This window comes from Taudactylus pleione, unplaced genomic scaffold (genome assembly GCF_031769625.1).
Source record: "Taudactylus pleione unplaced genomic scaffold, aTauple2 ptg000135l, whole genome shotgun sequence".
NCBI lineage: Eukaryota > Metazoa > Chordata > Amphibia > Anura > Myobatrachidae > Taudactylus > Taudactylus pleione.
The window spans coordinates 1,063,190-1,174,466 of NW_028284537.1; the positions used below are offsets into that span (position 1 = coordinate 1,063,190).

The 111,277-nt window shown below is 44.5% G+C and overlaps 1 protein-coding gene across 3 annotated transcripts; it reads left to right on the top strand.

Moving 5' to 3' along the window:
- The first annotated feature begins 529 nt into the window (after positions 1 to 529).
- Positions 530 to 85,968, top strand: FRMD4B (FERM domain containing 4B). 3 transcript variants are annotated; one of them, XM_088473369.1, is made up of 17 exons: positions 530 to 756; positions 19,259 to 19,342; positions 19,828 to 19,893; positions 21,799 to 21,856; positions 32,678 to 32,764; positions 68,187 to 68,263; positions 68,809 to 68,947; positions 69,670 to 69,805; positions 70,266 to 70,399; positions 70,651 to 70,770; positions 70,992 to 71,220; positions 71,543 to 71,599; positions 72,024 to 72,159; positions 73,252 to 73,377; positions 74,048 to 74,844; positions 80,480 to 80,612; positions 83,457 to 85,968. In XM_088473369.1, the coding sequence occupies exons 1-17, from the start codon at positions 731 to 733 to the stop codon at positions 83,575 to 83,577; spliced, it is 2,526 nt and encodes an 841-aa protein (XP_088329495.1). In that variant the 5' UTR covers positions 530 to 730; the 3' UTR covers positions 83,578 to 85,968. The 3 variants fall into 3 exon arrangements, with proteins under 3 accessions (XP_088329495.1, XP_088329494.1, XP_088329496.1); XM_088473368.1 differs by having other exon boundaries at positions 531 to 756; positions 83,454 to 85,968; XM_088473370.1 differs by having other exon boundaries at positions 531 to 756; positions 83,479 to 85,968.
- Positions 85,969 to 111,277: the final 25,309 nt, after the last annotated feature.

Consider the following 111,277-nt stretch of genomic DNA (forward strand, 5'->3'; position numbering starts at 1 on the left):
AAAATACTGTTGATGTCTGGGATGGAAATAGTTGTCATTCAGAGTGGATGCAGACTTTGAGGTCTCGCCTCTTCAGAAGGGCGACATTCAGTGATGTGCGGTGAGGTCAATGGATTGGGAGATGGGCCTGAGTGCTGGGAGCCTAACTCACCCCCTACTCACTGCAACTCTCCCCTCACTACACTTAAGCTTCAGTGTCCATTGAGTCTCCTACCTGTATCACTGTGTCTTCTCTTGCTGCTGCCGATTCAGCTCCAGTCTCTAAACACTGCAGGGCACTTCATGGTCACATGACACATCCAAGGTGCCCGTCAGTGCTCAAGGCATTCCCCCCCCCCCATACTCAGAGGCATGCCTCTATTAGCTCTCTTTCTGTGCAGCTTACTACCCTTGGTGTGGCCCTGCCCCAAGCTCTACAAGCAGTATCTGACTATACAGAAGCGAGGCTGAACTGTTGCTGCCTCGTCTCTCTGCAGTCCCAGGGAGCTCCACAAAGCTGGTGAGTGTTAACTGTAAAAATTATTACAATAAAGTGAATAAACAAAGATGTTCATAAGTTATAAATATCTTCTTTGTGTTATTCTAATCATTTTTATATCAAATCTCAGGAGTATGACAGGGGAGGCTCTGCCTCTTCTGACTGCACGTCCCTGGCGACAATCACCATGTTCAGGCCGACTTTCTGCAGAATCCTTGTACTTGCAGCGCTGTGGGCAACTCCGCTCCGGCCATGTGTGTCACCGTTGTGTTTGCCTTGTGAGTCATTTGTGTGTTCTGCGATTAAACTGTAACTCCTTCAATATTGTTTACTGTGAACAAAGCAGGAAGACTATGAGGAGCAGCTCTGCACAAGGACCGTGCTGAACGGTTCATCAAATACGATCCATTATCTGCAGTATTCTCCCAGCTTTGGGTAAGGAGGTGCAGCTTCATAATGAAGTGAGCCAATAAAAAAAAATGGTACTGTATTTTCTCAGCAGTCCTCTGCAGACAGCTGCCTGAGGCCGGTGTCTCTAGGCATCTGTGATATAATTATACAGCCTTGGCGAGAAGCACCTGTTGATAACATGTAATAAATAAGGTGGAGGAACACGCTAATACACTATGTACCCTCTAGTATAGCACAAGTTAAAACCTGATGATAATCCCAATATCTCATTGGAAGATTTAGGACCCAGCTGTCCCGTCTGTCAGACCTCCTAAGGCTGAGATTACCTTGAACCTGATTTTCACACACACAAAAAAAAAATCCAAAAGTATATATGCCCTTTAAGACTCTGGGGCCGATTCAGTCCCGGACGCTAAGCCACGCTCGCTCGCTATGGGCGATTGTTGCCCGTATGCGTCGCAGTGCGCGTGCGCAAGCCAAACACTGCAATCGTGAATCGTGCGCTCGTGGTACACAGACTGAGCGCTACTTTGAGTGACAGCACCATTTGTGGGTGGCAACGGGAAGGTGCTTGTGAACGGGGGAGTGGTGGTGCGAACGCAGGCGTGTCTGGGAGTCAAAACCACGTTTAATGGGCGTCCATAATTAGCATGGAAGCGTTATAGTACACGTCACTTGGTTGTATTTCAGCCTGCAGTGATCGCAGTGCTTGCAGCAGGGTAGGGTCTACCTCAAGCGCTGCGTGCAGCTCCGATGGCTCTCGATGTTACTGATCATACATCTGGAGATGACGTGTGCTAAGAAAAAAAAGTGGGCGTCTTTACAGCGGCGTGCGCTCACTCTGCCGTCGCTCTCTAAGACTTAGAGGCGTCCTTAAGCCAGACAGCGCAATCGCGGAATTTGCACACCCGGCCCCTTTTGGATGCGAGCGATCGCGGCTTAGAGTCCAGGTCTGAATCGGCCCCTCTGTCATTTTAAGTCTCATGTTTATTTGTATTCATAGTAAATGATAGATTCCATGCAAAACTTACATTGATTGGAATGATAATGTATACATTCAATACTGGAGATAGTGGCTAGAAGCGGCTTTGTAAATAGCATGAGTGCTTTAATCATCCGGGCTGCCAAAATAAGAGATCTTTAGATCTCCTGAGAGCAGTACAACCTGTCAGGACAGAGGCCGACCCTGCGTTGCAGAAACAAACGCGCACTGGAAAACAAAAACAAACATTCGCCGTCTTATGCTTCTATTTTGTGGTCGCGATTAACCTCATTCGAGGTTTAATGATACCCATACATAGACATGAATAACAAGCGCAGACTTGGTACCTCCTTAATTGCTGTGTTGTGTTTTATTACACGCCTGTGGAGAGTCTGTCTATCTACTGATATGGAGGCGTTGGATCATGTTGTGCTTGGAACCTGGATCATTCCGTGTTTGTGTTTACTCTTAGTGCTGCCCTGGAGCATTGTGACCTGCTATACTAGTAATTGTGTCTCTCCACATGACAACAGATCCATTGGCATAGCATTAGCCATAGGTATGGCAGGCTGGCAGAGTTTAATGGTGCTCAAGGATGTTGTCCAGGCGCAGGAAGTAACCCTACGCTTCCGAACCATGATGTCACACACATGGCAATCTGTCCATTGTTTGTCCTGTTTACCTGTCACACCCAAACACTTTCTATCGCTGTGTAGTCACTGGTTTCTACTTAGCCACAATTCTCAGCCTACATAATTCACGTTACTAAATTCTAATATGCAGTGTGCAGCCGATGTGGTTCTCTATGCTGATATATATAGTAAATATATATTAACATATAATTATCACTACGTGACTATATTCAAGTCTGGTAATAAGTAAGCACGTGCACTTTGGAAAAGATCTGTTTACATGACACTGCCATAGTTTAAAAGGTATATGTGAACAGTGACTGTTTTTCTGTAATATTATGGGCCCTAGTCTTAGACTGGGTATACATTAGGCAATATATTGGACAATATTTTGTTCCGACACGGAATGGAACAATATATCCATATCGTTCAGTGTGTACCCTAAGTGGCGCGTTCACATGCGTCATCAGCGTCCTCAGCGAAGTCGTCCCCTGTGCTGCACGTCAGATGGGTTGACCAGGCTGATGACGGCATGCAGGATGGAAGGGTAAATTGTGCGGTCCTACACCGAATCGTGCAGTGTGTACAGCCATTGGGTCGGCTCGGATACACGTCGTTCTGATCTGTACCCGGTCTTAGTCACGTGACACACCTCCCATAACGCACCCATGAGGCTCCGTGCGTCCGCATAGAGACCTTTCAGTCACCACCCAGGAACGACTCAAACATTTTTAAGACATTTCTGAGAGCGTGTGTGTCAGTCGCAACTGCGAACCTTTGCGCACAGACCCTAGATACATGCGCAGTGACACTTAGACGCAATGCGCAGAAGAAAGGATCGCTGAACTGTGTCTGACATCGATATTGTGCGCAACTCAGAATTATATCCTATATGTCAAGGGGAATAACCAGCTGTAATTTGTGTTTTATACTGTAAAATATTCCTTACTGCAATGCCTTCAGAATCCATTCTCCCTTTTTGCCACATTGGTTTTTAGTACAGCACACAGCTTAGAGAACGCATCCGTAAATCTGAGGACGTGTTTTACGTTACTATAGGTTACAGTTAAACATTCACTTTATTGTTTGAAGGGGGGTAAGGAATTTTAAGCATAGGCACGCAAGCAGAATTGAGGTTTTTTTTTTTTTGTCTTGTAGAAATGTAATTAGTCAGACAATCCTAGGAATAAATGTCGGTGAAATACTGTAGTCCATTAAGTTTTTGAAGTAGGAAGAATTTTCTATTAGAATAAATTCTAAATGTAGGAGCATTTGGTTCCTTGTAGTGTTTTAATAATGTTGTGAGGGTGACCTTGTGAAGTTACTATCTTACAGTGTAACTTATGACTGGGACACAATCGATAAAATAAATCAACTTGAATGTTGTGACTTTAGGGTTCGTGCACACGGACGTTGGAAAACAATGGTCACTAGAAGCACCTTGTGAAGACTGCAAAAATATGAAATCAATGTAAAATGATTGCATATAAAAAAAGTTTGGTGCAATACCTTTACAATATTTTTCATTTGCATCTTCAATACTCTTTAGGAATATGCAGTAGTAACGCTTGTGTGTATGAGCCCTTAAATCAGTTTTGCATAAATAATAATATTTTCCTCTTAATTATCAAACACCAATACATTTGGCTTTAAGGTGCAATGCAGGGTCTGTAACTTCAAAGAATTTGTTTGTTTAGTTCATACGCCAGTCCCTATGATTTCACATATAGATTTTGCTTTGCAACTAGGCCACTACCGTACAGAGGAGTAGCGTGGAACCATGGCGCCCAGAGAAAGTGCATTTCATAGCGCTCCCCCCACACACACACACCTTCCCTGTACTGAACTGTGAAAGTGGGGTATGGTCAGCCGGCGGGGGAATACTGAAGTGAAGAGAAAAACAAAACCGCAAACAGTGGCAGTATCACCCTCAAACTCATACAGTCAAATTGAAGTTTAGGACTGTACCTCAGATGTGTCACTTTTAAGTCCATTGAAGCACAATGAATGAATGAGGAGAAAAGGAGGGAAGGGATCAGAGAGGAAGGTGCCGATCAGAGAGGGGTGGTGACAGAAGCCAATAAGAAAGGAGAGGGGAAGGGCAAAGCCAATCAGAGAGGGCCAGTGACAAAATCCAATAAGAAAAGGAGCGGAGAGGGGTGTTGACAGAAGCCAATAAGAATGGAGAGGACGGGCAAAGAGCCGATCCCATGGTAGATAGGGGAGGGAAATAAAGAGGTGGGAAGTGAATGTAATCAATCTGACAGGAAAGGGGAGATGAGAGACGATGATCACAGAGGAGGGAGGGGAGACAATCTGGGCAGCTTGAGGGAGCATGAAATGTAGAAATGGATCTCCGATCCGTAAATTATTTAGGATATAGAGCAAACTAACCAAGATAAAACTAACAGGCGGTTGTCATACTGTGCAGAGCCCCATGAATTCCGGAAACCTGAATGGCTCCCTCTCTCCATTTTGGCGCCCGGAGCTCATCCTCCACTGGAACCACCCTCGCTACTCCCCTGCTACCATAAGCTATTATTTACGGAGAGTATTCTCACACCTTTGTAATATTGATAGGAGTACTCCTATGCAGTGGCGTAAGTTCATCCCAGATGCCCGGAGGCAAGTTATAATTTGGTGCCGTCCGTCACAGCCGCTGACACTGTAATGTAGCATTTTGCATGCAGATAGAGCCGCAGCTGCACACAGAATATAGGCATGCTGCATATCATTTTAATCAACAGAAGCTGCTTGTGCATCCTATTCGCATCACTGTGTGAATGAGATGCATTTGAAGGGAAAAATTCACACAAAAAGATGCTCTGCGCTACAGAGTCACTCTGCGATCACGCTTTATAGATGTATGGGGACACATCTGTATGCATTAGTCACAGATAAGATAGTGACCTGTATGGTGCAATTAGCATGTGGCTCAGATTCTTCCTGATAGAGGATGTGGGGTGGGGAGCCCTCCTGATACCCCTAATGGAGGGGAAAATTATCTGATGTGGGGTGGGGAGCTCTCCTGATACCCCTAATGGAGGGGAAAATCATCTGATGTGAGGTGGGGAGCCCTCCTGATACCCCTAATGGAGGGGAAAATCATCTGATGTGGGGTGGGGAGCCCTCCTGATACCCCTAATGGAGGGGAAAATCATCTGATGTGGGGTGGGGAGCCCTCCTGATACCCCTAATGAAGGGGAAAACCACCTGATGTGGTGGCTTTGAACCTGAGTTTAAGACAAGATACTGTAAGACTGCCACTGTGGCGAGACTACAAATCACAAAATGCCCAGTCTACTGCCGACTGCATCACTTTCCAGGAAGTTGCTCCACCAAAGATATGCCCCCATACTGGTGCCTAGGCCCCCGCCTCCCATGTATTCTTACCTGCAGTTCCGTTCAATGCATCCTTGTTGACATCCAGCTCCTGAAAGAAGATGTGCAGCTGCTCTTATCCCCGGGCCAGCCACTCAGGACCCTGCTGTTGCTAGGGCTGTTGCCAGGGAGGAGTGGGATGGAGAGTTGTGGATGTGGGGGGCGCCGGGACTGGTGCATGGGTCCAAGCGGCTAGGACTGCCTCCAGGGAGAAGTAAGACAGAGAGTTGTGGGTGAGGGGGGGCACCGGACATATCACAATGACATAAGAAGTGGCTGAGGAGCAGCGACACCAATGAGTAGGGACAGATAGACGTAGGCGGCAGCTGATGGTCTGACACTGAGCTCACCACTAGTGTATGCCAGCTTCTCAGGTGCTGGGAAGTACATAGTTATAGCTCTAGTGGGGTGAATATACTGTGGGCAATGGAGGAGGTACCCCTTCAGAGCTGGAGTCCGGCGGTAGGCGCCTCCATTGTCTCCCATAGTTCTGCCCCTATGACGACATAATGATAAAGAGGATGCAGATAATGGTAACTGTACTGAATGGTGAGCTCTGCAAGCAGACATATCAGTCCTATAACCAGATTTTTATACATTTGTCCCTTAATGTTTATGTTACAAATACAAAGGAGAAATAAAAATGGCTGCTGTTTATTTAGTATTTATATCAAATAAAGCTAATATATAGTTCTAGTTTGCAATTTCTGAAATGTCCCCATTTGACAGTGTCAAACCTAACATTGTTAAATGATCACATGCTCCCAGGGTTCCTTCATTGAAATAATAGGCCAGGCCATGCATACAGTACTGGGAGCCAGACTAATGTAGCCAGGCTAAGCTCCCCTTTGTATGAACAGGATATGTAGCAATAACAGTCTGTTGTGGTGGTTTCCATGAGATCTCAAGTTGACCATGAATAATCTTGGATTGACTGGTAGTAAATCACAGGATACAGTTAAATCAGTCATTATTTCTGGCTGTTATCAAGCGTGGAGAAGGTTCAATGAACCCATAGCTACGTAATGCAGATTGCCACATAGTCTGACCCTCACGTCAAAATGTGTATTTGCATTGTCCTGTAGTTCTGAACACTTAGTTAATTGGTGATCGTTTATATTACACTGTACAGTACATTGTCTGATTCATTGTTTCTGCCGATGGGCGTGAAGGCCTCCGGCGCCCGTTATTTCTGCTCGCAACCTCCTGAGATGGCAAGCAGTAATCCGCGAAAAGTCTGGGTTTTGGGCGCCCTAACGCAGCACGTCCAGTACATTAGTCAGGTTTAGAAGCTTTACACGTTTAAAGCCTCCTAAAACAATTGGATATCGCCCGTCGCTTTAGATGGGAGATAAGACTCGAGAGGGCGTATAAAAAAACAAGTTTCCAATAGCAACCAATTGACTTCTAACTGTCATTTTATAAACTCTGCTAGATCGATGATAGCTAGAAGCTGACTGGTTGCTGTGGGCATCTACTCTACTTTATCTCTCTTGAAGGTTTGATATATCTCCCCTTAAGTCACTGTATATAAGGCAAAGCTTGAATGCTAGCATACATTAGAAAGTCCCATTTGGTGACCAGTGTACAATGAAGAGTGCCACTTTATTGTTTAATATACAATGTAAACTCCAGTTTGGAGATGTTTGACGCAATCCAGAGAGTCACTTTGGTGGCCAGTTGTCACCCAGTAACGCCCATTGACCCGCTGTGGAGTAGTGAACAAGTCTGAATCAACAATAAGTTCATAATGACCCATATGCAGCCCTGAGACGCGTGCGCATTTTGCTAAAAGTCGCTAGATGCGGCCACATTTGTACTTGCATGCAACTATTTTGCCCTAAGTCTTATGACCCATTTTAGTTTTCTGAACGCATGTTGGCTATTGTCTATAAAGGGAAACTTAATCCTTACGCTAATACCCTCACCCTTAATCATAATACCCTAACACTAATATCCTCACCCTTAATCTTAAACCTTAACACTAATATCCAATACCCTCACAATTAATCATACTACCCTAACACCCCACCCTTAACTCAAACCCTGACCCTAATATTCTAACATTAATACCTAACCATACCCATAATCCAATGCTACCCCTAACCCTGATAACCACACCCTTAAAGGTCAGACTAGATGGGCCAAATGGTTCTTATCTGCCATCCAATTTCTATGAAAATGCCACCAGGGCAGACAATGGCCGTGTTGTTTGGGGTTGGGTATGAAATCCCGGCTGTCGGATTGGCGCTTGTCAGAATACCGAAAGCGGCATCCCGACAGCTAGAATCCCGACACCCATAGGATTGCACGGTGAGTCATTTCCTAACCCCTACCCTAACCCGAACCCTCCCTCCTCGTGCCTAATCCTAACCTCACCCTCTCCGTACCCTAAACCTAACACTCCCTGCCCAGTGCCTAACCCTAACCCTCCCCCTAATGCCAAACCCTAACCCCGTTGCCCAAACCTAACCTTCCCTTAAGACCCCGATACTTACCTTCGGGATACTGGTCCCAGGATCCCGACCATCGGCATCCTGCACGCCGGATGCCGACTACATCCCTTTGGTTGTGTTATATGCTGGTTGCTGGCAAGGACCCGCAGATTGGTGGCATTTGAGGCTTGATCAATTTCCCTTAGTTGAAGTAAGGTAAGAAAATGTGACAGGGATCAGGCCTAATAGAAGTATAAGCCTCTCTTACATTACTGTTTCTTTTCATTTATTTACAGGAATCTATCACAATATCATATCAGCAAAAGTGTTTACATTATCCTGCAGCCAAAGACACTGTGCATTGTGTGTGTGACAGGGCTTGGGAAGCATTCCCATTTATGTAGCACCTTGGCCTGGATAACCTGTAGGTGTAGCCTCTGTATACTGTACTAATATTTACATGTCCTCAGGTCTGAGCATGTCCTATTCAGCTACGTGACCTCATTGTACTGCAAATGGGTGCAGGGCAGGCTGTATATGTGTACAATATATATATATGTGTGTGTGTATATATTATATGTATATATGTGTGTGTATGTATGTGTGTGTTTATATATATATATATATATATATATAATTTTATTACGGTTCAGTCTCCCATATCCAATATGCTTGGGACCAGGGGTATTTTGGATATCGGAATAATCCGAATTTTGGATACCATATCTTGGGAATGGGACCCAAATCTAAACACAGAAAGCATTTATGTATTATATACATCTTATACACACAGCCTGCAGATCATTTTAGACATTGTTTTCAATAATTTTGTAGCTCAAACAACGTTTGTGGACATACATGAAATTAATTTACGTTTCATATACACCTTATTCACTGAAGGTCATTTTAATAATTTTGTGTCTTAAATAACGTTTGTGTACATCGATCCATCAAAAAGCAAAGGTTTCACTACCTCAGTCATGCAAAAATGCTGTATTTCGGAATATTTGGATATGGGAGACTCAACGTGTGTGTGTGTGTGTGTGTGTATGTATGTTTGTGTGTGTATGTGTGTGTGTGTGTGTGTGAATGTATGTATGTGTGTATATATAATAGAACCTGCTTGGAGGCATTAATATATATATATATATATAATATTAATGCCTCCAAGCTAGTTCTACTATGTACACTCTCAGATGCCATGTAAAGCGTTTGTTACAGCGCATAGCTACAGCTCATGCAATTGCTTCCGGGCCGGTAGCCTAGGCGACTCTAGATAAAGAGAAGAGGTAGGCAACCTGTGGCTCTCCATGCATTGTGGAACTACATATACCAGCACGTTCCGATCAGCTTTAGCTCCCCTCCCCATTGTCATGATGTGCAGTCCTGGAAAGAGTTTTTTCCCAAAGTGGCCTTTTCTGGGTGGATGGAGTTGGGGACAATGCAGGGCTCTGATGAAACAACCTTATTGGCGAAAAGATCTGCAGAATTCTAAATAATTAATAGAAGCCTTAAGAAACAAACAAAGGAAAAATGGTAATTACTATTAAGCTTTGTTATAGCTGACTACAGGGATTTATCTAAAATAAAACTAAAAACACACCTAAATTATTAATCCGATAGCTGCATTACAGAAACCCGGGGAAATATATCTGAATGGATCAGCAGCCCTCCTGTAACTTAGACTTTTCGCGCAGCTGCTACTGAAAATCTATGCTGATACCGCAGCGAATGGGCTCTACTGAGACGCCCACCCAGCTGCTGCTCTTAATACACGGCGGTGTACAAATAGTCGCACCATCGAGCGAACATCGACTGCACAATTGGACATTAAAGCAACCCTTTAATGTACGATGGTGCATTAAAGCAACGGTACATGGCCGCCGCGGCCAGTGGAACTGCGGTTTCCCCAGACACGTCCACCGACGAAAGCCACCCCTCAATCGGAATTGTACGGATCTTCATGCAATTCTGGTCTACATCCCAGCAGTAACGAACGGGACACTTGCGCCTAATGTTTTGAATGCGTCCACCTCTGAATCAGGTGCTTAGAGGGGAACTGGGTGTGATGCAGACTAATTAAGCATCTATAGAAAAGAAACCGATGCGCCGATTACCAGAAGGTATACCCTGAGCAAACGGGCAGCTCACACAGCAGGTTCTGCACCTGCTAAACAATATAACCAAATGCAAAATGTGGAGCGCTCGTTTAGATCAAGTGACCACACAATTATTATGAACAATTTATTAAAACTCTCCGAATCAATGTCAATACATTTGCACCACACAGTCTCACTTATTAAGTACAATCGTCATTGGCACATACAAGTGGATTGCTTGTTTTCTTGTTACACTTTAACTTCATATTGTTGCAAATGAATGGTCCTATCCCATCATGAATATCATCGGAGCGGACACTTGTGTTGTGTGTAGAAGCAGGAAGAGCCTCTGTGGGGAGATGAGGACACATACAGGATAACTGTTTTACAAGATAACGTCACTGTAGAGGAAAAGCCGTTTAGATAGAAATCCGGCAGAGTCTGTCCTTGCTTGCAGAGTTGCCCATTGCAGATTGTCACACCTGGCCCTGTGTCCCTGCCTCACATCTAATCCATCCTGCTCCACACATCCTTGGGACAGGAAGGAGCGGTCATAATTTGTTTATTTCCTCTGCGTTGTCTGTAGCCTGCAATTCTACAACTCGCTGTTTTTATGCCAAACACGTTATCCCTTCGTTGTTTAAGGGCCTGATTCAGAAAGGAACGCAAAGGAGAGAACGCATGTGATGTTTTTGCTCTGCGCATGCGAATGGTTCCGATGGTTCTCGGTGTTACCGATGTTTACGCTATCTTGCGTACTGATCAGGCTGTGAGTAAAGGGAGATGGGTGGCTTAATATGGGGCTGGGCGTCTGTGCTGCGGTCTCCGTGCGTGTGCATTGATTAGCATATTCTTGCAGCGGACAGGTGCATGCGTCTGCTAGTGTGCGTTCCTTGCTGAAACGGACCCGAAGTGCATCGTGCTATAATATTGGTACAGAATACATCGGATGTCGGTTACATAGATACAAAATAACTGCGCTGGAAATAAAATCCGCCACTAATAAGCATAGTCTGTGTGATTTAATGCTTAAAAATATTTTGAACAAATCAATAATAAATAGCAATTGATACAGTAACAATGTTACTGGTTAAATATCATGTATTAAACATAAAAAAAGGATACACATAACTACCATATACATTAAATAGCTGTATGCTTGTATAAGAATCCTTTAAATCACACAGACTTTGCTTATTGGTGGCTGATTTTATTTCCAGAGCAGTTATTTTGTATTTATGTATTCCTTTTGTGGGATTAGCAAATGTTTCCCTTTTAATAAACTGCAGCAGGTTTCCTTATCACGGGTGAGATTTAGGCACTAGAGAAATCTGGTTCTTACATTGTCAGTGACATAGATGACAGCATGCATAGTGTTAAACTTGCTTTTCAAACGTGAGCGTAGATGGATCGCTCAGTGTTTATCAGGATCCAAAGCTGAGCTTTGCTCTCAGGGTATGGCTTTGCAAGCTGGAAGCGCGCCTAGGTGTGCAGAGGTGAGGAAACCGGTGATTGCATTATGCAAAAGTCACATCATAGTCCAGCCTGCGACCACCTTAGAATCTACTCTCTCAGTAAAATGTACTTCTCACTGTTCTCAGCTTAGCCTCATGTATGGCTTCTATTAATCATGAGCACTTTCTTACTTGGATCACTACTGTGTATTTCAAGATCTGTTTTAAATTGGACTAAGAACCTGATTCAGACCCGCTCACTAAGGCGCGATCGCTCGCTCTGAGCAATTTTCGCCCATCTGCGCATGCGTATAATTCGCAGTGCGCATGCGCAAGCCATTCTTTGCAATCTGAATGTATTTCAGCCAGCACTGATCGCAGTGCTTGTGGCAGGCTAAGGCAACCCCAAGGATTGTGAGCAGCTCCGATGGCTCACGATGGTCCCGATTAATCCTTCATTTCCCGGAGATGACGTGTTGCGAGTGGCAAGGGGGCGTCTTCGGACATTTGCGAGCGCACTTTGCCGTAGCTCACTAAACATAGTGGGCGCCCTTACACGACGCAGTGCGAGCGCTTAATTTAAATATCCGGCCCCTTTTTGCCAGTGCGCAATTGCATCTTGCGAGCGGGACTGAATGAGCTCCTAAGTGCACCTAGGAATGGACTTCTCTGTAATAGTGGAACTTTATGGCAACTTCTCGTGATACTTGACTACTCTCCTAGAATTTCATTCAGAGTTCTTCCAAGGGAGTAGACCAAGCTCCCAGATACCGGCGCCCACTTCCACAGTGATGTAGGTGGTTTGGTGTCTTAACGTTACTATTCGCTGCATATTGTGAAATTTTAGCACTGGTGATGCTGCGTTATGCTAGAATTTGTACTTTTGCGCAGTGGGAACAGGCTTGCGACAATACAAGCCCTCTGAGCCTTTGACCTTCACTTCTGTTCCATGATCTCCCACAGGGGAGTCGGATAAAGTAAAGAGTATAAATTTTTGTATTGTATATTTTGAAAAACATCAAAGCTCTTTTCCAGCACAGAGGGTTAACAACGCGGTAACATCTGCGTCATAAAACCGCTTACAGCGGTCATTGGTGCTTGTAAAGTTATGTGCAAGTAAATAGGGAAGAGGTGGGGATGTGACAGCTCAGGTTATTACCTTTGATACTCGCGGTCATACTTGTCAGCTGTAATCTCCAGCTTAGAACACTGTGTAAATCATTTTATTAAAAAAAAAATGTAGCTTATGTTTTGATTTCTCTTTCAAGTCCTATTTGCTTATCAGATGTAGAAAATGTAAGATAAATCAATTACACAACGGATATTGGGCCTGATTCAGAGCCGGACGCAATTAGCGCTCGCTCGTCCAGAAAATAGGGGTGGCTATTCAAATGAACCGTTCGCTCTTTGCGGTCTGTTCACGCCTCTAGGTCTGAACGAGCGAACCAAACTTGCGTTCGTTTTTTGGAAAACTACGCCCCCTGGCCGCTCGCATCCTACGTCATGTCCGCTATTTATTAGATTAATCGAGTACATCGACCAGCGTATGAACTGCTCGCTATTCTTGTGGTTGGTTTTTGCTACCACAAATTTGCGAGCAGTTCTGGCTATAAAATAACCCAGTGACGTGGTCAGTGACGCTGCTGTATTAATTATGCACACCCATAAAACGCCCGTTTTGACCTTTAAGCACGCCTGCGTTCTGATCTCCACTCCCCGTTTTCAAGCACCTTCCCCTGTTACCACCCACATACGCCTCCTCCTGTCACTCATATTAGCAGGCATTCGCTATTTAGCGAACGAACGATTTTTGACCGCACTGACTGGTTCGCGCATGCGTATTACGGTCCGTACGCATGCGCAGTTGGGCAAACATCGCTCGGAGCGAACGAGCGGCCGCTTACGAGCGGCTCTGAATCAGGCCCATTGGACAGTTCGCTCGATATTGCAGCGTGAGTGTGCTGAGAACAGTCACCATCCCCAAAATTGACCCTTTCAAAATTGAGAGTATCATTACTAGGCATGTTGGGAAGATGACCTGCCAGTTGCCCTTAGTAACAACAGAAAAAAAAACTTGCACTAATTGATAAATAAACTAGTACAGAAAGTATCAGAAATGTCAAAATAAATAAACACATTTATTATCACAAATACATTCGAATAAATTTCATTGACCGGTCAATAATCTAAAATGGCACATATAAAGCAACTTTGAGTCCTGCGGGAGAAAAGCGCTATATAAATACAATTATTGTTATTATTATATACATCAATCTTCCCAATAATATGGATACTAATTAGTTTGTTTCAAAATCAATATAACCTCAAGATCCAAATATTATTAATATAGTTGTAGGAGGTGGATATACATACATTTTTTTTAAAAATAAAATAATAATGGCAAATGATCACTGAAAAACACTGAAAAACTCTTGGCAATTTTTGAAAAATCTCCTTTCCTTTAGATAGTAGAAAGAGTTTTTGCAGTTGACGTGGATACTGGCTGCAATTTATTAAGGACAAATCTCAGACATGTATCTCCGAATAATCCATATTAAGGGACCTGTGTTGATGTATTAGTAGGTTTCCTCTATGCGTGATCTGCCTGTTCCCTCTAATACCCCTTTTACACCGGAGCTAAAACCCGGGTTTTTGAAGGGTTAACACGGGCAGCTCCCTGGTGTAAAAGGGCAGAGGGTTGGATTGCCGGGTCGAGTGACCCGGCAATCCAACCCAGGTAACTAGCAGGGTTTAACACGGGCGTAGCCCGTGAAACCCTGCTATGGGAACAGCGCACTCCGGGTCACGAAGACCTGGAGTGCGCTGCTAGCCGGTCGATTGGTCCGGCTTCAGTGGCGCTTGGAGATGACGTCATCTCCAAGCGTCCACTTTCACTCCGCAAAAGCCGTCAGGGAGGCACGCCCCCGGCACGCCCACCAAAGGGGGCGTGCTGTCAATCAACATCGACAGCACACCCCCTTTGATCAGACACAACGAGCGAAGGACTTTCCTTCACTCGTCGCGTCTGGCGCATGCGCACGACGGAGCTTCCGCCGTCATGCGCATGCGTAGTGCACAACATCGACCCACTTGCGAGCGGACAGCCGCTTGCGAGTGGGTCTGAATCAGGGCCTTTGTTCCAACTCCGGGTCAGACCCGGAATTTAGGTGGAAAAGGGGTATAACACAGTTGAGGGAGAAATATATCTGGGGAAAGAAAGTGTCTTAACTCTAAACAGCTGGTAAACTACTAAACAGCTGTTTTTTGTCCAATTTGGCCACTCACATGGATCACAGACTAGATCAGCCTGTGTGTGGCATCGACTTGCCTCCATTCTCCATGGTGCATTATGATGCTGCTACTGTCATATGCTTGACCCCCACTAACAAAATCAAATTTATTTCATTGCTTCCTATAGGATGCAGGTGGTTCTAAACGCTCCCCTCCAAAACATATGGGAGCAGATTGAATAAACCGCAGGCTCCCGCTGCGCGCATTTTGTGGCATGTAAAAAAAAATGCTTATTTTTGCTCGCACTTACAGTGGACACGAGCAAAAAATAAGCTCTTTATCCCACGGAGTCTCATCGGACCCTCGCGCTTTATTTAATCACCCTCCAAAGACCTGCACAGAGGAAGAATGATAGATTGGTTCTCTGGCCTTTTAATAAAAAATCTGTTCCATTCCAATTTTATTACTCTACAGTTTGTTGTCCAACCGTATATTAGATGGGAGGTAAATGCATAAACATAAACAGACATGAGTATTTCATACACATATCATAATACTGTATATTTTATTTTTCCACTTCAGCATGTAAACCATTAGCAGTGAATGTCCCTGGCTTATTAACAGCTGTGAATGAATCCACCCCATAAACAAATTCCTTTTACATCGCCGCATTCCGTCCCCATAACTGACTGCTTGAGCCGCGCACTAATCTGATGTGTGGTGCAGGGGGCAGGTATGTACCCAGTGACAAATGCTGCTTAATTGGATCTATTCTGTGCTGTCAGCACATGCCTACCCAGCAGGGAGCGTCATTCTGGTAACTGACAGTCTGGCTCCTGTGTGGACAACACAAACACAGTAAAACACAAGTTACGTGTCAGAAATAGCACGGGAATCTGGCTTGACAATAGGTAGTCTTGTTTCCCCCTGAGAACATGTGTTAAAGTGTGTCACCGGCAGTGTAAACACAGGCTGCTGTCTCTTTCTAGGAATCTCTGTTGATATTGTAGTCCGATCGCTGTAGTTCGTTGAATACGCCTCAGCTTCTTAATAAGCGTCATTTGTCACTGACAGTCTGGGGCATCCTGATAGACTGGGGCATCCTGATAGATGCTTGAAAATTAGGCATAGATACGGCACTGATCCAAATGGCAATAGAACCCCCTCACTTAGGATTGTCAGTATGTTTTATAAAGACACAAAATTACACTGACAAATATAAAATAACATATACTAGTATTTATGGTACAGAGATAGGCCCGGTAATGCATGTATACAGCCTAGAGATCTTGGAATCGGGATGCATGAATTTTTATTAAGATTTGTAAATATCTTGAAAATTCTCTTAGTAAAGACTGGCCATGCTTATACCGATCCCGGAGCTTGGAATTAGTGCTGAGTGATGGGGCGTCCAGTTCGGTGCTGTGGCTGAACAGCTGGATAACATGTTGATCCGTTAGCGAGACCACGCACAGGTCGGCAAAGGTTATCTGCAGACTAGATTTGCGCCCATGCCCCAAAAAATGATCCAATTGATATTCACGGGCCTGCTAGGACAATCGTTCATGGCACCGTCCATCTGCTGTACTGCAGAGCAGATGGGACAATGTGGTGAATGACTAGGTGTCTTGCAGCATGTAACAGCACATTGCACGGTCATACACCGGTTCACGTAGTGTACCATTACATCACATCGCACCGTAGGCTAAATCGCACACCGTATAGTGTGTATCAAGCTGTACTCAAGACTGTCCCATTCTCTCCGGGAGAGCTCTCCGAAATTCAGCACATTCCAGGACAGATGGATATTATACGTTCTCTAAATTAGATGAAGGGGAGGAGATTTTTCCTCCACTTCTGAAATGACAGAGATTTCTTCTGAACCGATGCTTATAGCGAGGTGCATTTTATTCCTGGAAGTTGCAGTTTTGCAGCAAAGTGCTTTCATGGGCACGTGTGGACCTTTTTTTTTTTTAATAAAAAAACACAAAAAGTTAAACATGTAAGGAAGACATCCTAATGGCCCCTCACTGTCGTGTGAGGTGTAAATCGTGGAATGAGGGGTTGGTCCTGAACTGGTAGTTTCTATGACCTTTAACTACAGATGTATCCTTGCTCATCTAGCCTAAATACCCCACACAGCAAGATAGGCCTGGCGTGAGTGAGCCTCCAGGTCTGTGCAACTCGGCTAGCATCCGGTTTTTATTTTTCGCCGAACATGCATTTAAGTCGCAATGCATTTAGGTCTGTGCAACTCGGCTAGCATCCGGTTTTTATTTTTCGCCGAACATGCATTTAAGTCGCAATGCAAAGTGACTAGGTCCTAGGACACACCAGCAGACACTGCTGATTAATTTGATATGTAATGTGACGCTTATATATCTGTGTGTGACTGAGTCTGGAAACAGAACTTGCCGTGGAAAAAAACTGCGGCCGGTGCATCATAGCACTTGGCGTGCTGATTGAGACACTCAGTCGCACACAGATATACAAATGTCACATATCGCATTAATCAGCACAGTCTCCTGGTGAGGCCTAGTCGCATTGCATTGCGACTTACAGTAGACACATCTTCGGTAAAAAAAATAATGCAAAGAAGATCCCCGACACTAGCAGAGTCTCACGGGACCAGGCACGACTGCAGCAAAGACAAGTGAGGACACCTCTGTATTCCCACTGTTTTCATTTAGATCCGCAAAACCATAAAATTAGGAGCGGATCGATTTCGTGGGGGCAGTTCCATAGTCGGGAAGGGGAGTGTGCACCTTGAAACAATGTATTTTCGCATATTGCATTTTTTTTGTACTTTTCATGTTGAATGTTCTAGATTTCAGTTTGACTGTATCTAGCTCTTCTTTAGGCTATGTTGGGCTGATAATGATTCTCTCTGTACCACTGTAAGGTCATGATCTATAACATACTTTACATTCCGGAGCTGAGGGGCTGGTGACAAAACTTGAATAACTTGTCCATCAGATTGCACCTTACTAACATAAACATTTTTATCCGATTCAATATACGGTTTGTTAATACTAGATGGCCTTTCCCCACACTTTCCTAACGTTAACATTGTATACATGTTACCCACATAGACACACAAAAAAATAAGATTCCTTCCTCGTTTAGTGATGAGGAATTGCATATTTTAAGAAGCACGGTTTCCACCATTAGATGTTGTACACTCATTTTCTACTTTAACATCTGTAATTACTGTAAATCTGTTGATCATATCTGCACTTGTGCATGTCCAGCCACTCGTGACAACTTTGAATAGGATCTGTTACTTGTATGCAAAAGCGGATCAAACTGGCATAAATCAGGCAGGTTAGCAAATGTCTGGCTTTGGTATATACTGGACTGAGGCGGAAGATTTAATAAAGCTTGGAGAGAGAGAAAATTGGAGATAAATAGCACCAGCCAATCAGCTCCTAACTGTCATTTTTCAAACAGCCTGTAAAGTGACAGTTAGAAGCTGATTGGTTGGTGCCATTTACCTCCAATTTTATCTCTCTCCAAGCTTTATTAAATCTCCCCCTAAATATGTGACTAGACTAGAACAGGGGTAGGCAACCTGTGGCACTCCAGCTGCTGTAGAACTACACATCCCAGCATGCCTTGCCACAGTATAAGCTTGCCCTAACAGCTAACCTGTGGCAAGGCATGCTGGAATACGAAGTTCCACAGCAGCTGAAGGACCACAGGTTGTCTACCCCTGGACTAGAACTAGGAAGTTTTCTGCCTCCACGTACAGCTGTTTGGCCCCGTAGTATATATGGCGGGCTTGGCCACAATTTTGGCTGTCAAATTCACTACATGTCTGGTGGTTTGATGACAAATTGCCTCTTTTGAAGGCTGTCAAGGAAGCTGAAGACCAAAAAGTTTTGGAATGTTTACGTGCGCCTGGCAGGCAGCAATAAGGGCAGAGTTGTCTGGGTCTTCCCACAATTCATTGCAAAGCTGTGTTGGTTTGGAGCCTGTAGTGCCTTAACAGCCAGAGGTGTACATAACCCAGTTTGATTGTATCTTGACTTAGTCACCTGAGAACTGCCTACCTTGTAATATGAGCAGATGGTGCAAATGAACAATACTACACAGTGATAAGCGAGCCATCCCCCGGAACACAAATGACAATGCTGCTTTGTTTTACCTCCATAGCGATGAAAATGCACGAAAAGATCTGAAGATTTTACCAGCGCTCCCCACCAGAACGCTACAAGAACACCCTTCCATTACCTACTGGTATGTTTGCAAGCTGCATTTAAATCCAGTTTGATTCCTATTGGGAGAAAAGCGGTATATAAATAACATTATTATTATTATTATTCAAGATGGCTGTAATGTTGCAGGCTTATGTGTTCATACAGTTGCGTCTTCATACATCTAGCCTCAATACGCCATGTGGCACGAGACGCCTGGCGCAAGTGAGCAAGTCCCTTGCGAATCTGCTAGCGCCGGGCGTCTTTTTCATCCAAAAATGCGTCTTAGCCTTAATATGATGTGACTAGGACGCACCAGGAGACTATGCTGATTTGATATCTGACACTGGTATATCTGTGTACGACTGAGTCTGTACATGAAGCGCAATAGGATTCGGTGTAATTATGACTACAGATTATGACTCAGTCATACACAGATATACAAGTGTCGCATATCGGTCTGCTGGTGCAGTCATTACTACCCCAAACGTGGTTATATTTCTCATGCTGTGTTTTTGTTTATTATAGTGAAGATCGAGTTATCGAGCATTGCAAAAAATTAAGAGGTGTCACGAGAGGACAAGCTATAGTCCGGTAAGAAGTGTGTGTGTGTGTCCTATAATGTTCTAGTGACTGCCCGTCTACTGGTCCTTTTATGTCCAATCTATGTTTACCGTATTAGGGCGGGATGTACTAAGCATCGCAGTGTTCTCCCCAGAAATTTTTTCCAGCTGGGTGGCATCCAAAATTAGCAATTATGCGCGCGCTGGGAAAAGGGGTATCTCCCTTACCAATCCAGCCCGACAGGTCTCAGGCTGCTCCCCCACTGGCTCTCAGTCAAAAGTGCCCATTATACAGTGCCCCCTGTAGTTTTCCCCTTATGCATTGCCCCCTGTAGTTTAACTTTGCCCTTATGCATTGCCCCCTGGCTGAAGTAGTGCTCCCAGACTGGTCCCTTATGTAGTGCCCCCAGACTGGTCCCTTATTAAGTACCCCCAGGCTTAAATAGTGCCCCTAGACTGTCCCCTTATGCAGTGCCCCCAGGCTGGCTCCTTATGCAGTGCCCCCAGGCTTAAATAATGTCCCTTATGCAGTGCCCCCAGGCTTAAATAGTGTCCCTTATGCAGTGCCCCCAGGTTTAAGTGTCCCTTATGCAGTGCCCCCAGGCTGGCCCCTTATGCAGTGCCCCCAGGCTTAAATAGTGTCCCTTATGCAGTGCCCCCAGGTTTAAATAGTGTCCCTTATGCAGTGCCCCCAGGTTTAATAGTGTCCCTTATGCAGTGCCCCCAGGCTGGCCCCTTATGCAGTGCCCCCAGGTTTAATACTGTCCCTTATGCAGAGCCCCCAGGCTGGCCCCTTACGCAGTGCCCTCAGGTTTAATACTGTCCCTTATGCAGAGCCCCCAGGCTGGCCCCTTACGCAGTGCCCTCAGGTTTAATACTGTCCCTTATGCAGTGCCCCCAGGTTAAATAGTGTCCCTTATGCAGTGCCCCCAGGCTGGCCCCTTATGCAGTGCCCCCAGGCTTAAATAGTATCCCTTATGCAGTGCCCCCAGGTTTAATAGTGTCCCTTATGCAGTGCCCCCAGGCTGGCCCCTTATGCAGTGCCCCCAGGTTTAATACTGTCCCTTATGCAGAGCCCCCAGGCTGGCCCCTTACGCAGTGCCCTCAGGTTTAATACTGTCCCTTATGCAGTGTCCCCAGGCTGGCCCCTTATGCAGTGCCCTCAGGTTTAATACTGTCCCTTATGCAGTGCCCCCAGGCTGGCCCCTTATGCAGTGCCCCCAGGTTTAATAGTGTCCCTTATGCACTGCCCCCAGGCTGGCCCTTTATGCAGTGCCCCCAGGTTTAATACTGTTTAATACTGTCCCTTATGCAGTGTCCCCAAGCTGGCCCCTTATGCACTGCCCCCAGGCTGGCCCCTTATGCAGTGCCCCCAGGTTTAATAGTGTCGCTTATGCAGTGCCCCCAGACTTAAATAGTGCCCCCAGATTGGTCCTGGCCTCAGCCCCAGCCCAGCACTTACCTTTACTTGCTGGCCGCTCGCCGCTCCCACTGCCGCTGCCTCGCTCTGACTGGATCTAGCTAGATCCAGCAGGCGCGCGGGGCAGGCTCCTCACGTCATGACATCACCCGCGTACTGCATCACTGGGAACGCTGGCCTCTGAAGCAATCGGAGGCTTCTTTAACCTCCGGTCACTTCAGAGGCCAACGTTCCACGCGGCGATTCTGCGCTACCATAGGGTTACGCTACTCAGATGTCCAACATTCGACTGATCTGTGACCGAGCAGCGTCTTTATACGCAGTCGTTCGGATTTGCAAAGCCGTCTGGCGAGCGTCTCAATACAAATCCCGGCGGCTGCAATATAAATGCGTCATTCCACACAGCTGCTGTGTACAAATGCGCAGCTAAAGTCGCCGTTAGCGCCATCTTTGAATCAGGCCTTATGACCAGTATTTGATGGGACTTCGCTCATTCTGCCATCCCTCCTTCTGCAGGTACATGAAAATAGTGGAAGCTCTGCCCACGTATGGCGTTCATTACTACAAAGTAAAGGTAAGTGATGCCCTATAACCAAACCCATGAAATTGTTATTTTCTGGTTCACAGACTTTTATCACTAGGTTAGGAAAAGCGCTTTAGAGATAGAAAAAGAAAGAAAAATACCAGCCGCATCCAGTGTTTTGATCTTTTATTAAGATATTGTGCTACTGGATGCTTTTATATTGCTTTCATTTCCTTTGTGTCCTGTTTGGACAGCGGAGCATCGACCTGGGTTCCCTGTTACTGGTCTGGAGTCTAGACGTATCTTGTCCACATGTGGCTCACACTGTACATATTCTGTAGAGTTTTATTTTCCTCACAACTCTAGAGGTTAAAGAAAAGCCACCAGCTAAACACAGCGGAGGCAGCCCATATGGGAACTGTACCAATATTTATGTGAATGCAGCCCACCCATTCACTAACAACCAGCGACTTTACTGAGGAAGCCATATGGTTGGATTAATTCATCCATTCATTAACAATTGACATCATTGAGGCAGGACATGCACTTCCCATAAGACTTATCTGCCTTGTCTTAGGAAAAGCACAAGTTCTATGTCCGGATTATATTATGAAAACTGTTATAACAGAATTACAATGTGGGTTGCTGGAAAATGTACTTCACTGGGCACCAGCATGAAAAAAAATGCATTTTTATAATTTTTTTGTGCTCTTTGGTTTTATACATAAGTTTTCCTGACTTGTGATGACTGTCTGTGCAGCCCACAGTGACCCCACAGCAGTCAGGTCTTAATATTTATGGAGATATTTTTTTAAGTAATGGTAATATGCCCTCTTATTGGGAGATGTATCAAACCTTGGAGAGAAAGTACCAACCAATCGGCTTCTAACTGTCATTTTTTCAAGCACAGTCTGTAACATGACAGTTAGGAGCTGATTTATTCTTTCTCTCTCTCCAAGGTTTGATACTTCTCCCCCACACAGTGAAAAGACAGAGAAAATCATCCATGTTTTATTATTCCAATTATAAAACTGAAAATCTAATGACAAAAGGCAATTCAAAATTAAAGGGGACATGTATTAAGCCTTGGATAGAGATAAAGCGGAGAGAGATAATGGGGTCTTTGTTCTAAGCATTGGCGTAACACAGTAAAAGAAACACGCTGCCCCCGGGTAGCACATTCACTGACAGTGGGTGTGCTGCCCGGCACCGGTGTGTTTGTTTGCATACACGTGACCGGTCGATCACGGTGGACATGCGGGAGCAGCCAGGCAGATTCTTATTAGCTGCTGCACCCAGGGCTGGCGCCGAACTGGAGAGGTGCCGCTGCTGCCTACTCCATTTGCCGGGTCCCCGTTGAGATTTTCTTACCAGCGGGCCCCCGGCAGCTCATTCCCTGCAGTGGCAGCCAGATGCTGGTGCCTACTCCTGAGCTCCGCCTTCTGGCTTCTGCAGTGGGTGTAAGGAGAGCGGGAGGATCAGTAGGACGGCAGCGGGCGCAGGAGTGGGGATCCAGGTAAGTATAGTAGTATGTGTGTGTGTCTTTTATGTGTAAGGGGCACTACTACTGGGGGCACTGTATAAGGAGCACTACTACTGGGGGCATTACATAAAGGGTACTATTACTGGGGGGCATTGCATAAGAGGCACTACTAGAGTGGACATTGCATAAGGGGCACTACTATTAGGGGTATTGCATAAGGGGCACTACTATTGGGGCGTTAAGATGCATATGGAAAGGAATGTTCCCAGAGTGATGAGAAATGGTGGCGTCATGTTGACAGGCCCTCATGTTTCAGTGGCCACACCCCTTGTTGCATGGGACCACGCCCATTTTTGGCACATGCAGGTTTTAGGCGTGTGCACACAATTGGAGATGGGATTTGGCAGCACCATTTTTCAACTTGCCCTGGGAGCCAAAGACCCTAGTTACACCACTGGTACTAGGCCTTGGAGAGAGATAAAGTAGATGGAGATAAAGTACCAACTAATCAGCTCCTAACTGTTGTTTTTGAAACACAGCCTGTAAAATTACAGACTTTATATCTCTCCAAGCTTTGATACATCTCCCCCATACTCAAAGGTAATTGGCACCTTTTTATTTATACTCCCAAATTATTATTCACTGTTACGTTCCCTTCTATAGTAAACCTCTATTATGTTAATGTTTTATAACTTCTCTTCGTATCAGCTGGATATTTGAGCTGGCATGTATCAAATCAGCCACAGCGAATTCACCACAACGAATCCTGATAGGCAGCCATCACTACTGTTAGTTTTAACCTTCATTGCAGCAATGTCGCAGCTCTCTGCGGAGCCGTTGACCCTTAGTGCCCCAGAGAAGCTGAATAATTTAAATCTTGATCTAAACAGAAACATTAATCAAAATGTTTGCAAGACCTCTTACACTGCACAACAATGAAAATGTTTCCGATGTGAAAATAGTTACTTCTAATTGATGTCAGCATGCAAAGAATGAATATGACATTTAAAACTCTCAGCTCTGAGTTCCGAGATATAGCCCATGTATGACGATGTAGGGGTATTCCTAGTGAAGTGGGCAGAATGGAGAGAATCTTACCAGCAATCTGCGTTCTGCGCAGAGGGGGCGGGGCCTAATGACCCAATTAAATAAATCAGTTATTTTTCCCCATCCATATTGAAATATATGCGATTCACGGGATTACCCATACAAGATAACTGTGGTGCACTGAGTGACAAGCATAGTGAGCGATTCTACCAAGACATTTCAGCAATGGAACAAAGATATCAGGGTAGGTGATCACTACTGTTGGACAGTGACAAGAGATGCCCCAGAAGAGGAGTACAAGCGACAAGCAAAGAGAAAGCACCCCCATGAATAGACCACTATTTTACATAGTACTTTCCTATGCTGTATGTTTGTTTCGTTGCTGTATGTTTGTTTTGTTTGCTGTATGTTTGTTTCGTTTGCTGTATGTTTGTTTCGTATGCTGTATGTTTGTCTCGTTTGCTGTATGTTTGCTTCGTTTGCTGTATGTTTGTTTCGTATGCTGTATGTTTGTTTCGTTTGCTGTATGTTTGTTTCGTATGCTGTATGTTTGTTTCGTTTGCTGTATGTTTGATTCGTATGCTGTATGTTTGTTTCGTTCGCTGTATGTTTCGTATGCTGTATGTTTGTTTCGTTTGCTGTATGTTTGTTTCGTATGCTGTATGTTTGTTTCGTATGCTTGTTTAGTTTTGTGTTCTTATTTGTGATTGATTGAATTAAAACAACTGTTATTTATTTTCTATCAAGAAAATATCAGATTATTTTAAAATAGCTTTTCACTATGACTATATTACTAATGTACATACAGCATAGTGCAAGTAGTGTAGCTCAAAAAATAGGGCTAGTAAAAACATTCTGAAATCATTTTAGTTTTGCTTGACCTCAAATTAGTAATGTATGACTATTTTTAGAAAGGAAACAAATTAAAAATAATTAATTTGTTGTACAGTGTTATTAGCAAATACAAAGATGAGTGGACATCTCCTTTATACCGTGCACAGTATTATTGCAACCATTGATCTATCCCGACGCACAACGCAGCCTCCTGTTTCCCAAAGTGAAAGTGATTTATGGATCCCATGAGCTTAGCATAAAACGAGTCCAGATGTTTTGGATGAACTGGCATTTCCATTATTTTTACAAGTTCTGCCATTTGTACTTTAATCTCTAGGCTATAGATGTTGGTGATTTTATTTTACAGAGTCCAGAAAATCAGTATAAGCTCTGTAACCCAATTCAGTTAATTCTAAGGTTATAGTATTAACAATTATGGTTTTGTTTTACATTTTATGTTCAATTCCTGTTTTTCTAACAGGACTTGCTATGCTTATGTTCACATCTAGATGTACCCATCTACTATATGTTCAGGTGTGCTTTATTTTCAAAATCCGGGACAGGGGGTGTGACCAGGGGGCGTGGCCTCAGCCGCAGTAGGTTTACAACCATTTTGTCAAAGCCCACTCGGGTGCCAACCCTACGGTGTACTTACATGCTTAGTGTGATTCCATCGTCTCACACAGGGGTAGCATCAGGCTGTGGTCCTGATTCAGAGATGGACGCAGTGTCAATGTTATATGCAGCTGAGAGATTCATTTGCTTCTGCACATGCGCAAAAAATCCGGGACACAGTTACTGCGTGCGCAAGCCATGTCATTCACATTTGCGTACGAGAATCGGCTCCGAACTCACTTTACAGGCTGTTTTTGCAAAATGACAGTTTAGGAGCTGATTGGTTAGTTGTTTATCTCTCTCCACTTTATCACAGTCCAGAGCTTAGCACATCTCCTCCGTAATGAGAAACACAGCTTCCCTACCACACAACAGTACTGCAACTAGCTAAATTGTGGCTAGCAGTGTTATGGCGCTTGAAGGACACTGGCCTAAAAGGGGCCACACACATAAGGATATGGTCATCCAAGAGAAAAGCCGGCATTGAATATGATTTTGCTTCACTGGACAGATCCCGGTGATTGGTCGTCTGGCCAGATCATATAGGGTTTTACTAGTGCAGCTGGCCAGTGATCACACGGACACTAGCTGCCCACTTTTTTAACCACAATTAATTTTATTAAATCAGGTTCCAGTTTATCTTTGGGGCCCTACACAAGTTGGGTATTTGTGCTACATTGCTTGGCAAATTCACTGTATGGGGCCACCTTTTTACTTTTAAGCTTTTTTGTTTTGTTTGTCTTTTAGATGGTTGGATGCTGAACATGAGTCACACCTTAAAATTAGAAGCATGGGAAATAGATAATCTGCTGTAGAATTACAGAAACAGCTTATCACTGTGTATGTTTCATTAATATGTTTTGTTTTTACATCTGTAATTTCATGATCCGTATTGACTTCGGAGTGAGAAGGATCAGCTACAGCTGTAATTCTGGGCATGATTCAGAGACGGACGCTCTGAACGAGCGCTCGCTCTGAATCGGCTTTTTTTTTTTTTTTTTTTTGATCGGCCTCCTGGCCACTCGCATAGCTGTGGGTGACCACCCACAGCTATTGCGAGCAGCCAGGTTGAAGGTCGCGATGGTGAAGACCATCGCGACTATCGGGTTTGTAGCGAGTCCCTTGTGGTACGGTCTCGTGGCCGCAAGCCCCAGAGAGATTCTGGCTCTAATAGAGCCGGAAGCTCTCCCACATCACTGGTGATGTCAGTGAGGCTGCCCTCCTTTTGGCCAGCCACCCCCCCCCTGCCCGCCTACCAAACGGGGCGAGCTGTCAATCACCATCGACAGCTCGCCCCCTTTGGTGCGAGACCCGGAGCAACAGAGCACACGTCGCTAACCAGGTCTCATGCATGCGCAGGACGGAGCCTTCTCCATCGTGCGCATGTCAGTGGGCAAACATCGACCCGGTCGTGAGCGCTCAGCGCTTGCGACCGGGTGTGACTCAGGCCCTCTGTACACTGGACAACATTGATATATATTAAACCTCACATGTCCCCACAAATGAAGGCAGCCATTTTGTCAGCGGATCCAATACTCATGGGATTGCAGTAATCCATTGAGACAGATCATTTTCCCCTACATATTAAATAGCTCTCATACACAGAGCAGGAATAGCATGCTATCTGGATTTATTTTGATCCAGATATATGTATTTTTGGGGGTTTTTTTGTATGGTGACTGCAAATAGCTTCTTACAGGAGATTATTTCCTGCATACTGTCATCGCTGGCTATAGCCACATGCTATACAGTGTTTACAGATGTAATCAGCATGGTCTTCTGAGGCACCTCCCGAGGCATCGTCTCCCGAGGCACCTCCTTCTCAACCTATTAATCCAGGAAGAAAGCAGCACTCTTACATAATCCGCTGCAAACATTGTAAAAGTTTATGGTTGTGTATAGACCAGAATTCACTATTGATTTCCCAATGTGCATTCCATTTTCTGCGGATATATATTTACAAGTCCAAGCACAAAGTACCAAAGGGCCTCCATTTGTTTCTCCTGGGAGGGGTGTACTCTATAGAGCAATATACAGTATAATAATTGATAGTCTTACTGTTCGGTTTAATTCTTATGATCAACAAAGTCATTTTGTCTAGAATCTGCTGGTTAGTATGGTCTGTTTGCTAACCTATTCATTGAACGGTTTATTTTAGACCTGCTGTACGTTCTATGTACATAGATGTATTTTCTCTATAATTTAATAAGTTTAGGTGCAATTGCCACCTATCCACAGTAAGGGGTATATTTACTAAAATGAGAGCTTTTAGAAATGGAGATGTTTCCCATAGCAACCAATCAGATTCTACTTAACATTCAACTAGCACCTTTTAGAAGATATTCGCTGGAATCTGATTGGTTGCTATGGGCAACATCTCCATCTCTGAAAATTCTCACTTTAGTAAATACCCCACACATCTAAAGATTATCTGTCCAACCAGCCAACTAGTTGATTGGTTGGAATGAAAATCTGGTAAGGAATGGTAGTAACTGATGATCAGCAATTTGCTCCTAAATGCCAGAAAACAGATGAAAATGGTCGTTCAGAAAAGTTTGTTAAATGTTTGATCTAAACAATTTGTTCAAACAACAGTTTTTGTCCATTTTCCGGCGTTTGGGAGCAAATTGCTGATTGTCATTTGCTTTCACTCCTTACCAGATTTTCATTCCAACCAATCAATTAGTTGGATGGTGGATGTAAGTTGGTCTAGTGTGTGGCCAGCTTAAGGCTCATGTACAATCTGGCAAATCCACAGCACAAATGCTCCTTGGTGACATCACGTGTGCAAGGGAACCAGATTTTATGGATGTCGGCATGGATACGCTGGGCAAAATGGCAGCATATGCGGGGATGGAATGAATTTGATTTACGGATAAGAGAGTAATTGAGAATGTAATGAAGTGCTTTACGGAGTACTGATTTAGCACATGAGTGCTCCTAGTTCTGAGCTGAAGTGGAGATAGGAGATTTTGTTTTGCAGAACGGGATTATGTGCATGAGCTAGAGAAAGGTAGGGAAGGTGCATTTAGGGAGACCTTCCCTGTTTTATGGGTGATTACATAGCAGTTTTCTTCCTGCGAAAGGACATTACTTTTCTGCCTGGCCAGTGGTGATATGTCTATATAGAGACTTCTCCTATTAATTCAATGGGAACGCACTTTGCGCCCTTCACTTGTTGCTTGGTGGACAAACAGGAACGCCATAGTGACGTAATAATAATAAAGAACGCCATGGTGTTCGCTCACGTTCTCATTTAGTTTATGATAGAATTAAAGCTAAACCAATATGTATTTTAGGAGCAAGGCACAAAACTTAAAATTAGTGAAGGGGAATAGTGATAACATGGAAGAAAGTTTGACTTAGTGGAGACAGCCAATAAGATTTAAGCCTATCTGTGCACTGATCCAGTGCATAGTGAGGTCTGTTTGTCTTTATCAGCGGTTATGCAAAGGGGAAGGGCGTCTTCGGTGTCTACATAAGGTCAGATGGACCAATGGAGCATGATCATCTATGCGGCTCTTTTGGAAAAACCACAACAACAAACAATGTATATATATTTTTAGGTGCCATTTATAAATTGGTAGGCCTAGAAAATTATAATTTCCAGAAATGTAAAAGGAAGATAAAATGTCATAACGATAATGTAGAGAAATCCGCACAGCCTCCGGGTTCCTCAGGAAAAATGGACGGATACGGGTGAGCTTGTGATGCGTCACAGTCCATCCTAGCCCAACTCCTAGTGGTGTCTGTAGGGCAAGGTCACAAGTCCTGTCTTATAGCATAAGATGGATTATGGACATAATAGGAACAGTTGTTGCTTTTGATTTATAGGACATTTATGGCCTTACCCTTGTGAATTTGCGTTCAGATCAGTGAGAAAAGACTGCACTGGTGGTAGAGAGGGGTACATGATAAGATAACCCTTACAACATGTCATACATGCTTTATAGTTAAAACCAGGGTGCATTGATTAGGGTGTAAGAGGTGTTCTTGCAGTGGACCCTGAATGTGAAGTGGGCCTTTCATGACTGGAGATTGCCCTGTACTTTCTTCATTCTGAGACATGGTCAAAGCCCTTAGCCCAGCACTCTGATTGATTGGTTGGTTGATCCAGCCATTGACCAGTCAAGTGGTAGTACCGCCCAGAGTTCAGTGTGGTTATGGCTGCTGCTTGGCACTTCAGCCAACGGAAAAGAGTATTTCTGTTCCCATCAGAGATGTAGGGTTTGTACTGTATCACCAGCAGAGATCTGGGGTATGCATTGTGTCATTACCGAAGAGTACCGAAGATTTGAAGGACTGTATAGCCAATAGACATATGGAAGTCTGCATTGCATAGGCATCATAAATTTGGATGTATGCATAGCCACCAGCAATTTGGGGTCTTTGTTGTATATCATAATATGCTCTATTGGTCACTAGACTGCTACTTGTATTATTTGTTGGTCAATAAAATGCTCGCTGTATTGTCTGTTGGTCACTAGTGTGCTTCCTGTATTGTTTGTTGGTCACTAGAATACTGAATGAGTTGCCCTTTCATTACTAGAATACTCCCTGTATTGTCTGTTGGTCACTAAAGTGCTCCCTGTATTGTCTGTTGGTCACTAGAATACTCCCTGATAGATGACGAAATGATAAGAAAGGGACGCGGTCAATATCCCGTGTGGGGGTTTCTGGCGGTCAAAATGCCGGCAACGGAATCCCTAAGATAAGTAGCGGATTTAGGGGTAGGGTTAATGTTAGGGGTTAGGCACCAGGGAGAGGGTTAGGTTTAGGCACTAAGGGGGAAGGGATAGGTTTAGGGTGCAGGGAGGGGGAGGTTAGGTTTAGGCACCGGATAGGGAGGGTTAGGGGTTTGGAACGGGGCAGGGTTAGGATACTGAGGGGTCTATTTACTAAGCAGTCTTAGGAGACAGAGTGAAAAGTGATAAGGTGCCAGCCAATCAGCTCCCAACTGTCCTTTTTCAAACACAGCCTGTGAGATGGCAGTTAGGAGCTGATTGGCTGGCACCTTATCTCTGTTCACTCTGTCTCTTAACACTGCTTAGTAAATAGACCCCTGACTGACAAGTGTCGGTATCCTAACCCTGTCAGGATGTCGGCATCTGGATTCTGACTGCCGAGATCCCATAACCCATCCTGATAAGAAATGAGCACAATTGTCTGATTTAAGCTCAAAACAGGAAAATACATTTAGTTGCATATAAAGGCAAAGTAATTACTTTTTGGAACCGATCCAGTCTGGATATTTTTCCGCAATCGGTGATGACTGTGTTTTGACAAACAAGAATGTAAACCTACCTCACAATGAGGCTCAACTTTAGTTGTTCACAAATGAGTTGCTGGTTGTGCTTATCAGGCTGAACATACCCTGTGCTGGTACCAGCAGGAATATAAGCGCTTCTCTCTTTCCTGTCTTCTACATGACATAGAAATAAAACTGCATTCTCAATTGCTTGTTACATCTTCATGGAGCATGGAGCTTGCCCCTTCCTACTGATAATCCTTACACATATTTTCAGCGGCCATTTTAGAATGGCAAACAATCAACTTTTGCTAGTTCTACACTACAGGAATAGAAGAGCCTTGGGTGCAAAAGTTTCGGCGTGCAGTTTTCAGGGCTCTAATAAAGGGAAGGAGCATCTCAATGATTAACCAGGAATGGAATGCATCTGCTTCTTAGTATAGATGTGAGTTCTTTATTCTCGTGAAAATAGCTTGAGAGTACAAAATGGCCGCCCCCTGGTTCTGTACTGCATAGATACCAGAGATTTGCATTTTAAATCGTTCACAATTTGGGGTTCTGCGGTTTTATATAGACATGTTCTACAGCAGTGGTCTCCAACCTGTAGTTCACGTGCTACCGGTAGCTCGCGGTCTTAATTATGGTAGCTCACCAAACTGCAGTACTGCCGAGTCAACTAGGAGGAAGTGACCTCTGACGTGTGACGCCATGGGTGGAGCCACAGGGAAGCATGTCAGGTGATTGCCGCAGCCTCTACAGCAATCACTTGATGCGCTTCCAACCACCGCATCTACGCTACGGCGGAGCGAGTGACTCCCGCCCAGCCCTGTCGGTAAATCACACAGCAGCTCTGCCTATATCTTATGCTCCTCTACTGCATGTACCTCCTTGGAGCCAGTAATTAACAGTAAAATGTGACTGTGCTTAAATTTTATTTACAAACTACAACGATATCACTGTAATAAATGCAGATTTATTTTCTATGAAACATTTTTTTTTCATTAAATTACCTTCAATTGTTCGGTTATTAGCCAGATTTTTTTTTCTACAATGTTAGTAGCTCTTCAGGAGGTTTCATTATTTCTAAAGTAGCTCACACCTCAATTAACGCTGGAGATCACTGTTCTGCAGTATGCCGTGTATGATTTATGGGAAACAATAACCTTTTGAATTTAAATCTATTTTACGGCCTGTTTTAAAAAAAAAAAATTTATAATAATATTCAGAGAGTGACATCAAATAAAAGACAAATGCAGAATAACATATAAGCATTGTATATCCAAGTACTGTTTAACTGTCTTAATTCATGCAACTTTTTTTTTATAATTAAATAATTAAGTGTTCAATTGTTTTGACTTTTATACTACATACTGTATTACAGCTAATATGGTGATGACGATGGTTCTCCTTTTAACGGCAAGAATTTTTATTTGTTATCGCTGTCTGTCCCAGAGTTTATGAAAGGACTTCTTAGAAAACATTACTATCAATTAAAACAAAATGATCCTGAAGAAAAGCGCCCTTTAAATGTACTCTGAATGTTTGCTGATGATTCAGTGCTGGGTACACATAGGTCGTGCCAGCTTTCCAAACATGCCAGGAATTTCTAGCATATAACTAACCACAGTGTCTGTTCTTCTGTCAGGACAAGCAGGGGATCCCCTGGTGGTTGGGAATTAGCTTCAAAGGAATTGGACAGTACGACATTCAAGACAAGATAAAACCCAGAAAGGTATGTTTTTTTTTTTTAATATACATTGTTTGTAATAAATATAGACACTGTATGTGCAGTTATGCAACATTTCGCAATGACGCAACTCAACGTAACAAAATGAGGCACGTGTTCATTTGTTATCCCACCTCTATATTGGCTTGGGCATTATTCCTGCAACTTTATTGCAAAATAACTTTTTATCTTTTTGACTTGCCTCTGTGCTCTTGGCTGTGTACTCTGTATCATCAGGGATAGCCAATCATTTTGTTTCCCTTATGCTGGGTACACACTAACAGATACATTGGCCCATCAATTGATCGGCCAATATATCTGCTGCACGTCAGCCAGTGTGTACCCGCGATATGTCGGTGAACGTCTGTCAATTGGCAGGTGTGTACGGGCGGTCGGCAGCCACGATGAGGGGGGCGGGACTCACCCCCGACCCGGCCGCCCGGTCCCGTCCACTGGCCGCCTGGACCCGAGCGCACAAGCAGATGATGGCCGTTCAGTGTGTATGAACGACCATCATCTGCAGATATATCTGCCAGGTGTGTACCCACCTTAACATACAACAAAAACCTGGTATCTTTCTGCACACAATTGTAACCAGTACAGATAGAACAGAGAAGCTGTATTCTATGTATGAAAAATAAACATTTATATAAAGACATGACTGTAAAGCAGTGAAGTTAGTAATAGTTGCACCAGTACATGTACAAGGTTATGGAGTCCTCCTAAAGTGGTTTTCACATTTGGCTGCACAATGTGTTTTGAATCAATTGTACTTTCTCTATTTGTGAAAATAAACATTGAAGGGTAAAGTATACTCTACCACCAAAGTATTCTTGGAATGCAATAGTAGATTACTCCTAGTCCACAGATATGGGCCCTCATTCAGAGCCGCACGTTACTAACAGTACGCTCGTTGCGTTCCGATGTTGACTAACCGCGCATGCGTCGGTGTTACACTGCGCATGTGCGTACGGCAGATTGCGAGTATTTTTTCTCTCATTCCTAAAATAGCGTACAGGAAGTGACATGTCAAATGTGATTGACAGAACAGGGCGTTTTTGGGTGTTGACGGGGGTGGAGATGAAAAAACGCAGGCGTGGCGAGGCGTTTTTGGGGCGTACATACATTAGCAGATGCGAACGTCAAATGTGTTCGGACCGTCTCATACGTCACTGGAACATCCGCTTTCCCTTCAAATGCTCGCACAGCTTAGGGTCAGGATTACTCGACCACATTGGCGATGGCCTTCTCCTCCGTCCCGGGACTCAACGATGGTGCTGCGATTAATCGCGTTTGGTCAGTAAAGTAATTAGTGTTGGATTGAAAACCGGCTTGGTATGTGTTTGGAAAGCAGTTTATTGGGATAGCACAAAAGCGTACGCAGGTGGAAATCAGAGCTGCTAATGTCATGATTACACAATCAATTAGCGTACATTTTTGGTGTTTTATTTTGGCCACAATTTGTTGGTTATGGCCTATTGTAACAATAATGTCATCATGTTTTAATTAGCTCCCCTTTTTTTTGGTTTACTGTGGAATTTGCATCGCTATGTGATTTTTTAAACGTTCCTTAAAGAGGCCTTTTTTTTTTTTTAAGAGGGTCAGTTTTTGCCTTTAGGGCCAGGATTAAATGTAACCCATTTGTACAATAATGTCACAATACAATCTCAGTTTTTTGTTTTAAATTTATTGTTTAAACACAAACAAATTGGCCTAATATTTTGTTGCCTTTTTTTTGTGGCAAAGATATTTGTTAAAAAAAAAAAAAAAGCCATAACTGGTAACATAAACGTAAATACCAAATGTAAAAAAATTTCACAAGAAAGGAGAGGGAAGTTTTGACCAGAAAGGAATATGAGCCAAGCACAGAAGGAGTGTGGGAAAAGTCGCCATTGCTGTCACCGTTTTCTCGCCCGTTTGGCTGGGTGAGGGTGGGCGCCAGACCGGGTCCGGGATGCCATCGGGCTGGCCTGTCCAGAGGCAGATGTTGTGGCCTCTGGACTAGGCACAGGGCTAGGCACATTTGGAGGATTGGCTGATGTTGTGCCAGAGGTGGAGGATCCGGATGTTCCGGCAGGAAGGGAGGTCGGCTCCACCATGTGCTGGCGAACGAGCTGCTCCAGGGCATCGGCGATGCGGATGTTGGCCCTGGTATTTTCCGCCAGGGCCTGAGCAATGGTCACGTTGGCCGCAGCATTTTGCTCCAGGGCCTCAGCCACCCGTATCAGACTGGCGTCCATCCTCTGCAGAATCTCCGTATGGAAATCCGATTTAAAATTGAGTTCTGTGAGGAGGCCCACTGCCTGCGAGGGGGCACGCCCTGGACTGGCTTCTGCAGGGTCCTCAGCCGGATGTACTGGTTCCTCCCCTGCAGAGCCAGCAGAAATTCTGCGGCCAAGGCTCCCCTCTGGAGCAGACTCATCCGCCTCTGTCTCTGTTAGGAAAATTGCGAAAAGACTCACATTAGAATCTACATATTGGCACAATAGCATTTCAGAGTTGGTGACATCACAAGACTTACCTTGGCCAACATGAGGAGCCGCAAAGTCTGGCATGTCCGTATCCATGTTGGACACGCCAAACACCTCCACAGCCTGCACACACCCCTGTGCCAGCTCTTCTAAGTCTGTCAACTCCAATGACACAGGGGTGGGACCCCCACCTGTCCCCCTTGCATGCCTAGCCCTGTCGGCAAGTTTTTGCTTGAGACGATATTTGAAGTCTGCCCATCTGTGGAATGAAATTGGAACCATTATCCTTTTTTTTACAATGGGGTTTGTTTATAGGATGGGAAAGTGTTTACTTACCGCCGTTTGACATCCCGGGCTAGACGGACATAATCACCCACCCTATTGACAGCAACGGCGACCTCCTCCCACATTCTCCACTTCTGGCTTTGGCTCATATTCCTGGCTGCCTGGGGCAGGATGTCAACGCACTTCTGGATCAAAACCTCCATCTCCTTGCTTGTGAAATGTGGCTGCCTTTTTTTTTGGGCAGCTTTGGCGGGTTGACTGGGGCCAGCAGTCTCTTCCATGTCATCCTCCTCACCTATTTGTGTAAATATGCAGATTTAGCCACTTCACAACTTGCCCAATATTATGTTTTAAAATAATCATTGAGACAAAATGCATGAAGGCCTTACCGCCGGATTTTTGGCCATTGTTTCCCTGGTCTGAAGCCATGTCTCTGCTTCCAGAATGAAATCAACCAGAAATTCAATGTGATTTCGTGACGTATTTATACATGCGTCCTTTGTTTGCGGCCGCATCATTGATTGTGCGTCCCTATGATTCATCCTTAATTTGTGCGGGAAAATAAACACTATTTATGGCTTGGTGTGTGTGGAGTCGAGGTTGGGTTGTTGGATTGTTGGCGGTTAAGTTGGTTGGATTTGGTTGTTTGCGGTTGGAGGATTTGGCAGAGTTGGTTTTTTGTTTGGTTTTGCTACAGTTGTTTTGGTTTTCCGTTCGCATTTTTTTGCTTTTTTCCCCATCCTTTCCTGATTTGGTAAGTTTTGTGCAGTGTAATTTGTGGCCAATTGGTGTCTACTTCTGTTTTTTGGTTAGCTATTTTTTTTTTTACACTAATTTCATCTTTTTTAGTTTGTTTTGGCTTTCGGACCCAAAGACCTTTTTTTTGGAAATCTTATATATTCGAGTTGGGTAAGTCCATTTTTTTTCTTGCATTTGCGAACTAATTAACGCATTTTTGACTGTTGGTGTAGTGACTTGCATTTGCGAACTAATTAATGCATTTTTGACTGTTGGTGTAGTGACTTGCATTTGCGAACTAATTAACGCATTTTTCGAGGCTTATTCATCATGTAAACCAGTTTTGCTTTTGCCTTTTCCATTTTTGGGGTCCATTTGAACCCTATTTGACGTACGGTGTGCAATTTCGTTTTCATCGATGGCCAAATGTGTGTTTCGCCTATTTTATGTGTTGGCTTGCAACAATTTGACAAACAACAATTCACCCTCTAAATTTTTGATGTCTCATTTTTGGCTTTTTTACAGTTTATACGTATCATGACAATACCCCGGCATGTAAGCAGCTATGGATGGTATCAGAAAGCTAAGTTGTTTTATGTTACTTTTGGGGTGGCTCAAAAGCCTTACATTGTAAACTTTGAATTTTAGGTAGATCTGGGGCGAATTGTTCTGGCCCTGCTCCCGGAAGACGACCAACCTCAAACTCGTCCCAGGCGTAGGCATCGTAGGCATGCAAGGCCCCAGATATTTCGAACACGTGTCACCCTTTTTGGAATGCCCGATGATGAGGTTTTAAGACGCTACCGTCTACCTCCCAAAATCATCATAGACACTCTCTCATTAATAGAAAGTGATCTTGAGCGGCAAATTGACAGTCCAACAGCAATACCACCACTGACGCAATTTATGGCGGTGTTACATTTCTGTGCCTCAGGATCGTTTCAAACAACGGTGGGAATAGTGGCGGGCATCTCCCAATCCTCCTTTTCCCGGATCCTGAGGGCAGTGATGGAGGCACTTTTCAAGCACCTCCATCATTTTATTAAAATGCCTTTGGATATGGGTGCCCTTAGTGTGGCCAAGGCCAATTTTTACCAAATAGCTGGCTTCCCACACATCATAGGGGTTGTGGATGGTACTCACATACCACTTCAGCCTCCAGCACGGCTGGAGGCAATATTTAGAAACCGTAAACACTATCACTCCCTGAATGTAATGGTGGTATGTGATGCCTCCCTCCAGATCCTGTCCCTGAATGCTAAATTACCCGGAAGTGCTCATGACTCCTTCGTCATCCGGCAATCAGGGATATGGCAGAAATTAACCAACCTACAAGCTGGTGATGCGTGGCTTCTGGGTAAGTGGAGACCTTTAGTACATAACAATGTTAAGCTTGATACACAGTGTTCCTGATGTGGTATATTTTTGTTCACAGGAGACAGTGGATACCCTTGCATGTCCTGGCTGCTCACTCCTTATTTGGCTCTCACACCAGGGCCACAAAGTGCGTATAATTCCGCACTTACAGCCACCAGGCAAGTGGTGGAGCGCTGTATCGGCCTTTTAAAAGGCCGATTCAGATGCCTCCACCACTCTGGTGGCGAGCTCATGTATGTGCCGGATATGGTGTCTAAAATTGTGGTCCTGTGTGGGATATTTCACAACATTGCCATAAGGAGTGGTGTCCCAATGCAGCCAGAGGATGCCTTACCTGAGGATGGCCCCCCCGAGGTTGGTCGAAGGTCAGTATGTGGGGGGGCCATACGCGATGATGTGGTGGCCAGATTTTTTAGGTAAGTTTGAACAAAACTACAGTGTTTATACCTAATGTGTTTGTGTTTGTTTGCGAACATCTAATTTTGGTTTTTTTTCTCACCATCTTCTGTTTGTTCACATAATCTTTGGCACTCCAACGCTCACTACTTCCTGCTACCCTTACCAAACCTGGATCTGGTCCTTTTGGGCATATATTCTGGAACCCATATCGCAACGCCATGTTTGTGGAATCATGTTGGCATGGTCCTTCGTCAACCAGTTCTTGATTTTTTGTTTTTATTTAATTATTTCTTGGTATGTGTTGTATTTGAATTTATCACTGTGTTCTTTTTTTGGGAGTGACCACTTTGTTTTCTCTGTTATGTTGTGAATAAATGTTTGGAGAGTGAAATGGTCTTCCTTTTTTGGGACGTTAACAGCAAGTGTAACCAGGTTAACACAAGTTACATTTGACTAAGGGGTAAACCAGTACTGACGCCAGTTGAGCTAAACTGAAATATGTTTTCAGCTTCCCAACCCACACCAAAAGGAAGCCTGGCCCAACCTTGGGATTTGTAAGATTGGCCTAAGCAGCTTGCGCACCAACTAGGAACCTGTAAAATGTAGAAATATGTAATTCACTACACCCAAAAAGGGAAATGACATTGTTACTGTTATGTGTTTCTTGTGTCTGTTTGACATACAAAGACAAAACACAATCTAACTTTTAAAAAAGGGAAATCCTTGCAGGAACAGTCTACTTATGTCATGCTAAACTATCTTGGTTTTGGATTTTAAAAATGAGCCACAACGTATATTTGTCTGAATAAATTTATTTTGAAAATATAACAAAAATAAAAAAACTACTGCCGAAGGAGGCCAGACAGCCGGTCGAGGGCCACCAGAATGCCGATGACATGTTGCCGCATCTGCCCCACACAATCCGCCACCTCTTGCCGACGCCTCTGTTCCTCTGTGGGTGAGAAAAGTGTGTGGGTTAATACAACAATAGGGAATCCACATAAAAAAAAAAAAACACAACCAAATCACTCCTAAACCCAAACCAAAAAAAAAAAGGGGGGGGCTGGCAAAAATACAAGGCCTAGGTACAAATTCCCACAGGTATGATATGTGTATGTTGAAATCACCAGGAAGAGGTAAAGGCAAACCTTCAAAATCACCAAAAGTCAAGCCACAAAAACACGAAGAAAGGCACGACACATGATTACATACAAACAGTTTGTGCTTTAAAAAAAAAAAAAAAAAAACATACCGGGAGCCAAAACGGGAGCTCCGGAAATACCTCCATGATCCTCCTCGGAGGATCCGTCATTCCCCAAAGAATGGGGAGGAGTTATGATGGACTCCGGGGAGGGGGTAATTGGAAGAGGGGTGGGTGGAGGAGAGGGGGAAGTGGGACGGAGGGGAAGGAGGCCCGACATTTCCGGGAGAGGGTCTGGGAAGGATGGGGAGGAGTGGGGAATAGGGGAAAGATTTGGGGTGGAGTGTTGGCTGGGGGTTGGGGATAGTGGCCGGGAACGCCGTCTGGACGGACGGTGACGGCGGAGTCTTGGCTGTCCCCCTAAAATATGACAAAGAAATTGCGGTTAGTTTATGGACAAATCCGGGCAACAAAACTAAAAAAAAAAAAAAAAACAACAAATAAGCCAAATAGCAGTAGAATGAATAAATCAGAAATAGAGGGAAAACATGCACACGCAGATATGAGTACAAATAATAAATAGGACAGACAGGAAAACATGCACACGCAGATATGAGTACAAATAATAAATAGGACAGACAGGAAAACATGCACACGCAGATATGAGTACAAATAATAAATAGGACAGACAGGAAAACATGCACACGCAGTTTGCCCCACAAACACAAACATTAAAACCACAATACATAACACTTACTTTCCAGGATCTGCATGCGAAAGCATGCCAGCAAGCGGGGCGTTCGCCGTTGCAGGTCGGACCACCTGCGCTCCAGCTGCCCGATGTTGCGGCGTGAGCCGAAGGACCGCAGGCGGGACTGTGCCTCCGCATACGCGGAGCGCTTCTGCCGGTTGGTCATGGGTTGAGGTTGGCTGGTGATCCGGCGATCCATGACCTCTGTAAGCACCAGCAGCTCGCGCCTGGTGAATGCGGAGGCTCTCATGATGGCAATGGTGTTTTTCTTAAAAATCATTTTTGATAAAGTGTGTAAAAATTTTCTGATTGGCTAATGTATTTTGGAAATTAACAGGAGCAATTTTATTGGTTAGTGTATGAGTCATGTGTTCGACAGGGCCAGAAATCTCTGGAGAGTTATGATAGGCTTGATGCAGTGACATGCGTAAGCAAATTTAAATAAAGAAATGAACCCAGGGAAATATGCGGGGATCCACAGCAATAGTACAATTGTTTAATTGTGGTTCACATGTTTTTTGAACAATAAAAGCGAATGTTTCATCCGTACGTATTCTGCGGGTAAACACAAACACGGACAAGAGTAAAGTTTCTTGCATTGTGTTGAAAAAAAACAAACAATTAAGCTAATTGATACATTGATTGGCATGATACGATTGATGGAGGTAGGCAGAATAAAGGAGCAGGTAATCGACATCTGACAAGGCCACTTCCTGTTTATACTTGTGCGTGCGTTCCTTTCAAGCCATTTCGGGGATGTACGCTCGCTATTTCGTACGCTCGTTAGTTAGAGGAGGGGTCGTCAGAGTTTAGGGAGGAATTTTAGATGCGAACGAAAATACGAGTGAGCCATTGAATTTAAATATTTTTGTACGTACGCCTAACGTACGTGCGCCCGCTTGCGAGTGGGTCTGAATGAGGGCCATGGTCCATAAATGAACAGCAGGTTCATTTGTGGAGCTGTATCTTCTAATGAGCTGCATAGATTGTAACCTCTTCAGAATAGGTGCATCTCTCTAGCTATGTCATTAATTCTTAGCTAGTTGGCCATCATGGCTGGGTCTGTATCCAAAGGGTCTTTGGTCTACCTAGATTCATTGTATTGTATATCCATTAATAAGGGTTCCTGATGCACCATCATTGTTGGTAAACAGGTGGCCTGCTAGGAATTTATGAATGTGGGCCCCAATACGCTACTACTACCGAACACCACTCTTCTGGCTATGTATTGAACTCACTAATAGAATTGTTTAAAACAAAAACAAAAAAGAAGGAAGATGTTGATGTACAAGTGTATCCAAATATAAATAATGAGTTTCGGTTGGCGTTTTCAAACTCCAAACGCAACATCTACCATGGTCTCCCCTTGTTCTAAAGGTCCCATGCAGCACTTCACCCTACTCTTCCTGCTTAGACATCAACATCGGCTCAGCTACCAGAGCCGTCGGGCCAAGCGGGGAGAGGATAGTGGAGTACTGGGTGGCTTCTGTTAGACTAGCTGGGACCCTGACACATCTTTAGAACACGTCACATAAAGTAAGAAATCCTCTGTCTTTTATGGTGTCTAATCAAGACTCACTAAAAACTATAAATGATAACTCTGCCCAAATCCAAAAATAAAGATGTTTAGAGTAGACCTTTCCTTGGCGTCTACTAAAGATCATGTCCCATTTTCTTTTCTTGGCGTATTTTTCTATTATCGCAGTTTATAAGTGGGCTGCTCTATCGGCTTCTGCAGAAGACTGCTTCTCCCAAGTATTGATAAATTTAGCATCAGAAACCCATGGAGAAGTTCTGCTGGTTACGCCAAGTGCAGAATTGCTTGCATATCTCCTCACTAGTTTACGGCAGCACAAGCCTGCCGTTTTCTGTTTTGTAAATGGAAAATGTGATTGTCTATATACAATCATTCCGGATCTACACTTCAGCTCCAGAGAGCAGCGCTTATGAATGTTGCTATAAATGTAGTCCTAATTCTCAGTGGAATGTCTACATTATAGCCTACAATAAAACTGCATCACTTATTATAGGTTATGGTGTTTTGGCTAACAACACATGTAAGTACTTTACTATGAGTCATTTATCTTGTATTTGAAGTATTTTTCGAGAGGTGGAGATTTTACAAAGGGTAACATTTTAAATGTTAAAGCTACTTCCTTTCTAAAGTGGAGGACATTTTTGTTCAATGCTTCTGAAACGTCTGCTGAACAGGGGTGTGAGCGTGAGGACCAATCAGAAGTCAGAATGTCTGTGATTGCAGCCCTGTCGTAAATCTATGCAAAATTCAACAATGACATCCCATGCAGCATTTACATTCTGTATTATAGCGCTCACTTGTCATGTATGACGAAGGATGAAAATATTCTTTTTTTTTTTTTTTACACTAAGGTATAAAATAACCCAAGTATTCTGGGAATTGCCTTCCTGAATTTCCTTATGTATCTTTCTGCCTCCCAGCTGTCTTATCTTCATGCCTGGCTGAATCTTAGTGCGGATAGTGGCATCAGTAGTGGCTGCAGTTGTGGCCTCTTGTGAAGGGCTGAAAAATGTGGGGTTTGCATAGGTCGCCCCATTTAGTGTATCTATCCTGAATTCCTGATACATATCTGTGTCCTCTGCAAAGAAGCATAATTTCCATTCAGTACCAGTAATAATGCCACCATTAAACAGGACTGGTTAGATCCTTGCGGTTTTTCTGCTGGTAACCTCTATGTTCTGAATACGTTCCATTTACTACAACTCTAGGGAAGATTTATTTCAATCTTGGAGAGCGATTAAGTGAAGAGAGATAAAGTACCAACCAATCAGCTCCTAACTGTCACTTTACAGATTGTGTTTGAAAAATTACATTTAGGAGCTGATTGATTGGTACTTTATCTCTCTCTGATGTTCCATTAATATCCCCCTCTGTAATCTATCTTTCAGCCAGCATCGTATCCATTTAGGATTCTTGGAATATCTAAATAATGCCAATTTATAAATTAAGACATTTGTCAGAGGCCGTGCTAACATGGATCAACTACACCCTACGGTTCCTCCTCCACCGGGCAATAAAAACAATTGATTTGATTTGTTTGATATGAGCTCTCTCCAGTAACTCCTTACCGCTTGGTAAATTGCTGGATTTGAGATACCATTCTCTTTCAGCAGCGTTTCCATTATTCCCCCCACTGCTAATGTCAGGCTTGCCGGTTCCATAGTTCCAGACTCCTCTCTTATGATGCCGGATTACACCTGCTCTTTCCTAATTCTCTGGGGCTACTGCTGTCAGTGGCAAACGCAGGATTTCTAGAGGGGGGTTTCCAGATGCCTGATTTTAGAGCGAAGGTGGCCAGTCCATGGAGAGGGGAGAATTAGTACTCAACCAGTTTTATTATGTGTCATACAAAGTGTTTTGTGTATCATAATTCCAGCATATACAGGACCAGTGATCACAGTAAGCCATTAGATGCGACAGTAGGGCCATCCTGCCTGAGCTGGATGTTTTTATTTTAGATGTGGGCACCATTCCAGACTATTGGAGCAAGTCCGGGAGCCTGGAGGAGCAACAGAAGAACCTAGCACTGCCCTGGACATTTATGTACAAATTGGGCTTTATAGCAGTGCATCCCTAATAGTGCATGTTTTCCAGATCTCCTAGTTGGTGCACAGGTTATTTATTACTGTCTGATACATGTTAAAAGATCCACAGGTGGTGCTAATTATTTCATTTGTGATACTGAGAAGAAAATGCAGCACTAGTAACAATCTATTATATTACTATTTCTACTGTGGTCATGTGTGTGCTGGGGAGGAGGGTTTTCAGGCAGACTGAAACCCCCCCTGCGTTTGCCTATGGCTGTATAAAGTGCCTGATTGGTTCACTTAATGGCGTAACCAGCTCTTGTTTATACTTTATTTAGAATAGATGACGATCTACCCCATCTGTGTCACCCCTGTCTATCTTCCCCTCCCCTATGCGGCGGCAAGTGAAGTTGCGCGAGTCCGGGGTGAGAACTGGCCACAAGAGGGGCGAATTGGTGTGATGTTGGCGGTGTTTCTATACCGTTCCAGCAGGATTGACCCCATAGTTACTGTGTTTTTGTTTTTGCTCATTTGTTTATGTCGTTTTCTAGGTGCTGCGGAATCCTTGTGGCGCCATATAAATAAAGGATAGTAGTAATAAAAGTCTTCTGTACTTCATTCTCCCTCCATAAGACTTTCACACTCCGTCCTTGGTCTTACAATCCCACCTTTTTGTTTTCACCCTTACACTTTTATATGAATAAATGTGTTTTAGTTTCTATTTCTCGCCATCCTGAGCCTTCGAACCTGTTTTTATTTTCTTAGACTCTTTCTGTTTAACCAGAAATACTACTCTTTATCTTTATCCCTTTTTTGTTTTTTTTATTTGCTTTTTTCTTTTTCAATGTTTCCTATTTCCTTTTGAGAAACAATCTGTCTGTCTTTATTTTACTCTGTGTTTTCTATTTAACTTAACACACAAGTCTGATGCTTTTAGAATTGAACTCTTCTATAACCCTCCTCCCCCCCCCCCCCGCCCCCACCATGCCAGACATTTCCATATTTTGCCATCTACAAAGCCAGCCCCCAAAACCCTGAACAGCTTTTTGTAAAGGTTGTGTCCATCACCAGATCCTAAGGTCTCCCTCACACCTACCACCAATGCTCTGTCTCCACTTGGAACGAGCTGAGAATGGCTTCTGCTTGAGTGGACTCCCCCACCACTTGGCTAAAAGGCGAGGGACAAAGCCTGCTGTACTGAGGGGGCGCCCTTGCTTATTTTAACATTTGTTGGGTCATTATGCTATTTGTTGAAATAAAACAAACAAGCCCCCTCGCCCCTCCCTCCCCTGATTTACCACTTTAAGTACTTTTAATGATGTCCTCCCTAATTATAGACAGGGGCTGCCTCTGGTAGAACTGCTCAAGAATTTAGGAATCGGTCTCTCACTTGTGTCACAGACATGTGTCAGAGATCAGACAGATGACAGGATCTGCCTCGGTATGAGAGGTTTAAATGCCAAAAGCAGATCTTGTCCACTACAAGTTGTCCTGTTGCCTACACGTAGTGCGGTCGCCTAGTATACGGTCTGAGACTACATGGAAGGGCTTCCTGTCTGGAGTAACAAATAGATTTCTATGCAATTTTTTATAAAAAAAAATGTATTATTATTTTAGCTGAATTTTTCCCATATCAGTATGTCCATATTTTTCAAACACAGCCCTGTAAAGTCACAGTTAGGAGCTGATTGATTGGTACTTTTATCATTTTCAAGGCTTGGTACATATCCCCCTGTGTTTAAAAAATGACAGGAGCTGATTGGTTGGTACTGTATCATTCTTCACTTTATCACTCTGCAAGGCTCCTCCCCTTCCCCCCCCACAACTTATTATACTATGTATATAACACACTTACGATGCAAGAGTGGCCGATGTTTGTATGAAATTGACAACGTTTGATTTGTATCCTTACAAGGAGCTTTTTACGCGCTGATGTTTTTGCTGTGATAAGTGAATGATGTGGGCTGGACTGTGCGGGTAGGCCTTTCATTCAGCCCTGAAACTTATTATGTCTGATTTCGTCCACCTCTTCTATAAATATCCTCGACTCCACTCCCTTGTCCTCCTGCCGAATTTACAAGGGCGGAGGCAAGGGGAGGTAGAGAATGTCATTGGAGAAAGCTGCCACCTTATTTGTTGCGTGACTTTCTCACGGTCCCGTCTCTAGTAATATGGCAGCTTAAACTACCAGGTTCCTAATTGCCTGAACAAATTTTTGTTTCTACATTTTAAGCAGCGTCTGTGTCATTAAATAGTCAGACATTCCTACTTGTGTTTGTCTTATACATACTCATTACTTGCAGGACCAGTAAACCGAACGTGCAAGTTGCATTTATATAAAGATCTGCTAACAGCTTTTACAGCTATAAGAAAACATTTCCTAACCTGGAGAGTTTGACAGTATATTTGCTTTCCGACAAGGCTGAGCTACTGTTCTCTGATATCCCCCAATATCTGGATAAAAAGACCTGGCCATGATCCGTAGGTTTACTGACATCAATTCGGGTTGGAAAATGAATGTTTCTCTGTGATCATATTTATTTTAACAATCTAAATATCTTCGGTTCTGATAAGGTCCCAGAACCTTTAGATATGAATTTGTTTAACGATTTTCGATTTTTTTTATTTTTTTTTGTCAGCTTGTATTTTTGGTTCTATGGTAGTATAAGTGCGTTCTGTAGCTTTGTGTGTCCCCCCTATGGAATTGTGAATTATTCCACCATGCAGAGTATGTTTTTGTCACATGTAGCCATTACCATAAATTAAAGATACTTAAAAAAAAAAAAAAGTAGTTCTCCTTTGAACTTTTGGCTTGATTCACTACCGTTCGCAAATGCGATTATGCACGCAATCGACCGAATGTTTCGGGGCGGTGGTCGGGGAAACGCATTCTGCGCATGCCGTTTGTGGGTGGTGACCGGGGGGGTGGTCTGGGAAACGCAAGTGTGCCAGTGCGTTTCAGCGCCGTTTTCTTAGCCTGTATAAATTATCCACTGCGATGCCGTACGCAGCTTGAGGACTCATAGCGTGCGCTGAAGTTAGCAATTTCTGAGTAAGGTCGTGGCTTGTGCAAGTGTGCGTGAGGCTGCGATGGTCCTCGATTGTACCGATGGTTTTGCAGTCTTGCTAAACAGTACGTATGTGTGCTAAGTAAAGTGGGCGTCCTTGTGTAGTGCTGAGACGGCATAGTGATCGCAATGGATTATCATGCATTCGCAGTTGCGTTCCGTACTGAATCAGGCCCTTTGTTAATAGTGTCACAGTTGTTACAAGTTACAAGATCACCGACTAAATTAACCTGTTAGTGGTTTAACAGACTTAAGTATAGCATCGGACAGCCTGCCCGGCCCTCGGCACTCATCTCTGTTTCATTTCACATAAAGTAAGACTTTATTTAAGGATGTAAAGTAGAAATGCCTGGATAATATTCATTATTTCCAGTATTTAGCATAATCCATGTTACGCAAACACACATCTTTTTTTTTTTTTTAATGTGGAATGTTTCTAGAGCCAGCCAATTGAAAATATTGTTAACTTTGGATGACCATCCTGCTCGGGGACTCTATTTAGCATGTAAATAGATTATCATAATCTGTACCTATCCTTCCTTCTTCTCTGGGGCTGTTTGTAGAGGTGGTTGAGCACCCATGCTGTGCTAAGTAAGGTAATGCTGTGAGGAACAGCTGGCCGGCTGGGCCTCATACTGTTTGCTTCCCACCAGTTGGGAACCTGAAAGAAAGATAACAGGACTGTGCTTTATAACATTGTGAGGATTATCTGCTCCTTTAAGGCTTCAGCAGTCAGACTCTACTCAGTGACAATAACGCATACACACAGCATGGGGATTTAATAGTATTATGCAGTGCAGAAAGGGTTCAGAATTTTGGCAATGGTGTCTGACCAAGTGACGTTACGATATGCAAGTCCTGTTTTTTTTATTTTTATTTTTATTTTTTTATTTGATATTTTTTTTTTATTTTCATATAGCGCACACATATTACACAGCTCTTTACCGAGAATATGCAGTCATTCCCATCAGTCCCTGCCCCCATGGAGCTTACAATGTATGTTCCCTATAACACTGGGAGTAATTTAACCAGTAGCTTATTTCTACCAGTATGAATTTGTGTAGTGGGAGGAGACTCGTACAAATACACGGTGAACATACAAACTCTGCAAATATAGGGTCCTAGTTAGAGTCAAGCCCATGACCCCGATGCCGTTGGTCAGTGATGCTAACCACTGCACAACCATGTTGTCCACATTATCTTTTAATGTGTATGTGCCTTGATACACTAGTTGGTAGTTAGTAAGTGCACTCATTACCCATAGCAAAATGCCTTCGGTGTGCACATGAATGGTAACATTACACACCTACTTACCCCTACCCTAACTAGGAAAGTACTTACCACAGGTGTGCAGAGAGGTGGATAGATCTTCATAGGGGCACAGTACAAAAGTAGTCCAAACTTCTGCAGCTTCATAATACAAACTCTCCTTAAATATATCTTGGTTCAGAATCATTTAGGGCTTGAATTGCTCAAAAGTATTGGGACAGTTTTTATTTCATGCAACGGTTCAGTGTGTGTGTGACTGTGTGTGACTGTGTGTGTGTGTGTGTGTGTGTGTGTGTGTGTGTGTGTGTGTGTGTGTGTGTGTGTGTGTGTGTGACTGTGTGTGTGTCTCTCTATTACATTGCTTAGTGCGCTACTCCATCAACAAGCAACTTATAGGCGCAAAACCGGATAAGAACCAAAACCCCAAGAGTTGGTAAAAATTTTTAAGTGAAAATGTCCTCATGTTCTGCCCTGCACAGCAGTGACCACCCCTAAATGTGTGCCCTATACTACTCTCTATCTTATTTCTGCAGTCTTGCTCCACAAAAGGAAATCTTTATTTTTTTGTACTGCTCAGCAAAACTAGGCGCACGGCTCCACGCTTCATTCTGCTTAGCGCCTCCCCTCTGCTGTACTAGCTAGCGGAAGAGCGCACAGGAGACAGCATTGCGCATACAGCGATTTGTATTAAATGCTCTCTTATGACAAGGGGAGGCTCCAGTGGAATATTTTGTTCTACTTTTGCTTTGTCACTCCATGAAATGGCATTCTGCACTGTATCTGTACAGTCCACGTTTTGTGGAATTTCTAGTGTATACATGGAGCTGTGATATGTAACTGTAAATTCAGATGGGATAAAAATGAGGAGGGAATTTTGGTAGTAACAAGTGTTCCACACTGAACACTTATTGCCAAATTCCCATGGAGAAATGTGTACGCTGAGGCGGATATTCGGATGAACAAATGTTGCTCATATCTGGACTGTGCCGATCTCCTCTCCTGAAGCCTTGTTAAGAAACCTGCTGTATGGGGTCAATAAGTCTAAAGCTTCCCACGCAAAGGTTGACTTTGTGGATCGTCCCGGAAGCCATTTTACAGGAACATGAATTGGTTTGGCGAAAAATGTGGTTGGCAAGATCCCGTGGTTTGGGTAACTTCTGGCTTCACTGTGGCCTCCAAGTGCATTAGGAAAATGACCGGGGCGATAACAGTCATCACCAGCCACATTCAACGCCATGCCCCATAATTACCAGTAATAATTATAATTGTGTTAGTGCTCTAGTAACGGACCAATTGACCAATATCTGGTGCAATATCAAAATGTATGTGATCAGTTTTGCTGGATGGACTCAAATAAGTGTTGAACTTCCAGCAAATGTTTCCTGCGTGTCTGAAAGTGAGAGGATAACAAACGCTGGGGCGTTTCGATGGAATCCATAGGATTGGACCTCATTTGTTCTGCAGGTATGGGTTGTCATATATTCTAAAAAATATGTAGGTGTGTATGAGCAGATATGGAGGGGAGACTGGAACAGTCCCGCTCTTACCTCTATATTTGCCACTTCTTGAGAGTTTTATGGGCCCATCCCTAAGGAGGATGCTGGGTGGACCACTATAGCTGTACACATGCATGGTAATGAAATGCATCATCACCATGCAGCGGTTTCTTCCTCTGTGTGACCAGATAATTGGCCACCTCTGCCATCGGAGATGGCGGAGGTGCTCTTTGCTCAGTTTTTAGATCGCACCTGCATGGTCTGTAAGAAACATGGCGTCTCGCTGCTCCAAAAACACTGAGCACTTCGACAAGACTACGCTAGTACATAGAGCTCACAATTCCTAATTAAGTACACTTTTTTTCAAGACCTTAGTGACCAGGTGCACTATTTATCAAGGTTTTCTTAATAAGATTATGTAGAAACTGCAGTTTCTGCATAATTTTATGTGTGTTGCTATGTACTAATAGCCTACTGCAGGAGATTTCACAGAGATCTCCTGCAGAGGGCTAATTAGTGCTACAGGACGCGGTCCCCATTATTATCAATGGGGACTACTTTTTGAACCCTATGTACCAATCTACTAAAAGCGTAGCTTTTTGGAATTTGGCCTCTTTGGTTTACACCAGGGATGGGGAACCTCAGGCCCGAGGGCCGTATAAGGCCCTCGGAATCATTTGGTCTGGCTCTCTGAGCTTTTTTCTGCTAGCCTCATCTGGTTAGTAGGGTGCCTAGAACGGCACCCTGCAGCTAGAATGTATGCAGCAGTGCTGCCTGTAGCGTCCTTAGGACGCTACAGACGGTCACACCGCTGCCCGTATAGGATGCTCCGGGCATTTCTGTAATCACCAGCCATTGTGACTCCATCCCTGTGTGACATCACACGGAGGGGCGTGGCCTACACCAGGCCTGCAAATAATGTTATATATATCAAATTGGCCCTCGGCAGAAAAAAGGTTCCCCACCCCTGGTTTACACCATCCTCAGATAGTGTAAACCACTTTATGCCTATGGAGGCATTCTTGTAGGAAAGGGATCTTACAATCCTTCTCCCACAGCCTCCGTCCGGCTCCGGAAACTGACACTGTGCACAATTGCAGTGTCAGATTCTTAGGAGTCGTCTTTCCAAAATGTGAAAGACTCTTCCGATATGTAACTTGCAGGGACAGCGATTCTCTCCACCTCTGTCCCTGCAAGTTACATTTAGTACATAGCCAGGAGAATTTACTGCTTCGATTATTAATACCCCATAGCCTCTCTCACCCTCCATTTATCTCTTTGTTACTGGATAATTCATGATGTCCAATCAGACGTCTTCATATTTTACTTTCTAATTGTACAACACCACAAAATACAACAGAGCTATATAAATAAAACCTAACGATACCCTTTCCCTCACTTGACCTGTTCCTCCAACGCAAATAAGTTACATTCCATGGTCCTAGTTTCTAGGTGTGTGGGAAAAAATGGTTCTATTAAGTTAATTATGAGGAGGTTTTTGTGGTGTTAACTTTTTTAACGAGGCATCTCTAGGTAATGAGACTGACCTAGTTCTAGGCATTACTACACCGTACAGCGTTATTCCCACTTCCGGGGCCGGCTTCCACTCTACGCCACATCTCCCTGAGTACTAATGAGGTAGAAGTGATAGAGAGAAGCCACCTGAAGCATTAATAACACCATGTTCCGGAGTACAGGATATACAGAAAATGTTACTTTGTCTTTCTTACACAGTGCGGAAGACAGAAATCAATTCATCTCACAAGTGACAGGTCCTGTTTAACAAGTTCGAGTTTTATTTGTGTGGAATAAATGTTTAGTAACCTTCCTCATGAAACTAAGCAATTCACATTATGACTATTGTCACCGGTGAAGTGAGACCAATGGTTTGTTGCTAATGTAGGATGCTTGTGTGACGGAGGGTACAGCACATCCTTAGAAATGTGCGCTTCGGTTTTACTCTGTTATGTTCAGATCTCAAAAACGGCATCGTCTCAGCACGGCCGAACCCGGCGGCTACATACTGAGTATAGGCCGGCGTGGGGCAGCGGGTGGGAAGTTCCTGGCGCCCACTTCTGTTACGGCTCCTTCTCCCCACTAGGAGGTGCGCTGACATGCAAGAAGATTTAAAGGGACAGGCACGCGTTTGGCGGGAGAATTGAACTTATAAAGGGAGTCTCTGGGCGCTAGGCAGGTGTTGAGTATAGGCTCACAACCTTACTCCCACGTTTCTTTATCAGTGATTGTTCCTGCTCGTTGATGACCTTGGCTTGTCCGTGACCCGATTCCGTCTCCTCCCTGGTACTGCGCTTGGTATTCCGGTTCTGACCTTGGCTTCGTTCCTGACCCTGATGTTGCCTAATTCCTGGTACCATCTTGTCTGTCTGTCTGCTTCTGACTTGGCTTGTCGACTATGATTGTACGCCTCCTTTGTACACCACTGTATCCAGAGTACACCAGCGCCTGTACTAGGGAACTTAGTCTGAGGACCGCAACCTGCATCTCGGATGCAGCTAAGTCCAAACCTCCTTGTGGGGTTCCTTGGTGAATACCGCCTGACGATAGACTCCGCACCTCAGTACTAGGTCTCGCCATTGCTGAAATACAGGCTAGCATCTACCACCCATCAGTGAGTTGTGACAGGCATCTTATTGGCTATCCAGCTCGCACATGTTTGGGATAGCCAATAGGATAACTTCGAACTTGCGCTAATTTAGCAAAAAGAACAGAGTCAAAACCAAACTGCTTATCAATAAGTGAATATATATACCCCAAATGTCCCCGGTGACCTCCAAAACACGGTGACAAGTTCCCAGCCTTGTCCTATTGCGCTAGATAGATGGCATGGCGAGAGGTCTGCCATCCAGTGCTGCATTTACTTACCTCCCTAATGCTACACAGAAAGGACCGGATGGATCAAGTCTCGGAGAGAAATAAAGTGGAGAAGTTGCTTTTGAACGGATTGGTTCCTCTGGGTACATTTCAAAGTCTGTGCTAGATAAATGACAGAAGCCGATTGGTTGCTTTGGGCAACTGTTTCTCCAATGCTTGATACATCTCCCCCATAAGCAAATAGTAATACAGTTAAAGAAGGCAGGTTACCCCCAACAATTCTGCCGCCCTGTGCCGGACATACAGGGCTTGGTCCCATAACTGGCCATGGTCAGGGGGTGTGTGACTGGGATAGATCGGGGCATTGCCTCTCAGCGGTAACGTTAGGCTGTTACTGAACGTAAGACGATGGAGGAGAGTTAGAGCAGCAGTATGGTCACTGGAAACCATAGAAATTGATTAGATCAAAGTGTCAGACAGGTCCCCTAAATAGGAGGATTGCAGCGCCCCATGCTGAGCGCACCACTGTCTCCAATATATTCCCCCTCAGTAAGCTGGGAGTAATTGCCTCTAGCAATAGCTGAGCCCACGGAAGGAGATCATTCATATTTCATGGGGTACCAGGAGAGATTTTCTGTGTGTTCGTGAATTTGTTAGAGAGCACAAACCTGCTATATGTCTGCATGTAACTGCCAGGCGTCCTCACCCTGCTGTGCAAAATATTGTAAGCACTTTTCTCAAGCGTGTGAGGGGCAGATGTATCAAACTTTGATTGGTACTCTCTATCTCTCTTCAATCGACTCCTAACTGTTATCTTCCAAACACAGGGGGAAGATATATTAAGCCTTGGAGAGAGAAAACGTACCAACCAATCAGCTCCTAACTGTCATATGTATAATAAAGTACTTGCGATTGTGCCCCCCCTCCGGGTTGTAATGACCTCTAAATAATGACCAGAAGTTTTCCAGTAACTATACCCGGGAGGCAACTGGTAACTTAATACATGCGAACTTGGGGGTGTGATACTAACACCCCCCTCAATCTGTCTGCAATTTGTGGCTTTTGTGGGTGTAATTCTAATGAATGTAGTAAGTCGAATAAACAAGATTTCACTATATACGATATTTTTTCACCTTGTTGATGATATATGTGTGTGTGTGGAGGAGAACGTATAATACTTCACTTCAGACTTATTTATACAAGTGGATATTTGTATTAAGGACGGAGAACCCAGTTTGAGGAAACATACCCCGAGTATATAATACCTGAAGAATGTAACAATATATTGTGTCATGGTACTGCGGATAGTGCATTGTATATGAGGACGTGAAATGTCTATACATCACATTATCGCACCATTGGGTCGCCAGATCGCTGAGTTGTGTACCCAGCATTAGCGCTGATCTGGAAGTTAAAGATGTCTGTAGTCCATATGACACTCCTGCCATACTGTATAATGGGCCTGATGCAGAGATATACGCAATGCTGATATTTACACAGATGAGCGATGATCGGTCAACTGCGTATGTGTCCAACCTGCACTGCGCATGTTTCAAGTTACATTACCGTCATCGCTCACAGCAAATTTTTACTCGCAGCGTGATTGTCAGCGAGCATTTGGGAGAGGCAATGGCGAGAAAAAAAGCAGGCGTGTCTCCGCCATTTTTGGGCTGTGTCATTGCCTACGCCCGCAATCCCGTGCGAAAAAAAATGGCTCCGGCGTCTCGGTACACACAGCCATTCTGTGCAAAGGCCGATTTTCCATGGGTCCGATGCTGCGTCATTGTAGGCAGTTGCTTGGATTGGCGAAGCCGCCTGTGTGTGCGTCTCAATACAAATCCCTGCGTCTGCGACATTTGCATATTTCCGCACAGCAACTGCGTACAAGTGTCGCAGCTGCGGTGGCGTTAGCGCCCGTCTCTGCATCGGGCCCAGTGGTATAGAGCGTACAGTATAAGTGCAGGTGATAAAGGTGAGACATTAAAGCTGCTTTCTAGCTTTCTGCAAAGGCTATTATTAATATCTAGAGAGACTAATGGCCATGAGCACGAGTCTTATTAAGTGAGTCTAAAATTCCAATGAGATCTAATATAAATGGACATATGAGGTTATCTAACTGATACCATATTTATGAACTACGTGCAATATATACTTATCGCGTAAACAGCCTGTGACACGAATGTACAGTACTTACACTGATCACTAGCAGGCTTGATGTGTAATAATATATAATGACTCAGTGGAAGAAAATTAATACAATGTACAGGGATGGATAATTAATATTACAAGTATCGCTGCTGCTGCTTTACAACTATTGACATCATCTTAGTGCAACTAACCTTGGAAATTATAAGTAAAATAATCCAATAAACCACTAATACTCCTTTCAGACATAAGACAAACATTTTATTTTGCTGTGCCCGCACATCGACCCGGGTCCTGCTTGTGTCTGAAAAGAATAACCCAGGTTGACAGTCCCGGGTCCACGACCCTGCAACCGACCAGCGTTTTTCCCGGGACTTGCAACCCTGGGCCAGTGCCCCGGCTCATGTCTGAAAGGTATGATCCGGGTCTTGGTGATCCGGTTCAGGCCTAAAAGGACTTGATTGGAGGATACAGTGGGCGCTTGGAGATGACACTTGGGAGCCTCTCTGAAATTCCTGGAGAATGGGCTCCGATGATCTGTTACAGTAGGCTGTTAAGTGTTAGCACTGCAGCCAGGTGTCTGTGCCTGGAAGCGACCTTTGCCTCTGGAGGGAACGACCTTTATTTCTGCCTGGAGCACCATGCTTGCCTTAACCCTCATTGTGCCAGAGACCTGTATTTTGTACACACTGGCTAGTTCATTAAACTTGTTCCTGAATACAGAGAGCAGTGATGCACAACACTTTTAAAATTACTGTGCAAATAAATGCCTTTTTTTTTTTCTGAATATGGCGCTGTTTTGTCCATATATCATTTATGCATGAACATCGTCAGAAGAGAAGTAAAAATAGTGTCCAAGAAATTTATACAGAGCGTTATCGTGCAGCCCAGTCCGGGCAAAATATATCTGTGGAATCTGCAAAATGGCGACTCTTTCACGTGTTGGAGACAAATACTGAGCTTAATCATATGAGCAATACTGCTAAATTATAAATTCTTTATTTTATTCAGAGATTAATTGAATGACTGCTGTAATAACATAATGGCCTGTTGTGTGATTATGGGTCCAAAACAAAGCGCATTGAATTCTTTTACCTCAGAGCAGCTGAATATTAAGGGTGGGGCCTATTGTGCAGGGCTGTAAACACAGACCTGTGAACAGAGATAGATTTGGCCTTGTGTTTGGTCCAATTGCCCTCTCACAATAGCTGTCCCATTGACATCTCAGCAGGGTGATCTAATTATGAACAGGCTCCTTTATCTCCTGTGTGCTTTTCTCACAGATAAGCGGGGCATTGATCAGGCCCTGGTGATACAATGCATGGCAAATGGCCAGGCCTCAGATAGACAGCGAAATGAGATGTACACGCTGAATGCCTGCCGCAGATGTGACTTTCCAGTTGCTATTACATTATGTAATGGATAATAAAAAATAGAATGTATACTACATTAAACATGTTTAAAAAAATAAATTAAATTATTGGTGGAAGAAAAAAAAATTCAAAATCTGAATTTTCCGGCGAGACCCATAGTCACTGACTATCCCCAATTGCCACAGAATTTAAAGCTTTGTCCCAAGAAATGTCCCATGTTTTCAGAATTGACCACGTGAGAAGTATAATGCTGTTTAATAATAAATTATTTCTACTATAGTTCTATACATTAATATTTATTGCAAATAAGTACTTGAAGTACAAATAAATTACATTATAACCAAGGTCTGTAAAAAAAATGTCACAGTGTTTCTAATACAAAATTGCTAATCTAATAATATCTGTTTATATGCATCCGCTACGTATCAATGTGTTCCTGGAAATATTTTAAAATGGTCGGGGTCTGCGTACATCCGGTTCAGAATTTTTAAATGTATATTTGGCTAGCTGGCACAAACGTAGATGTTTTGCATCTGAAAGATATATTGTGTACATCTGCCTATCTGTATGGGCAACCGACCGACCCGTTACGCTGGCCGCAGAATCCGCCGACCATGACATCACAACTGGGCGGGCAAATTTAAATGCCCTCCCAGGTGTAACGTCTGGTCTGACATATATCGAGCGGGCCAATTGGTTAGTGTGTATAGCTTGCCAAACCAGTTGATCGGTCTGCGTGGCGGTTGACTGGCTGACTGGGGATCCGCACTAGGGTGAGTAGTGTCTTTATTTACTGTGTATCAGCTTATCTATAGTGACTAGTAATGTCTGCCTAAACTGCACAATACTTAATATATAATGAATTTGAATGATGCAGGCAAACCAAACACCTGTTCCGGCAGCTTTCGGGTATTTACTCAGAGAACACATTTAGCAATAATGCACATGGAATGATTGGGGAAGGTAATAGCATTCATTGCTTGTGTGGATCCTTTTTTAATGTGTGTAGAAAACAGCTGTTAATTCTGCAGGTGGGCTCCATAAAGCTGTCAGTCACTGTTATACTGCAAGGGAAACATTTTATGGCCCCCAAAATATTTTCTGTCATTGCCTACCATTGCTCGTCCTCATACCAACCTATATGCACGGCACATACAATCAGAAAACAAGCCGACATGTTGCGGCTAGCATAAACACAATGGAGTCAAATGAGGACAAAGGATATAGTAGCATCAAGCCAAGTCATTGTCAATACATAAAACAATAATTGCAATTAGAGTAACTGATGATCAAAGCTAGTGATTAGCAAAAATAACACTGTAGGTCAGAGGTTCCCAAACTTTTTTGAATCGTAGCACCCTAGAGCAGTGTTGGCTAACCTTGACACTCCAGCTGTTATGGAACTACATAACCCAGCATGCACTGCTACAGTTTTGCTATTAGGGCATGCTAAAACTGTGGCAGGGCATGCTGGGATATATAGTTCCACAACAGCTGGAGTGTCAAGGTTAGCCAACACTGCCCTAGAGTAACAGCATTGTTTTCACGGCACCCCTAAGCCAAACATTTGCTATTGAGAATTTCAGAAAAAATGAAGTAAAGTAATACAGTGAAGTGAGTTGTGCTGACCTGTCATCCTTAGGGTCAGTTATGTGGTGGTGGACAGGTTTGAGCTTCTGTTTGACTACATATTTACATTACATTGACCATGAATAATATGATTTAGTGCTGGACCACCAACCTGAGGCACCCCTGCAAGTGTCCCGAGGCACCCCAGGGTGCTATGGAGCACAGTTTGGGAACCACTGCTGTAGGTGCATAGCTATAATCAGCACAGGTCATGTCACCAGTACCAGTGTAGTAACCAAATTTTAAATCCTACTTATTACAAGCATACTTGCCAACTCTCCCTGATTGTCAGGGAGACTCCCTGAAATAGTAACAATCTCCCTGACTCCCTGAAGAGTCTAATAATCTCCCCGATTGCAGTTTACCCCCATTATGAAGCTTATATAAAAGAAAAAAAACATGTGTGTATATATGTGTATGTTTGTATGTATATGTATATATGTATATATATGCAAATGGGATCATTAGTATAATTTCCCTGCATTGAGTATAAGGCACAATGATCCTTATGGCTACATGCATTTTCTGAAAAGTATTAGTGTATTTTCATCAACAAGTAGATCTTACTAACTGCTTTGGGGCTCATTTACATTTGGATGGAAATCTGTTTTATGACACGCCTCTCAGGTGTAGCAGTACACGCCCACTTTACCGCCGCGCTCATAGGTGTTGCTTTCACAATCTCCCTGAAATGCTTTTTCAAAAGTAGGCAAGTATGATTACAAGTGATCTAAGCAAAAGGGTTATGATAGAAAATGAGGCATTCAAAAGCAATTATCCCCTGATGGGCAAGTTAAATGCTATATGACAGAAAAACCTACAATAATTAGCTAATACATTCCATTCCTCAGTAAATCTGGCAGATTAAATAAATATCATAATTATTATTATTATTAACAGTTATTAAAGGACCTATTTAAACCAGTGTAGTACTCATTGTGTCCTCTCGGAGCCATGGTATCTAACATATGAATCTATCTGTATTTCAACCAATGCAACAGTTTTGATCTATCCTCCTGATGGTATTGGAATGTGATCAATTATACCCCTTTTACACCAGAGTAAAAACCTGGGTTTTTGCTGGGTCTACCCGGGTTGCAGCTCAGTGTAAAAGTGTCCCTGAAATATAACCCTGGTCAAGTGACCCGACAATCCAACCCAGGTAGCTACCAGGATCGAACCCAGGATGGACCTGGGTAATGGCGCCGTGTAAAGGGCACAACCCGGGTTATCCGACCTGAGTCATGCCTAAAATGAGTTGATTGGTGGTTGTGGAGCAGTTACCTCCCACTTTTTATGACCTCACAAGTTTAGCAGGGCAGACCCAGGTTCAGTGTGAACGGGGCTGACCTGAGAATGACTTAGATCGATGGTGCTGTGTAAATGGGGTCTGACCTGGGTTGTGAAACCATGTCTGAAAACCCATGTCGAACCTGGGTTTTTGGTGTAAAAGAGGTATTATTCAGCAGCACAACGTAAATAAAGCATGGCGTGCTTCGACAAAATGGCGAGCTATCGTTGTTTGTTTTTTTCATCAGTATCAATGGTTTCTCTAATTGCTGTCTGGTGTAAGCCTGTTTTTTTCTGTAAATTTGTCTTTTGGTCTCCCTGACCTAACATGTAAGTAATTATATCTATATCAATTCTACTGGCACGTTTTAGATGCTTGTAATGCTCAATTACTGTAACCTATTACCAGGGCTGGATTAAGAGGAGGGCAATAGGAGCAATCGCCCCTGGGCTTCCATACATAGAGGGGCCCCCACACAGGGTTAGTTGGACCATGCCGAGAACAGGTGCCCAGTATGGGGGCTCAGCTGCAGCGGCTCTGTGTTTTGTTGCATTCAACAGTACAGTCAGTGAAGGGAACTAGGTAACAGCTCTGCCTGGAGGTCAGGGAGTAATTAGCAGCGGGGATAGAGCACTAGGCTCCGTGTGGCTTGGGGAAGGGGTGGTAGGATCCGTGTGGCTTGGGAGGAGGGGTGGTAGGATCATTGTGGCTTGGGGAAGGGGTGGTAGGATCCGTGTGGCTTGGGAGGAGGGGTGGTAGGATCATTGTGGCTTGGGAGGAGGGGTGGTAGGATCCGTGTGGCTTGGGAGGAGGGGGGGGGTGTAGGCTCCGTGTGGCTTGGGAGGAGGGGGGGGGTAGGCTCCGTGTGGCTTGGGAGGAGGGGGGGGTTTAGGCTCTGTGTGTGGCTTGAAGGGGGCCTCCTCAACTTAATTGCCCAGGGGCCCCTACAAGCCTTAATCCGGCCCTGCCTATTTCCTGTAGTAAGGTACCTGTAAGTGCTGCTGTTGCGGCTCTTGAAACAGCCTTTCTTTGTTGTATTTAAAAAGCGTCTGGGTTTACGCATCGACATTTGTGGTATCTGATTTCATCACAATATCTGATCGATTCCTCCCCCTAGAATAATAAATTGGTAAGAGCTTTGTATTACGGAGAAGATCTATATCGGCATCCATATTATACACAGACACACTTTCTATATATATTATGCATCTTTGGAAAATTTCCAAATTAAAAAAAAATAAAAAAATAATCATTTTATAACGATGTGAATATTTTTTTTGCTGGAAATGAATCAACAGTGATCATATGTTTTATTCTCAATGTAAGGGAACACACTTGGGGTGGGCGCCTCCTCCTCCATGATAAATTGTAATCCCAATTGTAGAGCGCAACAGAATATTGGCGCTATTTAAATAATTGATGATAATAATAGCAGAATAAGAGTTTGGTGAATACAGCTCATCCAGGCGAAGGATTCATTGAACCTTACGCTTGTCATGGTGCATCTCCCCGCTATGAATAAAACGAGGGTACTCATGTGTCTGAGACTTTTACAAAGCCTGTATTGTTTTTGAATAACTAATTTTCTATATTTATTATTTTTTTTAAGCCTGATTACAACAGCACTTTCTTCCACGTTCAGGCCACGAAGACACGCAGTAAACTCGTACAGCTCATACATCCCCCTTCTCCTATCTCACTGGCAAAACAATACATCTACTGACCACATTGTCTCTCTTATTAGACATTCAGACACACACACACAGCTTCAATTTCCGGGCAGATAACAGTTGTGTTGTGCAATGATGCACTTGCCGTTCTAGCCTGAGTAATCTGCTGAGATATGATATGTTTGGTAACCATCCACATATCTTGCACACGCTCCCTACTATCTGTCCCGGGGGTGCGGCGTGACTAATTGGAGCAAGTTGCCAAGGATACTATGTTCTTCTGTTGCCAGTGTCATCATTTCCTTGCGAATAGTGATCTGTAACCAAATTTCGCCTCATGTTTTAGTGACGCAATTATCATCTCGTAATCAGGGAATGAAGGATCCTTATTGAAATGGACCATATGTAGAGCTCACCTGTTATACCTGCTATGGGCATATAGATATTATATAGAAACCAAATATTCCTAAAAATGACCACCATTGCTAAATGTAGTTTCAAAATTGCCTTATGTGCATGTTTACATTGTATACAACAATGAAAGCTGTAATGTTGGCTTGTACGGCAAATATCCTATGAATGCTCTTAGTAGATAGCTATCTATAGAATAGTAGCCAGTGGCGTCACTGAGGCGTGAGGCCGATTGCCTGTTTGTTTCCCATGGCGAGATATCGGTCACATCCGTCATCCAATTTTCTGTTAGTGCTGATTGGCTTCATAAACTTTCCCGATTGGATGTTGACATTTTGTGGCCACAATTACTTTGATTTTGTCTAAAATATAATCGCTTTACACTTAGTCACCCTCAGTCAGCAGAATGATTATTCACCCCCTGAACATAACATAAGTGATAGGAAGCGACCATTGATAAGAAGACCTAACCCATAGATTACCATAAGCTTTTCCAAGCCATGCAGAGGTTTAGGGCTCGCGCAGATCAGAGTCTCCCCTTGTAGTGTTATAAATGGAAGTCGATACGAGAAAACCGCAGTGGAACTAGCGATTGTAGTGAGAGCAGTCGATGCCGGCACTGTTATCTCGCCATTTATAGACGGTCCATATGGGCAGAGTCATCGTTGTTACTGTTGACCTATAACCTCCCTTATAGCTCTGTGATTTTCCCATGTTGCATGCAATTTGGAAAGCAACTAGGAAAATGTGATCCAGGGCCACACGGGCAGCCCCTAATCTTCCAGGGGATGCACATTACCCTTAGGTGTCTATGTACTAAGCCTTGGAGAGAGAGAGAGAAAGTGGACGGAGATGAAGTACCAACCAATCAGCTCCTAACTGTCACATTACAGGCTATGTTTGAAAAAAATGGCAGGAGCTGATTGGTTTGTACTTTTTCCCCATACACTTTCTCTCTCTCCAAGGCTTAGTACATAGATCGCTAATCTCAGTAATAACTTAGGGCTACCTGTTCCCCCCATAGGCAATCACTATACGTCATTCCATCAGATGACATTTGTCCCAATTCTCTGCTATATCTTAATTAAGAACACTGTGTATTTCTCGAGTGTCTTGACGTATTATACAGCTAAAACCAACCCATTGACGGTGTAAATAATGTAATAATAATAATATATTTATATTGAATTCTTGATGTGCATTCTCCCTCGACTAGCAAATAGCTGTTTGTTACATTTAACCTTTTTTGCTAAACATACAGAGCAAATTTGTCCCACGGAAAGGAAGTATGGGAATTCAGTATTTACTTTCTACACGTGAAACATCAATCTCTGAGTAGTACAGGACACACTGGATAGTTTGTTACTTCTTAAAGGATTCAACAGTTGTGCAAAACCTTTTGGCTTCCCGCACATCTGGCTTTCCCAGTCCCGGACAATGTGATTGTGGAATGTTTGCCTTACGGGATACAGTTACAGACTGAGCAGATTGTCATGTGTTATATCATTTAATAGAGCAGTGTTTGCAGGATTCCGGACTGTGTGTATTGTAGCCAAAATAACGACCGCACATTGAGGTTGGAGGTGAAATAAGACTATTAGGGAGATGGTTACAAAGCAGAAGTGCAAATGACGTGGTTACATGGCTTTGCTTTCCAATTGCACATACCATGACGTTCCATTGTGTGAAATAGAAATGTCTGCAGCTTCATCAGGAGTCCGTGGGAAACATTGCACCCATTGGCTGTTCAATGTTGAGCTCCAATTGGCTTCCTTACACGTCAGTCATTCGAAAGAGATTTTTTGTCTTGGCAGTTCCAAAATGTCCGTCTATCACATGTAAAATGTAGTTGTAGTAGAGACCGGCAATCATTAAGTGTGGGGTCATTAGCTGTTTGATTAGCCAATCACATGTGTGGACAGTCGGCTTGATTCAGAGACTGCGATGCCATGCGCAGCGAAATTATGCAAATGACTTGGCTCATGTCTTGTGCGCAGAGACGGCCACCTCCGATGTCTCACATCCTACGTCTTTGTAATCACCCCCCGGCACTTCCCCCGGATGCTGACTACCTGTAAATAGATCCTCTCTGTGACCGCTGTCAATAATTCATCGCCACACGTGCGCATTGGCAAAACATCGCCCCACTGCATCCATCTCTAAATCAAGCCCTGTGTTAGGAAGAGGCGCCAGACTGTAATTTACTTAAGCGCCTAAACGGTAAATAAGAAATAACTGCAGCCATACAAGGTACAGGGTGGCATTACTGCCAGGATTATTCAGTTGCATCATGGTCAGCGACGCAATGATATACATGGTAACTTTCGTACAGTGATATATATTTATGCCCCTCACTCCTGTATAAGGGAGGAAAGACAGTGTGGCCTCAATCAGAGCCATACACAACGCCTACGGAGCGGGCGTGATGCAATGTGTAAGTGCAGAGGCGTTGCTGCGATCAAGATGTACAATATCAGAAAAGGGCTGGGCGATGGCTGGAAGGTGGTTACAGAGACATACAGAGATGGCCCGTCTTATGGGCGTGTTATGGGACTGTTGCGGTCGTGTTGCTGATGTGTTTGCAGACGCTCTTCAGAGGGAAGATCTACAACTGCCATCGGGCTGGTGCAAGTTTTGATGGTGCGAGTGATGGTGGCATCTAATGACGCACCAGGCAGTATTACAGCGTATTCAGATGCCCGTAGTGGGTGCCTCAGTCCTTGCACAGTCAGACGCACAGATGTACACCACGGAAGGGCTTTGTCGCATAAAGCCGCAGACGGCGACCATACCTGTGTCCAACTTTATATCAGGCCCAGTGTGTGACGCCATCAACTACGGGTCACATGTCTGACCGCAGAACCCAGGGACTTCTGTGCCTAATTCATTTCCTTTAAGCACATTTTTCCCAAGATGACCGTTTCTCAATGGACAGCTCTGAGTAATAATAATAACTGTAATGATGTATCCGGTATCTGCTTCTTTCAGCCACTGTTATTAGTTCTTCCACCTTCTCATTGAGAAATGGTCGTCTGAGGTAACATTAGAAGGAAGTTATTTATTATTTTTAAACACAAGTGTCTAGGTTCTGCAATCAGACGCGTGACCCTCTCCCATGTCCTCTCAGCCCATCACCGTGGTGGGGAAGCACAAGGTGATGACCTCACAAGTGATGTCACAGAGGTAATCATATGTCCTTATTTTGAGGATGTGTGGTAAAGACCCAATACCCATATTGTTTCTAGAGGTCTATGTAGTAGCCTGTATCCAATATTCAACATGAAGTGAGGGATAGGATGAGCTGGTGTCTTTAATCATTGCCAACCAGCCGTACAGTCCTGTGTGTAGCTGAGACCGGTTTATAACCGTCTGCTCACCGTCCGGAATGCGTGTACTCATTAGTCACTGTGTGATACACTAATGACACAGGCACAACAAGGCGAGGTGTGTCTGTAACACATGCACTCCTCCTTTAAACCTCACTATTAATGCCTGACTACCTCAGGGACAGTGAGTTGGCTGCACTTTTAATTGCTGAAATAAAATAGCAGAAAATAGAAAAATAAACAGAGCGGGCTTTAAAATGTATCAGCTGAGAACATGGTTATATTGCATAAGACTGATTTTTTTACAATATATATTTGTTACACTAAATGATGAGAATACAAAAAACTAGAGGAAAACAAATAAGGGGCAGCACGGTTAGTGTAGTGGTTATTGGTACTGCCGCGCAGAACTCTGGTCATGAGTTCAATTCCCTGTTATGGCCGATCTCTGCCAAGTTTTTGTGTACTCGTACATGTGTGGGTTTCCTCTGTGTGTGCCAATTTCCTCCCACACTCCGAAAACATACTGGTCGGTTTTTTGGCTGCTGGCAAATACAGTAACCCTAGTGCAAAGGTTCCCAAACTGGGTCCTCAAGGCACTCTTTAACGGTCCAGGTTTTAGGGATATCCACGGTTGAGCACAGATGATTAAATCAAAAGGCTGAGCTACTAATTAAGTCACCTGTGCCCAAACATGGTTATCGAGTTTGGGAACCTCTGCCCTAGTGTGTATGTATATGTCAATGTTGTAGGGCTGCTGTCCTCAGGACCCCACACAGGTCACGTTTTCCAGGTCACCCAGCAGGTGCACAGGTGTATTAATTATTCACTGGCATATTTTGAAAAATTCACAGGTGGAGCTATTTATCTCACTTTTGATTCTGTGAGGAGACCTGCAAAACATGCACTGTTTGGGTCCCTGAGGCAGAGCCGTAACTAGACTTTTTGGTGCCCTGTGCCAGAAAGAGCATTGGCGCCCCCCTCATTTTTCAAAGGGACATAGGCCCTGATTCAGAGCCGGACGCTCTGACCAGAGCGCTCGCTCTGAATCAGGGCCCACCTCCATAAATATGGAGCGTCCTCCTGGACGCTCGTATAGCTGTGGGTCACCACCCACAGCCTATACGAGCGTGCAGGATGATGGTCGCGATGGTCTTGACCATCGCGACCATCGCCAGTGCGAGCAGAAGCCTGCGTTTGAGTTTCTCAACCGCAAGGCCAGGAGTGATTTTGGCTCTATCAAAGCCAAAATCACTCCCACTGACATCACTAGTGATGTCAGTGGGGCCGGCTTCTGACGGTAGGCGTTCCCTTGGGAATGCCTCCGTCTGGCAGGCACGCCCCCGGCACGCCCACCAAAGGGGGCGTGCTGTCAATCAACATCGACAGCACGCCCCCTTTGATCAGACACAACGAGCGAAGGAAAGTCCTTCGCTCGTCGCGTCACGCGCATGCGCACGACGGAGCTCCCTCCGTCGTGCGCATGCGCAGTGCACACCATCGACCCACTTGCGAGCGGACAGCCGCTCGCGAGTGGGTCTGAATCAGGCCCATAATGCACCCAAAAAAGGGCCATGGCCTCATGGGGAAGGGCCAGGGAAGAGATAGGAGAGAATAGGAGATGCTGGGGATGAAATAAGAGGAAGCTACAAGCAAGAATGATAATAAACAGAAATTTCACAGGCCCAAACCACCCCCTGACCTGTGGTGCCCTGTGCGATGGCACCGGCCATACTATCCTAGTTACGGTCCTTCCCTGAGGTACGAGTTTGAAAACCTGTGTTGTAGGGAATATAGGGCTCGCTCCCAGCGTATGCAAATTTGCCAAAGTGACGGCATGGCAGGCGATCGCACGGCCCACTAGCGCACGTCATCTTCAGGAAGTGTATGCAAGAATCGGTACATCAGAAACCATCGGAAGTGAACGCAGCGCTTGTGGTTGACCATACCCTGCCACAAGCACTGCGAGCACTTCAGTGTAAAAACCTGCCAGGTGACGTGTACTATGACACTGCCTGTTAAATATGCACGCCTTTGAAACGGCGTTGCAACACTCAGGCATGCCTGCGTTCTCTCCTCCACTCCCCCGTTTATAATGTCCAGTCCCTGTCACCACCCACAAACGGCTTCTCCGGGCACTCACTCTGCTGGGCAGTCTATACGCCACCAGCTAACGCTCCCCAATCTCTCGCATTAGTACGCGCATTGCGATGCGTACGCATGCGCAGAAAAGTGACTATCGGCAGCTACGAGCGTCCACATCATAGCGAACGGGTCTGAATGAGCTCCATAGATTGTAAGCTCCACTTGGCTGTTGTGAATGACTAAAATATTCTCTGCAAAGTGCTGCAGACTAGGAGTGCACTATATAAATAAGTGTTAATAGTTTATAAATAAAGGTATAGGGAGACTGCATAGAGCTATGTTTATGTAACTGAGCTGCAAAGTATTTTGTGGCGGCAAGTATAGCAAGGGTTAATATTGTACATAATGTGGATGTAAATGAAACTTTAGGCTGGAATTTGCCTGTGAGCAATTTATAGGAGATAATCTTTATTTATTTTTATTTTTATTTTTTTATTTTTTTTTTACTTGGGGAGAAAAACACTTTTTCTAAATTACCATTATCCCAAAAAAATATAAATAAAATTCTTGTAGTGAAAACAGTGTGACTGAGGCTAGCAGCTCTTCCAGTAATGAGTGTGTACATGAGTGTCACACAGGACAGGAGTGGTGTCTCCTGATAGGAGCGGTGATGTCACTACTGTGTCACCAGTGGGTTGGTCGGGGCTGTGGAGTTTCACCTTTCTCCAGTATCTGAGAACTCTGGAGGAGTCAGGAAGTGCCAGATAGGCAGCAGCTCCTCTGAACGCAAGCTCTGTGGATTACCCCATACAATGGAGATTTTCGTTTCATAGGATTAAACACTGCAGGTAAGCCCATGAATGCACTACCTGCACCAGCAGAGCGCCTACACAGGCCACCGGATCTGCAGCTGCCGGTGTGCTAGGGTTCCACAGCACTTTACAGGTTGTCTGTCGAGCCTTATGACAAGGATATTGAGTCCATTATGGCTTTGAATGCTATAGTTTTAGATCTACTTGGTTTTATTATGTTTGCTTTTAATGTCATTTTTTTTTTCTGTCGGTCTTAGCATTTTTGGATATTCAGGTTTAGCAAATATTGAATATACCTTTTATATTAATGGTGCAGAGGTGCCACAATTAAAGCCTTAAACTCTGTTGCCAAATCGCTCAACTACCTATGACAGACTTGGACAATCAGTGGAGTAAAAGCTTTGTGGAACTACAAGTCCCAGCATGCACTGTCAGTTTCACCAGCTGCTCAGGTGTGGTCTAGGATATATGTTTTATCCGTCTCTGCTTTAGGTTGTGCTTGATTCAAATGTATGGAAATATATAGCTCCCTCTACAAAGGGTATGCAAAATGCAGTATGGTTACAGAATATTCTTTGTGGCTAATGTGTGTATTTGTTTGTGGTTTACTAGATTATATTGTAAAGATGTCCGTGTCTTTTATTGTCCGGGAAATAGGTTAATTTTCGAATGTTGTTAGCCAGGGGAATTAATATATATTCATTTATTGTCTATTTCTCTATAAGACCACAAAGTCATCTACAGCTAGTGAAATGAATGTGTTACATGGTAACATTGTCAGACTGTACGGTATATAATTATTATTAGTGCTATTTGCCATCATGAATCTCCCACTGATTACAGGCACTGCTGAAATTATAGTGTAATAAATCGCAAATAAAGGTTATAAAGATGATTTGTTTTAGTCTGTCTATAATTATCTCACATTTTAAATATCACCAGGCACCGTGTGCCAAGCTGGTGTTCTCTTTATTAATGTAAAGCCTCTTTTCCCCACGGTCCCTGGATTTGCAGCAGTGCAGATGCGTTAGATTACAATTTGCAGAAAATGACAATTTTTATTGAACTAGAAACTTTGCGTACGGTTGTTTGTGCTCCGTTTATAGCGTGTATATCAGACCTTTTATTTTCCCCATAAATAATAACGGCAGTTTCCTTCTTTCGTGATTTAGGTATCCAATTGTCTTTCCACAGGCTCCCTATGGTTGTAACCCATTTGATTGGGGGAAGTGTGTGGCACATTAAATGGATAATGATCAGGTTATTCATATAACAGGCCTCTTTCTCTCTTGTAGCTATTTCAGTGGAAGCAACTGGAGAATCTGTACTTTCGGGAGAAGAAGTTTGCAGTGGAAGTTCACGATCCCCGTAGGTAAGAGAAAGAGAAGTCAATGTTCACTCGCAGAATATTGATATCATTATTTTGACAGATATATGGATCTATGTACTAAGCCTTGGAGAGAGATTAAGTGGACGGAGATAAATTACCAACCAATCAGCTCCTAACTGTCACTTTACAGGCTGTGTTGGAAACATGTCAGGAGCTGATTGGTTGGTAATTTATCTCCGTTCACCTAATCTCTCGCCAAGGCTTAGTACATAGACCCCCTTAATTACAGATATAAGGAGTAAAAGTCATTACATACATTTAGTTCTGTGAAACCATTTGAAGTGATTTATATTTGGTGGCACGTGCTTTAAGCCGTCACCGTTCTCTATATAATTTATCATGTGAGGGGGAGATTTATCAAAGGTTGGAGAGAGATAAAGTAAGAACCAATCAGCGTCTGTCTTGTTACAGGCTGAGTTTGAAAAATGACAGTTGTGAGCGGATTGGTTGATTCTTTATCTCTCTCCAAGGCTTTGATAAATCTCCTCCGTCTGAGAGTTTTTTTTTTTTTTTTTCTCTGATCTCAGGATATCTGTGTCAAGACGAACCTTTGGACAGAGCGGTTTTGTAGTTCAGACGTGGTATGCGAACAATTCTGTGATCAAGGCCATATGGGTGATGGCAATTAGTCAACATCAATTTTACCTGGATAGAAAACAGAGCAAAGTGAGTTCCCACAATCTCTACCCGAAATTTTGCCGGCGCTGTTGAGGTTTCTTCTATAAATATTTGCTTGATCTTTTGGCACCATTTTGCAAAACGTTACAGGCAATTACCGGCTTAATGGTCATTTATCAGACCTGTTTAAGTAATTACCTTACTGACATCGTGAGGTAACCTCCACTGTGAGAGTTGGCATAGAGGAAGGAATTGATGCTAATTTGGTTGGTCGTTAATATTTTACACTTAACGGTGATTATCTGGGCAGTGACGTCATCACAGCACTCGTGCTGACAGAATGACGGAACTAGCACCTCGTTAATGCAGTAATGGGATAAGTAGTTCTTAACCAGTAGCGGGGGTCTCCTGAAGGGAGCGATCCTGCACTCAGCTGTTTTAACTCATTTTGCCAGTGCATAAAACATACTTGTCTACAGATGTAAGAGGTCATATATGCGCCTGCAAAACGGTCTGTTGTCTAGTGTTTTAAGTCTCAACTCTCTTAGGGGTCTATTTACTAAGCAGTGTTAGGAGACAGAGTGAAAAGTGATAAGGTGCCAGCCAATCAGCTCCCACCTGCCATCTCACAGGCTGTGTTTGAAAAATGACAGTTGGGAGCTGATTGGCTGGCACCTTATCACTTTTCACTCTGTCTCCTAACACTGCTTAGTAAATAGACCCCTAAAACTCTAAGCCCAGAATTTTAAATTATTGCTGATCTTCTACAGGCCAAAATCCCAACTGCCCGCAGCATGGACGATATTGCCGTGGATCTGACAGAAAGCGGCACAACCAGAATTTACAAAATGGTGGATGGGAAGAACCCAGTGATCATGGCAAGCAGTGGCAGCTTAATATCGTCAGGTAATCATGGTTTTCTCTTTCATTCATATGTTAGTTAGGGATGTAGTCGGCATTCCGGTGCCAGAATCCCGGCGGCTGCTATCCCGTCAGTGAGGTATTCAGGTTAGGGTTAAAGGTTAGGGTTAGGCTGCTGGATGGGAGGGTTAGAGTTAAGCTGCAGAGGGGGGGAAGGGTTATGGGTAGGCTGCGGGATCAGAGGGTTAGCGTAAGTCTGCGGGAAAGGTGGGTTAGGGGAAGGTTTAAATGACTTACCTGCAGGCATTCTGTCGGCCTTGCGTGCGCATGGATCGCGTATCCAACCGGTTACTGAATAAAAATTTGTAACGTCCAAATTCTAAACACCGTCCATAATCTGAGATTGGTGGAGAATGTAAATACACCGCTCCCGGGTGGAAACGGATGGGAGTAGTTTTGCGGGTTTTTTTTTTCTTTCTAAATGACGAAACCTTTCATGAAACAGGTTCTCTGGACTCCGAGGTCAGCGAGGAGCAAAAAGCCGATAAAATTGTGGAATTAAAGAAAAAAGAGAAAGATTTACAAGAAACCCTCCTGAAAAAAATTGAAGAACTGAAGAAAATTTGTATGCGAGAGGCGGTAAGTCACGGAGATGGAGGGGACGGGTGCTATTGATCTGATATATGTGGATTCCGCGCAGTACACTATTAGAACCGGACTTTATGAACATTTTTGTAGTTCTACATTTTATTTTGTAGAAACAAATCCTATTGTTTTTTTTTTCTCAAAAAATTTACTGGTATCGGCAACAAAATATCAAATGAGAGTTCAGCCCGTAATATTTTTGGTTAAGAAGATCGGTGACTTCATTTAGATCATTTTTCTTCTAGGAATTGACTGGCAAATTACCAACGGAGTATCCACTAATTCCCGGTGAGAAGCCCCCCAATGTTCGAAGAAGGATGGGCACTACGTTTAAATTGGATGGCAACATGATTCACAGCGAAGAGGTAAGATAGTGAGGTCATTTTCTTTTATCTAGAAGTGCAGACATTACTCCCTCGGCTGAGGCATCGCTCGACTCTTCTATGTGGTGTTCAACAATGGCTTCTGCCTACAGGAAGTGCCCCCCGTCACACTTCCTGTGTAACCAGTTGTTACTTATATTGTGGTCGACCTGTGGTATAATTTATTTATTATGTTTTTTTCCATGGTTTTTCTTTTCTGCCAGGATTCCGATTTGCAAACTCTGGAGCACAAATTCCTCATACAACAACAAATGGTGGAGGCCACAAAGAAACTCTTGATGGAGCCCGACCTCCGCAAGAACGTCAAGCGCAAGAGGAAGCAGGATTATACCGACGCCATAAAGAGGCTGCAGGACATAGAAAGTGCAATCAATGAATATAGAATCAAGAGCGGGAAGGATCCTACAAAAAGGGCCTCTCTGCTTTTACAAGGTACATGGACTTGCAAATTTCCAACATGCTGGGCGCACATCGAGTAACAAATCAAGCTGAAGTTATGACTAAATTCGCCTTGGGTTGACGGAATTGTAGCGTAATGGTGCTCTAATATCACAATGATGTACATCGGCTCCAGCTAATCCGATCTGTTATTAAGTGGTTAAATCTGAGCCCCCCCTATACCTTAGATGTTAATTTTAAGTTTTTAATCAAAAATAATCTATGCCTTTTGGTTTAATTCTGCAAAAGGAAACTTTTCTCTGCAGGTAGTGTTACCTTTTAGTCGACTGCTCACTAAACATTTTTTTTTTTTTAGATGACATCATACCATCAGAAAGCAGCTCCTTGTCCGATACAACCACCTTTGATGATGGTAAGTCTCCAGCGAACGCTTACATGCATTGTAAATGGCTTCAATCAAACCCAATATAAAAAGCAGATAGTCCTGGTTTTTTTTGCCTTCCTCTGAAAAAGAGACACTTAATACAGACATGCAGTGTATTTATCATATACACAATGGTTGTCAGAGGTTATAGTGCCACCTAGTGGCCACTGTTATGTGAGTAAACAGTGATATAGCACAGGAATCCTTGAGTACAATTGAAACGGTCTTTATTTAGCTCACCATTTGGCAACAGTTAGATCGTTATCACACTTTTTCCATTAACGTGAATGTGGAGTAACTGTGACAGCTGCACTGTGGTGCACCGCATGTGTTACACGAAAGTCTACTGCATCTGTTTGCTTAAAATAAATTCTGCATGCTCTGATTGCCTTTATTTTTGCCTTATTTTCAGACGAATCTCTGTATCTACAAGGACAGAGGTCCCTGCAGAATTCCCCTAAAATACGACCTCCGAAGTCCATGGGGGACAGAAGCCTTTCCAGAAAGTCTTCACTCAACGAGCAGTTTTCAGACATACGGTTGGCGAGGTATAAAGCTTTGCTTTCACGTCATTACCTGTGCACCAGTATTATCAATAGTCCTGTCGTCTCTAGAGCTTCCACGCGTTTCGCTTTTCCAGGGAGAGCACCGTTTTGTTCTAGTGGAAAACTGTCTCGGAAAACCCTACTGATATATGATGATATAGGGCAGCAGTAAAAATAGATTTGTGTGACTGGTTTGTTTTACTTATCACCCAAAAGGAAACAATGGGGGTGGATTTATCAGTTGACCAAACTTTTTTGTTTTGCATGGATCTCTAGATTAGAATTACTTCTGGCCATGTTTCACAGCAGGAAAAAGTTGGTCTGAGCTAACCGTAATCTGCATTTATTTATAGCCAGCCAGTATACTCTGGTTTAGAAGCTCAAGTGTCTTTGGTGTAAGACTAAATGTTATAATATTGCATGCCGTCTTTGTTTGACGTGTGACGTTAAACAGATGATTACATAATATCCGAGAAAAGAGTTCCAAGAGAAAGCCCATGCCCTTAGGTGTAAATGGTCCTTGCATTAAGCTAATCAGTTCATTTGCTGCTGAAACTAAATGGAAAAAAAAAAGATGTGTATATTTTTATGTATTATATAAAGGTACAGATTGTGCATTATTATGCATGCAGAAATTATATTATGGTGGTTAACTGCTTAATGTAAGGAAAATAAATAAATACTGATTATTAAAAAATTAACATAAACAAGTTTAATTACATTTTACAACTCTTCAGTGTGTGTCATTCTGCCCTCTTCTGTGAATAATTGTTTTTAAAATAAGTGAGACCTTCCATACGGCTTTGAAGTTAAATACAAACCGGATACTGCCACCTAGTGGTTATACTGCTCTTGAGGGTACAGAATGTTTTTTTTTTTTTTTTATTATTATTATTATTTTTTATTTTATTCAACAATGTAAATGTCTTATAATATTTAATTGTCTTTTTCTTCATGTATAATGAGATCAATAATTTATTTGCAAATGTAGAAACTGTTTATGTCATTCTAGAATCTGCGCTTGTACTTTTGTATTATTCTTGCAACAAATGTTCCTTTTATTAATGTATTTTGTGTATGTCTTCCCATATATAGTCACAGAGAGCCTACATCAACACACAGCAGCCCCTACAAGACTGCGGAGAGGAAACCCCACGGAGGTAGAAGCATGCCATCCACTCCTGTGCTAACACGAAACGCCTACAGCAGCAATCACCTCCAGTAAGACACAAACAACTTTATCAAACACGTTTGTGCAGCCAAAACTCTGTAATCATTATTCACCATAGAACTACATTGGCTGCTTGTTTTTTTTTTTTTTGTGTTTGCTGTACTTTGGGGAAGCCGCACCTGTTTTGAGTGTGGAATAAAAGATCAATATGGTCGACAGGGACAAATGGCCGATAATGCTGAAAGTCGACAGGGTTAAAGGTCGCCGCACAAATGGTCGGCACAAAACTGGTCTAGTTTTTTTTTTTTTTTTTCATGGTAATATGGAGTAATCAGTAACTGGATGTAATGCAACACGGCAACCTCCAGTTGTTTTACATAATAGTGGCCTGTAACAGTCACGTGTGTAAACCTCCATGTAATTTTATCAGCTTCCACATTAACCAGGCCTAAACCCTCTGCACTTGTACAATATAGATGTACATACGTGTGCCCAATTCGGCTATAGATCAGGTCATTTGGCAGACACGCATCATATGGGATACAGAACTTGTTGAGTGGCAGAAAAGGGCTCTATTGAAGATGAGAGAGATGAGTATGTGCCATTGGCCAAATATTTTTGACGTTAACGAATTGTACAAACCTATAGACATAAACAGCTAATATAGCCTAGGAAGGTTTTCAGTGTTACCAAACTAACCATTTTTTTTAATTCCATTAGGAATGAAGGGATCGTCCACCACAGCATGCAGCGCCGAGGGAGTCTAGAATCCCATACGCCTCTCATTGTTGACTCTGTGGATGGTAATGCGACATTCTCAATCTCCAAAAGTCAGCGGAGCAACAGCACCGAGGTTCTAGATGACGGCTCCTCTTACACCAGCCAGTCCAGCTCGGAGTACTACAGCACACCGCCAAAGCAAAACCACTGTTACGCCACTCAGACGCTAGACAACCGCCGCGATAGGAGGCGGCACAAGAAGCAAAACTTCTCTGCGGCAAACTCTGGGAGCATGCCCAACTTAGCGCACAAGGACGCACGGAACAGTGTTTACCAAATAACCCAGAACCAGCCATCCTCAAACTATTACATCACAGGATACTCGGCGTACCATGACGGCGATCCCTATTATAACGGAGGATACATATATGAGAATGATACCGAGGGACAATACAGTGTGAACCCCTCATATCGAACAACTGTGCACTATGGTTATGACCCTTATAGGGATGTGAGGTATGACGGAGACCAGATTGTGGCTCACAACCCTTATGCCACACTGAGGCTTCCTAGGAAGAAACCCGCAAAGACAACGGAACAGATCACAAAGAACATTCACAAGGCCATTGTGGCCGAGCATTTAAGGGGATGGTACCAGCGGGCGGCGTATCAGAAAGACCCAACCCATGGACCTCAAGGAATGGTGGAGTCTGACCGGGGTTCACAGAGGAGCCTCTGTTTTGCCTCTATGCCGGTTCCCTCATCTCCCAGCATCCGGACTCCATCCTGCTCTTCCGGTAAGGAAAAATAGTCCTCTCTGTGCTCAGCTAACTTGGCTACGAGTTACTCTAGCTATAGCCGTACAGTGGGCATCTAAACTGTAATGTTTACTGATTAAGGCTCATCGGGATTGAGTCAATAAGTGGCGATGTGGCCGCCGAACAGCTGGTGATGTGCGCATATTTCCATCTATTACCTCTATGGGGTGCGAATAAAAAAAAATGGAGATTCTGCTTATATAATAATATAATATTTATTTATTACCTATAAAATATAAAGCAGATCTAATGCGCTTTAAAGCTTTAGATGGGAAGCACAGTTTTAGACACCGTGCGAGATCCCTGACCTGAGTACATAGTGACACTTGGCACAATATATGTATTGGAAATGAGAACTAAGGGCCTGATTCAGAGCCGGACGCTCTGACCAGAGAGCTCGCTCTGAATCAGGGCCCTCCTACCTAAAAATGGAGCGGCCTCTTGGACGCTCGCATAGGTGTGGGTTACCACCCACAGCTTATGCCAGCGTCCACGATGATGGTCGCGATGGTCAAGACCATCGCGACCATTGGGCTTGCGACGAGACCCTGCGGTAGGGTCTCGTGGCCGCAAGCCCTGGAGTGATTTTGGCTCTATCAGAGCCAAAATCACTCCCACTGACATCACTAGTGATGTCAGTGGGGCCGGACCCAGACGGTAGGCATTCCCATGGGAACGCCTCCGTCTGGCAGCCATGCCCCCGGCACGCCCACCAAAGGGGGCGTGCTGTCAGTCACCATCGACAGCACGCCCCCTTTGGTGCGAGACCCGGAGCGACAGCTTGGCTGTCGCTATGCGGGTCTCGCGCATGCGCACGACGGAGCTCCCTCCGTTGTGTGCATGCGCATTAGGGCACCATCGACCCGCTTGCGAGCGTCCTACGCTCGCGAGCGGGTCTGAATTAGGCCCTAAGTTCAGCCAACACTTTGGGCAAATAAGGGGGGCATTTAACAAGCCAGGAATTATTTCAAGGAATAGAATTCCACTAGAGCATGCCCGTGCTCATACACACTGGGGGGCAGGTATATTTGTGGTCTGAACAAGTGTTGATAATTGTACAGTATAGCTGCTCACTAGAATTCACTAATCATAGGCTCCACTATATTCGATCACCGCACAAAACAAAGGCTGAGTCTCCTGCCACAGTTAGTTCAGCATCTCTATGCTAATGCCGCTATAAAGCCCTTCCCTGGTGTACATCCATGTGTCCGAATGTGCAAGGACTGAGACGCCCGCTGTCAGCGCCCGCAGACGCTGAAATACCGCTTGGTACATCTTTAGACGCATCATCGAAACTTGCACCAGCCCTTTGGTAGATGCGGTGTCTACGCCAGAGTTTTGCGTCCTATGTGAGCGGTTCAGCGTCTTTGTATGCAAACCGCTTTCAGAGACCCTCCCATCAGACCTCTCCGTACGTCTTTTTAGCCACCCGTTACCTCCCAATTCCCGTCCAGGAAAGCCCCTTACAATTCTGCTACTGTGCGCCCGTATTTGTACGTAGAAAATCAGGAAGAGCGCACAGAAGAAAAAATATCAGCCGTTTGCGTGAATATCGACAAGGCGCGCGAATGAATCCGTTCCTAAAGTTTACTTGGTGTGCAAGTAAACTTTAGGAACTTCAGAGGTTTAGAATGTTCGTTGTTATCGGACCTCATTCAGAGCCGTTCGCAAAATGCGAGCGCTCGCTCTGAATGAGGGTGGCCGCTTCTCTGTAAAGCGCTGGCCGCTCGCTAAGCTGTGGGTGACCACCCACAGCTTTAGCGAGCGGCCAGGTTGATGGTCGCGATGGTCAAGACCATGAAGACCATCGGGGCTTGCGACGAGACCCTTTTGGTAGGGTCTCGTCTGCCACAAGCCCCAGTGAGCTTTCGGCTCAGGGCCTCATCATCGACCCGCTTGCGAGCAGGTCTGAATGAGGCCCACAGTGAGCAAGACCTTTTAAATTAATGCTTCAAAATATTTGTGTGATCTTTTCCCAATATCCGACCTCAATTAAAAAAAAAAACATTGTTGCATAGCGACTATTAATAATTAAATTGTACTTAGAAACCCGATACGTAATTTTCGTTGTAAGGCATATTACATTAACTAGTAAGCTTGATTTCCGTATCTAATGTACTCTACTGTGCAGTGTTACAGGTAGGCCACAGAAATGGTTTTGTTGCTTATTACGGAGATAATAATGAAAGGTCCCTCTAGTTAAACAGTTGTGTTGTCCTGTCTGGGTGGCTGCGGGATGATATCTGAAATGAATGAAGTGCGTTCGGCTTATGTACAAAAAGTTACTTTTCTCAGTTCCGTTTATTGGCTACAAGAGATGCTATAGCCCATATTAGTGATGTAGTGCATTGTGCCACATTCCGAGTGTTTATTCATGCTATAGCCCATATTAGTGATGTAGTGCATTGTGCCACATTCCGTGTGTTTATTCATGCTATAGCTCATATTAGTGATGTAGTGCATTGTGCCACATTCCGAGTGTTTATTCATGCTATAGCCCATATTAGTGATGTAGTGCATTGTGCCACATTCCGTGTGTTTATTCATACTATAGCCCATATTAGTGATGTAGTGCATTGTGCCACATTCCGAGTGTTTATTCATGCTATAACCCATATTAGTGATGTAGTGCATTGTGCCACATTCCGTGTGTTTATTCATGCTATAGCTCATATTAGTGATATTGGCCCTCATTCAGAGCCGTACGCTCTGAATGAGGGCCGGGCTCCATTTTCATGGAGCGTCCTCCTGGACGCTCGTATAGCTGTGGGTCACCACCCACAGGCTATACGAGCGTGCATTGTGATGGTCGCGATGGTCGAGACCATCGCGACCATCGAATTTGCGAGCCGGAGCCTGCGGTTGAGGTTTTCAACCGCAAGCTCCGGAGTGATTTTGGCTCTATCAGAGCCAAAATCACTCCCACTGACATCACTAGTGATGTCTGTGGGCCGGCTTTTGACGGGAGGCGTTCCCGTGGGAACGCCCCCGTCACGGAGGCACGCCCCTGGCATGCCCACCAAAGGGGGCGTGCTGTCAATCAACATTGACAGCACGCCCCCTTTGATCGGACACAACGAGCGAAGGACTTTCCTTCGCTCGTCGCGTCTGGCGCATGCGCACGACGGAGCTCCCTCCGTCGTGCGCATGCTCAGTCCATAACATCGACCCACTTGCGAGTGGACAGCCGCTCGCGAGTGGGTCTGAATCAGGCCCATAGTGCATTGTGCCACATTCCGTGTGTTCATTCATGCTATAGCCCATATTAGTGATGTAGTGCATTGTGCCACATTCCGAGTGTTTATTCATACTATAGCCCATATTAGTGATGTAGTGCATTGTGCCACATTCCGAGTGTTTATTCATGCTATAGCCCATATTAGTGATGTAGTGCATTGTGCCACATTCCGTGTGTTCATTCATGCTATAGCCCATATTAGTTATGTAGTGCATTGTGAAACATTCCGAGTGTTCATTCATGCTATAGCCCATATTAGTGATGTAGTGCATTGTGCCACATTCCGAGTGTTCATTCATGCTATAGGCTATAGCCCATATTAGTGATGTAGTGCATTGTGTCACATTCCGAGTGTTTATTCATGCTATAGGCTATAGCCCATATTAGTGATGTAGTGCATTGTGCCACATTCCGAGTGTTCATTCATCTATAGCCCATATTAGTGATGTAGTGCATTGTGCCACATTCCGAGTGTTCATTCATGCTATAGCCCATATTAGTGATGTAGTGCATTGTGCCACATTCTGAGTGTTCATTCATGCTATAGCCCATATTAGTGATGTAGTGCATTGTGCCACATTCCGTGTGTTCATTCATGCTATAACCCATATTAGTGATGTAGTGCATTGTGCCACATTCCGAGTGTTTATTCATACTATAGCCCATATTAGTGATGTAGTGCATTGTGCCACATTCCGAGTGTTTATTCATACTATAGCCCATATTAGTGATGTAGTGCATTGTGCCACATTCCGAGTGTTTATTCATGCTATAGCCCATATTAGTGATGTAGTGCATTGTGCCACATTCCGTGTGTTCATTCATGCTATAGCCCATATTAGTTATGTAGTGCATTGTGTCACATTCCGAGTGTTTATTCATGCTATAGGCCATATTAGTGATGTAGTGCATTGTGCCACATTCCGAGTGTTCATTCATCTATAGCCCATATTAGTGATGTAGTGCATTGTGCCACATTCCGAGTGTTTATTCATACTATAGCCCATATTAGTGATGTAGTGCATTGTGCCACATTCTGAGTGTTTATTCATGCTATAGCCCATATTAGTGATGTAGTGCATTGTGCCACATTCCGAGTGTTCATTCATGCTATAGGCTATAGCCCATATTAGTGATGTAGTGCATTGTGTCACATTCCGAGTGTTTATTCATGCTATAGGCTATAGCCCATATTAGTGATGGAGTGCATTGTGTCACATTCCGAGTGTTCATTCATACTATAGCCCATATTAGTGATGTAGTGCATTGTGCCACATTCCGTGTGTTCATTCATGCTATAGCCCATATTAGTTATGTAGTGCATTGTGCCACATTCCGAGTGTTCATTCATGCTATAGCCCATATTAGTGATGTAGTGCATTGTGCCACATTCCGAGTGTTTATTCATACTATAGCCCATATTAGTGATGGAGTGCATTGTGTCACATTCCGAGTGTTTATTCATGCTATAGGCTATAGCCCATATTAGTGATGTAGTGCATTGTGCCACATTCCGAGTGTTCATTCATGCTATAGCCCATATTAGTGATGTAGTGCATTGTGCCACATTCCGAGTGTTCATTCATGCTATAGGCTATAGCCCATATTAGTGATGTAGTGCATTGTGTCACATTCCGAGTGTTCATTCATGCTATAGCCCATATTAGTGATGTAGTGCATTGTGCCACATTCCGTGTGTTCATTCATGCTATAGCCCATATTAGTTATGTAGTGCATTGTGCCACATTCCGAGTGTTCATTCATGCTATAGCCCATATTAGTGATGTAGTGCATTGTGCCACATTCCGAGTGTTCATTCATGCTATAGCCCATATTAGTGATGTAGTGCATTGTGTCACATTCCGAGTGTTTATTCATGCTATAGGCTATAGCCCATATTAGTGATGTAGTGCATTGTGCCACATTCCGAGTGTTCATTCTAGCACCCAGCACCTGTCACAACCCATGCGGTTCCTCTTTCCTGCCAGGGGTGTCGCTCTCTGCTCTGGTGCTTCCAGCACACTCAGCTGATGCAACAGACTGCTGAGATATAGACCAGTGTGTGCTAGAAGCACCGGAGCAGAGAGCTACACCCCAGACAGCAAAGAGGAACTGCACAGGTTGTGACAGGTGCTGGGTGCTAGAATGAACACTACATTCCCATCATTATGTCGTACAGATGCAATGGAATTTCACTTGGCGAGAGTGATGGGCATCATTGTACTTGGGACCTCTGTGGCCAATGCATGGTGTCTGTACTGCAGCACTTCTGTAGTGCTCCGAATATCATTTTTATTTTATTTTGTGTTTTGCTTTTGTTTATCGTTTTAAGTTTGGTCAATGGGAGAGATGCATTTATTTCTGTTCACTTTGCAGTGTCTTCCACAAGCACAACAGGGAGTCGGTGGGCACATAACATCACAATGCCGTACCCAGAATACAACACTGTATCCCACCCGGCTTACACCGGCTACTCCACCGCATACAGCAGCACGCCTCTGCCGAGCAGGTGAGTCTGGATTGCAGTCAGACCGGCTCAGCCGTCTTCTCTACATTCTCGGCTTCTCCTGAACCGAGACGTGTTGAAAAGGGTCCTTCTCCTACAGGCGCTTTGTGTTCCTGCTGCTGCTTCTGTGTAGGGGCACCGTCTGATTTATGAGACCTGGGAAACTATTGTTACAGGCGCAAAATGCTTCTCATTCTGAGCTGCTAACAGTAACCTTGGTCATTCATTGTGGGATGCAATCGGGAAACCGGCTGACATGATCCCGACAGCCGGCTTCCCGACTGCTTTATCCCAGCGTGGGTTAAATGACAGGCGTCTATATCTAGACGCCTGTCATTTTCCCGGCGCCGGGCGCCACGAGCGGACAGCCGCAGGGGGGGAGGATTAGGTTTAGCGCACCCGGGGATGACTTAGGGTTAGGCACCCCCCCAGGAGGGTTAGGCTAGGGGGAAGGATGGTTAGGCACCCCCGTGGGGAAATTAGGGTTAGGCACCCCCCCGGGAGGGTTAGGGTTAGGCTAGGGGGAGGGAGGGTTAGGCACCCCCGGGGGGGACTTAGGGTTAGGCACCCCACCGGGGGACTTAGGTTTAGGCTAGGGGAAGGGGGGGGATTAGGGTTAGGCACTTGGGGGGGAGGTTAGGGTTAGGGACCCCTAAGGAGGGTTAGGGCCGGGGTTAGTGATTACTTACCTTAAGACGATCGGGATTTCCAGCGGTCGGGCTGCTGCTGCCGGGATCTGTTCAGCTGTTGGGCTGCCGCTGCCGGGAATCGAACCGCCGGCCATATTTCTTACCGATTCCTTCATTGTAGCTCTACCAGTTGCTGATTGGGACCACAGCCGAAAGAACTGGGAAAGGAAAAATGGGGACTTCATCCATTGTCTTTCCAAGTATCCACTGTTTATATTCTGTAAAGTCACCAGTTCTTGGGTAGAGAGGACAAAAAGGGCTCCTGGCGACTTTTTCATTGATTTTATTTATTTATTTGTTTTAATACAAAGGGTCTCATGTACTAAGTATAAGACAGCCGCGACACAGTACAAAATCTACTTTGGTGTGGCACGGATCGTGGGCGAATCTATAATGGGTGCAGGGTGTGTGGGCTCATACTGCATGCCCAGCACCCATACCTTATACTTAAATCAATGTAATGCTGGGCACACCCTTGTCGATATATAATTTGTTTGATCGATGAACGATATACAGTGCATGTGCACAATTTTACCGATATATCAGGTCAGCCCTGCCGATGCCAATATATCTTGCAGGTATATGGGTGCGTGTATGTATGGGCGACCGGTCAACAGACTGTATACTTGCTGCAGGGACCGCCGACACTGACATCACAACTGGGCGGGCCAGTTGTAATGTCAGGACCGACATATCGAGCGGCCCCTTGGTAAGCGTGTATAGCTTAAAAACCGACTGCTCAGACTGCAGATCAGTCTGCTGACCAATCCGTCGTTATAGTATGTACCCAGCTTAAGCTGCATGTCGTAATCTGGGTATATTTTGTCAATGATCTGCCTACAACAAAACATTAGTTGCCGCAAAAATACAACCATTTAGTGCACCTCCCCCCACGCCATTTTTCCGAAGATCTGTGTATGTGCATTAGAGAAATCACAGAAAAAATGGCGGAGGCCCCGTTTTCCTGGAGTTTTGCACATGCACAGTAGACTTCCTCTCTTAAACCACCCTTGGCACAGATGCACCTAAAATTCCCCATCTACAGTACAAGGCACCGCAAGGGTTCTGTAACGCTGTAGAGTGGCTCATTTTAGCCATAAATGAGGCTAAACCAATGAGTAATTAAACAGAACAGTGGATATAGACTTTACTTAAGATTTCATACAGTGCGTCTCCTCCTCCCCGCAAACCCAGTCACACTTCCAGGTTGTGGGGGCCTCTTCCGAGAGCGGTGAGTGGGATCGCATCTTAATACTTGCTCAGCAGACTGTTGCAGAACCAAGCCATTAAGTGGTTATGTTTTTGCTGCAATTTATGTTTTGTTGCAGGCAGATATTTAACAAAATGTACTCAAGATTACAACTTGCAGCCATGCAAATTTGGCTGTTCAGCTGCTGTGGAACTACAAATCCCAGCATTCCCTGCCATCCAGGAGCTTGCAATGTCTGCTGGAACTTGTCGTTCCAGCACCCCTGGAGAGCCTCTCTCCTGTAGGTGCTCTGGGACTAATTCAGACCCACTCGCGAGCGATGAGCGCTCACAAGCGGGTCGATGGTACCCAAGTGCGCATGCGCACGACGGAAGGAGCTCTGTCGTGCGCATGCGCGAGACCTGAATAACGACGGCCAAGCCGTCGCTGTGGGTCTCGTACCAAAGGGGGCGTGCTGTCGATGGTGAGTGACAGCACGCCCCCTTTGGGGGCATGCCGGGTGCGTGGCTGCCCAGATGGAGGCGTTCCCATGGGAACGCCTACCGTCTGGGTCCGGCCCCACTGACATCACTAGTGATGTCAGTGGGAGTGTTTTTGGCTCTGATAGAGCCAAAAGCACTCCGGGCTTGCGGAAGACGAGACCCTACCACAAGGGTCTCGTGGCAAGCCCGATGGTCGCGATGGTCTTGACCATCGTGACCATCTTTTTGGCAGCTCGCATAAGCTGTGGGTGGTCACCCACAGCTATGCGAGCGTCCAGGAGGCCGCTCCAATTTTAGCTAGGACGGCTCTGAATCAGGCCCTCTGTTCCACACAGTGACAATAGCAAATATTGACGGTGTCACTTTACACGTGTGTTTCATGGTGCAACAAGCATGCGTCTTTGTGTGTTCGTGTCTGTATATGTAGTTTTGTAAACATTTTATTTTCTATTTTGATTCCTAGAAGTTTTCTCACTTATACCCCCCAGCTCGATGACACGGACGTTGCCCCGCTAGAAGACAGCCCTCTTCAAACCGAACAGGACATCTTGTGGCATGAAGATTCCAAGCCGGGCACTTTAGTCTGATGTGAGATCCTCGAGACGTTTGTCGATTCTTCAGTCTTCACCTCACGTGCCTTGCAGTGAATGTGACCTCACACCGGTGCTTCGGAATTCCATTGACTAGTCTAATGGCACAGGCTTGCCATAGAAAAATGGGCAATATTCCATGGATTGACTAGCAAGGCACTCCTAATATGCTGTCTGGTAAAGAATAGCACTTGGTTTTATGACTGAACGTAAAAAGCACTTTGTGGAATCGCTATGTGACAAGAACATAATGTCAGACTGTGAACATCGCTGGAATCTTGCCCTGTTTCCCCAAAACGTGGTCTCTGTCGAAGCACAAGGAAAGCGCAAAAAAGTCACATTTTGCGTTGCAGACCGATGAATGAGTGAATGGTGTGCACCCGAGCTAAAACATTGCAATCAGTATTGGATCATTCAAATGAAGGATTTTAGCAAGAATGCATATATGGAAGATGTCTTTTTTTAAGCCGCCATTTTGTTGAATACCAATGCAATGCTTCCAGTTAACGTAAAAAAAAAAGTTCAAATGAACTTTCCCTAAAAGTTGTAAAATCATGGAAATGTATATAAGTTTTCTTCTTGGCTACTTTTTAACTCCGTTGTTTTTTTTTTAATATATATATATATATATATCACTCTGTTCCATTACTTACAAGCTTGACGAATTTATCATGGTACAGCTCGGATTTTTATAAATGATCACCAAACCTTTTTTTACAGAATGGTTATAATCTGCTGGTCAGGTATCACTAATATCTTTTTATTATTTGCAATAGAACAATAGGAATTTCTTGTGTGGAAGGTACGGTGGAGATCTACAAGCGTGTCGAAGGCCAGGATGTTTTTGCAATGTTTTTTTTGCTGGCTGTGCCCAAAAACAAAAATAAGCTCAGATTTGTTATTGAATATTCTTTTTGTTTCCATTATTTACTAAGGCTCAATTTAAAAAGTCAACTGCAAATTTCTCAGAGGCATTTAATCAATGTTATTTTAAGAGATGTCAGGACTTTGGTAACCATTTAAAGAAAATGAAAACCGGATCCTGCAGAAGGCTACAAATGTATTTCATTGTGTGTCAGAAAACAGCGTACAATGGATTGCACTTACACTTTTTACTCTGCAATGTTAATGCAGTATTGTACCTTCAGATTACTATGGCTTTTATGTGCCCCCTTTACCATCAGTCTGTGCTTCTCAGCTGTGTCTCTGTATAATCAGACCAAGCGGTTTCTTTCTGCTGTCTCTATCCCCTGTATCAGACACCTCTGTATCCGGTGCACAGAGCGACGTAAACCAGGGCGTCTCAGGGCTATAAGCATAATCAATTCTGATTATATAAATTCGTGAAAAATTGCAGAAGCCGCAAAAGTTGCAGTAGGGCACATATGAACTAATGCATTGAGGTTATGTGAAGGTGGAGAACTAATTAAGCCCATATTTATCAACGAGTGATATTCATGTTATCACTCGCTACTAATCTTAAGTGATGCTGCAACCAATCAAAAAATGTTCATTTTTCAACACATAACCGTTAGGAGCTGATTGGTTGGAGCACCATTTAAGATTAGTAACGAGTGATTACAAGAATATCACTTGTTGATAAATCTGGGTCTAAATAAGAAAATAAAAAAAAAGTTCTGTGAAATTTACGAACATTACATATGTTTTTTTTCTTTTTTTTTTAAAGATAAGAAAGGCTTAGATTAGAGACCGGTTAGCTGTTCTCTTGTCCTTCAGCTTTTGTTGACACACAGCTCCTGCGATCCCCATAGGGGCACATGCTAAATTAGGAACATGGGCGTTCTCTCGAAGACGGGGCTTCACCTGTTTGCAGTAGCTGCAGGTTTTTCCAGTCGCTCCGAGAAATGTCAGCCAGCGAAGGCTGAACAATCCTTTTCAGTACTCTATAAAAGTCACCGTGACCTCTACTTACATAATCAGGCGCTCAGCTCCGAACACAGTTCATTTCTTCCAGGACAAAGCATGCTGGAACAGGAGCCTGTGTTACCTCTCGCCTTGTGTTTGCTTCAGGCGGTGTTTCATGGGATTAACCAGTTTTCTGCAAGACAGGGCTGCAGATCCCACCCACCACCTCACATAGGAATGTTCCTTAATAATGTTCGTGAGGTTGATTTTTTTTTTTTTCACTTTTTATAATTTTTTTGTTTTAAACTTATGTATACAGATATGAGAATCAAGCTGGTCCTTAGTCATTTGGATTATTGGGGTATAGCAGAAAATCTGATCTAATGGAAATGAGAGAACAATATTTATTTGGTTTGTATAGCAACTTCTTGGAGACGATTCCTTTTGCAATTTCTGCTTCTGGGCCAAATTTTTTTTTAAACAGATGGGTCCTATAATAAAAAAAGAAATTGTTAGAAATTGGTTGCTCGTGTTTCTGTTTTGTTTATTTGACATTTTACAAGAATAAGTTGCGAAGCTTGGGGAAAATGGTGTAATCACATTGACTGGCTTACTGCTGTCTCTTGGTTAGGACATCAACAATTTGTTGAAACAACCCAGGTCTTTCTGCTTGATCTCTCTCTGGAACTGAGCAGACTACCCCTAAAATAGGGGTAAGCAACGTGCGGCATTCCAGCTGCTATGGAACTACACATCCCTGCATGCCGTCCCACATATTTGCTGCTAGGGCATGCTGAAACTGTGGCAGGGCATGCTGGAATGTATAGTTCCACAATGCTTACCTGGCTCTGAAAACTAGCCCAAGGTCCTCCTCTCTTTATTTCAGCCCTATACCCACCTCCAGCACACTAGTAGTCCAAACAATTTAACTCCAACCTACACTGCAGGGCATCGTTCCCAGGGGTGGGGCACAGTGGCAAACCACTGGGCACCCGGCACAATGAGCGATCAAAGATTTGGGAACACAATGACAGTTGGGCAGGTGTGCTGGTCTAGTACATAAGTACTCAATTGCAATTTGTTGAGTGATTTTCTTAGTGTACTATTGTTTTTCTTTGCTCTACCCAGATATAAGCTATGCACTTAGGTATTTATGCCCTGTCTAATAACCCCCCATTGGGGGTGTGGTCATGCCATAATGGGGACATGACTAGTGCTTCCAGCATGCTGGCCCCCTCAAAAAGCTTTGAATTGCACCAATGGCAGGCTTGCGTGGTATGGTGAGCCAGTAAACACCTCTAGACTTGGCGGGACAGTCCATTCAACTCAGGTCAGTTGTAAGCCATGCTTTGTTCAGTATTGTTGTTATCATTTATTTATATGGCGCCAAAAGTTTTCCGCAGCGCCTTACATAGTACATAAACAAATAGGTGACCAGTGACGTACAGTACAATACAATACAATACAGGACAAGTACATGGATAATATGCACTGCTACATTAGCGATCATAACACCCACATAAGCAGCAGAGCATAAACATGGGGAGTAAGAAGTAGATGAAAGTAAAGTAGGGACAAGCACAAGAGGGTAGAGGGCCCTGCTCGGAAGAGCTTTACATTCTAAAAGGGAGGGGCTGACAAACAGGTGTGACACAGATGGGGAGGAAGGAACATGAAGTAGTGGGTCTTGAGAGCCCATTTGAATGATTGTAGAGAGGTGGAGAGTCTGATGAGGAGAGGGAGAGAGTTCCAAAGGGGGGGAGCAGCACGAGCAAAATCTCGGAGGCGGAAGTGGGAGGAAGTAATCCGTTGGCATGAAAGGCAGCGTGCATTAGTTGAGTAAAGGGGGCGGACAGGAGAGTGAAGGGAGATGAGATCAGAGATGTAAATGGAGGAGATTGAGTGAGGGCTTTGTAAGTGAGTGTTAGAACCTTGAATTGGGTTCTGAAAGTGAAAGGGAGCCAGTGGAGGGCTTGTAGGAGAGGGGAGGCAGATGTAGAACGTTTGGAGAGGAAGATGAGCCGAGCAGCAGCATTGAGGACAGACTGGAGAGGAGAGAGATGGGATTTGGGGAGGCCAGATAGGAGGAGGTTGCAGTAGTCCAATCTTGAGATGACCAGTGAGTGTATTAGGGTCTCAGTAGCATCTTGGGTGAGAGGGTCTGATCTTGGAAATATTTTTGAGATGGAAACGACAGGACTGCGATAGGTTCTGGATATGTGGTTTGAAGGAGAGGGATGAGTCCACGCTATGGGACTAGATGAGATAGCTGTGCCGTCAATTAATAAAGAAATAGTGGGAAGTGAGGTTATGTGGGAGGGTGGGAAGACGATCAGCTCAGTCTTGGACACGATAAGTTTAAGAAATCGCTGGGACATCCAGGAAGAGACAGCAGAGAGACAGTTGGAGATACCAGTCAGTAGAGAGGGGGAGAGATCAGGGGAGGAAAGGTAGAGCTGAGTATCATCAGCATAGAAATTATATTGGAGGTCAAAAGAGCTGATGAGTTCACCTAGAGAGGACGTATAGAGGGAGAATAGGAGAGGTCCAAGAACAGAACCTTGGGGAACACCTACTGTAATAGGCTGTGGGGGGGAGCAGGAGTGGTGAGAGCAAACAGAGAAGGAACAGTCAGAGAGGTAGGAGGACAGCCAGGAGAGGGCAGTGTCACGTAGACCAAGGGAGTGAATGATTTGCAGAAGGGGAGGGTGGTCCACAGTGTCAAAAGCAGCAGAGAGGTCATGGAGAATGAGCAGAGAGTAGTGGCCCTTTGATTTGGCAGCAAGGAGGTCATTGCTGACTTTTGTGAGGGCAGTTTCGGTGGAGTGAAGAGAACAGAAGCCAGACTGAAAAGGATCAAGGAGGGTGTAGGAGGAAAGAAGGGTGGTAAAGCGGTTGTAGACAATACGCTCAAGTTGTTTGGAGACTAAAGGGAGGAGAGAGATTGGTCGGTAGTTAGAGAGAATGTTAGGATCAAGGTTAGGTTTTTTAAGAATGGGGTAGACAAGGGCATGCTTGAATGCAGAAGGGACAGTGCCTGATGATAGGTAGAGATTAAGGAGGTGGGCAAGATGGGAGTAGGCAGAAGGAGAGAGGGTAGCGGAGGAGGCAGGTGGGGATAGGGTCAAGGGGAGGTGGAAGGAGGGGGAGGTCCGGATGAGGGCCATGACTTCCTCTCCAGATACAGGGAGTATTTTCGTTGATTAATCTAAGTAGATGATTTATAGAAAGCCGCATTCTCAACCCCCAACTGTCCGGTGCCCCCAGTAGGTCATGTTTTGAGGATTTCTTTTCTGTGGAAACAGGTAGGATCATTACGGACCCAGCAAAACAGATTAACTCACGTATGCATGATTAAAGAAATCCACAAAACATGACCTGTTGGTGGTACTTGAGGACTGGAGTTGAGAACCACTGGTATAAAGAATTATTATATAGTTATTTATTTTCAACTGCATGTATATTTCTAGTGACTGGGTAATCCAGGTGAGCAGGTGTTGAAATACTGCCACCTACTGTAAGACTAGCAACATTACAAAGCCTAATCGCAGATGGGATTGTGGTGTTCAATATGCAGTTAAGCAAAAAATAAATTAATACATAAATAGATCCTTTCTTTACCAAAGTTTTAAGCTATACCCGTTTCTCGGATGCAAACCTGTGTGTGAAAGGAGTATAAGAGAGCTGAAATTGTCTCCACTATAATGTTTTACTCAGCTTTATACACTGTTGCATATATTGAGGCGGGATGTAGGCAAAACGTCGACAATGACAATGTCGACAGTTATGATGTTGACATGGTTAAAATGTTGACAGGCAATGTGTTGACATTCTTAGAATGTCGTCAGGTGAAATGTTGACATTGTCAGAATGTCGACATTAGGGTTATGTTGCAGGGGGAGGTTAGGGTTAGGTTAAGGGGGAGGAGAGGTTCCGGTTAGGCTGTGGAGGAGGAGAGGTTACGGTTAGGCTGCGGGGAAGGGGAGGTTAGGCTGTGGGGAAGGGGGAGGTTAGGGTTAGGCTGTGGAGGAGGGGATGTTAGGGTTAGGCTGTGGGGAAGGGGGAGGTTAGGTTTAGGCTGCGGGGAAGGGGGGGGTTAGGGTTAGGCGGCAGAGGAGGTTAGGGTAAGGTTGCAGGGGTAGGTCAGGGTTAGGCCGTAGGCCAGGTTAGGGTCAGGCACTAGCGGGAGGTTTAGAGGTAGGGGACAAATACTGACCCGAATGCTGGAGGATCTGCGATCTGACCCACAAGTCAGTAACATGACCGCCGGGTCCCGGAAGACGCCACTGCAGCTGCCAGGACCAGGTTGGTCACTGCTGAGCCACCTGGGACAATATGTACACATGACTGTCGACATGTCACACCCAACCCAGAGGCTGTATAGCCCTTTTCCAGTGAAACATTGTACAGACCTCGCATACTATAAATGAACACTGGACCTGGTTTGCACATGGGCAGAGACGTTTCTGCACACTTCTGTTCCACATCTGGATTTTTAGTTGCACGCATCTTACAAAAAGTGCAACCTTAAATCTGGCGCATAGATGCATCCTCCACTCCAACGCTTGCACCCAGTTTATATATAAGTGCAGCAATTACGCCTTGTGTCTAATGTATTTCATGGGCCTTGCGTCAACGCAAGGCCCATGTGAAAGGGCCGTGCTTCCTTGTGTCTGTGCGCCTCACTATATAACACAGCACTTGTACGCCTATGCCCCGGTACACCATTGCACCTGCAAGGGGCTGTCATCACAAGGTATGTGCTACTGTAACTATCAACACAACTTGTGCACGGGCTCACTACATCACTTTTACATGACACTATGGAGGTCATTCAGACCCGCTCGTGAGCGGCAGTACGCTCGCAAGCGGGTCGATGTCCCCCACTGCGCATGCGCACGACGGAGGGAGCTCCGTCGTGCGCATGCGCGAGACCCGGAGAGCGACGGGCTCTCCATCGCTCCGGGGCTCGCACCAAAGGGGGCGTGCTGTCGATGTTGAGTGACAGCACGCCCCCTTTGGTGGGCGTGCCTGCCAGACAGAGGCGTTCCCATGGGAACGCCTACCGTCTCAAGCCGGCCCCACTGACATCACTAGTGCCAAAATCACTCCAGGGCTTGCGGCAGCGAGACCCTACCGCAGGGTCTCCGTTGCAAGCCCATCGCGACCATCATCATGGACGCTCGCTATAGCTGTGGGTGGCAACCCACAGCTACGCGAGCGTCCATGAGGACGCTCCAAAAAAAGGTAGGAGGGCCCTGATTCAGAGCGAGCGCTCTGGTCAGAGCGTTCAGCTCTGAATCAGGCCATGTCTCCCTAATGTACTGTACTAACTAACATGCGATACTGAATTACGCCCTCTATGATGGTAACTAATTAATTTTAAGACCACAGAAAATAATTGTCTTGGAAGCACAGATGGAAAACGGTTAAACAAAGCAATTTATTTAGTACATTTTGCAAATCAAAGTTATCTATAGGTGGAAAACCGCTTTCAGAAGTAATTGACTTTAGCAGTTTAATATGGACAATTTGGTAAGTTCTGGCAGAGAAAACCTACGGTAGGATTGGTCCAAAATAAAAACTGAGGAACTTTTATAGAAACATACGTTCTAGATCACACACAATTCTTCCCTTTCTGAGATTAAACTATGGTATTACAACTGTGTTTTCTTACTAATTGCACATACAAATCTCCAGGTAATGTTTTGCATGGATGCCCTTCTCTGTAGTTTCAGTGTCTTGTTGTGTATAAAGTTCTGGCTATTATTATATCCATGACGGTCACTGAGAAGGTCTGTGTGACATCCTGTAATCCTGACATATTGCTGTACGTGTTATCTCTCACCAATGTTTACATGGTCCGTTCCCATCAAACAGCATGTGCGGCTGAGGTCTCCTATGTATGAGGTTCTCATAAAATGGAGAAACAGGATTAAATGCCATTCCATTAAGGATTTACTGTTTACATGATATTATTTCCAAAGCAAATCCAAATAACCTTGGCCTAAAACTAAAATAGTTACTGTCAACCCCCCCCCAGAATTGTTTTAATCTACATGAAAAAGCAAAAAACCTTGCATCCTACATGCCTACCCTCCCGGTTTTCGCGGGAGGCTCTCGGTTTTTCGGGTAACCCCCCGCACCCCCGGAAGGGTAGGCATTTCTCCCGCATTCTGCCCACTTCCTAGTGAAGTGGGCAGAATGAGAATACCCGCGGCGATCGCGGGTCTCCGTGTAGGGGGCGGGGCTTAAAACGTGATTCTATATGAATCACGTCATTTGGACCCGCCCCCTATGCAAATTCTAGCCAATCACGGCAATTTTGCCATGAGGGGGCGGGGCTTAATGACACAAATAGTCAGGCCCCCGCCCCCCATTGCCTCCCTCCTGCTTCTCTTACCCGGGCTTCTCCCAGGAAGAGATCTTTAAAAGGTAGGCAACTCTGCCTTGCATAAGTGCTAATATTTTGCGTGCCACAAAAGTAGTTGATCCATACTTGCCAACTCTCCCTGAAATAGTAGCAATCTCCTTGTCTCCATGAAAAGTCTATCAATCTCCCTGATTGCACCTTACCCCAATTATGTAGCTGTTATACACTAAAAAACACAGATATACATTCAAATTTCCCTGCATTGGTTATAAGGCACAATGATCCCTATGGCTACATCATTTTCTGAAAAGTATTAGTGTGTTTTTTTTCATCAACAAGTAGATCTGACTAACTGCTTTGGGGCTCGTTTACATGCGGATGTAAATCAAATTTAGGACACGCCCCTCAGATGTAGCAGTACACGCCCACTTTACCGCCACGCTCATAGGTGTTGCTTTCACAATCTCCCTGAAATGCTTTTTCAAAAGTAGGCAAGTATGAGTTGATCCTGATACTCTAATTTCCTCACAACAGCTTCAAACTTGATCTATAGTCCCACTCATGACATGAAGATCATCGCAGGACATTAAAGCCATGGGCGCCTGAAGGGGGGGATCAGATACCGATTACAGGGGCAAGGCCTCTGGAGAGTGCAGGGGAGGTGCAATCATGAGCACCTCCTCCCCCAAGTCAAGTGATAGCGATAAAATTTGGCGATTCATAGAGGGGGTTAACGTGGAGAAGGGTATTCCTTCTCCAGAGGCACCCCCGCTTCGTGTATGAATCGCATCACCATACTTTTGTATGGCGAGTGCAATTCATAAAGGAACGGAAACTCCTGCGGTACAGATTCGCCATCTGAGGATGGCGTAATCTGTACCACAAGCCGAACAGAGTAGGGAAGTTGCATTCTTCCTTGCTATCTGCTCAACACCCAGCGAAAATTACACTTACCTGCTCGGGGGTCTCCAGTGGTCTCTGAGGCTCCCAGTGGCCTCCCCTCCATCTTCTCACTGGGGAGGGGGCTGCTGGGAGGCACAAGGCCTGCTGGGAGATGTAGTTCTCCCAGCACCCATTACAGGTAGTGGGCATATTCACACACACACACTCATGCACACACACACTCACTCATAAACACTCCCGACACTGGATGCAGAAGACAGCACTTCGGAAGGTGAGTATTACTGACTAAATTATTTAGAAACATCCAATTGCTTAATTAGTCAATAGGAGGGGTGCCGCCGGGGTCCCAGAGCATTTCCCAACATTTTTTCCTAAAATTGTGGCTTTTAAGAAAAATAAAAAAAAACACCTCCCGGCTCTCAAAATAGGAAAAAAAAACCGCACCTAATCAAATAGCAAAAATCCCGCACCTGCAGGAAAAACCTTGCAGGTGCGTGATATTTGCTATTCTCGCCCCCCAAATGAATATGCCCCATAGGGACAAGGGGGAGTGGCTGGGCGGGGGCAGGGCTACGCGATCGCGTCAGTTTGGCCCCGCCCCCGCTACACAATGCCTATAAAATAGGCATTGTGAAGCCGGGGACAAAATTACGCGAATACGCAAACCGCGTTACTGCCCCCCCGCTGCGGGGGTTTCAAGAGTTATTGCGGGGGTGATGGGTGGCAGCCGGGATAATTGCCTGCCTTCCCGGGAGGTCGGGAGCGGCACCCGATTTTCGGCAGGCTCCCGACCTAATCGGGAGGGTAGGCAAGTATGCCATAGGGTCTTATTTATCAACGAGTTATAAATGGTGCTCCAGCCAATCAGGTCCTAACTGTCATTTTTCAAACAGATAACAGTTGGGAGCTGATTGGCTGGAGCACCATTATCATATGTAATGAGTTTTATCACTCGTTTTGGATGATAAAACTCATTGATAAATAACGGTCCATAGAGGGGTATTTATCAGAGTTTGGGGAGAGAGAAAAAGTATTAACCAATCAGCTTGTAACATTTTACAGGCTGTGTTTGAAAAATGACAGGAGCTGATCGGTTAGTACTTTATCTCTCACAATTGTGTCTCTCCTCAAGCTCTGATAAATAACCCCCAATAAAAGCCATATTTTTAAAATGTCTTTAATTTTCCACTCAAAATATAATACTTACCAGAGTGGACACATACTTTTTCTGTGGGCACATTAATAAAATGATCCAGCTCCAAATTATTTCCCATACTTTATAAGCCGATGCCAAATTTAGTTCCCAGAACTCTAGACAGATAGCAAGTGCTGGTGTCAGCCAAGGGCTCCCAGTTCAGGCTTCTATGTTATCATAAATTACATTTATAATCCTCCTCAAATCCCACAGGAGGTCTGTACCTTTAGGTGTGCCAGTCTCCGGTATCACGGCAAAATCCCAGCAAAGCTGGCATCATGTGTTATCTTAACAGGTGCCAGCTCTATTTACTTGTAATGTCACCCAGCCAGGGCTACGCTGAGAAGCCTCTAATAACACACAGAGAGTAACTTTATTGTTTGGCAATTAATGAAAGGAGGCAAATCTCACAGATCTTATACGTATGTTGTAAACACAGGTTATACCAATGTCTCTATATAGGATGAGGAGGAAAGATAGTGACACTGAAATTAACTGTATTAAGAAATGTAAAGAAGAAACCCAGTTTTCAGGCTATGCCTATTTTATTCAGGTGTGGATTGAAACATAGACAGTAAGAAGGTCGACAGTGTCTAGACATAAGATTTTAGACAGTCGACAGGGACAACAGGTTGACACAATAAAAGGCGACATGCAAGAAGGTCAACTGTGTCAAAAGGTCGACACAAAAATTGTTGACACATTTTTAATTTATTTTTTCTAACCCTAGACTTCACCCTAACCCTCCCCTTGGTGCCTAACCCTAACCATCGGGGTAAGTGCCTAACCCTCCGGTAAGTGCCTAAACCTAACCCTAAACAAAAAACATTTTTGTGTTGGCCTTTTGACCCTGTCGACCATTTGTACCTGTTGACCTTTAGTGTGTCAACCTTTTATCCCTGTCAACCTTTTGTCCCTGTTAACCTATTGGCTGTCTAACATCTGGTGTCTATCTAGACATTGTCGACCTTTTTACTGTCGATCTATAGACCGGATCTCATTTTATTTGTATCACTAGGCAGAATTATTTATCATTGCTGCCCTGAGCTCTTTAGTGCTTTTTACCCCAGGGACTGGCCCACAGGGGTACAGGGGAAATCCCCCGCGAGCCCTGTTGCTTGAGGGCCCACCCCCTCCTCTAGGGGTCAGGTTCCTGACCGTGCACTTGAATTATACACTGTTTCTATGGAAGCTACACCAAGATTCGCCCTCCTGCCAATTGGAGTGGACGATTCCAACATACACCTGTCCCCTCCTCTTCCTGGCATAACAAACACGGTTCCTGACAGTAATTGGAATTGATTTTTTTGACTCAAGACCTAGCCACTGTATCTGTGAGGTGCACGGCCTGTGGCACTCTGGTGAATGTTTTATATATATATATATATATAATATATATATATATATATATATATATATATATGTAGTAATGTTTTGTAGCCTTTCTGGAAGGAAAACTTACCTGTCCAGCAAAGTCCTCCGATACACGGCTCCTCTAAGATATCGGCAAGCAGCGCAAAGACTGAACTATCGGGAGTCACATCACAGGGCGGACGCTGGACGCAAGGGTGGAGGGACAGAGAAGGAAGAGGAGCCTTTCCTCTTACCGAGGTACGCTTCAGCTCATATCACCATCTCTTGATGGTGAAATTAAATTGAGTAGTGAAACGGAAAGATGAGGGGCCAAATGTAATAGGGTTCGAGTTAAAGTAAAAATCCAACTCGCACCTTCTCGCATTTTTTGAAGCTGCGAGTTGGTGCGGGACATGCAAATGTAATAGCCTGCAAACTTTTGAGCTCGAGGCTACTACACTATGCGAATCTGTGCAAGTATTTCCCTCTGTAAACTCACACCTTTTATTGTGACTAGCATTCAAAGGTGCGAGTTATACAGAAGTCTTCACAGATCAGTGAGATCCGTGAAGGCTTCTGTCTGTGGGGCCTATTCATCAACACTAAAATAACGTTTTTAAGGACATTTTCCTTAATTACTGTTATTTTAGTGTTCATGAAGACACTTAACACAGGAGATATCACTGATATCTCCTGGTTAAGTCCGCCAGCATTAATTTCCACACTCCCCATACATTAGTACATTAGTATGGGGATATGGAAATATTGCTATTCATCAAATTCCGAAAAATTATATATTTTCGGAATTTGATGGTGTTACTGTATGCTACTCTCAAGGGAATTGGTATGAAATACCGCCGGCCGCATGGCCGGCAGTTCGATTCCCGGCAGCGGCAGCCCAACATCAGCAGAGATCCCGGCAGCGGAAGCCCGACAGCGCTGGAAATCCCGATCGTGGATAGGTAAGTATTGTCTAACCTAACCCCTCTAACCCTAACCCTCCTTAGGGGTGCCTAACCCTAACCTCCCCCCCAAGTGCCTAACCCTGATCCCCCTTGTAAGTGCCTAACCCTAACCACCCCCTTCCCCGCTGCCTAGACCTAAGTCCCCCGGGGGGTGCCTAACCCTAACCCTCCCTCCCCCTAGCCTAACCCTAAGTCCCCCCCGGGAGCCCTAAACGTAACCCTCCCCCCCGCGGCTGTCCGCTCGCGGCGCCCGGCATCACTACGATCGGGATGCCGGGCGCCGGTCTCCCGGTGTCGGGTAAATGCCGGGCGTCTATATCTAGACGCCCAGCATTTCACCCTTGCCGGGATATGACAGTCGGGAAGCCGGCTGCCGGTATTTAGGCAGTCAGCTTCCCGATTGCATACCCTCTCAAGTGGCGTACATTGGGTTACACTTACCTGTCAGCTGGCAGGTCCTCCTTGGCTCCCTCCGTCGCTCCCTGGTCCCTCCTCTGGCTTCGGCTGCTGCTCTGACACTGTATTATTATTTTTTTTCTAAACTTTACTGTGTTCTGCCGGGAGAACACAGTGTCAGAGCAGCAGCCAGAGCCGGAGGTGGCTACAACGGTCAGGTAAGTGGGGGACAGGGAGGTGAGTGGAGGGGGGGTTGGGGACGACACACAATTACCGCAGCTGTAGGCAGTGCAGCACTGAGTACAGCTGTGGTAAGGTAGAGCAGGCAGGGAAAAGTATCTATTTCCCGAAAAGCTGTCATCGCAAAAATGTCAGCTTTTCGGAATAGATATAGTTATAGGGAGGAGGAATGATGAATTCCTACGGTAATTAGGTAGAACTCCATGTGAGTACTAAACCTAATTACCTCCATCGTATTTTTAGTAATGAAGAATAGGCTCCTGTGTGTTTTAATTAAAAAAGACGTGCACCCCACTCCACAGAAGCATAACCAGCCCCGGACTCTGCACAGCCTGTGCTGGTTTTTAAATTACACTGGCCAAAATGTGTAGGGGGGGCATGTATTTTAAGAACCAGCGCTGGGCTTTTTAAAGCCTGTCCTGGTTCTAAAAATACAGAGGCCAAAATGCATAGGTGGCCCCTATATGTTAAGTACCAGCACAAGGCTTTTCAGATCCGGTCCTGGTTGTGGAAATACAGGGGACAAAATGAGTAGGGGTCCCCTGTAATTTCCATAACCAGCACCGAACTCTTTCTAGCAGGGGGGGGATGCCACAACCAGGGAAACCCTATCACCGGGTTCCCCGGCCAAAGCATTACCCCTGACCGCTAGTCAGCTCAGGCTGAGGATCCCTGGGGAGGAGGGAACACACCCAATTAAGGTATCTTCCCCAGGTAATCACCTCCTGGGGAATTCAAATGGCTTGGGGCTTTCCTGGTGGGGGTGGGGAAATTATGCTCTGTAATTCCTTTTCAGACTGTAGAGCTTCTTTGTCACATTATTGCACCTCTTCTCCCAGGGTCCCCCTTGTTTATACCCATTCCCATCACTCCAAATGAATTGAATACTTGGACACTGCGATGGACCTACTGTATATAACTGTGGGGGAGTTGTATCAAATCCTGCAGAGAGATAAAGCGGAGAGAGATAAAGTGCCAACCAATCAGCTCCTACCTGTCATTTTACAGGCTGGGTTTGAAATATTAATGTTAGGAGTTGATCGGTTGGTACTTTATCTCTTACCATTTCATCTCTCTCCAATATTTGATGCATTACCCCCTTCATTTTGAATTCTGCATCAATACTCTCCAGCTGTGCAGCTGCTTATTTGCAAATCCTCTGCTGTTTTCTTAACCTGGAATGATCTAAAAAAAACAACAAAATACACAATAACCCTGTGTTACAGGTCACTTCCCTTATTTGCCATTCTGTGGAATTTAATTGTTCTTTAAAAGTCAACAATTGACCTGGAACGTGGGACACATTCAGTGAAATATGGGAATGATTGTCAACTTTGGAATAAATGTATGATTAAAAATAACTTTTTAGACCAGTGGTTCCTAAACTTTTTTGAATCACGGCACCCTAGGGTATCAGCATTTTTTCCACGGCACCCCTAGGCCAAATGTTTCTTATTGAAACATTCATCAACATTTAAATGAAGTAAATTGTGCTTACCTGTCACCCTTAGGGTCAGTTATGTGGTGGGGAACAGGGCTGTGCTTCTTTTTGTCCACATATTTTTTGGATTGGCAGTCATTAGCACTGGTTTTGCCTATCACACTGACTAAGGCAGTGGTTCCCAAACTGTGCGCCGTGGCACCCTGGGGTGCCTCGGGACACTTGGAGGGGTACCTTAGGTTGGTGGTCCAGCACCAAATCAAATTATTTATGGTCAATGAAATGAAAATATGTGGACAAACAGAAGCGCAAACCTGTCCACCACCACATAACTGAATCTAAGGATGACAGGTCAGCACAATTTACTTCACTTTACCTTAATTATTTTCTGAATTTCTCAATAACAAACTTTTGGCTTAGCGGTGCCGTGAGAACAATGCTGATACTCTAGGGTGTCGTGGTAAAAAAAAACAGTTTGGGAACCACTGGACTAAGGTGTCCTAAGGCAAGCTCAGGGAAAACAGAAGCCTCCCGTGGATTAGAAGGGCAATAACAGAACAGACAATGGCCCTCATTCAGAGGCAGTCGCAAGAAGCGACCGCTTGCTCTGAATGAGGGCGGCCGCTTGCAATTTTAATTGCGGCCTCCTGGTCGCTAGCTAAGCTGTGGGTTACCACCCACAGCTTTAGCGACCGACCAGGGTGATGGTCGCGATGGTCAAGACCATCGCGACCATCGGGGCTTGCGACGAGACCCTAAGGTTGGGTCTCGGCAACTGCAAGCCCCAGGGAGCTTCCTGCTCTGATCGAGCAGGAAGCTCCCCACTGACATCACTGCTGATGTCAGTGCGGCCGCCCACAAAATGGCAGGCGTTCCGTCAAGAACGCCTCCGTTTTGTATAACCACCCCCTACCCCGCCTACAAAACGGGGCGAGCTGTCGATCAACATCAACAGCCGCGGGGGCGTGGCCTAGGAGCGCATGGAGTAGCACATAGTTTGTAGTGCTCTCCAGGTTTTCACTATCCACATACAAAATCCTGCTTCCCCCGGGACGCAAACATTTACTGGCTGGCGGTGGAAGGTGAGGGGATTCTCCTGGGCAACAACTGAGCCGCGACCCTGCGTTATTGGAGCTGCCAGTGCACCCGCTTCTTTAGGCCTGCTGCCAGGACCGGCCACGTGACACAACGGCGGCGTCTTCATCGGGCTGCCCTCTCTGCATTACAACTGTGCGGCAAGTCATTCTGCATGCTGCCTGGGTGAGGTCGTCTGGGGACTCTGCCGGGAGCCGCGAGGTAGACAAGCGGTACAGAAGCTGGGCTTGTGACATCTCCATACTCCTAACCACGTGGCTAGCTGGCGCCATCTTCCTTTGTGTGAGGAGACTGGGCTATACGCTCTGAAGCTCAGCAGGGAGTTTAGTGACAGGTGAGCTACCCGGAGGAGCTCATTCTTATATCTCTATCTCCTGTGTGCTCTGTTGATGCCCCTTGGAGCCTGGGTGTCCTGCAGTGCCCTGTAATCAAGCTGCAAAATAATAAGCTTTGTTCCTAACACAAGCCAGTGTCTGTGCTACAGGAGAGACTTCTCACCATAGACCTGCATGTGTTTTGTATAAATCATCTCCAACACCCTTTTAGTGCATAGGTGCATACTTGTGCGGCTGTACTATCTGCATATTTAAAAATGGTGAAACATCAGCATCAGTCAGCTGCGGCTGCAAAATTAGTACAATATGCCAGAGGCTCTGGTGCTCAACCCAAAACTGCGGATCATGGGAGTGAATCCCCTCCTGTTTCTCCCGCTGAGTCTGCGGCCTCAACTTCAGAGACTCCCCCGGATATTGCAATGTAGCGTGTTATTGATGCAGTTACGGCATGTGAAACTAGACTCTCTGATAAAATTGGTAAAGTCCAATCGGATCTATCGTTAATACACCATGATCTGCAATGTGTCCGAGAACGAGTGGGTGAGCTTGAAACTCGTACGTCCACTTTAGAAGATCAAATAACACCCCTAGGTGACAGAGTTGGATCCCTAGATGCACAGATGTCAGCGGTCCAGAAAAAGCTGTCAGACATGGAGGGTCGGTTGAGAAGAAATAATGTGAGATTTGTGGGACTGCCGGAAAAGGAAGAGGGAAGTAATCCAGAGCAATTTATTGAAAAATGGCTGACTGATACTTTTGGTAAAGACTCGTTTTCACCATACTTTACAGTGGAGAGAGCCCATCGTATTCCCTTTTGGCCCTTGCCACCGAGGGCCCCGCCTCGCACGCTCATTGCAAAGCTCCTTCACTACAGAGATTGGGATCTTATCCTTCATTTGGCCCGTACGAATGGCCCTCTGCAGTGGAATGGGTCTCGGATCTCCTAGTTTCCAGATTTTGCCATAGAGATTCAGAAAGAGAGGGCACAGTTCTCAACTATAAAAAGGCTCCTCAACATACCATATGCCAAGATTTACCCATCCAAATTGACGGTGGTGGCTGAAGGGGAAACAACATTTTTTGCGTCCCCGCGGGACGCAGCCCTGTGGCTGGACTGGCGTAGGCCGGCGAGACTCCTGATAGCCCAAGATTGAACCTTGCATATCTCCTTTTTGCTAGTGTGACCGTTACAACTATTGAAAGTCCGTATGTATACGAATATTTGAAATGTGACCAATCTTGTTTGTATTGCCAATATATATAATATGCTAATTTAAACCCTTTTTTGTACGCTAAGGTACAAAGAACAATTTCTAGGGGAGAATCCAAATATTTTTTTTTGTGAAGTCCCGGTTATACACTTATAGACCTGGAGACCTCATTTGTGTTATGCCTTAGGGCCATTATATTTTTTGCCCTATTTATATTGTGTAGGTAGTGGGGTAGTGGTATAAGAGGGAGAGAGGGGGAGGGTTTTGTTTAGTTCAGGGATGAGGTATGCTGTAGTTCGGGCTGGTATACAGGGTGGGGGGTGGGTGAGGTGTGAACATTGTTGGGAGGTTTTTGTGCTGTTTTGGATAAGTTTTCTTCAGAACTGGCAAAGTTTGTACTATTTGAGGGCTGGACGACTGGCCTCTCTACTATATAAGTACTACAATAATTTAAGATGGCATCACTAAATGTAATTTTTTTATTTTGGAATGTTAGAGGGTTAAACGACAAAATGAAGCGCTCGCTGGTCATTAGACAGATTAAACAGTATGCAGCAGATGTTATTTGTCTAATGGAGACACACCTAGTTGGAGGATGACTGCTGTCATTAAAGAAGCCTTGGGTGGGCTGGGCGTATCATTCAATGCACACATCAATGTCCAGGGGGGTCTCAATACTAGTGCGTAAGACAGTTCCCTTTGTATTGGATCAGATACAAACTGATGTGGGGGGGCAGATATTTTTCTAAAATGCAGAATACATTCTTTGTCATTATTGATGCTGGCAATATATGTCCCTCCCCCATAATCACACGAAATTCTTAAAAAGGCGGCTGAGTTTATAGCTTTGTTCCCAGGATTACCAATAATATGTGCCGGTGACTTCAACGACGTAATGAATTTGTCATTAGATAGACATGTTGGCACAGGTCAGGCCGGTAGCGACCGGAGGACTGGGTTTGCGAACATGGTGAGTGAGATGGGTTTACTAGATGCATGGAGACTTAGGCACCCATACGAAAGGCAATACTCATATTTCTCCCCTACTTACAAATCATTCTCTAGAATTGACTTGGCCCTGGTACCACCAAACATTATGCCACGTATACAGAGGACCCACTATCAAACTAGGGGCATCTCTGACCACTCCCCTATTTCACTGACCATTGATTTAGAAGGCCATAGAGGGCAATCTTTCTGGAAGCTAAATCCGTTTTGGTTGACACGAATGGGTGCTGGTCTTGAACTGGAAGCTGCATGGTCAGAATTTTTTGATTTAAATAATAAACCGTTTTTTCGACCCAGTTTGTGGGATACTTTTAAGGCATTCCTTAGAGGTACGTTGATACAGAGGGTGGCCAGCCTTAAATCATATTATAAAAAACAGGAGCTTGAACTGGAGACAAGGTGTAGAACACTGGAGCTGACGTACCTTTCAGATAACACTGAATCTAACAGACAGGATTGGGTAGATGCACAAAAGGCGTGGACAAAATGCCTGGAGGACAAGGCAAACTTTAAACTGCTTTTCTCCTCTCACCTTCAATATGCCTCAGGGGATATACCTGGATCATATTTGGCCAATTTAGCTAGAGGCGAGAGATCATCCATAAATGTAGCCCAAATTATTGACCATGATGGAGTGGTATATAATAAGGTACCTGACATTGCTAAAGAATTTGCTAAATACTATTGTCAATTGTATAGTTCTCGTTTGAATGATGGGGTACAGGATATTCGTAAATAGTAATACCTGGTGGATATATCTCTTCCAGTACTTAGTCCAGAAGGCCGTGATCTATTAGACTCCCCCATAACCGTAAAGGAGATTGAGTTGGCCATTAATTCCTTCCCAGACTGGAAGGCTCCAGGGGTGGATGGGATCCCTCATCAGCAGTGATCTCAGTGGGGAGCTTCCTGCTCGATCAGAGCAGGAAGCTCCCTAGGGCTTGTGGTTGCCGAGACCCAACCTTAGGGTCTCGTCGCAAGCCCCGATGGTCGCGATGGTCTTGACCATCGCGACCATCACCCTGGTCGGTCGCTAAAGCTGTGGGTGGTAACCCACAGCTTAGCCAGCGACCAGGAGGCCGCAATTAAAATTACAAGCGGCCGCCCTCATTCAGAGCGAGCGGTCGCTTCTTGCGACTGCCTCTGAATGAGGGCCATTGTCTGTTCTGTTATATATAAGAAACACAAAGCCTGTTGTCTGTTCGAGTTATATATAAGAAACACAAAGCCTTTTACTTACCTTGTCTGCTTAAACTTTTTAATCAAATATATGAATATAACAAGCTCCCAGACTCCATGTCAGAAGCTCTTATAATTGTTTTACCCAAGCCTGGAAAGGATGCCTCAAGTACTGATTCGTACAGGCCCATATCATTACTACCCACTGATGTAAAGATAATAGCAAAAATTCTAACTACTAGAATTAACCAAGTTATACTGCAACTGGTTCGCCCAGATCAAACGTGATTTATGCCTGGCAAATCAACTGCCATCAATCTCAAACGCCTGTTTACCCATTTGCAAATGCCTCAAGATGACGACTCAACATCTGTCATAATGTCTCTTGACGCCGCTAAGGCATTTGACGCAGTGGAGTGTGAATACCTGTGGGAAACAATGGAGAGATTTCGAATTGGTCCAGGATACATAAAATGGGTTAAATTGCTCTATTCAGCTCCAGTGGCAAGAGTTACTGTAAATGGATTTGTCTCCTCCCAGTTTCCACTATTCCGGGGTACTAGGCAAGGCTGTCCTCTGTCTCCTATTTTGTTCGCCCTTGCCATTGAACCCTTGGCATGCAAGATTAGAGCCTGCCCTTATATATTAGGACTTACCGTGGGAACTAAAATAGATAAGATTGCGTTATACACAGATGATATTTTATTGTTCATTTCAAAATATACAGTTTCCATGCCGCATGTTTTAAGTATTATAGATACATTCGGTAGATACTCTGGTTTACTGTAAACTGGGACAAGTCCTACGTACTTCCATTTGTAGATCCTGGTCCGACCAATCCACTTTTTATGTTTCTCGCTACAATGGGTAAATTCTTTTAAATACCTTGGTATCTGGATCTCAGAAGATCCCTCGCGGTATCTGCCCCTTAATATTAACCCCCAACTTGAGTTTATTAAAACTCGAATTTCTGTTTGGGGCAAACTACCACTCATTATGACAGGCCGGGTTAACATAGTAAAAATGGTCCTGCAACCCAAGCTACTGTATGTTCTACATCATTCCCCAATATATATTCCACAGCGAATATTTAAACAGATTGATGGCCTGCTTTCCTCTTTAATTTGGACTAGTGGGAGAGTTCGAATCAAAACTGACACATTGACCAGATGTAGAGAATCAGGTGGTCTGGCATTGCCCTCATTCAAATTATATTATTATGCCACGCAACTGGCACACTTATGGGAGTGGTTCCAAGTATTACAGGCAGATTCAATGATTAAATATATTATGGCTGGGAGCAGCACGGGTTTGTCTCCAGTTCAACTACTCCTTAGTGGTAGTTTGATTGTCAGAATCCCCCTGTTTAAACAAGCTGTATTGATCTGGAGATTGGCCTCGCAGATTTTAAAGGTGGAGGGATTAGATCCGGATACCCTGTTAGCTCATACAAGGGCGCTCAATGAGCTCTCCGAGCTGCAGGTTGGGGAGGTGTGGGGAAAATGGGGAGTGACATCTATTGGGCAATTATATCAAGAGGGATACCTGAAATCTTTTCAACAAATTCAAGATGAGTTTAAAGTCCCTGAGGAATACTTTTATAGATTCCTTCATTTCAGGCATACCCTTAATACTCAATTCATAGGGACTCCTCTGCTTCTCCGTGACTCACCGCTTAAAATAACGATGACGTCCATAGGTTCTCGCAGTGGCGTAACTAGAGCGGGGTGCGTGCCCTGGGCGCCGTGGGACCGGCGGCGCGGGGGGCGCTGCCGGCCACGGTACCGGCCCGCCCTAGTCAGCCAGTGTAGCGCCGACCGCTGTGAGTGCGGTCAGCGCTACACATTTATACAGGACCGGCGCTAGGCTTCCAGCGCCGGTCCTGTGCTGCACAGCTGATCCCGTTCCCTCCCCCTGAGCGCTTGCCCAATAGCGCTAGGAGGCAGGCTCAGGCTATGCATAACACACACATCGCCGCCAGCACTGACGGTGATGTGTGTGTTAATCAGCAGCCAATGAGAGTCAGATAGACTCTCATTGACTGCTGCGAGCCCACTGCAAGAGCCGGGCTTCCGTCCGGCTCCTGCAGTGGTAATGGGAGAAACGTCATGATGTCATGACGTCTCTCCCATAATGCAGAGCGGCCCGGCCAGGATGGACGGCAGGAGCAGGAGCGTGGATACAGGTAAGTATTTTTCTTTTGTTTAATTTTAGTGTGTATTTTGGGGGGGGCGCGCTCTATTACAAAGAAGGGGACTACTACTGGGGGCACTACTGGGGGGGATACTACTGTGAGCATTGCTTCAGGTGGGGGGGGACCAGTACTGGGGACTACTACTGGGTGGGGGATACTACTGTGGGCACTGCTTCGGGGGGGGGGGACCACTACTGGGGACAACTACTGGGGGGGGATACTACTGGGGCACTGCCTCGGGGGGGGGAACCACTACTGGGGGGATACTACTGGGGGGGATACTACTGAGGGCACTGCTTCAGGGGGGGACCACTACTGCGGGGGATACTACTGTGGGCACTGCATCGTGGGGGACCACAACTGGGGACTACCACTGGGGGGGGATACTACTGTGGGCACTGCATTGTGGGGGACCACTACTGAGGACTACTACAGGGGGCACTGCATCAAGGGGGACTCCTACTGGGGGAACTATATAAAGGGCACTGTATAGGAGGGACTACTACTGGGGGCACTATATAAGGGGCTCACTACTGGGGGCACTGCACAGGGGGGTCCACTACAGGGGGCACTGAAAAGGAAGAACCACTACAGGGGGCACTGCATAAGGTGGGCAACTACTGGGGGCACTGTATAAGGGGCACTGTATATGGGGGATCACTACTGGGGGCCTGCATATGAGGGATCACTACTGGGGGCACTGTATAAGGGGAACTACTGGGGGCTTGCATATGAGGGATCACTACAGGGGGCACTGTGTAAGGGGCACTGCATATGTGGGACCACTACTGGAGGCCTGTATAAGGGGAACTAATCGGGGCCTGCATAAGGGGGACCACTACTAGGGGCACTGCATAGGGGGGGACTGTATAAGGGGCACTGCATTAAGGTGCAAATGGAAAGAAATGTTCCCAGTGACAAGAAAGGGGTGTGTGTCATGTTGACACGCCCCATTTTTCAGTGGCCATGCCCATTTATCGACACGCGCGCACGTAGGGGGGGCTACATTTTCAAATTTGTCCTGGGCTCCAAATACCCTAGTTACACCACTGGGTTCTCGTCACCTGATTCCTATTTTATATAATAAATTATTAGATGGGCATCATGACTCGGATCTAGCACATATTAGACAAAAATGGGTAAATGATGTTGGTGCATTCTCTGACGAGGCATGGAGTGTGGCCTTGGCCAGTCCACGCAGTGCCACAGTGTCTGCTCGCTTTCAACAGATACAGTTGTTTATACTTCACAGAGTATATATGACACCTACTAGGTTATATGCAATTGGGGGTAGGGCAAACACGCAATGTCCCAAATGTAACTCAACAGAGGGACATTTTTGACACCTTATATGGCAATGCCCAAAGATAGATACTTTTTGGCAAGAAGTATGTCACATTATATCAGATACGGGTATACCACGGGACGTCCTTACTCCGGTATCCTGTGTTTTAGCTAATATTGAGGTTGATTCTATTGGTAAATACCCTAAATTATTTGTAAACAATATGTGTATGCTCGCTAAAGTGTGCATAGCGAGGGCATGGATGGCACCGCAAGGCCCAAACATTAATACATGGCTATCGTTGGTAAATAAAGTAGTTTCACACGAAAAATATGTATATATAGCCAGAAAATCGGAAAAAAAATACTCTAAAATATGGTCTAGCTGGCTTGAATTGTCATATGCTCGAAGTGCCAATTGAGAGTCTGTCGATGATTGGCGATTGCTTACTGAGGGCCTGATTCAGTGCCGCTCATAAGCGGCCGTTCGTTCGCTCCGAGCGATGTTCGCACATCTGCGCATGCGTATGGGTTGTAATGCGCATGCGTGAACCAGTCAGTGCGGTCAAAAATCGTGTGCTCGCAAAATAGCGAATGCCTGCTAATTTGAGTGACAGAATGAGGCATTTGTGGAAGGTGCTTGAAAATGAGGAGTGGAGATCCGAACGCAGGCGTGCCAAACGGTCAAAACGGGCGTTTTAAGGGTGTGCATAATTAATAAAGCAGCGTCATCGACCACGTCACTTGGTTGTCTTTTAGCCTGAACTGCTTGCATGATTATTGTAGGAAAATGTTACCACAAGAATAGTGAGCAGTACATACGCCTTTCGATGTACTCGATTAATTAAATAAATAGCGGAGATGACGTATGATGCGAGCGGCCATGGGGCGTCTTTACAAAATAGCGAGTGCATGTTTCGGACACTCGCTCAGACATAGAGGCGTCAACAGACCGCAAAGAGCGAGCGCTCAATTTAAATAGCCAGCCCCTTTTTCTGCAAATAGCCCCTTTTTCTGCAAATAGCGTTCAGCTCTGAATCAGGCCCTGAGTCTTGATGATAATTGTCAAATGTCTGATATAATAATTTTTCGCATGTATGATGCTTAACTGTGATTCCAACGACATATGTAACCGAGACTTGTTTGATCGGAATCAATTGTAAATTACCATGTTTGACCCTCTCAGAATTGTTTTATTTTTGAGTCGATGCTTAATTATATAAAATATGAGGCAGTGTCCATGTCCTCTTTGAATAAAGTTGTTTACATTTATTGTGCATCAACAAATGTCAATATATTGTTTTTATAACAATTCAGCAATGTTATTCCTTTTTGTTTGTAATTGTTTATTAAATAATCAATAAAAATGTATTCAATTTAAAAAAAAAAAAACATCGACAGCCGCCCCTTTTGTAGTGAGCTCCGGAGCGGGAGAGTTTCTCGCTCCGGGGCTTGCGCACGGGTCTGAATGAGACCCAATATCCTAACTGCTTTGCCAGGAAAGAGAACTGTGTTATGTACCCTGTGCCAGCTAGCTGTCACTCATGCAGTGTCATTGGCAGTCTGGTTTTGCCTATCACACAGACTAAGGTGTTCTAAGGTAAGCTCAGGGAGGTCAGAAACCAGCCGTGGAGCAGAAGGTCAATGACAGAACAGACAATATCCTAACTGCATTGCCAGGAAAGAGAATTGTGTTATGTGCCCTGTGGCAGCTAGCTGTCACTCATGCCGTTTGATTGACATCACAGCCTGGACTGATTCCTTAGTTTATATCTGGCTTTTATCAATTCTAGGAAGGATTTCCCAACATTGAATATTAACACCAAGGACAAAGAATGGAATTTCAGTGATTGCTAAAGTGATAACTGGTGTTTACATGTGTAGTAAGATGTATTCATTACAGCGTGAATGTTCTGTAGCCACAGTACTTGTCATGTTTTTTTTATGCTGCCTTTCATGGGAATCTTATATTCACGCTAGGGTTACAGCCTTTTTATTTTCAGATTCCTGGACAACGATAAATCCACAGTAGGGTTACAACCATTTTGTCAGATATCGGGCCACCGGGTATTTCCTTACCACATACATTGAATTTATGGCATCATATTTGCAGATATACCTCCCTCTTATCCATAAGTTAAACACTAATATGCCCTCCTCCACATGCCTCTTTATATTCCATCAATGCCCCCTTATTCCGGGGGCATTTTTAGAGAGGAGGGGGCCAATGTGCTGTCCCCTGGCTTAGTGCCAGAATCTACTGCACATGCGCAGGTCTCCGGGAAAATGGCGCCAGTGCCATTTTCCCGGGGACAGCAATACTGCACATGCACGAGTCACCTGGAAAACTATATGGGTGCAAGGTTTGGGGTGTGAGGCCTGTGTGTACCGCACACCCTGCACCCAGTATAGATACGCCCATCTCATTCCCATGTATATGCCATCAGAGTCCCCTAATTCCCCTGCATATGCCAATGCCCCCTCATGCCCATTACATACCATCACCCCTCCTACACATGCCACTTTATATGCCATCAGAACACCTTCATTTCCCTGTATATGCCACCAGACCCCCCCCCCCCTCCCACAATCATAATTATTATTATTGTATTTATATAGGGCTTTTCTAAAGTAGGAGTCAATGTGCTTTACAGAAACCAAGGACATAATACAGAGGTTTAGTTTGCATGAAATACAGAATCCATGAACACAATACAGAGGTGAGGTAGCCATTTTGGGTCATCAGTTCCAAGGATTATTGATCCTACCATGAAGTATTCAGTTGAGGCAGCCATTTTAGGTGCTCTACATAGGATTTCCCTGGACAAAATAGGCAATGCCTGGAAGAGATGACACATTATGGGGGAGATACAAAATATTAGGAGAGATACACAATCCTTGCAGTTTTCATCATGTAATTAATAATTATTATAGATAGATAGATAGATAGATAGATAGATAGATACACATGAAATAGATAGATATGAATAGATGTGACATAGATAGATAGATAGATAGATAGATAGATAGATAGATAGATAGATAGATAGATAGATAGATAGATAGATAGATAGATAGATGTGACGTAGATAGATAGATAGTTGTGACATATATATTAGATAAATAGCTAGCTAGATAGATAGATGTGATAGATAGATATGAGATAGATAGATAGATAGATAGATAGATAGATAGATAGATAGATAGATAGATAGATAGATAGATAGATAGATAGCTAGATAGATAGATAGATAGATAGATAGATAGATAGATAGATAGATAGATAGATAGATACAGAGCTGGCCCTAGCCAATTTGGTGCCCTAGGCAAAATTTTGACTGGTGCCTCCTAGCAGATAATCCCACCAGCACCAACACCAAAGTGTTTTTATGCCATTGTAGTTATATATTATATTGCCGTCGGATGGGATGCCGCCGGCCGTCCATATACCGACGCCGGAATCTCGCATAATGTTGATGCCAATATCCCGAAGGGGATCAGGATATTGGCATCGCATCCCGAACGCTGGACTCCCGAACGTCCAGACCCGGGTAAGTATGTTAGTTTCCCCGGGATGTTGGGGGGGGGGGGAGTTCGGTTTAGGCACCCTGCCCGGGGCGTCCTCTGCTAATGACGTCAGTCACACAGCAACCACTGTTACCAGGGCAACGCAATGCCATGCGAGTGCACCGGCCCCACCCGAGCTGTAAAACAAAAAACAACAACAACAATCCCATATGAATTCCTTAGTACAAATACCACATATAGATAACACTATTAAAGGTAAACAGGACACAGGGATGGAGACATATAAATAAGGACAAGAACATAACGCAAAAGCAGAGGCAAATTAGGGACATATACAATGGTCTATTGTCCAAAGTTCTCTATGCTATTATGAACTAGAACTGTAACAAATCAAAAGCACGACTCTATAAATAGAAAAGGTATAGATGAACATCAGAGAACATAGTATTTAAGGTAGCTTTTACCAAAATGTAGAAATATTATCAAAAATTACTATTCTAAAAGAATACTCCACTGAATCTTTTCATTCAACCCATATGGGTTGATGGTATTCAGGCGATGGATCCACCGTGCCTCACACCTCAAAAGTTAACCTCCACGATCACCTCCTCTTAGGGACTTGGGAATGTGATCAATGATGATGAGTTTCAATGTTGCTAAACTGTGGCCAGTTTCAAAGAAATGACGTGCAACAGGCTGGTTAGAAAGTTTTCCTGTTAATGCTGAACGTATTGCAGATCGATGCAAAACCATACGTTCACGGAGTGTCCTTGTCGTTTTGCCCACGTAGTATTGTCCACAAGGGCAGATGATAATATATACTACGTGGGTGGTTGTGCATGTTAAGATATGCTTGATGTTAATCTTTTTACCAGTGTGCGGGTGAGAAAACGATGGCCCGGTTGTCATATGTCTGCACGTTGTGCAGTTGAGACATCTGTAGCAGCCTGGACTTTTTGTCGGAAAGCCGGTGTTAGGAAGTAACGCTTGCTCAAAGCCAGTAATATCTGTATGTACAACTGTGTCTCTGTTGTTTTTGCCTCGCATGAAGCACGTCATAGGTTTCTTGTTCTTGAAGCATGTTAGATTCTTATCAGTGGCACCAATGGGCCATAATGCCTTAGATGCTTT

Excerpts from the sequence above, each read along its gene's own strand:
- FRMD4B (XM_088473368.1), top strand. The coding sequence starts at position 731 with ATGTGTGTCACCGTTGTGTTTGCCTT. Across the intron at positions 757-19,258 it reads GTCACCGTTGTGTTTGCCTT|CGATGAAAATGCACGAAAAG; the intron begins GTGAGTCATTTG and ends TTACCTCCATAG. Across the intron at positions 21,857-32,677 it reads TTCATTACTACAAAGTAAAG|GACAAGCAGGGGATCCCCTG; the intron begins GTAAGTGATGCC and ends TTCTTCTGTCAG.